The sequence below is a fragment of the Microcebus murinus genome, chromosome 18, assembly GCF_040939455.1.
Source record: "Microcebus murinus isolate Inina chromosome 18, M.murinus_Inina_mat1.0, whole genome shotgun sequence".
NCBI lineage: Eukaryota > Metazoa > Chordata > Mammalia > Primates > Cheirogaleidae > Microcebus > Microcebus murinus.
The window spans coordinates 32,296,631-32,439,500 of record NC_134121.1 but is presented as its reverse complement, the minus strand read 5'-3'; the positions used below and the strand labels follow the sequence as shown (position 1 = coordinate 32,439,500).

The window sequence follows — 142,870 nt, the reverse complement described above, 5'->3', positions numbered from 1 at the left end:
TGGGGTCAGATTAACAACCCTCAAATCCCAGCTTCTCCCTGCCTGACTTGGGTATGTGATCTTGGGCAAGAGAGCTACGCTCTCTAAGCCCAATTGTTTCATTTGTAGATAAGAGTAGGGGGTGATCTTCCAATAAATGTTGCTGAAAATATCAGAAATAATTTTTTAATGTGCCCCATGCAGTAACTGGCACGTTGTATGTGCTCATAAAGGTCATTCTTATTTATAAGATGACATTTTATGGGCACCCTGATGATTTAAGGGGCACTAACCTGGAATCAGGCACTAATCTAGAAAGGCTGGTTAATTCTATGTATTTTCCAAAGTAAAAAAGAATCATGAGTTCTTTTTACAGGATCTGATGCATTCAGCCTCCAAGAAGCAACCCAAATCCAGGCCTTCCTCCCAGCCCCCACCCTGCCCAGTGCAGCTTTTCTGACCACACAAGCCTGAAGCACTCCCTCTCTCCTCTAGACAAGGACAGCCATCACTGTCACAAACATTCGTTTGATAATTAATCACAAAGGGACCTGTGACATCTCTTCTACTGTTGCTGAAACTGGTACATTCACCAATCCCCGGTACTGAACTTCCCAAGAATTTGGGTGTCATCTCTTCCGCTAGGTGACAAGCCCCTCCAGGGTGAGGCTGCTTCCTCTGCTTTTGCATTCAGTAGGTGATTGATAATTGCTGCACATTTGATTTTTGTGTTTGTTTAGGACTAGCCCACAGGAAGTACAGCTATACTTGGCTGGTGCAGGGTGCAGTGGCCGTAGCTCTAAACGCATCAGAACAGCTCTGAGACTGGCTGCTTGCAAAGCCAAATGCAACGAATCTGCAGCAGAAAGGGGTGTTCAGTGGCCCGCGGTGTGTGGCTCCCCTGATTCTGAACGCATCCGTGGGTGGGGTGGAGAGCAGAGCAGTGCTGCCCATCAAGGACTAGATTTGCGTCTGGGGCGATGCCAGGACACTAGTTGCTTCCTGCCACCCACAGCTGCCTCTGGGAGTCCCGGGCAGCGGCCACCCGGGGAAAACGGACTTAATCAGGAAGTGTGGGGGAAGCCAGCAGCGACAAGGGGGCCACGCAGCCCGAGCCAAATCTGGAATGTTCAGAAAGCCGTAGGATCCGGTTCCTCCTCCTCCTGCCTCTCTTCTTTGCTCCCTGGTCTGCACTTGTGGATCCCAGGGAGGGCTGAGGAGTGGGGCTCCCCCCAGCAGGAGCAGCTGTGTCCCGCCCTCCCTCTGCGGCCTGGGGCGCTCGGTCAGGGCGGGGCAGTCACGCGCAGCCGACAGCTGCGGGGTCGCCAGGGCCCAGGCGCCCACCACATGGCTCCCTCGTGATTCCCGCCCTCCCCCGGGCCGGCTGCTCCTCCCCCGCCGCCAGAGCAGCAAGTGGCCGGTGGGGTCCTCAGAGAAGGGGCAGAGCAGGGCGGGGAGGAGATCGCACCACCTGCTTCCCTCTTCTTCGCCCAGCTTCCCCTGACATGCGCTTCGGAGCCGCAGGATGGTGCCTCCTCTCTTTGTTGCATCCCCGCAGGCACACGAGTCTGAGTCCCCAACTAGGAGTTCGCGTTTCAGCTGTCCTGGTGCTTGGGCCATAAGAAGGAAGCCAGTTCGGAAAGGACCGTGGGGAAGGAAGCCCACGCGTGCCTGTCCCGCGTCGGACACGCGCCGTGCGGGGCGCTGAGCCAGGCCCCTGTCGGCTGGACCCCAGCGCACAGCCGAGGGCCTTGGCTTGCTGGGCCCCGCCGCTGGCCCCCACTATTGTAACAGCAGCACCCCGAAGCCAAGGGCCAGCGCCTCCCACCTCTGTCCCGCCCCCTCCCTAGCACCCTTCACCGGGGCAGAGGTTTCCCCGCATCTCCGTGGAGCCGGCTTCGCCAGCAGCAGCAGCAGTGAGCTCTGATGGGGAAGGAATGAGCCTCGGAGGGGAAGCCTGGTGGTCTGGGGGCGGGGGCGGCGTCATCCCGCAGTCGGAGCGGGGGTCGCGCCGTCAGGTCCACCTCTCGTGGCGGGAGAGCGCCCCCTGCTGCCCGAGCCCCGCTGGTGTCGCGCAGAGGGCGGCGGCCCGGACCGCGGGTCACCGGGAGTTGCAGTCAGCTGCCTGGCGGGACCGATTCTCAGCGGCTGGGCAGGAAGAGGATTTAGTCTCTGCACCGACTTGTGCCTGCAGTGGCCAGGGCCTGGGCCGGCCCCTGTCGGGGAGCAGATCTCCAGGGCGTCTTGGTTGAGAGGATGGGGCCTGGCTGCGAACCCGGCTCCACCACGCGTGGCATCGCCTGCCACACCCTGGGCACAGGGTTTAACCTCTGAAGCTCCCATTTTTTCATCACTAAACTGAGGTCATCAATAGTGCCTACATCACGGTGATGTTTTCCTTTCATAATTCACGTATAGCACACAGTAAGCTTTCAATAACAGCGACTTATTATTATTGATTCAGCAGACACCGCTACAACTAAGTGATAAGAGAATAATGGACAAGGACTCATGGACAAAAGTCAGGGGATTTGTTTCTTCAAAGCATTTTCATCTTTAAATGGATCTGCTCTGGTTCCATGGGCACATTTGCGGGGAACAACTTTGCCTAAAGGGGAAATAAATGCCAGAGACATTCACAGAAACATCAACCACTAACAATTACTAAGCACATTGATCAAGGCCCCAAGCTGTACAAGAAAGAAACAGGAGGAAAGTTATGTTTAGGGAGACTCTCCTGCATTATCAATTTTCCCTCTTGGCTGGATATCTGGTAACTACAAACAAAGCTGAAACGTCTCCCAGAGAAAAAAGCAAACAAACAAACAAGAGTCACTGGGCTCCATATCCCCAGCAACCACCCCCCACCCCAGTGTCTTTCCTTCCTAGATGGCCGCATTTCTTGACACACGCTCAGTGACTCCACTTCCTCTCCTGTCGGCTCTTGAACCCACGCCATGAGGGCTCTGTGCCTGCCCCACTGCACCTGCCCTTTCACGGACACCTCGACCCCCGCGCCTGTCCTCCTGTGCCCCATCACCCTGCCCACTGGTGACACTGACGTGGTTGACAGACCACTCTCGCCTCCTTGGATGGAGCACTTGCTTCCTTCCACTCACCCCTGTGTCCTCTTCCCTCTCTGGCCAGTCCTTCCCAGTCACCTTGGGCTGGAAGCTCATCTTCTCGGCCTCCAAATGGAGGGACGCCCTGGGCTCAGTGTCTGGGCCTCTCCTCCATTCACACTTCCTCTCCCGTCCACGCTTGAACACCAGTGCCGCCCACACTCACGTCTCCCACTCCCTGTGTCCCCGAGCTCCAGACCTGCACACCCAGCAGCCCCTTCCCCACCTCCCTTGGATGCCTCACGTGGTCTGACCTGACGTGTCCAAACAGAGCTCCGTGTTCCTTTCTCCTCCCTTTCCTTCCCTTCACTGGTTTGTCCTGAGAAATCTTTCCCATCTTAATAGGGGCAACTTCAACTGGCAGCTGTTCAGGGCAGACGGGGTTGCCTTCCCTACTGGTGCTCCTTCACACCCTCCACCAATTCGTCAGCAAATCCAGTGGGTTCTACCTCCAAGATGTGTCTCAAATCAGACCACTCTTGCAGTCTTCACTGCTACCCCAGTCCAAGCCACAGTCAGCTCCCGGCTGGTCTCCCTGGTTTTATCCTGTTCGCCTGTTGCTATTTCCACATGGCAGCAGATAAAGTCTCTTATGACAAAAGTCAGATCATGTCACTCCTTTGCTTAAACTCTTCAAAGGTTTCTCTTGTCGGACAAAAGAGAATGGAAGGCCCTTCCATGGTCTACAGAGCCACCCACATGTGATCTTGTCCCTGGCTGCTTTTCTGAATTCATCTCTTATTCCTTGCTCATGTCACACGAACACACTGGCCTCCTTGCTGTCGCTAGACTGTGCCCAGCCTGATTCTGCCACAGGGCCTTTGCTCTTACTGTTCTCTCTTCCTGGAATGCTCTGACCCCAGCAACCACCTTCCTTCTACTCCATTCAATCTCTGCTCATCTTAGCAGAGAGGCTAAGGCTGACCCCTCCATATAAGATAGAAACTCCACCCTTCTCCTTTACTGTGATGTATTTTTCTTCATAGCATTTATCACTACTTGACATATTATAAATTTAATAGTTATTTTCTGTCTCCTCTAACTATTAATAGATCTTAAGCTCCACAAGAGCAAGAACTTTGTTTTTTCACTATTTCCCCAGTTCCTACCTAGTACAGTGTCTGGCACATAGTAGCTGCTCAATAAATATGTGTTGACTACAGAAATGAATTAGTCCTTTCATTGGAGATTCCCCCATCCCGCCCTAGTAGGAGGCAAGAGACCCAGGGCACTAGCCTCAGCACTAACTTCAGAGATGTATTCACGACTCTGTGCTCTGCCTGTCACCAATAATCCGTTAGACAGGCTCATATGCAGAACATGAGCAATAATACCTAAGCCTCCTCAGTCTCAAAACTATTGATTACGTAAAATTTAAAGGTTATGAGATAATATGACCTCTTCCACCTTTGAGTTGGCCAATTAGATTTCATTTGTTCCCATCGTAGGAGCAGAGACAAACTTGTAAAATAATCCACCCCAGATTTTCTCTCTGCTACATCATGTCATCAGTCTCTATCTCTCATTTTTCCAGTGATACATTCAAAGAAATGAACGTTCAGGGTAATGCCAGCTGGGCCCAGGATGGCCCCGGCTGTTTCTAATAACACTCTTAAATAAAATAAGAGATGCACCTGACCTTGTAGAATCTTTGGGAGAAAGAAGGTCAATGCTTCTAAATCTAAATCTCCTTTCTTGTTTCACTGAAAGATCAACTGTAGAATTGTGCACACTGCAAGAAAGCCCAAGAATATACTCAAAAATCGACAGAGGAGAATAGCTTAGAAATCCCCTTTTTCCCACAAATTGCTCCCTTTCTAGAGTCTATCAACTTTCCAACCACATGCAAGATCCCTTTCCTGTGTTCATCTTGGTTAGACGGGGATGCCTTGGGGTGAGTGAGCCATCTTCAAATAAATAAAAGATGTTTCAACTGGCTCCCCATTCCTATTTATTATGTAGTACGGTGAGCTGCCACCATGCAGAAGCTCCCACTGCTGATATGAGTGGTATGTTTAACTTATCAGAATAGTGTGTTGTGTTATTCGCCTCTCTTGGCATAGGGACAAAGCACTGACATCTCCCAGCAACCGCCTGATTCATTTGCTGCTACCCCTAGCCTCTCATGCTAGTTCACCCTTTTTCAGGCTAAGGTCTGATTGGTTTCTTCTTGGTACTCTTGGCCCCTGACAATGCAAAGTCCTTTTCTACGTGGGCCCCAGGTCTACCCTTCTGGCTTCAAATGTAAATTCCTCTCCCTGAATCGTGACCTCGTTCTTTCATTCAACAAATATTTGACTGGATAAACAACGACATAAACTCACAATTACCATTAGTGTGCTAAATACTAAATATAGGTATTTACAAAGTGCCAAGGAAGCCTGGACGAAGATTATGGGGGGTTGGGGGAGGATGATAGAGAAGATGGATTAGAGGAGGGGTCTGAAGGCAGCTCATCAGTTGGGATGTTTCTGCAACAGTGCAGACAAGACGCGGGTGGAGCCGGTGGGTGGAGCCGATGGGTGGGGCAGGTGGGTGGAGTCGGTGGGTGGGGCAGGTGGGTGGGGCAGGTGGGTGGAGCCAGTGGGTGAAGGGGATGGTGCCAGACCAGAGAGCTCAGGAGCAGCAGGAGGAGAAGGAAAGGGGCAAGTCTGGGGGACTCCCAGATTTGGGGCCCAGATAACCAGACACCCAGAGCCTGAAAGTCCGTTGGCTATCCCTTTCTCCTTTCTCTTCCCTGCCTTCGGGCTCCAGCCCCTCTAATTGTCCGCAGCATATTCCCAGCCTCATCACCTACCTCCCTGTGACTCGGCCTCCTCATCAGTAAATGGGGGCAGCAGCAGTCACTTCCACGTAAGTGTGCAGTGAGGAATAAACGGTCGATCCGTGGAAAGTGTAGTGGACAGTACCTGGATGCAGTAAGAACTCAAGCAACGTTAGCTGTGGTTATCCCTCATCATGGTCTTCATCATCCTCACCCTCATTGCTGGCATTTATTTCCCAGCCTTCTCCCTGAGCCACTACGCTCCCCTCCCACATCAAGGACACGTCGGTGTGTCCCTGGGTCCCCTTCTCTAGGTCTATGCCAGTCTAGTCTGGTTGTTTTCCAGATCCCCCAGTTTCTGCTGTGGAGGAGACTCTTTGCTGCAAGACTGTAACTCACCCCCAAAGTAAATTGAATGAAACCCGGAGGTGGCTCCCTCAGCCCCACAGCGTCCCCCTCCCTCTCCGGTGGCCAGAACGAAACAACACGATCAGACAGAAACCCCATCCCCCCCCCCCCCGTGGGCGCTGCCAACCACCTGACGGCTCCAGATGAAACCCGATTGTTTCTTTTTCCGCTCTCTAAATGCTCACAGATGTCTGTCTGTTTCCCTCTATTACATGCCTTCCAAAAGAGGGAGATGATCAGATACTTGTAAATATTTTAATCTTTTCCTTTTTCTCTTAATATCAAAAGAAGCAGGGGGTTGGGGGGGGGATGTTTTTCTCCTTCCAGGTGGAGTTTAAGTTGGCAAAACCTGCGAACAACTTCATTGCATATCCTAGGGGGATAGGAATGGTGAATGAGTTGACCAGAGAACTAGACTGAGCTCTTAACCCCTCAGTACTAATCCCTTGAGCTCCACCAGGACTTGGAGACGGGTTATAGGGAACGGGAAGCAGAGAGTCGCCAGCATGGCCACAGCCCGTCGTAGGAACCAGGCTGGGTCCAGCTTGGGCAGTTGTGGGACCTTCAGATTAGGGGACTGCTCCCAGGAGGAAAGGGCAGGAAGGACCCCCAGTGGCCTAAAATGAGAAAGGGAGAAAACCAAGGACAGACTGCAAGCAGACACTGCAGCATAAGAATTCTTTGCAGCATCTTTCAGAGAGAACTTCAGGAAGCATTTCAGGAAAAGCTTTAAATGGGAGGAGATACTGTCTCAGGTGTCAGAACCGTTAAAGTTTATATCCGAGCGGGAAAATATTTACTCTAGAAACTGTGCTACATGAGACAACGTCATTCAAAATTTAAAGACGCATATAGAACCCTGGTGGGAGTGTAAATTCATGCAAAACCCGTGAAAAGCAAATTGGCCAAATGAGTCAAGAGATGTAAAAATATCCATTATACTTGACTCAGAAATCCCATTTCTGGGGTGGGATCCTTAGGAAATCACTCCAAATACAGAAAAAGATGTCTGCTGTGGTACAAAAATGGAAACATCCCATCTGCCCATTTATAGGGGAAGGTTGAAAAAAAAAAACAGAAGGATCTTCTTGAGAAACCATCTGGCAGCACGCCTCTTACGAACAGTGCATGAGGCATCTCATAACAACCTTGGAAACAATCGTTACATTAAAATTTGTGCATACTAAACTTTCGACCATTGGCTGAAGAGCCTAGAGATTGTGCATTTAAAAAGAAAATTAACAGAATAAAATAGAGGAAGATGTATTTATGCTTGTGTGTTGGTGATGGAACCACAGCTAGATTTTTCTCTCTTTTTTCCCTCTCTTTTATATTTTTCAAGAGTTCTTTAATAGGTTGTTTTACTTTTAAAGTGGAAAATAATTATGGGTCTTCAAAATAGAAAATCCATCAAGAGTTTTTGCTCTAATATCTAAATGAAAAGTTTTATATGGAAGTCATTTTTCCAGAATTTATTTCATGCCACTGAAAAGTCTATTGGTGCTCAAATTCTGCTATTCCCAGCATATTAATGCATCTTTGCTTCCTCAAAATGCCCATGCTCCCTTAGCTTTCATCTCCAAGCAGGGAGGAGACTGGGTGGGGCAGAAGCAATTATGGTATACACGGCTAAATATAGACTGCTGTTTACACAAGAACACCCAAAGGAAGTTAGGATAAAATCTTCCACTGGATGATCTAATTCACCTAAAATGCCTCCTGCTCTTTATGGGCAGTCCTGGGCAGATCTTACAGAAGATCTGTATTTCAGGAGGGGGAAGGGGAGGGGGAAAGGGGAGGGCAGGGACCATTCCCTTCAGGCCAGCAGAGGGAGGACCCAGGGCCTAGGCCCTCCACAACAGCTGCTCAGAAGTCCCCTCCCAGCAGCCCCTGCAAAAAGGAGAGGTGCCAATCAGAAGGATCTGTGCCCAACACCCTGCATCCTAAAGATATGGAACTGTTGAGGAATAACTGGGTGGGTACGAGGTGGGAAGACACAGTGGTACCACCTGAGCTAGTGGGGGGGCGGGGGGGGCGAATTGTTGCTTAAAGGGAATTTCTTTTTGCATCCTGTTTGAGAGATCCTATAAAAAAGGTACTGGTTGATAAACACTTAAGGAAACAGACAAAAAGGGGGCCACTTTCAGAAGTCCCCTCATTTTGTCAGAGACAGCTTGGAGGGTCCTGTGTCTTTGAACCCTCTGACCTCCTCCCCACCCACCACCCTCCCCATCCTGAACACCCGTCTCACTTCTGCCCATTTACCTCTTGTTCAGCCAAAGCGCTAAAATGTTTGTAAGAAAACATTTAAGAGTAGAATAAACCCTATGTACCTTTCTTCCAGATACAATAATTATCAACTCATGGCCAGCCTTGTTTCATCTGCACCCCCACCTACTTCCTCTTTCCCAACAATTAGTTGGAAGTAAATCCCAAACATTACATCATTTTATCCACAAAGAGGTCACTATATAGGAATCTAAAGGATGAAGTATTTTTATTTTTTTTTATTTTTTTATTTTTTTGAAACAGAGTCTCGCTTTGTTGCCCAGGCTAGAGTGAGTGCCCTGGTGTCAGCCTAGCTCACAGCAACCTCAAACTCCTGGGCTCAAGCAATCCTGCTGCCTCAGCCTCCCGAGTAGCTGGGACTACAGGCATGCGTCACCATGCCCCACTAATTTTTTTTCTATATATATTAGTTGGCCAATTAATTTCTTTCTATTAATAGTAGAGACAGGGTCTCGCTCTTGCTCAGGCTGGTTTCGAACTCCTGACCTCGAGCAATCCGCCCGCCTCGGGCTCCCAGAGAGCTAGGATTACAGGCGTGAGCCACCACGCCCGGCCAGATGAAGTCTTTTTAAAAAACATTGTCACTATACTATGTTCAACCTGAAAACATTAACAATAATTCTTTCATATCATCAAATATCTATGGAGTGTTTAACTTTTCGTGTTTCATAAATTTTTCAGTCTGTTTAAGGATCCACATAAAGTCCTTATAATTGTGATGGATTGTTATGTCTGAAGACAAAGAGTGGAATTCTGAAAACTCGAATCCAAATTTAGGGTAGGTGGCAGAGAATAAAAGTTCTTAATCTTAATGTGCTTTGGTAGCTTCATCTGAAATCAATTGCTCAATATATATTGGTCTAGTAGAGCAATGTGAGCGTTAGGGGCACTCATCCCTACACAGTCCAAAATCCATGTATAACTTTTGACTCCCCCAAAATCTAACTTATACAAATAGCCTACTGCTGACTGGAAGCCTTACTGATAACATGAACAGTTAATTAGCACATTTTTTATATATTATATGTATTATACACCATATTCATACAATAAAGTAAACTATAGAAAATAAAATGCTAAAAATAAAATCATTAAGGAAGAGATGATTTATTTATTCCACTGTGTGGATGATCATAATGAAATTAATTTCACTTTATGTTTACATTTATCTCTTTAATTTTAACCTTATAGATTCCATTCATTGGAATCTCTAACTCTTTTGCCATTTGTTCCATTAGCTCTCTTCTCAGTTTAGGATAATCTACAGATTTACTTGGCAAGCGCTCTCTACCTGCCTCCAAGATGTAGATATAAATTTTTCACAGTACAGGCCCCATGTGGAGTCCCATGGTCTACTTCTAGAGCTATCCCTCCAACCAACAGCCATTCATTCCATGCTGTTCAGAAATATTAAGCTTATTAAGTATAAAATGTCCGATTTCCATAAGTTTGACAGTTGATATCTCTGACATTTCACTTTGACACTTCTTGTTTTAGTTTTATTGTGAAGGTACATCCTCAGTCTTTCAAATGCAGTTTGGCTTGTGATTATCTTTCAAAAAAATTTTTAGAGTATTTTTTGTGAAACCATGGATAAGTCAAAACTTTGAGTTATTTCTTAATGTGAGTTTCGTCGTGAAACAAATGCAGTGCAGACAGCTCAAGATATCAACAAAGTGTTTGGGAAGAATGTGGCTAATGAACACACATTATATCAATGGTCTGAAAAGTTCTGTTCTGGTGATTTTAATCTTGCAAATGAACCACATGGGCGACCTGAGACCAAAATGGATAATGATGAGCTGAAAGCTGTAGTGGAAGTGAATCCATCTCAACCCACACGTGAATTAGCAGCAAGCTTTGACGTTACTACCCCAACAATACTGGACACCCCAGAACTCCCCTTGGAACCTGACATCTGACCTTTGCCTGGCTTCTTTCCCTTCTCTGTCCTGCTTCTCCCAGTCTACAGATTTCTCCTGAGAGCAGTTTCTGTATAAATTACTTGCACTGTAATCCTTGGCCCAGGCTTTTCTTTTGGTAGAAACTAACCTTACGACAACATCCAAAAGTACCACCCAAAGCACTCCTCAAAGCAGATTCCTCGCCAACCCCCACCCACACTATCCGCCACCTTCCAACCCCCAAAATACCGCTGTGCTGAACTTGAAACCATCTGACATCTAAGCATCTATGCTTGCATCAAAGAATAATAAGGGTTTTGATGCATTTTGCAAAGAATTCACAACAAAGTTCTCAATACAGGGAACTCCACCTGTGTGTTAAATAAAATCACAAAATGTTACCCCCCAAAATGGCATAGAGCAACTTTCCAGAAATAACATATCCCATACAAAGCAGTGCCCCATATACCAACCCAATAATTGAGACTTTGAAATTCCTCTCTGTGAAAGTGGCTTTCTCCTGGGGCCCCCTGGTACGTTTCTGACTCTTTTCCTCAGCCCCCTCAGTCATACCCTGAAGGGAGTTGCCATGGTGACGGTGGGACTGTGACCTCCAGGGTAGCTCTGGCTCAGAAGAAAGGGTTTCCCTCCGGTGTGGCTGAGAAGCAGGGAGCTGAGATGAGAATGGCATTCTCCTCGGTCAGTCGGGCAGATATTTGACTAGTGTAGCCCTGGCGGCGTGAGGAAAGTGGTCACACGCCTTCAGAGGCACCGCGGCTGACACCGGGCTCACCCTGGCACTCCAGCTTGGAGGTGCCCACAATACACCTCGCCCTGGGCCTGGTTCAAAAATGGATGCCTGCACCCAGAGAAAGGATATCATCGGTGAGGCGGGTTGGGACTGACTGGCTCTAATTAATTTATTATCGGAGTTCACTGATGTAAAGAGAAGGTCACTATGTATGTTAATGATGCTGTTTTTATCCCAGGATCCAAACCCACTTAACCAAGGAAATAAAAGCTATCTTACTTTTGTTGAATTAGCTCTTGTGAATAGGAGAGAGATCAGGGAGGGAAAAAATAGGCCCGAACCCAGGAAACTTGCCCAGCCCCTTAACACACAGATCCTGCTGAACTCCTTCCTCAGTACTTTTCCCCCATGCTGATAACATTTATAATTACAAAAATAGCCCATGCTCATTAAAGCAAGGCAAACAATACAGACTTTTAAGTTAATATCTCCCCTCCCTTGGCTCCAAAGCCTGTCACTTTAGGTAATCACTGTTAACATCCTGGAGTCCACAGCCTTCCAAATCTTTGTTTGAGATCATTTAATAGTACACAACCTTCCCATGTGTCCCTCCCGCCTCCCACCCACACGCTATAACACTGCCCTTGCTACTTGCTTTTTGCTTTTGCTATTTAACATTATATCGTGGTATCATGAGAATTCCTCCAGGTCAACATATATAGATACCACCATCATATTCTATAGCATATAAGTATGATAATTTATTTAACATCCCCCTATTGATGGACAATTCAGATTCTATCTAGCTTTTGCTACTAGAAACAATCCTGCAATGAACAATATTGTGTGTGTATATATATTTATCTATATGCCATTATTTCTATAGAATATATTCCAAAAATTGGTGTTACTGGGCCAAAAGATGTATGTGTTTTTAATACGAATAGTCACCTTGAGCTTGCTTTCCCAATAGGGTTTAGCAATTCACATATCCATTAGCCATGAATGAGAGCCCCTGTTTACCCACACATTCAACAACTTCGGATGTTATCAATCTTTAATTTTTGTCAATCTGGTGAGTGGAAATGATATTAATTGTTGTTTTATTTTGCATTTCGCTGACTACAAGTAGAGTTGAGTGTCTTTTCGTATGCTTATTGGCTGTTTGTAGTCTCTCGTCTATAAAATGTTTGTCCATGGTCCTTTGGTCCTTTTTCCTTTTTTAAGTTTTGGTCCTTTTCTTATCAGGTTATATGTTAGGAATATTATTTAGTCTCTGTCATATGTATCATCATTAGTCTTTTGACTTAGTGAGACTTGATCATTCTTGTCCCTTCCTTGTCGGCTCTACTTGTGAATGTCAACTTTCACCATTTTTTCTAACTTAACAGGCAAAGATTCAGGACTGGGGAAAAGCAGCCATGACTACAGGACAGAGAGGGGCTGAAGTGACCAGAGCAGAGAGCTTGTGCAGGGAGGCGGGCAAACCAAGTGGGACAGCATTTAGCATCTATAATACTCTTTTATTTTCTTCCGATCAATTATTTTATTTTATTATGGTAAGAACACTTAACATGAGATCTACCCTCTTAACAAATTTTAAGTGTACACTACATCATTGTCGACTATAGTTACAACGTTGTACTTGAGAAGATCTCTAGAGCTTATTCATCATGCTTGGCCTATAACACTCATATCTGGTAGAGAAAAGTGAGCAGTTTTTTTCAGAATTCAGCCAATCTCTTTGTTCTGCTTTCAATGGTCCTCCTCTTCTGGGAAGAGAACCCTCCTCCCACATCCCTTTATCTAGCTCACTCCTACTCATCCTTCAAAACTCCGCTCAAACATCACCTCCTCTGAAAAGCTTTCCTTGATCTGCCCACCAGCTGACCCAGAGGCCCCTGCTGTGTATAACTCTATTTTAGCACCTGTCACATCACGTCCTGACTGCTGGTTTCTTGTCAGTCTCCCTTCTAGGCTGGGTGCTCCCTTGGAGCAGGACCCCCTTGGGGGCACAGTCCCATCCCCAGGGTCTGGCTCCTTTGGGACTGCTCCAAAAAAATGACTTGAACAAACTTGGCAAATTGTTCTTCGGCGTCACTGTACCAGGTGCTGTGGAGGCGACAGAAGAATTATAGCACATGATCCCTGATCTCAGAAGGATCAAAAACTGAGACATGAGAACACACCAAAATTGAGACAACACACATGAGAGCAATTACCCTTGAGCAGACTATTAGGTAATTGAGAATGTATGTGTTCTAGAAGGCCTGGCTGGGGGTAAGGGGTGCAGGGAAGAGTCATGGAGGTCGTGAGACTTGGTCTGGACCTTGGGTGTGGGACAGGTCTGGATGTGGGGCTTGGTGGGTGGGTGGGCTTTGGGCAGCCAGTAGGGGGGCGATGGGCAAAGGTGTGGGGCTGGGAAAGGTGATCATGAGACAGTGCAGGGACTAAAGTGACCAGAGCAGAGAGTTTGTGCTGGGAAAACCAAGTTAGACAGCATCTAGCTTCCCAGCAAGGAATTTCTGGGTCATGTGTGCCTGCTGCCTCCTCCGATCCAGCTAGCTGGTCATGGCCCTCTGCCACGTACACGAAAGATGTGTTCATGTGTCTCTCTTGCTAAATTGTGAGCTCCTGGTCTGGAGTTGGTTGGCAGAATAATGCCACCATCGCCCCCCCCCTCCCCATACATACACAACAACGTCCACATCCTAATCCCTGGAACCTGTGAATATGTTGCATTACAGGGTGAAGGGGAATTAAGGCTGCAGATGAAATTAAGGTTGTTAGTCAACTGACTTTAAAACAGGGAGATGATCTGGATTATTTGGGTGAGCCCAACGTAATCACGTGGATCCTTAAACGTGGAACAGGAGCAGAGAGTCAGAGGACAATGTGACCCGGAAAAAAGTCAGAGTGACACAGAAGGATGTGGCTCACCATTGCTGGCTTTGACAACGGAGAAAGGGGCCACACGCCAGGGAGCGCAGGTGGGCTCTGGAAGCTGGAAAAGGCAAGGAAACGGCTTCTCTCCAGAGCCTCCAGCAAGGAACGCAGCCCAGCCAACATCTTGATTTTAGCCAAGTGAGACCCATTTCAGACTTCGGACCCACAAAGCATAATATAACAATACACTTGTGTTGTTGAAGCCACTGAATTGAAGGTAATGTGTTACAGCAGCAATGACAAACTGATGTAGGAGGGTCCTGGGTATGTGTCTCCTCTGTCTTCACTTAGACACATAACCTGGCTGCATTTATCGAGGTTGTCCATTCATTGTCCGTAGAAGCTTCCTTACTGAAATTACGTAAAGAATTCCCCCCATCTCAACATCCCTCCCAGAAAACAAAAACCAAACTTGATCAACATCTGTGTGCTTGTTGCCCTGTACTGCAGGTCAGTTTGCTCATGAGCACAGGCTCTGTTTCTGCTATTATAAATAACACCAGGGCAAGCACCTTTCTCCTGTTTTTTGAAGCAACTTGCTTATCCTAAGTGGAATTCCTGGGTCAAGGAAGATGCGTGTTCTCATGGCTCTTCACCCATTTAGCCAACTTACTTTCCACGGAGTCTGCACTATTTGAGGCACGCACCTCTGATGTCAGAGAGCACACCCTCTGCCACTGCCAGGCTCCTCGGGGGGCTCAGCCACAGCCTCCGCTCTGCACATTAAACTTCTTGCTGCTCCAGTATCAACTGTGTAAGTTCTGGCCCCTGAGACTCAAGTAGGACCTCCCACAACGAGCAGAGATCCGGGACATTGTGCTATGGTGCAGAGAGTGACTTCACAGCCACGAGGAACAGTCCTTAGGGAAAAACGCTGGCCCAGGAGGAAGGGACCTAGCTCATCCCTACTTTATTTTATCAGCAATTGCAATGAGAACTTTCTTTTTTTAAAGAGTTGCAAGAGACGATCTGCTTGTGTTCAGGAAGCTGGTACTTTTCCAATGCCCCCAAATAGGCAGCCTGGAAATTGTAGCTGACTGATCCAGAGAAGAGAGACAATTGATTTAAACGTCTGCCTCTTTTTTTTTCCCCCTTTGCAATATAATGGTAGGTTTTGGTTTTGTTTTTTGTTGATGTTTTTGTTTGTTTTTTTGTCTTTGTTTATAATGAATCCTTTGTTGATTTTGCTATAAAAGAGCATCATGAAAGCAAAAATAACATCAGTGATTTTTCCACCTGCTTTCAGCCCGAGGGACAGGGACAGACCTATGGGCTTTATCTTCCCTGGTGTCAGGGAAGAAAAAAATCTTGTGACGACTTTGCTTGCCTATGCTGCTGCACTCACAAGTGTCTCCTTGTACCTGGGTAGGGTTGCCTTTCAAGCAGGAGGGCCTCCCCCCGAGAGAGTTTGGACTCAGAGGCTCCTGGGAGATTGGGCAGTCCCTGTCCCAGACTGCATATGTGCACAGTCTACGGACTCTGCCCTCTCCCTTTTCTCCTTCCCTCTGCTCTTCTCCCTCTCCCAGCCGGATGCATCCCTGTGAAATAGGGCCAATGACGTCTAGCTCTTAGAAGAACAAATAAATGCCTCCCTGCACTCAGAGGCACAGTCTGGGATACTGGCGGGCCTAAGGGGACTGGGTTTTGCCTGGACATGTTTGCTGTGAAGATTGTAAAAAGCCTTTGGACTTTGGAGATCTTCATTGTAGACCTGGCTCTTCCCCAGACCTCCCTCGTGACTTGGGGCCTTTGGCTCCCTGGGCCTCACGGTCTCTCTCTGTGAAATGGCCAAACAAATCCTGCTTCCCAGGGAGCGAGCACGCGGCGTGCCTCGGGAGAAAAGAGCAACAAATATTTATAAATCCATCACTGAGGTGGCAGCTGAAACAGCTGACGGAGCGAAGCCTGACCCCAGTCGGGTCCCGGACCCTCCGCGGGGCCTGCCTCCTCCCGCTGCCTCCCACCCTCTCCCTGACAGGGCAGGGCTGGCCTCTCCGCCTCGCTCCAGGCCCCAGGCAACTTCCCAGCCCATGAATTTCCTTTGGCACTTTGAGGCTCCCCCAGGAGGATTCATGAGACCGCAGCAGGAAATGAGGAACATATTTTTAAATCAGAAGGGGAAGCAATGTCTTTGTGTCAGATAAGTGGCCTGGATCCAGGGCTGAGAGACTGTGGCACAGACAGCAGGTGCTCTTCTAGATGTGGTTATGGCAACAAAATAAATGATGGATAATTGCTTTTGTGACAACTTGCCAATTAAATTAGACTCAGCAGAATAACATAATGACAATTTGTTATGCTCCGATGGGCACTAACATACCAATCATAATTAAATGCTATGACTGAAATAGAATACAGCTCGACGCAGGGATATATAACCCCAATTCCCTCTCCATGAAGCATTATAGGTTGAGGCTTGATTTTAATTTCGGGAAGATAATGGCATTAGTGCATATCCGAGTGCGTCTGCGGAGAGGCCTGAGGTGAGCGGAGACGCACCTGAGCGGGAAGGCCGGGCCTTTAAGGAAATGCCCTGGGCGCTGCACTCCAAGGTCAAGGGGATGAGAGTTCAGGAGCTGTTGTGAAAACAGTGCTTCCGCGGCTGGGGTCCTGCCTGGTCCTGTCCACAGAGCACAGGAGGCAGAGGAGGAGGCCTTGGCCAATGGCCTCTGCAGTGACAGGGCCCTTGTTGTGCAACTCCAAGGCCCCCTCCCTGGAACACTTGGGGGCATGTCCTTGAATGAGGAGCCCAGGCTCCCCCGAGTGAGAAAAAGGCACTCGAGGCCTACTTGGTACAGGCGTGGACTCAGTACTCACCATCCAAAATGCATTTCCTCAGAACGACCCTCAGCTAAAGTGAGGAACTAGCCTTGGTGACGAGGTACCTACTCCAAATGACAGCTGCTGGATTCGAACCCAGAATATCTGCCTTCAAAGCCCCTCTCTCTATGCTGCTACCTTGCCTGTCTCGCCACACACACACGCTGGGTGCATGAAGCAGTATGTCAGTCAATGCCAGGGAAGGAAACACCAGGAAGAAGGAGTAGAAGAAAGGAGAGGAAGTGAGGTGTCTGCTCAGTCAGTATACGCTGCCTCCCCTGACCCCACCCTGCCTGGTCCGAGCTGATGGGGCCAGGAGTGAACAGGCGACCCAAGGAGGGGCCAGACAAATTCCCCCTCTGGAAAGCCTGCCTGTGAGCTACTGAGCTAATTCCATAAAACGGTGCATATTGATTTATAAGAGCTTCTCTGTATTATACATACAGTACACACAGCACATAAAGGCTACAACTCACCTATCAAAAACTTGACCTAAACTGGATATTCTTGGTATTGATCATATATTCAAGTTTTAATATCTTTATTGATGTATGAATCCCAATCCGTGCCAAAAAAGATTTGAGATGGCTTTTTTAAGAAATCAAGCGATAATAATTCTGTTTTTAAAGTTTTCAAAGTTTGAAAAGAGGGTTCTGTACAGATAAAAGGGAGAATTGAGGTTTCTCGCTTTCTCTCGAAAAATCTTAACGGATCTTTTTGTAACATAATAATAGAAAAACAAATCATATAACACTAAAGTGTTTAAAGTAAAAACTCACGATCCTCAATCCCACTCCCCCGTGATGACCACTGACATCAACTTGGCATGTGTCCTTTGAGCCTTTCTTCCCTGACTGTGCCATCCTTTACATGTGTTACCAGTGTTGTTTCCGGATATAATGACAGGACATATGGGATTTGCTTCAGAGAAATTCATGGGTGGGAGAGGCAATGAATGGGATGGAAGCAGCACAGCCAAGGGTTGAAAATTGTTGCAACCCGGCGATGAGAATGTGGAGGTTCATTATACTATACTCTTTATATTTTAAAAATTCTACAATAGATTAAATTTTTAAATACTCTTTCCTATTTTTTTTTTTTTTTTGAGACAGTCTCACTGTGTTGCCTGGGCTAGAGTGCTGTGGTGTCAGCCTAGCTCACAGCAACCTCAGACTCCTGGGCTTAAGCAATCCTTCTGCCTCAGTTTCACTAGTAGCTGGGACTACAGGCATGAGCCACCATGCCCGGCTAAGTTTCTCTATATATTTTTAGTTGTCCAGCTAATTTATTTCTATTTTTAGTAGAGACGGGGTCTCACTCTTGCTCAGGCCAGTTTCGAACCCCTGACTTTGAGCGATCCTCCCGCCTCGGCCTCCCAGAGTGCTAGGATTACAGGTGTGAGCCACCACGCCTGGCCTCTTTTTTTTTTTAATTTTTAAAAAAATAAACTTTCAGCTGGGTGCAGTGGCCCACTCCTGTAACTAGCACTCTGGGAGGCCAAGGTGAGAGGATCACTTGAGGTCAGGAGTTCACTAGACCCTGTCTCTACTAAAAATAGAAAAAAAATGACCAGGCAACTAAAAGTAGAAACAAAAAAAATTATCTGGGCATAGTGGTGAGCACCTGTAGTCTCAGCTACTTGGGAGGCTGAGGAAGGAGGATTGCTTGAGCCCAGGAGTTTGAGGTTGCTGTAAGCTAGGCTGACACCATGATACTCTAACCCAGGCAACAGAGCGAGACTCTGTCTCAAAAAAATATAAATTAAAATAATCATTTGCTTTATGTACTATTCATCAATTTACTTTTTAAATTAACAGCTTGTTCTGAACATAGCTCCATGTCTGTACAGTAGTTCTCCATTGTGTGGATCTTCCATAATTCATCCAAGCTCTCTTACCCTGATGGATTATTCACAGTGTTTTTCTATAATAAATAATGCCAAGTAAACATACTTAGGCCTACATCTCTTCTCTCTTGAAGGAAGAATGCTATATACTAAATTCCTAAAAGTATACTTTCTGGCTCAGTAGGCTAATGTATTTTAAATTTGACTGCCTTTGCCAAATTCCTCATCAAAAATGTCATGGCAAGTTTTAGCATTATCAACTATGTTTGCCTTTTTATCTGTATCTTTCCAAACATTGAGTACTAGCAATCTGTTTAATTTTTGCCTATTTTGATAAGGAAAATGTATCTCATTTTGTTTTTATCTGTGTTGTTTTCATTGTTCCTGAGATTAAACATCATTCCATGTTTTCTATGCTGCATGAATTTCTTCTTCAGTGATTTGCTAGTTTGTCATCCTTGCTCATTTATCTATGGTATTTCTTTTTCTTACTGATGTGTATCAGCTCTTTATATATCATGAATGTTAAACTTTTGTCAATTATATATGTTTAAAATATTTTCTTCCATTCTTTAACATTTGTTTGTAGCATTTTTCATCACACAGAAGTTGTCATTGTTGTTTATTTGTTTGTTTATGTAGTCAGAACTGTCATTCTTTTCCTTCTGTCTTCCGGGTTTTGTGTCTTGCCCAAAAAGGCTCTATATTTTCTTCTAGTACTTTTATAGTTTTAATTTTAATTTTTTAACATTAAATTCAATTAAATTAAAACTGTTATAGTTTTAATTTTTAGTTTTAGATCTTTAATCCCTTTGGTATTTATTTGGGGTATGGTACCAGATAGAGAACCAAAGAACCAAATTTAAATTTTTTCTGAAATGCACAGCCTATTCCCAACATTGTTGATGTAAAACACCAACATTTTCTCACTGATGTGAGTTTATCTTCTGGTCAGTTGTTTCCAACTTGTCCCCTCTCACTGGGATTCAAGGAGATTACCTGAAAGAAAGAGAATGCAGCCTAGACCACATTTCATTGGTCACTTGCACTCATGTGCTCTTCTTCCTCACTTGAAACCATGACTGGGAAAAATTTAAATAATAATGGTTAAGCCTTCAGTGAGACAAGGACAAATCCAGGGACCTCTGATAGGAAACATGGCCAACCTTGTCCTTCCAAAGGGAAGGGGAAAGTCTATTAGCATTTATGAGGTCCACAGGGGATTTGGTGTTATACAGGAATATTTTTGGTAGAGGACAGAGAAAAATGTAGAAAACAGGCTGATTGATTAACAGACAACCCCATTTTTAATCTAGACATCTTTAATAAATTCTGCAATACAGATTATCAATCTTAGCTCACCTGGATTTCTACCCTTCACAAGGAGATGGCCTTGATTTTAGGGGCCAGAGTAAGTGGCTTCTTTATCAAAAGCCTCACTGTAAATGCCCAAGTTGAGCAGCCCTGAGTCCCAGGGGCCAAATTTCATCAACTTTTTGTGGTAAGAGAATTTTTCTGACTAGTCACACATACAGAATCACTCTCTTTACATAAAGCCTTCCTGGATTTAAATGCAAGAAGAATGCAACTGCCACTTTTGCCTAGATGCAGTTATGCTGTTCCAAGAGGTTAAAGTCACGAAGGCAAGTTTCACATGTTGGCAGAATACTACATTTCTAACACCTAGGATCTCTTTTGATCCTTACAACCCCTCCAAGCAAGAGCAGTGCTACTGTTATCCCCCCTTTTGCAGATGAGCATATTGAAGCTCTGAGAATTTAAGTAACTTGTACAAGGCTTAAAAATGTTGAATAAGAGCTGGAACCCTCACCCAGTCTATCTGATGTAGAGTCCATGTTTTTAACTATGTCATTATATTCCAGTGTCCTAAAGATTTTTAGCAATGTCATCTATACATCATAACATCACAGCTACTTACATTTCATACTTCAACACTTACATATGAAATTTAATATTTTCTACAATGATTTAAAAATTTCAGGTTATATTTCCTCCCCTCTTTTTTGTGGAATGGGAATATGGTGTTAAATATATTGTCTAGGCTGGGTGCAGTGGCCCATGCCTGTAATCCTAGCACTCTGGGAGGCCGAGGCGGGAGGATCACTCAAGGTCAGGGGTTCAAGACCAGCCTGAGCAAGATCAAGACCCCATCTCTACTAAAAAATAGAAAGAAATTAGCTGGACAACTAAAAATATATAGAAAAAATTAGCTGGGCATGGTGGCACATGCTTGCAGTCCCAGCTACTCAGGAGGCTGAGGTGGAAGGATCACTTGAGCCCAGGAGTTTGAGGTTGCTGTGAGCTAGGTTGATGCCACGGCACTCTAGCCCAGGCAACAGAGTGAGACTTTGTCTCAAAAAAAAAAAAAAAATATATATATATATATATATATTTAGTCTATTGTCTTTATTTCAAGATTTTTTAGCTAATCTATTTAAAGAAATTTCTTACTTCCACATTAATAATAAAATTCAAATTATAATTTCTTAAAGAGCCACCAGTAAAAACCAAAAGGAAGTTCTATGTTCGGCCTTCTTTGTTGAAAATGAACATAATGAGGACAGGACAAAGTCTTTTCTGGTTTGTCTAATACTGAGTAAAGTGAAATTTTTATATTGAATTCTGCTGCTCAGAATTTCTTCCTTCTTTGGGGAGGTAGGGTGGAAAGTGAAGGTAGCTGAATATTTGTCCCATAATAACTGTTGTTTTCTATTTCCTGTTCCCCGAAGATATCTTCAAGCTTATCTTTTATTTATTTACACATAATAAACAAGAAATGTCATGTATTGTCTGTAGTCTAACAATTTCAATGTCTAAGGTTCTTATAGATCTGCTTCTATTGTCTGTTTTTGCTGGTTCTAACTCATGGATCTGGTTTCCTTGTGTGCCTGGTTATCATTGTCCGTAGCCCAGTATTTTAAAAATTATTTATAGGAATAATATGAGATCATCTGCTTCTATAATGTGTTTGGGCCGTGCAATCTGAGACCACCTTAAGCCAAGTCCAAGGCCTGAGATTCCTGGACCTGGACAGCCTGGGCCATTGGAACCTGTGTTGTAATTCTGCATGACAGTCTAGCCCTGGGGTCTCCAGCTTACTACAGAGAGGGCCTCCTCTCCTGGGGCTGACTCCTGGCATCCATTCTGTACTCTCTCCCTGCTAGGCTGCAGCCCACTGGGAAAGTTCCCCAAAGAGGACCAGTGAATATCCTCACGGCAAAAGCAGCTCAGTGCTCATGCACCTCTCTGGTTCCTGGTCTCCCTTCCCTGCTGACCTAGTTATTTCTTACTGTCCTGTCAGCAACTGAATACTATTGAAGATGCAAAAACTATTTTATACAGCTTTTATAGTTGTCTCCAGTGGGGGAGTTGGTTCAGATAGTTTAATCTGACGTTGCCAGGAAGTCTCAGCTGACAAGCTTCTCAAGAAATCACCAACTCAGACCAAATTTGAGACCCTACTAATAGGTGTTATGAAACATCTAAAGTTGGTTTATGTGTTTTAAAATAAAATTTTCAGTTGTTCAACAAACACATCTTTGTGCTTACTGAGGTCTGCAGCTCCCAGAAGTGCTGCTTTAGGGTTCTAAGGGGAAGGGGAGCTCTGGAAGTGATAAGAGAAGCATGTAAGAATCACCTTCATCAAGCACACCAGCTCTGCCACAAGCAGCTGTGCAACCTTGGCCAGCAGGTCCAGCTGTTGGCTGGTCTCCTCATCTGGAAAATGGCAATGATAGTAATCATAATGCCTGTCTCACGATGGTGTCGTGTGGATTAAATGACATTAAGCGATCCATGCAAAGCCTTTAGCACAATGTTACGCGCCTGTTAAGTGTTAGATAAACATGATTATTATTATTATCCCTAAAACACTGATGTCCTGAGACACACCCTCGCCAGACCGCCCCCTGTTCCCCGCACATGTTCACAGACCTAGGTTGGCAGTTGAGAACCACTGTCTCACTTCACGATTCAAATAAATCACTTGATTCCAATGGTCCAATTGCCAAAGACATTATTCTGAAGGCCTGAAAGGCAGGCCTCCTGAATTTTATCTCCCTTAACTCCTTCTGTGACCTACAAAAGGAAAGAAGGAAGGAAGGAAGGAAGGAAGGAAGGAAGGAAGGAAGGAAGGAAGGAAGGAAGGAAGGAAGGAAGGAAGGAAGGAAGGAAGGGCGCTGTGGCTCACGCCTGTAATCCTAGCTCTTGGGAGGCCGAGGCGGGCGGATTGCTCAAGGTCAGGAGTTCAAAACCAGCCTGAGCAAGAGCGAGACCCCGTCTCTACTATAAACAGAAAGAAATTAATTGGCCAACTGATATATATATATAAAAAATTAGCCGGGCATAGTGGCACATGCCTGTAGTCCCAGCTACTCGGGAGGCTGAGGCAGAAGGATCACTCGAGCCCAGGAGTTTGAGGTTGCTGTGAGCTAGGCTGACGCCACGGCACTCACTCTAGCCTGGACAACAAAGTGAGACTCTGTCTCAAAAAAAAAAAAAAAAAAAAAAAAAGGAAGGAAGGAAGACAATAATTCAGACCTGGAAAGGGCCTGGAGACACCCCCCCCCAATAAAAGGTGCCCCTGCAGCCACGTGGCAAGTTGTGCTGTTGTGATGAAGCGGGAGGCTGTTTGAAAATAATCAAAAATTCTCTCAGGAAGCCCAATTATGCTTTTACATCGAGAATCAAAATGCTGGTGCTGCAGACTTCAGCCGATCATTCACAAACCTTTTATCCTGTAATTAAGCCAGATCTGCTGCTGGGCTAATTCTTCCCTGAATGACACCACCCTTTGAGCCAGCCCGTGTGTCGGTAGAAGACTTCACTCTGATGATCTATTACACCAATACATCACCGCGGTGAGCTGCCTCCTTAATGATTTATCCATAACACATCATCGGCGCGAGGCACGCTGGTAATATAGTGCTCACCACGTCTGCGGTGGCCACGGGAGAAAGCCACGGACGGCGGCCGAGTCTGTGCCCTTACACGGCTAGTGTCAGAGCCGGGGCCCACGCCGGGCTCTCCCCTCTTAAACAAATGCTGCTGTAGGTGGGAGGGCTCGCATGGCAATAGACTGTTAACACCTGAAGAACTATGACCTTATGAAAGGGCCATAAATCCAGAGCAGAAAGGCCCCTCAGTGCTTAGCGGGGTTTACCCTTCTGAGCGTGTCATTTCTAAGCATTTTCTTCAAGCTCTTGCTTAGTAGAAGGCCAGGGCCACTGCCCTGCACAAGCCCCAGGGAGGCCGTTCACATTCTACTCTGTGCAAACAGTGCCCAGGCGGAGTCCACCCACGTGGCAGCCCTGCAGGAGGCCCTGGCATGAGACGGCCTCCCTTGAATCATGGTTCTGGGAATAACACTTCTATTTCATGCAGTTGCTGTGAGGTTGAATACGATAATGTTTGCAGAGCACCTATCACATAGTAGGCGCTCAAGAAATGAGTAATTAAGTAATTTGTGGAAGGTCACAGAACCAAGGCCCCAGAGCCATGCTCTTAAACCCTGCCTGGTCATGTGTCTAGTTTTACAAGAGAACTCCATACAGCAGTGAAAAATGATTAACTAGAGCTACATGTGGCAAAGCCGGCAAGTTTCAAAAGAAAACTCTTGAGTAAAAAGGTCAAATTACAGAAGGATATGTGTAGTATGAAACCACTTAATGATGTTTTAAAAGGTACGAAATAATACTATACGTTTGTTATAGATGCATGCATTTTCAGAAAAATTATTATTTTTTAGATGAGAAAGATGACTACCAAGTGAAGAAAGATACCACAAGGGTAGGGAAGGAGAAAGAGATCAGGAATGGATACAAGAGGCTTCATTTGTATTTGTTAAGTTTCATGTCTTAAGCTAGGTAGTAGGTACACGTATATTTGTTATATATTCCCTGTAATTTTTGAATGCCTGAAATATTTCATAATAATCAAAGACAATGTGATCATAAGCTCCTATTCCGAAGCTGCATGTGACTGTAAATTTAGCTCTGAATGTCCTTACAGCCAGAACTAAGAGGGATACTAAGATACCAGAGTTGCCAAGATGACAAAAGTAAACCACCCCAGTTCAAAAGCAAGAATGTTTTTTCTTGAACCAAGATGGGGTGTGGGTACTTTTCCCATGGATCATCATAAAGGAAAAAATGGGCAATAAGATTCCTACAGAAGAAAACACAAAAGTATGTATCCTACGACCATTTCCTAGCACCTCTCAGAGCATGCGATGGCTCGCTGCCCAAGCAGGTTCAGAGGAAGCTGCTGTATGAGGGGACTGGTCTCTAATGCCAGCGTGCAGAATCTGGGACATTTCCAGAGGGAACAGGCCTTTGTGAGCAAGACGGGAGCAGGCAGGCCCGGCTGCTGGAGCTTAGGGGCTGACATAGCTCTAACTCAGGGAGGGGCCCTGGGACTAGTAACTGTGGACACATCGTCAGGACATCCTACAGCCCCAGGGTGACAGCATCGGCCCTTTGTACTAGTGCGTGTCCTGATCACTCAAGACTTCTCGGACCCTGGGTCCATCAGCTGTCAGTAGAAACCTTTGGTTTTTACCCGCGTCTTACAAAGTAGGAAGTCAGGAGGTCGTTGATGGACCGATACACAGAGGATCAGTATGTTATGTAATGCTCCAAAGGTAAAAGGACGTGTACTCATTTCCAAGGGCCGCTGTAACAAACTGCCACAAATTGAGTGGCCTGAAAGATCAGAATGCTATTCTGTCTCAGTTCTGGAGGCCAGGAGTCCAAAATCAAGGCGTGCCAGGGCCATGCTTCCTCTGAACGCTGGAGGGAAGAATTCTTCCTGCCTCTTCCAGCATCTGGGGGTCTCCACAGTCCTTGGTGGTCCTCGGCTTGTGGCTGCATCACTCTAACCTGGCCTCCGTCACCCCAGGCTGTCTTTCCTGTTTGTGTGTGTCTGTTCCCAAATCTCTCTCTCCTTGAAAGGACACCAGTCACTAGATTTAGGGCCCACCCTAATACAACACCACCTTATCTTAAATTGATTACAGCTGCAAAGACCTCATTTCCAAACAAGATCACATGCACAGCCACCAGTTATTAGGACTTCAACATATCTTTTGGGGGGACACAATTCAACTCAAAACAGAGCCTTAATAAGTGTTACTACACAGAAGAACTAAAATGGAAATATACCACACTGGGAGGAAAAAGAATCTACGTGGCTAAATCCTCACCTAGCATAGCAGAAAGCCAGGAGACATTGACTACAGTTGGTAAAGCAAGAAATGGTGGGATAAGCTGATTATTTGCAGATGTGAAGGTCACCACCAGAAGCACTAAAAACAGAAATGGTTAAAAGTGGCTGGTTGGCCCCAGCGAGAGGCTTGGGGTATGAGGGAGTGGGCAGCCTATTCAGAAGATGGTGGGGAAATTTGAAAATAGACTGAGTAGGAGGTAATATTCAAGAATGGCTAATTACCTTGTTAGGTTTGATAATGGTATTGTGTTGGTACAAGAAACGATCTTAGGCCAGGCACGGTAACTCACGCCTGTAATCCTAGCACTTTGGGAGGCCAGGAGTTCAAGACCACCCTGAGCAAGAGCAAGACCCCTGTCTCTACAAATTAAAAAATAGAAAAATTAGCCAGGTGTGGTGGTATGGACCTGTAGTCTCAGCTACTGGGGAGGCTGAGACAGGAGAATTACTTGAGCCCAGAAGTTTGAGGTTGCTGTGAGCTATGATGATGCCACTATACTCTAGCCCAGGCAACAGAGTACAACGCTGTCTCAAGAAAAAGAAAGATTCTTATTTTTTCAGAGAAAGGCTGAAGCCTTGGGTGAAAGAGGTTATATATGGACTTGCTTTAAAATACTGCAGAAAAAAAAAAAAACAGATGAGCAAATATAACAAAGTGTTAATAATGTTTTAGTAGACATGATGAACACAGAGGATCTTTATATTAATACGATTCTCTCTACCTTTATGAGAGTTTCCATAATTAAATTTAAAAAGTGAAAAGATTGTAAATAAGTATTTAATGAATCTTGGAACATGCTGGCTCTCCTCATCTCTGCAGCTCTTCTTGGACCCACAGACCCAAAGAACAGAACTTCAGGGATCTTGTAGCTCAACAGCCTTGTTTTACAAATGCCTGAAAAGGTGTAAAGACTTACCAAAGTCATATGGCCAATTAGTGGGTGAGCAGGGGCCAGGCTGGGGCCCCAGGAGCCTCCCCCAATGTTCTGTCTGCTGCACATGCCATCTTCTGCCTCATTTTTGGACTAGAGGAGCTAGCTTTAATGTCAGTAAGCAATGCTAGTATACTCATTTTTCTCTTTTTTTAAGGCAAACATTGCCTATGGGTCATTGGATTCTCACATATAAGAAATCTTGATTACACCCTGAAAGTTTTATTCTCTTCAACATGACGGTAAAGTATATTCAAGTCCTTTAGATCTTAGAGCCTCCCCTTTGGGGGCTGACAATGTGTGTGTCAGTCGCACAATGAACAGCTGTCATCTGTTGCTCATTAATATTAATTACAAGTGGCCAATGGCTCAGGGGACCTCAATCCTGCACATGAGATCTTCCTAAATTTAACCTTCTTAGACTTTACAGGTGTTTAAAGCGGTTCTTTTAAGAAGCCGGTCTAGGCATGTCAACAATCAGCGGGGAAGAAATAAACAGTCCTGAGCCTGAGAACATGCTGTATTGGAGGTTAAGTTGCCCGGTAGGCCAGAAGTGACAGGACTGTGGAACGTTCCGGTGCCCTCTGTCTGCCTGGAGCTCAGGTTACCAGACCTTCCTCCCCAGCGGCCTGTCCCAGGTCCTCTTTTCTCTTCTCTGACATAAACAAGTGGGAAAGTTAGGCTGGGGCAGGGTTGCCAAGACAAGCCTGCCCTTCTTAAAATTTAAATTGGAATTTTTCTGGAATTAAGCCTCTTGCTCTAGCCTCAGGGGTCCCATGAGTGTGGCTGGGCAGAGAAACCAGGGGAGGTGGCTCAGGCACACTCACTGGGGTGACCCGGACTGGGCTCTGAGCCCTTCCTTTGGCCATCTGAAAGTGCAGCCCCCACCCACAGCAGTAACTACACGGCAAACCCAGTGTCCCTGACATTATGCCCTGGGGGGCTGGACGCCTTGAGGAGCCAAGTGACACCTAAGCCAGGCTGGCTCCTGGTGGGAAGCCAGGCCTGGGGAAGGCATGAGCTCTGCAAGGGCGGAGGAGGCAATGGCCCCGGCTGCAGAGAGGGCAGGGCCATTCGCCTCGTGTGGCAGGAGCCAGAAAGCTGGCAAGATGACCCAAGCACACGCCTGCGCCCGCATCGGGAGAGGAGAATTCTCCAGCAGGCATGCACTGGAAAGCAGAACGTTCCCACCAGCCATCCCTGTCCTGCTGCCCTGCCTGTCCCCAGGCCACGGCCCGGGCTCTGCACGGCCTCTGGGGTGAAGCCTAGCACCACCACCTCTGAGCCCCACGCCATTTTCTTCTTCCTTGCATCATTATTTTGTGTAACTGTAGAAGGCTTAAGAGTTTACAAAGTTCTGCGCAGCCAGCTTCTAGCTTGGGTTTTGCACGCCTAAATGTACATGGTGCCCATATTATCATCCTCGTGCCAAAGACGAGTGCAGGGGACTGACATATATTTTCCTAGTTTAAGAATTAAAGTTAGTGAGTAATGTATGTGTTCTGCCCAGAATGTTTGAAAGTAATGTGTTCTAGACAGACTCCCTATGATAAACAAAGGTGTTGCCTAGAAGCATAACAAAGGACCTGAGCTGCGAGTAGCAAGAGCAGCCCTGCCCCACAGCATTGGGGATCTGGAGGTCACACGATAAACATATTGTTCCTGTGATTGCTGCGTACACCCCATAAGATGGCTGGTTAGTCAATGATGGGTAAGACCCCTCAAGGGAAGGGCGACCTAAGCCATGCACAGCTGCTGGGGTTCAGCGGAAGATCTTAGGGGGTCATCCTAAGAGAAGCTGGGGATGAGAAATGCCCCCTGTGGCTCACCTTGTCCAACCTTGCTAATCTCGTACCTTTATTTAGCCTAGTGCCTAGAGCAACCACCTTGAAATTCTGAGTCAGGGGATATCTGCTTCCCTAAGGCTATTCTGGAATTTATGGCCATTGCTGCAATGCCTGGGCAGTTACGTACAAGGAACTAACTTTAATCTTTTAGAGTATAAAAATAAAACTGACCTGGTGTATTATTACTTGAGTCAACCGTTTGTACATGTGTCTGTGTTTTTCTTTGTGTTGTGCGTTTTTGTGTTTTATGTTCTGTGTTCATCCTCCATCCTGTAAATGGGCCACGACAACGAGGAAACCATTCATTTGTCTATGCATTCGCTCAACAAACACACTGTCAGGAGACTCTCAGATTCCAGATTCTGCACTGGGGCTGGATGGGACTCTAAGTGGTTAAGTGTCTTATCCAAAGCCACAGCTGCACAGGACTGTCAGCATCAGGATTTCAACCTGGTTCTTTTGACTAAGACTTAGGAAAGAAGCAGAGCCCACCCTCTGTAACCCACCTGAGTGGCACCCCTAGCTCTACACTCCTCTGGCCTCGCTTCCAGGTAACCAGAGGCAGAGGAGCCACACCACACGCTGCAGACCAGCCAGGGTAAAAGAGAGTAAGAAGGTGTGAGATGGCAGGAAGGACGTGGATAGATCTTTCTGGTCTTGCAGGCCTCACCCCCACCCTGCCCACCATCTCTGCAGCACCCCACTGCCTCCCCATGCCCTTCACCAGGAGGAGGGCCAGAAAGAGTTCCAGAAACTCCTGCCCAGTCGCTGACCAGCCCCAGGCCCTAGCAACAGAGTCTCTGAGGCTGGGCCTCTAGGTAGCGACCCCCTGGCTCTCCTCCATAATCTTGTAACATAGTAGTCACCCCTCTGCCCATAGATATGGAAAGGAAATGTTGACAGTGAGGAATATGTAACCGAGGGAATGGCCTGAAAAAATAGCAAAAATGTTATGTGTCTTTTTAAAACTGTCCCCACTCTTTTTGGGAACTGCAACCTGGCCTGCATCCCTGGAGCAGGGAGAATGTCTTTTGTTCTTTGTGTTATGGGTGATAGCTCAGCCATCCCAGGCCAGAGCCGGCCCTCCAGGAGGTGGGCCCACTTGGGCCCAGGTGGGCAGAGGTCACAGGCTTATCTTCAGAAGAAACGTGACAATTAGAATCATTGACACAGTAGCCTAGAACTGAGGCCCTTCCCTTTAAAAGCTGTATTTCTGTGTTTCTCTTATGTTCAGGAAGATTTGGATTTTTTTTGAGACAAGAGTCTACCATTTTCCTCCTTTGCCGGCAAAGTAATAAACTTCTCTTGCCTTCTCCCCAAACCCCTTGTTCTCATTCTCCTGATGCGGCCTCGTGGACAAGTGCTGAGCTTTCAGTAACAATCTGGGGTGCAGGGGTGGAGAAAGAAAGCAGGGGGAGCAACAAGAGGAAGGAAAGGAGAGGTGGAGAGAGTGCCATAGACAGTTTCTACACACACACAATCTAAGAAATAACTAACTAAAAGCAAGTTCTTCAGTGAAACCTACCAGCATTGGGTCAGTTCCAAGGGTAGGTGAGCTCCCAAGATGTTCTCTGGTTTCCTCCTTTGCTTTATTTTATTTTATTATTTTATTTTACCTTATTTGTTCATTTGGTACTAGAAGGTTGGAAGTAGATAAAGGAGATAGTAACTACTGGGGGTGAGAAAGCTAGGTGTTCAGATGAGAGGCTGGTGAGCGGGGACACGATGCCTTTTTTTTAATTCTTCTCCGTGTGGATTTAGGGCACGTTCCTCCCCACCTGGTGGGACTCCTAAGTTGCCGAGAGCCTTCCAGGCAGCGAGAGCAGACTGAGTACCGGCCAGGAACCCTGTTCATGTTCTCATTTGACCCTTACAACAACCCGATGATGAGGTAGATGCTATTACTCCTGTTTCACAGGTAAACTGGGGCTCCAGGTGTCCACTCACGCCCCTAATTAATGTCACGAGACAAAGCGATAGATCAGGGTTTCCAACCCGGGTCTGTTCTCCAAGGTCTGGGTTTTTTCCACTGCGAGGCACTGCCTCCCTACTGCAGGGCGCTCTGTCCCCGCCGTCCCCCGCAGCGCGATGGCAGACGTGTCGTGGACCGGGGAGGTCAGGAAACGCCGCCCGGGCAGAGTCTCGGGGCGCAGTTAGCTTCCCCCTCTCCTGCTCCTACCACGATGCAAACAGTGCGGTCCCCCGCGGGCCTCTGTCCTTCGTCCCGTGACCTGCCCCCTCCCATCTCTACCCCGTCCCAATAGCACCCCAGGACCTCAGCTTCCTAAATTTCAGCCAGAACATTATTTTACAAGGACGCTCGCCAACCTTGAAAGGCGAGGTACCCCGAGGCAAGGGAAGGAAAGGCTCGCAGTGGAGCAGCGTGGGCGTGCAGCGCCATCTAGCGGTGCTGGAGCCCCCTGGCTCCAGGCGCTGACATTTTCAAACAATCAATATCTCATTATTAACCATCATCACAACCTGATGTTTACTTTTGGAGAAATGTTCAGCAGCAAGGGATGCACGTGCACTTTTCTGCGTGTTTCAGAGGCCTGCGGTCCTAAATGCCACAATGACTATTAAACAGTGTCCTGCCCGTGAGCAAACAGGAGGGAGCAGAGATTGCCTGTGTATCTTTTTCATCTAAGCTGCTCACCAAAAAACAAAGCATCCATTGAAGCCACTGACCTTTCACTAACTGCTGGAAGGAAAATGCTTGATAAATAATAAATAGACCACTACTGTATATTGCTTAGAACCCTCTTTTAATTAAAAGAACTGAGCATCTAGAAGGTCCGGTGACTGACATTTATTTAAGTTGCAGTCCAGGAAAAGCAGCTGTCCAGGGTAAAAACCATACCTGAAATACTGTCAGCTAGTATTCAACAAAAACCCCCTGTCTGTCATCTGTACGGGTGGAGGGAGGCTGGTGGTGGCGACATTTGGCAGGGAGCATAGCACTTAACTTCCTGCCTCCTCTGCCTTCCCTAGCAACCTTTCCGTGCTGCAGCAATAACCACTTGTCTGGTTCAGCATCACCACAGAAACTGCTTCGGGCCTGGGCTCATCCAATCAGAGACCCGCTTGCCACATTAAGCGCTACCCTAGGAGCGACACGAAAGCCATTTCCCGTCTTTTCCACAGGAGGGCAGGTGCCCTTCCTCCACCAGCCAAGGTGACCTCAACCAAGTTGCTCACTGAACCGGCTCAGGCATCCCTCATCTCAGTGAACACAGTCAAAAGCTCGAAACACATGGCTAACTTAGCCAGAGTCAGCCTTCCACGTTCTGGCTGTTCTGGAATAGAGCTCTGGGATACAGACCAGGAAGAAAATAATTGCCTGGGTCCTCCCTGGCCCCACCCCGACCCGACTGGCATTTCATTGCTCCTAGCTCCACGATCTTCTGGGTGAGGCGGTGCCAGCTTGCTTTCACTGTCAGTGCCACGTTGTGTCACATGCCCTCACTCCCATGTATCCAGGAAAACTGCCAGCCTGCTGTGAGTCAGACGTGGTCACAGACAAGAGCCGAGAGGGAGGGATGCAGCCCAGCAATTCCAGCGAGCCTCGTCTGCACTCCCAGGGGCAGGGGTGGGCACCGGTGCCAGCCGCACAGAAAATCCTATCCCACTTGAATGACTTTGTTTAAAAAAAAAAGAAGTCTGCAGAACGTTTTTCAGTGACAAGCCATCATTTATTTAGACAGAAAGGTATCATTTTAACAAAATCAGGAGTCCTTTAGGGGCAGATTATTCAGCAAATACCACTTTCATTATCAGGGAACTCTCGACAGTATTATACTGAACTACAAAAAGAATTGGTCTAGCCTTTTATGGGCACCAATCAAGGATCAAGTCTGACCAACAAAAGCAAAGACAGAACTGTAAAATCTGGTAAAGCCAGGATCTCTTAAGTCTGGATATTTAGACGATAGTGTATGTGGATGTCAGTTTCTTTTGTTGGCTTTCTCATTCCTCCTATCCTTTCACTGAAAGCATTCACCTGGCCAGCCCCCGACATCCTGGGTCTCTCTCCACGCTCCCCTTGGAGAGCTCGTTCATTCTCCTCTCTCCAAACTTTGTCCCTGTACTAGGGATTTTCTCCCTCTCTCCCAGACACCTATCCTGTATCTGTCCCCCACTGGAACACTACCATCACCGCCAACTTAGTAGGCTGAGAATTGAAGGTCTCTTCCCTGAGAGCACCAGTTCCACTTTCAGGACTGGCTGCCTGTTAGTGATGCTTCTGGTCTTGCGGTCACTCGGGTTTGTAACCTTGAAATTGCCTCTTTGTTGTCTGACATGTTCCCTCTTCCCTCCCTCCCTGCCCACTCCCCTTTCCAATCTTTTACCTCACTCCTAGGCAAACCCTGCTTCCATCTGACACCGCTTTCATTCCTTCCGGGCTCAAACGTTCCCATACCCAACTGAGCTCCTCCCTGTAGTTGACACGGCCACTGTGATATGATCATATCCCACCTGGTCAAACAGGTTTTCCACTACTTCTCAAAATAGTACTAAAAGCACGTGCCACACATTTTACAAATGAGCTTTGCATTCATTATCTCAGTTAATCCTCACAACATTAACTTGAAGCCAAAGAGACAAAACATTGTCCTTATTTTGCAGGCTGGGAGGCAGTGGCAGGCACAAGGTCATGCCAGTAAAAACTGGAGTATCCAGAACTAGAACCCCGATCTTCACACCTGCCTGCTACAGACTTCACTGCAACCTGGACACCTGCCTTCCTTTCCTTGGGCTCAACAAACCAATTGGAGGGTCTGTTCCTGAAAGGCTGTTTAATGCATCTGTGCATACAAAGGATAAGGATATTTCTGCCCTCATCTACACTCTTAACAGGGAAACAATAGCTACCATTTGAATGTAGCTACCACAGTAAACTAGGCAGGAGTAAAAACAGCAGATCAGGTGTACCAGCCACAGTGAAGCACCCTAGGAGTGCAATCGGTAGGGAGTTTGAGAAGGGACTTGACACCTGATTGGGACTTTAGTTTCCGAGTAGAGACACCATTTGAAAAGGGCACGGCAGGTACGATTCCTGCAGACCACGGCGGTGGAGGAAGCAGCAGGCACACTTCATTCCACCTGCCCTTCCAGGCTCACGTGCGTTCCTAGACAGATCCAGAGCTGATCCCTCAGCCCCCGAACCTACCGTACTTTTCCATAATTTAAAAAGATGCCTGTTCATCTTGCTGTTTCAAAAGTCACTCGTCTTCCCAAATAAATTCTAACTCTTTAAAGGCAAGTATGAGGTCACACTTCCATTCTCCCCAGAACACTAAGGGTTCCTGACAGTGGCTTTTACCCAAACTGTGGGCACAGTTCTGAATTCTCCAAGTAAGCTTTACACCTTTCACTGTGTTTTGATCATGGCTATTCAACCTAAAGATGTCAGTGACAGCAGCTTTTCCCCCCGTCCAGAGGTTTGCTCAACAGGGACGGTCTCCCTCCCTTCTGCCAGGCCTTAGGGTGTCCTCCTGAGACTCCCAGTCTGCTTTGACAAGATCAGATGTGGGGAGAACACACATTCTCATACATTGCTGGTGAGAGTATAATTTAGCACAATTTCTATGATGGACAGTATCAAAACTGAAGATAAGCTATTCCTCAATCCAGCATCCCATAACTATCCTATCTCATTTGCAGCACAGTAAAACAGAAACAATGAACATTTTCATCTGGCAATGATTGAATTAGGCATCCACACAAAAGATGAGTCATGTTAACTGGAAAAACAAGGTACAGAACAGTATGCATTATGTGTTCCACGTATGTGCCCAAAATATTTCTGGAAGGCCACACAAGGAAATGGTAACCGTGGCCACCTCAGAGGAGGGAAAATGGGCGGCTGAGGGACAGGGATGAGTGGGAGACTGGCTTTTTATCTTTAAACTTTGAACCACGTACATGTGTAATTTTTAAAAGGATTATGCGACAAATAACTCTTAAAGTCTTCATCGTTGTGGCAGAGAAACTGCCTTTAAAAAATCCAGAAACATAAGGTTTAGAGAGATAATGAGTGACCTGATTGTTCCTCTGAACATGGAACTGTCTCCTTCGCCTGTTTAAGTCCTCTTCCCAAGGTCTGGCCTGATATTTGGTACTCAATGGCTGCCTAATGTCTTTGAATGGATGAAATGTACTCGCCCATCTAAAAGCAAAGCATTCATTCCCCAAACACAAGGATAAAGGTCGGTGGGAGCAATGTGGCTGAGAACTGCTTTTGCCTCATGTACTCATTCACCTGCATTAACGGAGAACCATGTGCAAGAATGTGTACCACACAGAGACTGTGAGATGTGGACCAGACCCTGCACCACAGTCCACCAGGAGAGAGAAGAGACTGTGCACAAAGACAAGTGGGTAGAAGAGCAACATGAGTCTTAAAATAAGGAATTTCTGAAGCAGTTTACTACTAAGAACTGAAAGACACTGGCTTGATGACAAATACAAAGACTATAATCTCAGAGGAATATTTCATTTATTTAGTAAAACACAGGAAAATGAAGAAGGCAGAACCTGTAAGCACGCCTTGGCCCCAGAGAGGCAGGTGGATGCTGGCAGACAGCATCATCCAAATCAGCTGCCTCCCTCTTGGCACTCCAGTCACCCACAGAGACGCCACCTGAGTGCAGTCTTTAGCTGGATGTAGTCATTCATTCATTGAACAAACATGTACCGAGCAGCCCACTATGTGCAGGCCGACATTAACTGGCCCCAGCACACTCAATCCATAAAATTAAAGTTATAGTCTTGGCCTTTTGTCCCTCAGCAGTCTCAGGTCCTCACTCTTACCGCAAAGCACAAGTCAGCTTGGCCTCCCAGGTTGAAGGTTAATAGTTCTATGGCAAAAAGGACAAAGACTTTCTACAGACAGAAACAGCTGGCCAAGGGACCACACCGTGTGTACAGGTAAATGTGATAATCCAGAGAAGAGACACAGACCAGGGAATCAAATGTAGCCAGCCCACATGCTAACAAACATCCAAGCAAGCCTACTCAGAATCTGAGTCCCACTCAAACAATCTTTATAAAGGTTTCCTCATGTAATTTACAATTTCAAAGTAAATTTACTTTATAAGCAGCTAGGGAATTTTTTATTTAGTAATGTCCTAACATAAAAGTTCACATAACTGCTTCTTTCCAACCATGATACTGAGGCTTTATGACAACCCAGAAATCAGAACTAAGAGAAGACAAACAAATCTCTAATGCCTTAGAGATTAAGAAACATTTACACAGTTCAACTGTTATAAATAGCTCAGCATTCGTCTAGTCAGTACAGTGTGGATGTCAGTATACACAGTATACAATCTTCAGGGCGGTCAGAGACCTTTTGGCTGTTCTTCAGGTGCTGCCGAATTCTGGTCCTGTGGGACTTCTTTCTCAGGCTGGTTTCCTTCCAGCGCAGTCTGGGGTCTGACACTCATGTGTTCGGATCTTGAGGAAATGTGACTACCTTCCTGTTGCTTAAAAGACCAAATATATAAGTACTTCACACAGATGTTATCATTTGCACTCAATTAACTGTCTAAAGCCATATGACTAGGCACAGTCTGTCTCTGAGTAAAAAATTTAGCACTAATATCTCAGGTTAAATTCTATTATAACAAATATCAAAGATAATACAGATTTCTATAGAACCACAATTTCAAAAGCCCTAATGACAGCTCACTTGTTCCAAGTAGCAGCCATTACCACAACATTCCAGTACATTCAATCTAATAGTATTTGACCTGGAGTTTAAGAACATGAGCCAAGGTTGGGGAAAGAAAACCAAGCCTCCCTCTAACTTCTGACAAATAGGCAATAGTACATTCAATTTCTGTATCTGTAGGTTCCACATAAGTGGATTCAACCAGTTACAGGTGGAAATTGTTTTTTAAAAAATTAAAAATTAAAAAATAATACAAATTTTAGTCAGGCACAGTGGCTCTTGCTTATAATCCTAGCAACTGCAGAGGCTAAGGTGGAAGGATCACTTGAGCCTAGGAGTTCAAGGCTGCAGTGAGCTATGATCTAGCCTGGGAGGCAAAGCAAGACCCCATCTCTAAAATAAAATAAAATGCTTTAAAGAAAAAGAATACAAATTTCAAAAAATACAGTATAACAACTATCTACATAGTATTTACATTATACTATGACACTTTATACTATAATCCAATAATAATTTTAACAATACAATACTCACAGTCCTTGGTTCTCCTATTCGTCTTAAAATGACACCTTCTGCCAATAAAGCCTTCCCTGTTTCCACAAATAATTTCTCTTCATCTGTTTCTCCAAGTTTCTGTAGCTCAGTGTATTTCTCCACAAACCTGGAATTCCAAGTACTCACAATTTAGGTCTGTATGTATGTCAAAGTTGTCAAGACATGCTGTTACACAGTATCAAGTATTCCCTAGACAGATCTTCCTATAGGACCATCCCTCTCAACAAAACTCCTCAAACTGATAACTAAATCCTTAAAAAAAAGTAATCCAGGACTTGTAAAATAGCTTACCGTTGACAGGTAGACTTGAAGTTTGGATTGAACAAATCAAAAGCTTTTTGACCAGATCCATAGGCTGAATAAAATTTCCTAGAAAATACAAACAAATATAAATCTCTAATTATAGATTGTAGCCAAGAATGGAATAAAAGTAATAAAGAATAACTACCAGGCCCTGAGGAGCTAAGTATAGCATGATCTACCTAGCCTAAGACAGTTGTTTTCTCAAATAAGTAATGTATGCTCGTGGTAAATACATCAAGTGGTACTAAAGGGTGGTCAGTGAAAAGGAACACCCCCTCCCCCTCTGCCCACCAGTCCCCCAGTCCCCCTCTCCTGGAGCAACACTTACCAGTTTCTTATATATCCATCTGGAAATTCCACTAATATACAATCACATATACACTATCATGCCCTGTTCCCAGTCACATTTTTTAACCCAAAAAATGGTAAACCTTGCTCTACAATTTGCTTCTCTTTAAATTGAGGTAAAATTCATGCATCATAAAATTAACCATTTTTAAATGTAAAAAATCGGTGACATTTAGTACATTCACAAAGTTGTACAACTGTCACCTCTAATTCCAAAACATTTGCATCACCCCAAAAGGAGGCCCTACACCCATTAAGCAGTCATTCCCCATTTCTCCCTCCCCATATCTTTCCTTTTTTACTTAATATTTCTCAGAGATCATTTCAAATCAGTGCATGTAGACTGCTTCCAGTCCACTGCTACCCTAGACAGTGCTGCAATGATTACCTTTATCTATACTTCTTAGTATACTGTGCAAATTAGTCAGGGGAACAAATTCAAAACATAGTATTAGTGGATCAAGGTATGTGCACATGTAATTAAGCCTTCCAAATTACCAAATTGCTTTCCAAAGCAGTTGTGCCAATTTAAATTCACACCAGTCATGTATGAGTGCCTATTTCCCCATACCCTGACCATGTTACATTCTCCAACTTTTAGATCTTTGCAATCTGATAGGTGAGAAATTATAACTCTTCATAGTTTTGCTTTTCTCATGAGTTTAGATATCTTTTCAGGTTTAAAAACAAACTGAAGTTCCTTTTCTGTGAATTGTCCATGTTCTTTGCCCATTTTTCTATTTGGAGGTTGCTATGGACTGAATGTCTGTGTTCCCCCAAAATTCATGTTGAAACCCTAATCCTCCGTAGGATGGTATTTAGAGATAGGGCCCTTGGGAGGTAATCAGGCCATGGGTACAGCTCTCATAATGGGATTTGTGCCCTTATAAGAAGAGACAGAGTGAGCTTCCTTGCTCTCTGCTCTTCCCAATGTGAGGAATCAGGAAGTGGCCCTCACCGAAACCAACCATGATCTCACCCTGATCTCAGACTTCCCAACCTCAAAAACTATGAGAAATAAATTTCTGTTGTTCATAAGCCACCCAGTCTATGGTAATTTGTTATAGCAGCCAAAACTAAGAGAGTGGTCTTTTTCTTAATGATTTATAAGCAAATTTTATAGCCATATTAATAGGAAATTAGTCCTTTGTCATACATTTTGAAAAATCATTCCAGTTTATTGGTTGTCTTTTGAGTTTACTCATGGTACTTTTTTGTGCAGAAAATTTTAATATTTTCTTTTAGGGCTTCTAAGTTTTATGTCATGCTTAGAAAGGCCTTTATCACTCAGATTATTTTTTAAATACTCCTATGTTTTCTTCCAGTACTGTAATGGTGTCACTTTTTACATTTAGGTTTTAGGTTTTGATACATCTGGAATTTATTTTGTTATATTTAAGAGACAGAGTCTCACTATGTTGCCCAGGCTGGAGTGCAGTAGCTATTCATAGTCACTATCATAGTTTACTACAGCCTCAAACTCCTAGACTCAAGCAATCCTCCTGCCTCAGTTCCCCAAGTAGCTGGGACTACAGACATGCACCAGTGGGCTTAAGTCTGTAAGTTCTTTAAAATATCAAAAACACACACACAAAAAAAAAAAAGCTAAAGAAAGGTTCAGTGAATTTGTTATTATTTTGGCATTAATAGTATTAATATTTAACCAGAAAGAGGGATCAGTAAAATATTCTCCAATGACTTATCACCCAGTCCACAGTCCAATGCTATCCACAGCAGCAGAAGCACAAATGATTTTATTATCTAAATAAACCACAAAAGCATCCTAACCAAGTTCAGGCAATGGATCTGAGCACAAAGGTGCTGAAAAAAATATTTATTCCTCCCAAACATCTCATGTCTTACCCTGAAAATTTCCAAGTAGAGCAAGAACACACTTGTTCTGCTACCTCAAACAAGTGCTATGGGAGAGAAAAAAAAAGAGCATCCTCAAATGAAAAGTGCCTAGGCCCCAATGGAGAATATAATGACCTTATAAATTCCATTTTCTTGCATCCAGGAATAGAGATAAGAATTAGGGATGTATATTAACTTCAATTAGACACAATTACTTAAGAGAAAAGGAACCATACAAATTCGAAGAACTAACTGACATCAGTATTCGAGGGCAAGGACTTTATCAGTAAGTTCCCTGTGAGTGATTTACCACTTACTTAAAGCTCAGATATGTGTACAGGGAAGCCAAATGTCGCCACAGAAGTGGTTTCTAATCCACTGTTCCTAAAGTTGTTTCAGGAATAAATAAAGCTTTGATAGTCATTCTCCAAACAGCCCTAATCCTGGGCCTTCATCATTGCTCTCCAAGGAATTTTCTCTCATGTCTCCCTCTACTAGCCTCGTGGTTCATTTGTTCAGTAATTAATCCATTAGTTTCTTCACTCAAAAGACAACTAACAAGCAACTTACCACACACTAAGTACTGAGGTCACAAGGATGACTATGACAATGCCAGGCCCACGGCAGTGTTTAATAAATGTTTGTTATTAAATAAAGATAGGGCGTTTGTCACACAGAGTTGTTAGTGACAAGTTAACACCTTAACAGGGGCAACATGAATAAGCTATTCAGGGTATACAGAAGGAGAAACACTAACACTGGGAGACAGCAGAGAAATATTCCCAAACGAGTATGACATCTGAACTGTTCTTTTTCTACTATGAAAAAAACAGAATTTGAAAGACATTTTAAAGAATGTTGCTGGGAACCATTAGAAGCACATTTTCTGCAGCTATTTAGGTTTGGGGGGAAAAGGAGAGAGAAAGACATTAAAGAATGAATATTTCTACTAGCATCAACACCTGATTTGCACTTTGAAAGTAACTCAGAAAAAGATGGTTGAGTTTATGGAAAAAGACCTTTCTAAACCCTCTAACCCTAAAAGCAATGAAATGAACAAAAAGAAAAAACTGGTAAATTGGAAAACATAAAACACTCCAGCACAATGTCTAGCACAATGCCTGGCATATAGAAGGCACCACAAAACACATATGTGGAATGAAATAATCTACTTATATACAAAATAGTATTACAAATGGCAACAACATGAAAAAATGTCTCAACGTACATCAAAGGATTAATACCTTTAATTCTATAAAGAACTCTGATAAATAGTAACAATTATTAAAATAGGTAAAGAACATGGGTATTTCAAAAATAAATTCAAATGGCCAATAAACTTGAAAAGGAAGAAATTTCTTACTAATCAAATAAGCAAAAATTAAAAGCTCTAGACACTATTTTAAAACTATCTAGATCAGAAAAAAAAAACTTAACCACTATCAATGTGGACAAGTATAAAGGACTCTCAGAAACTGCTAATCAGATAACTAGATAACTTTTTTGAAACAAATTATCTAACTACAGCAACAGCTTTAAAAATGTCCATACTGTTTAACCTAATCAATTCTAGTGATAGAAATCCACCCTAAGGAAATAATCAGTGTTACAGAGAAAGACAGAAAATCAAAAATATTACTATTTATAATAGCTAATATTATATAAACAGCATAAATGGCCAACACTAGAGAAATAGTTAAATACAGAACATTCACAATAGTTTAATGTGTTTTTTAATGTATAAAAAATGGAAAAGTGGGCCGGGCGCGGTGGCTCACGCCTGTAATCCTAGCACTCTGGGAGGCCGAGGCAGGGCGGATTGCTCGAGGTCAGGAGTTCGAAACCAGCCTGAGCAAGAGCGAGACCCCCGTCTCTACTATAAATAGAAAGAAATTAATTGGCCAACTAATATATATATATAAAAAAATTAGCCGGGCATGGTGGTGCATGCCTGTAGTCCCAGCTACTCGGGAGGCTGAGGCAGTAGGATCACTTAAGCCCAGGAGTTTGAGGTTGCTGTGAACTAGGCTGACGCCACGGCACTCACTCTAGCCTGGGCAACAAGCGAGACTCTGTCTCAAAAAAAAAAAAAAAAAAAAATGGAAAAGTGCTCACAATAAATAGAAAAAAGGACACATTATTTGTATCATGTTATGATGAAATTATATACACACATACACACAGAAAACAATGTAAGGAAACCAACCCAAATATTGTGGATAACAATATCAATAATGGTTAACATTCATTGAAGGCTTACTTTGTGCCAGGAACTGAACTAAAGATTTTGTGTTACCTTATTAAATCTTTACAACTCTATGAAGTACTATCATTATATTTTACTGTGTAGAAACTGAAGCTTACAGGGGTAATTGTTTACTCAAGGTCACACAGTTGAGTAAACAGCAGGACTTGCCTTCAAACTCTTACCTCTAGATGGTGGAATTATGGGTGATGTGTGCTTTCTTCTTTATGTTTTTCCTTAGTTTCTAAATTTTCTACAATGAGTCTAATACTTTTATAATTATTATTATACTTTTATAATAATTACTTTCTTTTTTTTTTTTTTTTGAGACAGAGTCTTACTCTGTTGGCCGGGCTACAGTGCCATGGCATCAGCCTAGCTCACAGCAACCTCAAACTCCTGGGCTCAAGCAATCTATCTGCCTCAGCCTCCCCATAGCTGGGATTACAGGCATGCACCACCATGCCTGGCTAATTTTTTCTATATATTTTTAGTTGGCCAATTAATTTCTTTCTATTTTTAGTAGCGACTTGGGTCTCGCTCTTGCTCAGGCTGGTTTTGAACTCCTGACCTTGAGCGATCATCCTGTCTCAGCCTCCCAGAGTGCTAGGATTACAGGCATGAGCCACCACGCCCAGCCTATAATAATTACTTTTATAATAAAAGAGGAAAGAGATACTAAAGAAATAAAGAATGCGAGCACCTTCCTTCAAATCCCTAGCAATGATTACTTTTAAATCCCTTGGATTATTAAAGCATCCTTCTGTCTGAGTGGCTTCAAAGATCCCTGCTACTAGATCCATAGAACACGTTCCTCCTAACACTCCTGGAGAAAGCAGGCACAATGACCAACATAAACTTGGAGTCAGAGATGTAACTCCCAGAACTGCCACCTCCTTAACCACAGGAGGTTAACTTCCTGGAGCCTCACAGTGCTTTTGAATAAAACGCAGACAAGGATACCTACCGTACAGGGTTAGAGTTATGCCTATGAGATAATGAGATAAGGCTTGTAAAACAGATGTGCAGAAACAGGATAGCTATAATTGCTATGATCTGTCAGTTGCTGACCTCCAGATTACACTTCTCAGAACGTCTGTTTCTCTCAACATGGGGGGAGGGGGCGGAGGTATCGATTCCCTAATTTAGCTAGACATACAAGACCTCCACAGGGAGGTCAATTCCTTATTTAAATTACCAGACTGCTACCTAAACCTTTCCTTCTGAAGTTCTTTTGCCTCCTGTGCACTACACGGGCTGCACACTCACGCTCTGATCCGATCCTCGTGGTACCAGATGTCCTGGATGGAAGCTTTGGCTTTGCCATAACGCAAGCGGGGCCTTCTGAAGACCGGCTCCCTCAGCGGGGGAAAGGCGTCATAAATGTCATACCAGAGGGGCTTCTCTTTCAACACCCCAGCCCGCATCAGATCCCGCGTCCTTAGGGAAGGAACAGAACGAAAGCCAGTCAGTTACAACAGCCTGCCAAAGCCCATGAATCAGTCAAACACACAGCCTGGGACACCAAAGGTTTCATGCAGTCCACATCATAAAACGAGGGAGGAGGGAGAACGAGGGATGCTCCCCCATACAGGGAAGATATTTCTACATCCCAAACCAACCTAACAATGCTCAGAGGTTAAGTCCCTCTATCGTCCCCTTATATGCGTCCCACCCCCGTTCCATCACGGAAAATGCAAGGACTGTCCAGTCTGGCCCATTAAGCTCTCCTCCCTTCCTCTTTCTAGAGACCTCCATTCGGGGTAGAGGCGTGCAATCTATAACGTGAAAGATAAATTCAAGGAGACGTCAAGCATAACCATTCGGAGCCAGGAGAGAGAGCACGAGAGAGGGCCTCGCCCGGCTCAGACACCCGCACCCTACAGAATGCCTCGCCCTGCCCAGGCCCACCCAAGGAAGAGCGTGACCCGCCGAGAACCCCCGCCTGGGGGAGGCCGGCTCAGCCCACCCCTGGCTCCGAGCACGAACCGCGAGAAGACGCTCCCCACGGTTTCCAGTCGGCTGCCTGCCATGGCCAGGGGCTAGAACACAGCGTGACCACCTGCTACCGGAACCGGAAGCGGGAGTAGCAAGCAGAGGGGGCATAAGTTGCTTACCGAGCCGAGGATCGCTACGCTCAAAGCACAGCCCCGCCGAAGAGCGGAGCAGGCAGAAGCAAACGATGAGCCGAACTGGAGCACTCCTGAGCTTCTTGCCAGGTACAGACAGGAGCACTCGATAGCCGAGCCAAAAGGGAGGGAGCGAGCAAAAGCAGGGCAGAAATAATAAATGACCGATCTAGGTAAGGGATTAATTATGGTGGTTCTTTACCCTATCTAGCCCTAGGGAGCCAACTTCTTTCAAGAAGGTTGGGGCCGCGGGGAGCGAATGTGGATGCGGAGAGCGAGGGTGAGGCGCGGCCTACCGAGGGGTGCCAAACCCAGGGAACAGTCAAGGCAGAGATTTGAGGTCACCAGCCCTAGGCCCGGACTGAGTCTAATCTTGATCAGAGTCATAAAGCACGCAGAAGAAAACTGAGGTCCAGGAAGGGACACTTGCCCAGGGTCAGGCTAGATCCTAGACCTCGGCCCTCCACCTCCGGCTGTGTAGCGCTCCCCATTCTGCTCTTTGTCGCCTAAATGCCACCTGCGTCCACATCGACAGGGATTCTGACGGCAACTGGTGTTTCCTCTGCGGAGGCGTCGCTGGCCAGCTCTTGTTAGCAGCTCGAAAAGTGAAAGTGTCTGGAACAAACAGATTCCCAGAAGGAAGCTAAAAACTATAGGGAAAGGAACCCCTCAGTGTTAAACTGTAAGAAAAATATAAACTCTGTGTGCACTGCATAGTGTACCCCTTGATTCAGGTAATCATACTTCGGGGGAAATACCCCATAGAAATTAAAGCATAATTTCATGAGATTATTTGTGCAAGGATCATGGTTGCAGCATTATCTATGGTAGCAAAGAGAAAAAAATCCACCAAAGGAGAAATGGCTGGAAAATTATGGTTCATATATTCTATGGAATCCTATGCAGCTATTAAAGTGAATAAGCTAGATCCATATGTGTTTACCTAGATCAATGTTCATGCTTTATGATTAAATGAAAAAGAAAGTTACAGAGAAACGCCTGTAGTGGGATCCCAACCTGTTAGAGAAAACAGGCAAACAAATTACCTGTATATGTGTTTATGTTTGAGGATAGAAACTGCAGAAGCACACAGAGCCATGAACATTGGGTATCTCGAATGAAATTGCAGGGAGAGAAGGGAAAAATTTTCTTCCTTTATATATTCCTGAGAGTTTGACTTGTAAAGAGTTTGTATTCATATTTGAACTTTTAATCCAATGAGTGTTTTGAATCACATACACACAGTGTCTCCCGGGAGCCGGTTATAGCACATGAAATCATCCCAGAGTCCTCCCACTCTAAGAGAGGCTGGTGAGTAGGAGGAAGGGACTGTTTGATGATGAGCAGTTACTACTTTGTGTTATCTCACTGAATCCACATACCTTCCCACAAGGTAACTATTATTATCCTCCTTATAGATGAGAAAGCAAGGCCGCAGGAGGTTAAATAATTTGTCAGAGAGGCAACTGATAGAACCAGACTTCCAGGCCAGCCTGGGCCCCACGATGCTTCCTAAACTATGTCAAAGATGGAGGCTGTTGGGCTCCAGGGTCAGAAAAACTTGCCCCAGAGGCAAGAAATCCAGTGATCTGGGGTCCAAAGCTAAACTGAAGTGGGTTTCACTGATGTCTCAGGACCCTCTGGAACAGAGACAAGAGAGCACAGGTCTGGCCCCTGGGCCAAGTATAGAGGCTCCCAGGCTTGGGGAAGTCTAAAAGACCTTGCTCTGGGGAAAGCAGACATGCTCTCAGCTAAATATAGTCTTCTTAGGCCTCCTAACCACTTTCTAATTCTGTCCAAGCCAGAGCTATCTGCCAGCCCAGATTACAGGCACACTTGTCTTCTCTCACCAGGGCCTGCTCCCCTAGATTAGCACACTCACTGCTGCCAAAGAATTAGAAGGGTGTATTCCAAGATCAGACCAAAGACTCAAACCCTCAATAGGGGAGGAATTGCAAGCCAGGAATTTTCTCTCTAAATCATCTTGGGGTGGTCTCTGCCTCTTCCAGGCCTTTGAAGTTTCCCTTTCCAGCATCATATTTAATGCTTCTGTGACTAAGATAACAATATTTTGGTAAGCAGAGTGGGGGGATCTTGGGGATGTGGGAACGTGGTTGATGGGGAGCCCTCTGAGCCTGCAACAGGAAATGTGTACCCAAGAAGCTTTCATTCATAAAATGGAAGGGAGCTGTTGGGCAGCAGAGGAAAGGCAGAATAGACAATTGAGGCTTTTTTTTTTTTTTTGAGACAGGGTTTCCATCTGTCACCCAGGCTAGAGTGCAGTGGCCTCATCTTAACTCACTGCAACCTTGAACTCCTGGGCTCAAGTAATCCTCCTGCCTCAACCTCCCCAATAGCTGGGACTACAAGTGCACATTACTGTGCCTGGCTAAATTTTCTATTTTTTTTTTTGTAGAGATGGGGTCTCACTCTTGCTTAGGGTGGTCTCAAATTCCTGGCCTCAAGTGATCCTCCCACCTTGGATTCCCAAAGTGCTAGGATTACAGGCATAAGCCACCATGCCCAGCCAAAGCTGTCTTCTTGAGTCGGCACGATGGCATTTCAAGGCTGCAAGGCACTGGGTACTTAAGGCAAGCACTGCACCAGGGACCTCAGTTATCTCCTTCAATTGTTCAACTACCTGCTGCCATAGGTAATGTCCTGACAATCCTACAGGTAAGGAAGTGGAGCTGTGAACTTTCCAAAAGGCCATGTTCCTTCCGCTATGCCTCTCAGCCCCATTTTAGTCCCACTGTGTCACATTGTACATTGCCCACTAATCGCATCACCCTGGGCAAGTTACATAACTTTTCAAACCTCTGTTTCTCCAACTGTTAAAATATGGATGGCAAGGTTAACTACCTTCATGGCTTATTGCAAGAGTAAAGGTGATCATTCATGTAAGGCATTAATCGCAGTACCTGGCACATAGTGAGTGCTTGTGAGCAACAAATCTGCAAGCTATTACAGTATCACTCTTGCTGTTGTGTTGTATAATCCACCAATTGCCACCTGGATTGCAGCATTTTGATGATATTTCATAGATTGTCTTTACTGTCTTATTTTCTTGTTCAATCATCCATTCATTCCACAAGCATTTAAGCACCTACCCAACTATACTGAGTCTCAGGGAATCCCAACTGTCCAGTAGGGTAGACAGAGGGGCAAATACATAAATGGCAGGTTATGTACTGCATGGCTTCTTGGTTGTATTAAGTTTGCTAGGGCTGCCATCACAACACCCACACCACAGACTAGGTGGCTTAAACAACAGAAATGTATTTGCTCACAATTCTGGAGGCTAGAAGTCCAAGATCTAGGTGTCTGTGAGGTTAGTTTCTTCTGAGGCCTCTTGCCTTGCCTTGCAGACAGCACTCTTCTTGTGTCTTCATATGTTCCTCCTCTGTGTGGGAAGGTCTGTGTCTTAATCTCCTTTTCTTATGAGCACACAAGGCATCTTGGATTAGGGTCCACCATAATGACCTCATTTTGATGTAATTACCTCTTCAAAGACCCTACATCCAAATACAGGCACATTCTGCCGTACTGGGGGTTAGGGCGTCAACATAGGAATCCAAGGGAGACACACACAGTTCAGCCCATAACTCTCATTAACACTTGACTGCCAAACTAGAAAAACAATTTTTTTCTTGGGGTCATGGTGTTTTATTACAAAAATAGAATAAAAACTTCAGAAACAAAATGATCCTTTCTGATTTAATAAAAAAAAATTGTTATTTTTTATTGATTTCTGTGTGTGAGTTACATGCAACTTGAAAAATAGTTCATATAGCTCCCAAGGTAAAGAGATGTGTGAGCTATATATGCTTCACAAGGCCTTGCGCTCAAAACTAGCGTGAGTTAAATACAACTCACATGGCAATTAATGTGTTAATGAGTGCTGAGTTGCTCCCGTTTGCCCATGCAGATCCACGCCCACTCTGTGCCATCCCTCATCCTGCCTTGTGCCACAGGGAGCTGACTTCTGTGGACTGCATCCCCCAGCTCCTTCCCCTCTGAGGGGAAGCTCCTTCCCTTCCTCCTGAGCAAACTCGGGCCATGTGGCTACCCTGTCTGCAGGCTAGCAGCACTGGCATCAACCTGGAAGCCTGTCAGAAATGCAGACCCAGGCTCAGACCAGTCGAAGGTCCCCAGGAGGTTCATGCGCACATCAAAGATCAAGGTGCTCTGACTTCCCACACCAGCCCTGAAATGTCCACCTTCAAGGGATCTCATCTTGGGTGGCTTGCAAATCCCCACAGAGTGATTCCAACTGTCCTTTAATTTCAACAATACATTTGAAACATTGGTTCCTTGGCTGCAGTGATACATACCTCCCAGGGAGGGTATGGGCATAAAGTGTTTATTTCCCATCTGCCAGAACTGAATTCTCCTTGGGGCAAGCCCCTGTCTAGTTTAGAGTGGGAAGCCATGTAAAATGGCTTGTAAATTGCTAGGCGGAATTTAATGGTAGGACATTGGTGCTCTTAAGCATGGAGTAATCAGAAATTGTTATCATCATCACTTGTATTTATTGAGCAGTTACCATACACCTGGCACTGTTTTAAGCACTTTGTAAGTATTAACCCACTGATTCTTCACTACGGTCTCTATGCTAGGTGCTATGATTATCCCCATTTTACAGATGGTGAAGCTGAGGCCCAGAGCACTGTAGCATAGGACTATCCATCAGTAAGGCACAGAGGACACCCAGAAGTGGAAATGCCCAGGATGCCCAGTGCATGGTGGGGCAGGGGATTATTTCCATTCAGCCACAGCTCTCGCCATAACAATGTCTCTGGGGAAGGCCTGGAAGGAACTCTTGCCTAGGAGGGAGGGAAAGAGGGCCAGATGTGGGCAGGCAGCGAAGGGAGGGCTGAGATCACAGAATCCTCATTTGTCCTAACTTGGCTTTATTCATCTGTGTTGTTCACTGGAAAACTCTAAGAGCCAGCTAGCTCTGGGCCAAGCACCAGGCCGGGAGTGGAGAAAGAGTCTAGTTCCTGTCCTCAAAGAGGCTGGGTTGGACAGACTCAGAGGAGTAAACCTAGTTACAGCACAAAAGGAGACAGAACAGCTCCAGGAGGAGGGAGCAGGTTGGGGTCACTCACCCAGTCTGGCCAAGTGTGTGCTGGGGGCTGCAAAGCTTTCCCCCTGAACTGACTCTTGACAGGAGGTGGGTGTCTAAAGGAAAGTGCTGGAAAGGCAGTACAGCCCAAGCCCCTGAAGGAAGAGAAAGCACTCTGCCTCCTCTTCTAACACCGCCCTGCCTGCCTTCCACCCTTGTGCTTGGACTTAGTAGACCTACAATTCTTATACTGGCAATTGAATATATTCTATTGTTTTCCCCACTTTTAAACTAACTGCTCCCTGATCCTGGCTTTCTGCCATAGGTGAGTGGCAGTATTCCTGATTTCACTAATATACTGGGATTTTTGCTTATCAAAGCTGTTCCACTTTTAGGGATGCACTTCCTCTTTTTGTCTGACAACCCCATGCACTGCTTATATAAGGGTGCTACATACAAACCTGTGGGCAGAGTGTAGGGAAGCCACAGGGGATGGCCTAGACCCTTCACTCTCCTCCTTCCTCCAGGTCCCCTGCCAATGTTTCCCATTGGTGGTACCAGCTAGAGTCTAGTCTGCTCAGGACTTTCCCAGTTTTAGCACTGAAAGTTCTGCATCTGGGGAAACCAGGAGAGCTGGTCACTGTATCCACAGACCACACTTGGAATAGCAAGGTCATAGCAAGGAGGCTTGTGCTGAATTGGACTGAGCTTCACACCTCCTCAGCCCAGAGTCTCCTTGCCTGATAAAGGATTGTGATTCTTTATTTTCTAGAAAGGACACCCAACTCCAGGCCTCAGCTCTCCAGGCAAGATAGTTGCTGGTTTTGTAGGCCCTGAAATTTATATAATCTTAGTGACTCTTTTAAGAAAAAAGTAAAAATATCTTTGTTTTACAAATTCTACAAAACACATGACCATGTGAACAGAGTAAATTCCCTTCTGTCTGGCCCCAGGCCTAACAGGTGCTGACATCTTCCTTCTGGGAAAATGGTGCTGGGTCTCTCAGTGGCCAGTGTCTGCCACTTCCACAAGATGACCACCAGGTGGCAGTAGATTTACACAGCCCCCTCCAGACCTGCCCCCCCATCTCCAGAAATTTCCAACGCTTCCTCCAGCTGGCACAGCCCGCTAATCCAACAAATTAATCTATGCTGTGATAATGGCCATAAGGAGTTCATGTGATTCTCTCTCAATAGCATATTTGCCATTTAATGGAAATGCTAAGAGATTGTTTTTAAAACCAGATAAAGAATGCTAATGGGGGACTTCCAGTACTCTGTTGAATCATGGATCACTGTGGAGATGTTTTTGAGCAAGTGGGTCCTTTCTGTGTGCCACAAATTGCATCTCTGCAGGAGTCCTGGGTCTTATGACCTGTACCCCACCCCACCCCCACCTCCAACATACAGCCTAGTGTTTAGGTACCAGCTGTGGAGCTCAGCTACCTGGGTTCAAAGCCAGGCACTACCACTTACTGAGGGTAGGTGTAGAGTAAGGACTTTAGCATCTCTATGCCTCAGTTTCCTGATCTGTATGTGAAATGGGAGTAATAATACTGATTGCATATAATTGTTGTGGGGATTAGGTAAAATAATGTATGAAAAACACCCCAGAAGTGTCTGGCACACAATAAGCACTCAATAAAGAGCTACCACTTTCATCATCCCACACTGTGCCTGCCTCTTTTGCTCTTTGCACAAAATTCTCCTGTTTTTCCCTCCAATCCCATCCCCTCCCCCTAACCAGGTGCTTCAAGAGAACAGAGGGAGGGTTGAGACTCCAGCAAGGTAATAACCAGGCCAGTTCCTTCTGGGCATGGCATTTCCCAGACCCATGATCTCCTCTCAAGTTGGGGCTGAGCTGTGGGAACTCAAAAGGATAAGAAGGGGAGGGAGCACCAGCTGGACCAGACTCCAGATATCTTGGCTCAGCATTTTTGCAGAAGATATAAATCTGCGAGTATCATCTTGTGCATACCAGGAGCCCAGCATTTGTAGATAAGCATGGTACATGAGGGTAGATGGCTGGGGCGGTCACTTGGTCCAGCCTGTCCCTGCTCCTGATTCCTATACTCACTCTCAGCCGGGAGTCAGGAGCTCATCATCAAATAGAGGTTTCATCTTCTTCATCTTCTTGTCAGACCTGATAAGCTTTCTTCCTCTTTTTCTCTCTTTGATTACAATCACCTTCAGTCTCATCTATACTAATAAGCAAAATGGTGTATGGTTCTCAAACTTTGCTGTATATTAGAATCACCTGAGATTTCACAATCTGATTCCCAGGCTAAATCCCAAACCAATTAAATCAGAATCTCTCCAGGAATGGGATCCACACATCAGAAATGATTCTAATGTGCAGCAAGTTTGAGAACCAGTGTTCGACAGCAGCATTTCTCAAGCTTGAATGTGCACACGAGGCACCTGAAGAGAGTTTGTTAAAATACACATTCTGATTCAATAGGTCTGGGGCAGAGCTTGAGATTCTGTGTTTCTAACAAGCTCCCAGATAATAACTGAGCCTGCTACTCCACAGACCAAACTTTGAGTAGGAAGGTTGTGGAACTGTGGTGCTCAAACTTGAATATGTATGAGAATCGTCTGGAGGGCTTAAAATGCACATCAGTTTCAGATTCAGTAGAGCTGGAATGAGACCTGATAATTTGCATTTTTAACAAGCACCCAGGTGATGGCGATTCTGCTGATGCTGCTAGTACTTGGAGTACTTTTTGAGCATCAGGGGTGTGGAGGAGGCAATACAAGTTTTGGAGTCAGGCAGCTCTGGGCCCCCTTTTCTGGCTCCATGATGCCCTAGCTCTGTGATCTTGAATAAGTTACTAAACCTCTCTGAACAGTCATTTCATCACCTGTAAGTGGCTGTTATTGGGCAAGATCAATTGGATTAATATGAAACACCTAACAGACTGCCTGGTGTGCTGGTCCTCAAAATTGACTGCAAAATTGAATTGCCTGGGGAGCTTTAAAAAACAACAAAACCGTAATTGTTGACGTGATTGGCCTGGGGTACTGAGCATCAGGATTTTTTAAAAAGCTACTCAAGTAATTCTGTGCAGCCAATACTAGGTACTGGCCTAGCACTGTGGCTCCCAAACTATAGTGTACATCAGAACCACATATTGCTGGGCTGCACCCCCAGACTTTCTGACTCAGTAGGTCTGGGATGGGCCTGGGAATTGGAATTTCTAACAAGTCACCATGCAGTGCTGGGGTTATGTTCCAGAGATTACACTGGTCTGCACTACCAGTAAACACCCTGCAGAGAACCACCCAAGAGGGTCATCTTGGTTTGCTTAATACAGCACAGGCGGAGCATCGTCAGCAGTCCCAGGTATGCCACTTTACAAGCCCACCTGGGTCCGACTGGCGCTGGTGCCAGACCCTGATAGTAGAGGAACCTCTTTGAAGGGAGGGCAGGAGGCACAGGAGTTGTTTGTCAGGATGAGAGGAGCCACTGAGCTCAAAACACAGCATGGGAGGAAGAGGAGCAGCGTCGGGCCAGTGACCCAGGGTCCAGGAACCAGAAGTGTGGTTGTAGGCCACAAGGAGGCCTTTGGCTCAACACAAAGAAGAACCTTTTAACCTTAAGAAGGGTCCTGTCTGGAAACAGCACCAGCTTACTCTGGGCAGCAAATTCTCTGTCCTTGTAGTGGGAGGTAGCCTGATTGAGCTGGGGAGAAGGGGAAGCTAGAGATACACCAACTGGAAGATCTCTGCCGTCCTTTGAAGTCTGAGATGGCCCTCCCTACAGCCTCCACTCCAGCCTTGAACCCAGAAGTTATTTGTTTAAGGAGGAGACCATCTGGAGCTGTCCCAACAGACTGGCTTTCCCCATGGCATTTCCTTTGCCTGGAGACAAGTGGCTTTACTTCCCTGGGGCAAACAGGAAGGTGACAGCGCTGGTGGAAGCCCGCTGGTGGAAGCCCGCTGGTGGAAGCCCGCTGGTGGAAGCCCGCAGGTCAGCAACGTTGTTGCCGCGACAACAGGTGTCATCTTGTGAGGCTAGCAAGAGAGGGCTGAGCCCTTTGGGCCCTAGGTTGGCTGTAGGGTAATGGGGGCGGGCGAGGCAGGTGGCCCGTGGATACAAGGGGCTCAGGAGGGCCAAACCCTGCCCCAGGCAGGGAGGAGGGAGAAGGGAGGAGGGTTCAGCCCACACCGCCCGCCACATCAGAGCACCAAGAGAACACCAAGTCTTTATTACAGGAATTCCTATGAAACAGCTCCAAGAAAAAACCCACACATAGGAGGAAAAAAACAACAAAGCAACACACACAGACGTGGGGCTGGGGCTTCCCCCGCCTTGCGCCCGTTTTGGGCGCGGGAGGGGTCAGGGCCACAGCCCCCTCCTCTGCCCCTCGGGCTCAGACCCCTCTGGAGCTCGGGCTGGCGGCCCGGAGCTCCTTGGGGACCTCTCCCTCCCTCCCGGGACCGCAGGCCTGGCCGCGGAGAACGAGCGCCCGTCCTCGGCAGGCGGCCCGCGCCAGCGTCCCCTGCCCGCGCGCTTCCAAACTTGGTCACGCTCGCGGCGGCGGCGCGGCCCGCCTCCTGCGCCCGCCGCTCTCCGGGGCTGGGGGGCGAGGAGCGATCGCGGTCTCGCCTCCGCTCCGCCCTCACGAACTCGGGGCCACCGAGGCCTCCCAGCATCGGAGCCCACTCCCAGGGCCCAGGCTGCTCCCGCGCTTCCGGCGCCCGCGGCCGCCCAGGCTCCCGCGCGGCCCCGTGGCGAGGGCGGGGCCAGGGAGACGCGGCGGCCCTGCCGGCCTTGGCAGTGGTTGGTGCCGGGTTAGCGTCCGTGGGGTCGGAGTCTCCCTCCTCCTCGCAGCACCTGGCTCTTCGCAAGCGGCACCCGGCGAGCCCTTCTGCCCCAGGCGCACGGCCCCTCCACCTGGCTCTTCCGCCCGCGCCTTCTCACTGGGTCACTCCGAACCGCCGCTGCCACCCTTAGAGGACCGCTTGACTTCCGTCTGTGGGCCTCCACTGTGGCAGGACTCCGGAACTGGCTTTTGTCCCCTGCCAAACTAAAGACCCTGCCTAGCCTGAGTCCTCCAGCTCCGGGGCCCCACCCTCCCCATCCTTGCTGGGGGAGAGGGAGGCTGCCCGACAGAGGGTGCCCAGGCATCTCCCACCCGCACTGTGGGTAGGGGGCGTGCGGAGGGTCGGCACCGGGGAAAGGCCAAGGTGCAGGAGGCTTCGGGGAGGAAGGGCACAAGGTGGCCTGAGGGGGCTGGGGGTGGGGGCTGGTAGAGTCTGCCGCAGGAGAGATGGGGAAGGGCAGGAGGTAGGAGCTCCACCTTCAGACCAGAGCCTCTGGCAGGGTCATCTTGACATTTTTTCCCATACTCCAACTTTTGCATGTTTCCTGGAATTTCTTTTTTTTCAGAAGGGGGGTTGGTTCCCGCATTTCCACTCCTTGCCCATAGAAAAAAGCCTGGCTACACAAGGGGCTCTGATTGGCTGGTGCCTCTAGCCCCAAGTCCGTCCTCTGACAGCAGGATGGCAACTCTGAAGTTCTAAGTCCCAAGGAAAATGGCAGTGGCTGGGCTGGACTGTGGCCGGAAGACCACTAGGCCTCGGTTCTCAAGCACCATCTCTCTGGCTGCAGCTGGGCCCTTCGGCTGGGAGCCAGTGTTGCACTCTGGCTGTCCCCACGGGGTCACATCACCTCCGGAGAGGAGGAGCTGCTGGCACCTGGCAGGGAAAAGGATGGTGAAGTCTTTTTCAGAGGACCCCAGTGGTCTTTCCTGGTCACTGGCTTCTGGAGAGACAGTTTTGGGCAGAAGCTACCAAAGACAGGACCCTTCTCCTTTCTCCGGGGCATCTAGATCAGCCTTGGATCTCTGCCTGCGTCATCTCCCTCATCCAAACCCCTAGAAACGCTCCAACTTGCCGAGCTGCAGGGACTCTGGCAGCTGGAGATGGAGTGGGGGCATGGAATTCTGGGGAGAAGCAGCAGTAGGGGCAGGAGCCTGGCCCATTCTGAGTGTGTGGGAGCTCAGAGGAGCTAGACTTGGGACCTGTAGGGGCAGAAAAGTAAACTGGGGCCAGAACTCGGTAGGCCCCAGACACCAGGCTGAGGAGTTCATAAGACTTCACCCGGAAGACCTGTTCAAAGAGCAGGGAGAAAGGGAACTAAAGTGGTGCTTTCGTGGTGAGGAGCAGAGTAGGGGCAGTGAAGAAACCAGGGCTGTTACTTAGGCGATGGGAGGAGAAATGAAAGAGCAGTCAGAAGCAGACACTGTCTGGCTCTCCGTGAGTTGACATCCAAGGCTGGAAGGACAATTGTGGGTGCAACTGGGGACACAGAGCAGATCTGGAAATAACTGTGATGGAGATTCAGATTGTGGAGCCAACTGCACAGAAGTGTTGCTGGTGCTATAAACGGGGGCTGCGGGCTGCCAGAGAGTGGGGAGTGAGGAGACTGGGAAGAGGGTCAAGGGCAGAGCAACAGGGAGAGCCGGTATTTAGGGAGGGAGAGGAGCAACAGGCTTCCTGGCTTGAGGGAGTGGAGGGAGGGCCATGGGGAAAGAACATGGGCAGGCCTCGGTGGGAAGAGCAGCTGGAGAGTGCAGACTAGCACGGGGCCCTGGAGCTGGTAGGTGACCTCCTTGAGCCAATAGGGGATACTAGGAAGATACTAGGGCCCCCTGATTTTTAAGGGGGGGAGGAGGAGGATGTAAACTTGAGGAAGGAGCTGGAGAGGGAAAAGCTGCAAGTCCTAGGAGAGAATAAATGATGAGCAAGGTTCCCACGCAGGGGGCTTTGGAAAGGACGCGTTTTCCCCAGGGAGGCCAGGAGGAAGAAGGCGGTAGGGAGACGGCAGCAACATGGAGTAGGTGGGGGCGTTTCCCAGGGGCGGGCTCTATTTGGGCACTCCAGGGAAGTGGGGAGTGGGGTGCAGCTCTGTGTGTGGGCAAAGCCTGAGGAGGGTGGAAGGGGCTAGAAGTGCCGGGGAGAGGACTGTGGCAGGGAGGCAGCTGCAGGGGAGTGAGGGCCGGCCGGCTGCCCAGGTGGAGGGGTGCTTGTATTTCCTGGTTTATCTCCCTCCACATGACTTTCCTGAGGGTTTGAAATGGGCCACACTGTCAGCCCAAGAAAGCCTTGTGGATGCTGCCCCCTGGGACCAGACCAGTGGTTGGGGAAGGATGGGCAGGCTGCCTCTTGAGGGGGGGGGCTGGAAGAGGGACAAGTCCTGCAGGAGGTCTTAGCAGTGACAAGTCCTGCAGGAGGCCTTAGCATTCTGTTTCTCCCCTAGAGGGGTGCAGGGGGAGAGAGAAGGAAAAACAACCCGGGGTCCAGGGCTCCAGTCAGAAACAGAGCTCCCTGGAGGACCTGTCTCCTCATCCCTCCTCACCTGGCTGTGGCAGGTCCCAGGCCACCCAACCCAAGCAGGGGGCTGGAGAGAGTTCTGTGTGTGCATGGCTGGATGGAGGCCACCTCTGTATTTCTTAAATTGTCTTCTCACTGTGCTACATGTGTCCTGGACTGTCTTCTCAACTGGGCTGTTAGCTATTCAAGGTCAAAGGTGATTTTTGTTTTCCTGTTCTCAGCACCTGTCACAGGCAGGTATGGTTTATCTTTCATCAAATAAATGAACAAACAGAAGACTAGGTGCCATGCAGAAGCCTGTGTCCCTGCCACGACTATGAGGGGGGAGACCCAGGACCTGTGCTACCCAGCTGTTTCAGCCCAGCACCTCTGCACACCTGAGAAGACACGGGTATGGAGGTGGCAGGGCCTGGCCTTGGCCAGTCCTGGGGCAGCTATGGCTCCAGGCCTTACCTCTTACTGTCCTTCTCGCAGGGCTTCCTCCACCTTGGGGGTCTCCTGCCGCCTTCCCCGGAAGTCTTCATCTGAAAAGCAGAGGGAAGCTGCCTCACCCTGCACCCTGCAGGGCCTTGCTCAGGTAGGTCCCTCACACTGGGCAAGAGAGCTGACCCAACTCTCTCTGCCGCCTTCATTCAGGACACATGCCAGACCCCGGGTGGAGGATGCATGGATCTGGTGAGAGAGGCAGCGGGACCTCCAGGTGCTGGCCTGGCTCCATCACTGAGCTCTGAGACATTGGACAAGTTCTTCCCTCCTCTTTGGGGCTCAGTTTCCTCATCTACAAATGGGACCAGGAAGCTGGACTATCTAGATAACCTCCAAGCCCCTTCTTGTCCTTGTTTCTAGATGTCTCCTGAGCCCCAAAGGGTCCCTCTTACTCTGTGGCATGAGGATTGGGGTTCATTTGTGGGCCTGGCAAGGTCTTCTGGCTCACAAGGCCTTTGGAAGGGACTGGGTGAAAGTAAAAGGCCCACAAACTGCCAGGGAATGGGGAGTGAGACTTCGAAGAGGGAAGTCCTGCCCAGCGCTTGGTTCTCAAGTGAACGCCCTTCCATGTGGGTAAGTCTATCTGCCCCCTTCACACCCAAGAGAATATTCTAGAGACGGTACCTGGCACTTTGTGTTGCAGGTAGAGATCTAGGTGGAGGTGGATCTAGGACCCCCTTTCAAGGGTTGCAGGAAGGGAGAAACAATGTGGACCAAGTGGGGAAGATCCATTTCTTTGGGTCACCTGCCCACTAACCCTTGACATGTCCCCAGGATGGGTGCTCCCTCCCTGACAGGTTGGGTCCACCCGTGAAACACCCAGGACTTCCTCTGGGAGAGTCACCAATCACAGGCAAGTTGCAGCTTAAGTTCCCCTCCTGTCTCACCACAAGCGTGGCCCTCCACGTCGTCCAGGAGATTGGCTGTGGACGCGGCAGCCCCTAGCCTGGCGCGCCGTTCAGGAAAACTGTCCCAGGGATGAGCAGGCACTGCCCTAGTCCTCCCAGTTCCCTGCCCCACCCTCGAAGCCCAGGAGGCAACCCCCACGCCCACCTGACCCCCAGTACTGCCTCTGCTAGCTCCTTGCAGCCAGGCCCTGACACTCCCACCCACGCCCATCTCTGGGGACAGAAGTGACTCTCTCCCTGCTCCCCTTTGGCTGTTAAGCTTCTAATATCCTGGGCCCTGTGCAACAAGCACGGATGGGAGTTCAGGTGAAAACGTGGAAAACCTTATTTCGACTGGAAATAAGGAACTGAACATGAGCAGGCAAGGCCAACGTGCTTGCAATGAGGAGGATCTGTGCACCAGTTCTGCTGGAGAAATCAGGGACAGGTTTGCTGATTTGGGGAGAAGAACCAATATTTCTCCCAAGATGCAGACCAAAAAAAGCAAGAAGTTGTAGGACAACTTCTGAGCCTGCAGAAGGATGACAGGAGCTGTAGCCCGGCACCCTAGGCCTGGGTCTTGGTTGGCACAAGGAGATGGGCAGTGGGCTGGTGGCCTGGCTCATGGGAGGCAGAGGAGGCCACCACCCCTGTAGGAGGTCACAGCCTCGGGGATTCCAGCAGGGGTCTTGCCCAGTGACCCTTGGTTTCCACCTCCCCCACCCAGTGCCAGCTGGAAAGGATACGACTGATGCTTCAACAAGTGTTTCCTCTTTGACTTCCTCATTTTGGTCTTTTCAGAGAAGGCTCGGGCGAGTTCAAACAGCTTCCTCCGGGTGGCTGGGGGCAGAGGGACCTGTGAGTCATTCTCTCAGCAGCCAGAACGCCAGATGGCCTCCCCCCAGGTATAGAGAGGCTGGGGAGGACCAGCCCCCAGCCCCAGGTAGGGGAAGGGGGAAGACCAGGGTGGGAGCCTGGAGAGCTGGAGGTGACAGGAATCACAATCCGTGGATGCCACCCCGGGAGCCAGGCTGCCATCCCAGGTCGGCCTGCAGGGGCAGCACAGGCCACCATGAGCCAGACCTAGGGACAGCCGGCAGCCCAAGATCCGGGTATTCCTTCCCCAGGCGAAACAGACTGCATCGCATCTTGGCTTGCTTTCCCGCTGCCACTGCCTTCCCGCCCCTCCCCCAGCCACCCCCGGAGTTGGTTCTGGGATCTCCATGACTAATCTGAGATTTTCCCTGAAAGGGAGGCTGAAAGGAGGGCAGCCTTGTGCAGGCATGGTTGTGGGGCTGCGTGGTGGGGAGGAAAGGGGGCATTCGGGGCTGGCAGAACTTGGTGGAAAGACGTCCCCCACCCTGAAGGCCTTCCGCCCCCACAGAGCGTGGCTCGGCAAGGGCGTCTGCGCAGAGTGTGAGAGTGCCACAGTCGGGCCGAGGCATGTGCAGCGCATTATTTTTCTGCAGACAGCTGGCTCAAGAGGATTTAAAACTTAATTTGTATCCAGACTCAGCTGCAGAGGGAAGTGAGGCAGGAAGGCTGAGGAAGCCAGCCTGGAATTAAAATGTCACTTCGGTTCACCAAGAGTCGGCCACACTACACATTCTGGGTGGCTCCCCCCTCCCGTGGCCCCTCTCAGAAGAGCAGGAGGGGAAAGGGGGTGTAGGCCGGACTCACACTTTCCCATGTGCTTCAGCTTGTCCCTGAATAAGGCATCTTCAGACACAGCGGGGTTGGAGTCACCAGTTCCTGGAAGGAGGAGACACCGGTGAGGGCCGGCCAGAGAGGAGAGCACCACTCATCTGAGGAGGGGTGCAAAGAGCCGGCTTCTTCCCTGACCCAGGGGGCGTTTGCAACAGGGAGGACACTTGGGGCTCTGGGAGCACTTCTTCCCCTCCGTGGGCCTCAGTTTCCTCCTTTGTAAAAATGGGAACTGTCTCATGGTCTGCTGTGTGAGTGGAGAGCCGGAGGGTCCCCACTGCCCGCTTCTCTGACTAACTCTACAGTTCCAGAAGTCATGTTGGCAGCTTGAAAGCAGCTGCGGTGGGAGGATGTCCACCACGGAGGTCGCCAGCTCTCCCCACACTCAAGAGCAGGCCGTTAAACGTTCATCGGTATGCCTCAGGCCTGCCTGCATCCGACACTCGGGTGACAGGGTGACAGTACAGAGCTGGCATTCACCCGAGGCGAGTCCCTTCTCCTTCCTTCCAGGCTCAGCCTCCTCCATTCCTCCTCCCAGACACAGGGTTTGTGGCTACTTAGTGAGTAGGAATGAGAGTGGGGCTAGTCTTAGAGCCAGAACCCAGCCGGGCCACCCAGGCTCCCAGCTCAGTGAGCACCCACTTGGGTCTCTCACCGCCCATGCTAAAGCTCCTGCTCTCCATCCTGCCACGCGGCTAATCCCCAGTCACCTTGCCTGCTAAGTCCCCTCTGAGTCATTCTGATCCATCTCAGCAGCCCTGGTGTCTCCAGTTAATTCAGGATCAAGGACAAGAGGCTCTGGTTAAAACTCCCAGATGCACATCTGGTGGGGCCTAAGCTGCCAGCCTGTTGCTTATGAATCAGTTCCACAGGATTTTCTCTCCTCGAGCTGGGGTCAACTGAACTCCTGCCCTGCACCCCCTCCACTACACCCTGTAAGGGCTGAGCTCCCCCTGCCCCTGTAAGGTCTGTTCCAGGTGAAAGCTGCTGAGTCTTCCTTTGGGAGGGGGGCAGGCAGCCTGGGTGTGGGGGGCAGGGCGCTGCTGTTTGCACACAGGTGCAGAGTCCAGGTGCCACGTGTGGAACCAGGGACTCCTGGGCCTGGGCCCCAAGTTCCCAGCCCCGCTCAGCCCTCTGGTCCGTGCTTCCCAATAGCACTGCTGCCCCGACCCCAGGTCCTCCTCCAGCCATTAAGACACCTGAGCAGAAGGGCCTGGCCCTCTTTTGAGGCAATACTCGCTTCTCACCACCTTGAACACAAAGCTTGAAATTTCTCTTCCTCCAACACCTAGGGTGGGGCCTAGCGGATGGCAGGTATTCCCCCCTACTGAATGAATGAATGAATGAATGAAGTCTCCCAGGTTAACCCTGCCCTCTTCTCCATGCATTTGCTATGATCAACAAGTATGTCTCTGGCTGTGCTGGTCTGCTCTGCCTGTTTTGGGGACTTATTTCCTGCCAAGACCCTAAGTTCCCCCAGGCAGAGACCAAGCCCTATATGTCTGTAAGTCCTTCCTGTGTCCATTCCCCACCACGGGATGTTGCAAGGTGCAGGGTGCCCTGCTAGCCTGTACTGCAAGCATGGGTTGGGAGTTCAGCCTGCCTGTGCTGGCCAATCGGAGCTGTGGGCTCAGAGACCCCAGCAGCGGCTGGACTGGTAAGAACCCAGTGCTGCTCAGTGGAACAGCCACCTCACTCCACGATGGGTGCAGATGTGGGGGCAGAAGTGGCCCCTCCAGCCTACTGAGGAGGCCAAAGCCCTCACCCTCTATTTCCCTACTCTACCCATAAACTCCAAATATGCAAAGCAATGTTGGGGTGTGAGCCCCCTACACCCTCCAGGCTCCTCTCTCCGGAAGGCAAGGTTACCTGGGACAGGAGAGGGAAAGCTGAAGTCGTTTCCGACAGCCACACTGCTGGACTTGGATTTCTGGGATTCGTATTTCAATCGATCTGGAAAAGAATCATGTTCTTGGGTCAGGGAAGTTAGCTCCTGGGCTCCCAGGGGCAGGCTGGGCTGAGACGCAGGAGGTTGTTGGAGGCTGAAACCCTAGAATTGCACATGAGCACACACAGGCACACAAATATGCGTGTACACGTCGTTTACTGGCTCTCAAAGAACCAGTGATGATAGAAACTACTGCCTGACAGCCACCTGGAATGTTGGAATGTCAGAATTAGGAGGACCCTGAGGGATCATAGAGTCCAAACCCCCTAATTTAAAAGGAAAAGCCCTGAGACCCCCAGCACCTTTGCTGCAGAGCAAGGGCCAGCCTCGAGCCTCCTTGGTTGCAGCCCACGTTCCCCTGCATGACCCGTGCCCCCCCGACCGACACACCACCAGTCACACACACATAAGCCCTGGCCATGTGACTGTCACACGGACAGACCTCCATGGCCTTCCGCTGCCTGCAGCCCAAACACACTCCACCCTGCAGGGAGAGAGAGCAGCCAGGCTAGGGAGCAGGGTCTCCCACCCAAAGAAAATACAAATACCCCCAAAACTCGAGAGCCCCTGCTCTAAGGTCCTCCTCTCAGGGAGTCTTTCCCACTCTGGCACCCATGGACCCCGTCGCTGTGTTCCCAGGGCCCCAGACACATCACGCCTGCCTGTGGCCATGCTCTATTGTCCCCGTCACCCCTTGCCAAGGGGCCCGTGGCTGGCACAGAGCAGAGGTGCGAAGGGAAGGAAAAGACCTAAGAGAGCACATCCTCTTCCTCTGGGTCTTGAGGGAGGAGGGGTAGCTGGTGACCCAGGTCCCTGTGGGCAGAATTCTGGGGCTCCCACCACGGGATGGTGGGAGTTGTGCCTTGGACAGAAAGCACCGGGTACCCTTGGCCTCCAGCTCAGAGCTCTTCCAAGGCCAAGGCCAGCACCAACTCCCTTCTCTAGCCATGGAGAAGCGGCCCCAGCACCGCCCTCCCCAGCCTACCTCTCTCCAGGGCAAGGAGGAAGTCGCGGTTGCGCTGCAGCTCCTTCATGAACTCCTCGTTCTGCAAGAAGAGCGCGATCCTCTCGTCCTCCAGGTACTGCTTCCAGCGGCTCTCCTGGTCTCGGGGCCCAGGCCCGGCCGTGGCAGGCAGGCCTCCCTCTCTGCTCACAGGCTTGGGTCCTCCCGGGTTACCCTGAAGAGGGGAGTGAGCATGTTGAATGCCTACTCACAGGGCACCTGTTGCACAAACATCCACAAACATCTGGTGTACACGTGCCCTTTCCCAGGATCCTCCAGCCCCACCCTCAGGCCCACACCTCCTAATGCACCAGCCAAAATCCCACGGAACAGCTCTCTCTGCTGGGGAAGCAGCAAGGACATAAAAACTATTTCCCTTGCCCACTGTAGACCACCTCTTGGTGGTCTTCGTCTACGCCCTGAATAGTCCTGAAAAGGGATTTGCAAACTGCTCACCAGTGCCCACGTGGAGTCCCAAACTCAGCTCAACCCTCCCTGTACCAGCTGCCTGCAGGCCCAGCCTGTCCCCCCTGCAGGGGCCCCTTGGGGCAGGCCAACGTCTGGGGAGAGGCTGCCTCGGCCCCTTCCCAAGGGAGGGAAGGAGGTACCCTGGCCCTCTGCCACTGGCTGCCGCATGCCCACCTCCCTCCAGCCTGGGGTGCCCCTGCAGGAGAGAGCCGCCCCAGGCTGCCACCTTCCCTGGGCAGAACAGGAAACCTCCTGGCCCAGACGGGAAGTGAGGCTTTCGGTTCAGCGTTCTTTCCCTATAAACCCAGGGCAACAGAAATAGCTCAGCCGCAAATCAGGAAGTGGAACTGGCCAGCACACACTGTGTGGGCAGAGAGAGCTGCTGGACGTGCAGGTGGGAGTGGGAGGTGGGGGCAGCCCCTGGCACCTGTATGCTGTCCAGCTGCTGGGGCAGGATGCGGAGAAAGTCATCAGGGAGGTTGCCCAGCAGTGGTGGGTTCCAGTTCCGATAGCGCCTCTGGCTGGGAGGAGGTCCGGAGCCCAGTGCATCAATCCTGCCGGGTGGGAGGAAGTAGTCAAGCTAAACCCAGGCCTCCTGGGGCAGGAGGACCCCCACACCAGGTCCTCAGGCAGGTGGACCCTGCTCAGAGCTTCCCATGGCCTCCACTGCCTCCAGAGCAGAGGCCCATCACCCTGCCTCCTCACTGGAGACTTCTCCATCAGCTCAGCTAACTCCCAGCCCCGGCAGCAGCGACAGTCACTGCCCTCCCATCACCCACAGCCTTCACAGGTCTCTCAACCCAGAGAGCTCTGCTCATGGTGCTAACGTGGAACGTTGTGGATTTAGACGTGGATGTTTATGAATGCCTCTAAGGACAGCAGGGATCCTGTCCTTTCATTCCTATGTCCCTAGCACTTAGCACAGTGCAGAGTTCACAGCTGCTTGAGTGATAGGTATGGCCCAGATGAACAGATACCCACGGCACCCACAGCGCGGTGCACCTGCACGTAGCTGAGCTGGGGAGGGAGCACAGGTGGACGGATGCCAGGATGTCTAGAGTAAAGTGGATCCGGGCTCCATTTCTGGCTCAGCCACCAGGTGAGACCATCCTGGGTGAGAGTGTGTTCCTCTGGGGCCCAGATTCCTCATCTAGAAACTGCTACCTCCGTGCCAAAGTGCTTGGGAGCTCCTCATGAGGCTGTGTCTTAAACAGGGTTCTGGAAAGGCACATGGTGAGGTGATCGTGGATCCCTTTCTTCCTAGGCCAGGTGCGTGGCAGAGGTCAACAGCTAGGACCCCGGTGGAGAGGGAGGGTGGGGGAGGTACACGCCCTCCCTGACCCCCAGGCTCCCGCCCTGCCGCCTGCAGGGCAGCCTGGAGCCCCGCCAGGAGCTCCCCACAGCTCCTCGGTAGCCTGCAGCGTGGCAACCGCAGGACACGTGTTCTGCTGAATCAGGGAAATGACACACGGAGGAGGCAGCTCAGGGCCCACGGTGGGGGCCGCGCTCACTCTCGGGCCTGGCTTTGATTTGGTCCCCAGCTCCAGGAATCCCGCCCGCCCCCGCCCGCCCCCTCACTGGAGGGGAGCTTTTCCGGGCTGCCGCTGACTATGGAAATAACTTCTTTTCCTTTTCTATTTTGAGCCGATGGCCGGGCGGGGGAGAGGGGACGGGGCGGGGGCGGCAGCAGACGGGATAACCAGCTGCTCAGCGCATGGCGGGAGCGCAGCGCTGCAGACCAGAGCCAAGGGAACTCCCGCACGACACCCGCTGCTCTGCAGACACGGGGGAAGGAACGGTCTGGGACTCCCAGGCCTAGGCCAGATTTCTTTCTCCATCACTCTGCCACGTTCTGTCACTGCTGGAGGCTTCATTTTTCTCCAAAGGCCTGAGAGGCAGGGGAGAGGATGCCCCAGCTCCCAGAGACTGGCAGACCACCCCCTGCAACAGGGGGGGGGTGGCAGAGGGGGATCCCCGGAGTTGCATTCAGACCCCTCTAGCCACTGAGACACCTAAGGAGGGACGAGGCCCCTGCTCTCAGCTGAGTGTCCCTTGCTGCTGGGCCCCTGGTCCCCCGAGCCGCCCCGGCCCTGGCACCAGTAGGGATGAGGTCAGCCCACAGAGAGAGCCAGACAAGGGCTCTGAGCACAGGCAGCCCAGGCACTCCATTGTGGTCGGAAAGGAATGTCAGAAATGAGATGCCAGGCAAATAAAAAACTTCCAAGGCTGTAATTTCAATGGAAAAACAGCAGGCGGCCTCCGCAGAGGGCTCCCCTGGGGAGAGCTCCCCTGGGTTTCGGAGATTGTGTTTCAGACAGACAGGCTGGGGGAGGGGAAGGAGAAAAAAGGCTGGGGAGGATCTCCAGACCAATCCTCCACCCCTAGACCCCAGAACTAGAACTTCAGGCCCCATCAGAGCCCCAGGTTTACCCACAGAACATCAGACCTGACAGAGAAGGATTTCAGAGGGCTTTCAGGCAGGATTTTTGGTAGACTGGACATGGAGGTCCACATGGGGTCAAGTCCTGTCCCCACGGCACACAGATCACCCAGGCAAAATCTGGGCCCAGGGATCCTGACGTTCCAAGCATGCTCCTCGGGATGGCCTGCCTCTCTGTGCCCCCGCAGGGCAACACCCAAGCTCCCAAACTCTGCCCATCTGCGGGCTCCTGGGCACCCCAGTGACTGGAGGTGGCAGAAGGAGGCCAGACCCACTGCCCCACTCAACTCTGACCTCCCTTGGCAGCCAGAGGGAGATTCCCAAAACACTAACCTGGCTGAGTCACTCTCCAGCCTAAACCCCTTCGGAACTCTCCGCTGGTGTGAAGGCCACAAGGTCCCAGTGGTCTGCTTGCCCCTCCAGCCTCACTCAGCCTTTAGATGCTTTGAGGGATTCCCCAGATGGTCCCTCTTCCCTGCCATGCATGTGCTGTTTCCTTTGCCTGAATGGCTGCTGTCCTCTGTCCCTATCAGACTATTGTCATTGTGGCCCTCAGGTCACAGCTTGGCCATCAGTTCTTCCAGGCAGGCTTCCCCACCCCCGTGTCCATGGCTTCCCAAGACTGATCTCCCTGGGGGGCACAGTGGGGACGAGGCAGTACTGTGTTCACCTCTGCATCACACATGGGGTTTAGCACCTGCACATTTCAGGTGACTTGATAAATGCTGGAAATGAATGTTCTGGACAGAGAGACTGGACGAGGCCCTGGAGGTGGCCTGGGGGTAGACGTGGGCCTAGCAGAGCCATCCTAGGGCAAAGGGACATGTGTGTCTCTTCTGAACACTGGCCTGTGGGGGAAGCCTCGCCGCTGGTCTCCATGTTCAGCATCAGAGCTGAACTCCGAGGCCAGCCAGTGCAGCGGGGACAGGAGGGAGCAGTAAACCACGATGACAGGTCTGTCCACACGTGGCACTGTGCTATGTGCTCAGCATCTCACTCAGTCATAACTGTGCTGAGGTGGAAATTAGTATTCCCATTACAGAGGAGGCAAACAAAGCTCAGAGAGCTTAAGTAATGAGCCAAAGGCCACAGAGCAGAGGCACCTGAAGAATCGGAAGTCAGGCAGCCGCAGGAAGAGGGTGAGGAGAGCAGGCTGCTTCTGTCGGACTCAGCGACTCCAGTTCTCAGTGCCCGCGCTCCCAGCCCAGCTAGCCTTCCATTCCTGAGCCAGGCCCCTGAGCTTTACACAAAGGCAGTGACCTGCCCAAAGTCCACAGAGTCTGAAGAAGGCCTCCTGAGCCCTGGTTTAGTGCTGCGGTCACCTTCCCTCCAAGTGGGCCTCCCATCACTGGGCTGCACTGCCCCTGTCCCCTGGCCCTACCCTACCTGCTTTAGGATGAACACCCAGCCAGAGTAAGAGAGAGGACGTGGCCAGGATACCCTTGTCACGCTTATATTGGGATTCTTAGCCGGGCACAGTGGCATTGCACCTGGACACCCAGCTACTCAGGAGGCTGAGATGGGAGGATGACTTGTGCCCAGAAGTTCAAGTCCATGCTGGGCAACACAGTGAGGCAGAGACACGGTCTCTATAAAGAGTGCATGCGCCACACACACACACACACACACACACACACACACACACAGATTCTCTCTCTTACAGCCTCAGTTTTCCCTTCCAAAAAATAGGCAGAACCACTCTGCCTAACAGAAACTAAACTTTTTTGCAAAAGCATCTCAGAATATTAAAAAGAAATGTCAAAGGGAAATAATTTAGCCCTGGGCTCTGTGACCCATCCAGGGTGCAAGCCCTACCTAGGTGTTACCAGACCCCCCCAGTATAGCCTGCCATCTCCTGGTAGCACGTGTGAGAAAGACCCTGCCTCTGCTCCTGTCCCTGACTCAAAACACCACACTCCCCCCACCCCAGTAGCTTTCTAGGACTCTGTGGGCTCCCTAAGCTGCAATTACAGAGGTTTTTCTCGTTAGGGAGGTGACAGGACACAGCAGGAAAGAGTGATTAGCTTTGAAGTCACAATGAGGTGGATTTGAATTCCAGCTGTTAGTCTTGGGGAAGTCACAAGACCTTTGGAGGCTCAGTTTCCTCATCTGGGCAATGGGGATGGTGACAACAGTGCCCACCTCCGCTTTAAATGTGATGGTGTAGGTAAGGAACCTGCTCAGTTGCTGGCACCTGAGTGTGCTTAGTAAGTGGGAGCTACACCTGTAGGATGACAGCGTTCTCCACCACCACTGCTTGGGCGCTCCCACGACCCCCAGAAGGGAGGATCCACTGGGGCGAGTACCCTGTCCCATCACCTACCCCCCCCCCAGGCCTGAGTCATTCTAAGGAGCAGCAGTTCCAGGACAAAGAGGCAGCACCTCAGCTGTCAGCAGCCCCGATACAAACATGGAGCTCAGAAAAACAAGCATCTCAGAAACCCACAGGTCCCTGTTGGCAACCAGCTTCATTTTAAGCTTCCAAATTATAGTCTCTGAACTGGTAGAAGTTTCCAGGGACCTTGGAGTCTTCTCCCCTGCCTCTAGTTATCAAACTGTCCCCCCAAAAGAGACTTGGCCCCATTGCTTCAAAATCCCCACAACATCCTTAGTCCAAGCATGGCAAACAGCCATTCTTCCATCAATCACTGGTGACTGCGTGGGAGTGCTGTGTTGAGGAGGATGCTGAGGTTCTAGCTGACTCAGCAGGAAGGAGCACAGTGATTGATTAGCAATGTTTGCCACAGGCTTGGGATGGGAAGTGTCAGCAAACATTCCATGTGTTTGTCATTCCTACTCTGGCATCTCCCTTGACTATAAGCTCCTGAAGGCAGAGGCTGAGCCTTATTTACTCTGCGTCCCCTAGGGACCAACCAGCCTAGAATAGGAATTTAGTAAATGTTTGCTTTTGCAATCCTTACCTTTGAAAATTCCTTCTGGTTTCTAGCTAAAATGTTTCTTGCTGCAGTAGAAGCCTATTCTTGGTGGAGCAATACACTGAAGGGTGTATTATTCCTGCTGTGTTTGTACACAACCCCAACCTCTGGTCCCCTTCCCTGCTACCCTGTGCTCTGGGACAAGATGGATTCTCACCGGGGAGGCGGTGTGGGGGGAGCCAGAGGGTAAGGCCGGTCAAACATGTGCATGTGGTAGGCTGGAGGGGAGTACACAGGTGGGGGCTCTTCATCGGAGCTATCAGGTTCCAAAGTCCTTTCCAAGATCTAAATCAGAGACAGCAAAGAAAGACATATTAATAATACTTCCTCAAATTTAAATAACATTCAGACAAACGCAAGTGTGGGCGAGGATGTGTAATGAGGGAAGTCTGTGCCTTGCTGGTGGGCGTGTCACTTGACATAGCCACCACTTTGGCAAACTGTTTGGCCTTCGCTGCTAACGCTAAACACTTGGCTAGCTCTGATTCCAGCATACTTGGAGGACATGAAAGTGCATGTCCCCAAAAGAATGTTCATAGCAGCATTATCCATCCAAGTAAGGTGCAGAGACAGGCAAAACAAACACACAGTGATGGAGGCAGAGCAAGGTGCCCGCTGGTGGGAGGGTGGGGATGGGAAGGGGCGCAGGGGGCTTCCAGGTGCTACCGATGGCATTTCTTCATCTGGTGCAGATACTGTGGCTTGTTACGCTGCGAAACTTTGCTGAGCGGTACACTGTGATTCACGTACTCTCCAATACATGCGCTAGTCTTTGATGATAACATCACTCATACCTTCTCTCAAAGTACTTTCACATATGCTATCTCATCTTAACCTCAAACGACCTGGCATGGTAAGATATGGATCAGTAACCCCATTTTTATAAATGAGGAAACTGAGACCTAGGCCAAGTGATACGGCAAAAGCCACACACTTCTTAGAACTGAGTCTTCAACTTGAACTATAAGGGTGGCTGCCTTCGGGGGCAATGACTACACACCAGGTTGGACTCTCGGGGCAGACAGTGGCAAGGGCAGTGCCCAGGATGGCCACTCTTTCTTGGGGACTCCTCTCTGCAGCCAGGAGCCAGGAAGAGGGACAGGGAGAGGCCACAGGCTGGGCAAAGTCTGGGGTTCCTGCCACGTGGACTGACCTGGACCCTTCTCCAGAGGTACACAGAGGAGGCCGGGGCAGGAGGCAGCTACACATCCGCACCTGGCCTCCTGTTCCCTCCTGTAGCTCTGTTCCCATCTCCTCCAAGACCAAAGAACACGGGAAGGGCTCAGAGGCTGTGAACCGGCCCGAGGCCCCAGACCCGAAGTGAGTTTGCAGAAGCCACTACTAAAGCTGCCTCTGCACGTCTGGGCTGGGCCTGGCTGCACTGGCACTGTCTGCTCTGAGGCCAGCCGTGCCCAGCACACACGGCCTCACAGGGACACGCTGGGGGGTGGGTGGGTGAGCCTGCCCATGTAAGCACTTACGTACACACACGCACACACACACACACACACACGCTGGAATGCTGTGTGCACACATAGCCAGCCCGACCCAAGGAGGCCTCCCACCCTGGAATGCACTAACGTTCTTTCCTTTGAGGCGGGAAGTATTTAAACAGATGCTTTTGCAGGAAAAAAAGAATGTGGCTGCTTGGCGGGCCACTGCTCTGTTTATCCCAAATTTCCACAAGAAGGGAAAAAAAAAAAAAGGGGGAGAACACTGGAGGCTCCACTCCTGTTCACTGGCGAATCTCTGGTGCCTGGCGCAGGACGGTGGCTCGGCAAGCACCTGGTGCCTAAGGAGAACTGGGTGCTGCACCCCCACGCCCACACGCCCTGTTTCCCCCACCCCTTTGCTCTGAGGACCAGGGTTCCAGGCTGGGGCCTTGAGGCCAACAGCGGCCAGCCTCAGTGGCTGCCTGGCGTGGGTGAGGAGGTGAGGAGAGCTCAGTAGGAACTATTCCAGAAGGAAGCTGCCTGGGGTTTCTGCTGAGCACGGCCACTGCAGTCACCACTCAGGGCGGTCAGCCCCGCCCCCACTCCAGGAGGCGCTCTCCTGCTCCTCCAGGCAACCTCCTGGGGCAGCCAGAGCAGGTGTCCCCCAGAGGCTCCCAGAGAGGACTGGGGAACATGGGGAGGCAGGCAGCTGGCCAGGCAGAAGGGCAGATCCCAAGTCCCAGGGAGAGTGACCCCAGCCACCTCCCCTGCTTCTTTCCTCCCACCCCCACCAGCCACAAAGAGCTTGTTCTTCTGGCTCTAAAGGTGCTGAAGTTTCGGGCTCCACAGCCTCCTGGCTTAACTCACTGTGGGTGATGGATGCCTGCCAGGTGCTCCAGGGGGCAGGGGCTAGGCCATTTATCTGCCGGGAGGTATTTCTCTGTGGCAAGGATACCCCTCAGGCCAGCCCCCATCCATCACCCCCGAGAGGGGGCTTTCTCCAGTCAGCAGTTATTGTCCTTCCAGCTGCTGCTCATAAATTTTCCGGAGCACTTTCCGCTGGCTCAGGAGCTGCCTGCCAATGCGCCCAGGCGGAGCTCCAAAGGTGGGGGTTGGGGAAACCGCCAAGGCAGGGGAGGGGTGCGAGAAGAGGCTGGATTTGGAAAGCGAGATTCTTAGAAAAACAGAAGCACGCACACACGCTGCAGGCCTACCTAGGTGTGGTGACGGCTTGCAGGACTCACAGGGCTGTGGGGGCCGTGGACGAAGGAGGAAGCTTTATCTTACCTGCCACACTGTCAGAACAAATGAGATGGAGAAAGGGCCAGCGCTCGCAGAGAACTTTCTTTCCAGCTCACACTTGCAGGATGTACAGTTGACCCTCCAACAACATGGGTTTGAACTACGGGGTCCACTGACACGTGGGTTTTCTTCTGCCTCTGCCACCCCAGCACAGCAAGGCCAAGCCCTCTTCCTCCTCCTCCTCCTCAGCCTACTCAACGTGCAGACGCTGAGGATGAAGACCTTTATGAGGATCCACTTCCACTTAATGACTAGTGAATATGTTTTCTCTCCCTTACGGTTTTCTTAATAACATTTTCTTTTCTTCAGCTTATTTTATTGTATCAATATGGTACTTAATTCATATCACATACAAATTATATGTTAATCAACTGTATGGCTTCTGGCCAACAGGAGGCTATTCATAATTAAGTTTTTAGGGAGTCAAAAGTTATATGCAGATTTTTGGCTGCCAGGAGGGTCAGTGCCCTTAACTCCCTCGTTGTTCAAAGGGTCAACTGCATCTGCAAACACACACATACCCCCTCTCCCTCTCTCTCATCCCTCCTTTCTACAAAGAGGATCTGGGGTTTCCTACACTCCCTCCACTGGCTGATCCAGGCAGACCAAAGGAGAGAAACATAGTCTCCCTCTGTACAAAGACAGCAGCGGTATTTATTCATATTCGACATTCCCTGAGTGCCTCCCATGTGCCTGGACTGTCTTGGGTGCTGCAGGTGACACAGGGATGAGCCAGATGTCTTTGCCCACTGGGCTTCCCCTCCACTGAGAGACAGAAGTCCCAGCAGCAGCCACTAACAGAGGAGAGCAAGGATGCCTGGCCCTGCAGGGTGACTGATTAATGCAGAGTGACTATCTGTAGGGTCCTGTTGAGAAGGGCTCTGAGGCCCTATCTGGGTCTAGGTTTTCTCACTGTAAACGAGGGTAATAATAAGACTGCATGTCACAAAGTTTGTGAGGATTAGGAGACATGATACATCTGAAGCTCTTAAAATGGTGCCTGGCACAGGTTCATCTGTTGGGTTCTTGTCTTGTCCATGGCTGTATGTCACAGATGCCCCTGCAGGCAGAAACCCTGTCAACTGACACTCTATGTGCCTTGCTGAGCCCCGCAGGCTCTGCGGAGACTGGAGAGCCAGTTGTGCACTGAACTCTTGGGTGAGGCTGGGAAGGACCAGCAGATGGGCCTTGATGCCATGTGGCAGTGTGGCGGTCCCCTCTCCCCAGCCACTCCCTGGAGAGACACAGCAGTGAAAGCAGAACCGCTGGGGGATGGCTCACTACCACCCCCATCACTCCGTGGTCAGAGGGATTTAACTGGCAAGTCTCAACTTTCACTCCCCTCCGAGGCTCCCTGTGCTCTCCCGATACAGCCCCCCAGTCTTTTTCTCAGCGAAGGGCCTCATCATCCTCCCTGGTCTCCTCTCACTCCAGGACCCTGACAGTCCCCTATCCAGGCATGTGCCATTTCACCTCTGAGCCTCTGCATGAGCGGTTCCTCTTGCCTGCACATCCTTTCTCTGGCTCCACTCTTCCTTCAGGTCTCAGCTCAGCCATCCCCTCCTCTGGGAAGCCACCCCTCCTCTCTGCTGCTTCCAGGTCTCCCACGGCAGCACTTACCACTCCCGGCTGTCAGTGCCTGACTCTGGCCTCTGGTCCACACTGGCCTGGGAGCTCCAGGAGGACAGAAACATTGTCTGACTTGGCCAAGGTGGACCCTCAGAAGTTCAAGAGACTTCCTTGCAAAATACATACTAGAGGACTCCAGGCCTGGAAGTAGGATTCAGTATGTTGGGGTGGGGCCCAGGCATCTGCATTTTTAACAAGCACCTTGATTCTGATGACCCCTGACTCAGAGGTACCATGCCTGGCACACCGCTGAGTGGGTGCTCAGGGTTTGTTGAATGACTGCATGATTTCTGCCCATAAAAGGCAGCTGGTTGGTGGTACAGTTCCCCAGGGGAAGTAAGGCTGCTTGCTAGTTAGAACTCAGACGGAAATAACCCGGGTCCTCTAAGAGTGCGGTCCCCAGCCCCCAGGCTGCGGACCATACAGGGGGTTCATAGCCTGTTAGGGACTAGGCTGCAGAGCTCTGCCACCCCCACCCCTACCCCCTGTCCTGGAAGCATTGCCTACATGAAACTTAGGAACCCAAGGCTGCACGGCAGGTGAGCCGCGGACGGATGGCGTATTTACCCGGAGTTGGCATCACCGCCTGAGCTCCTCCCCCACCCCCGTCCGGGGAAAAACTGTCTTCCATGAAACCGGTCCTTGGTGCCAAAAAGGTTGGGGACCGCTGCTCTAAAAGGTCCAAACAGGTGGCTGGAGCTGGTAGTGAATTATCCGGGCCGCGCCCCTACCTCCGGGGGAATGCTATCCTCTGAGTCGGAGCTGTCCTCGTAGACGCTGCCGCCACCCCCCTCCAGGTTCATCTGCAGCAGCTGGTCGATGGTGGCGTCCACGGCGCCGCTGTTGGCGCGCAGCACGCACTCGATGATGTCGTAATCCATGTTGGGGAACATGGTCTTGAAGTCGTCCATGGCCTGGTTGAACTCCAGGCGGCGCACCTGGCGGGCCGGCCGGCTGTTGTTGAGCTCCTGCGGGGCTGCGGCCGCGCCGCCCCCGGCCCCGGGCCCGCGCGCCCCGGCCGTGCCGCTCCCGCCGCCGCCGCCGCCGCCGCTGCTGCTCCGACGGAACAGGCTGGTCATTTTGCGCAACCGCTTGGGGAAAATGTTTCCAGCCAGCCGCGAAGCCCGTTGCCCAGGGTCCCTCCACCGTCAGTCGCTTGCTTGCTCCGCCGGCTCGGGAAGCTCACTCCTGCGGCTCCTCCGCCCCCCAGGGCGGCGGGGTGGGAACGGGCTGCTGGGGGCTCCTTGTCAGGACACAACAGGCACGGGGCCCCAGGCAGCCCTCAGGGAGCAATCCTCGCGGGGCGGCGGCATGCGGGCCTGGGCAGTGCTGGGGCTGGACAGCCGGTCACCCACACCACCGGGGCATCCTGGCGCCCGCTCCACGGACGGTCCCACCTGAAACCCAGAAGGACAGAGTCAGGGTAGGGGGCAAATAAACATGCGCTCAGGGTGGCAGCCAAGGGCTATTAAGAAATGAGGGCAGGAGGGGTAACCCCTACCACGCCCAGAGGAGACCTGCTTCTTTCTGCTTCCTCTCCAACTGCAATTAAGCAGCGACACCAGTTAGCAAGGGCTTCCTCTAAGCCATGTTCCATCCTAAGTGCTCTATATGGGCTAACTCATGCAAACACTACGAGTTAGTGGCTAGTATCCCCATTTTACAGATGGAATAACTGAGGCATAGATACTGAGGAAGTGGAAGAGCTGGGATTTGAATCTGGGACATACAGCCCCTGAGCCCCTGGTCTCTACAAGTACTGGAAGGATGGCTGAAGACCTGTTTGGGGCAGGAGCAGCTCTGTACCGATGTCCTGCCTCTCTGGTCTCCAGTCCCATACAGTCCCTGATTCCCTCATCTTCCTACATCACTGCCCCACATTGAGATCCCACAACCAGGGCATCCACCCACTGCAGAGCGCCACTGAATCCTGGGGACAGCAGTGCTGAGAAACAGGAGTCCCCAGTGCCACAAGGAGCTTCCAACCTGAGAGAGGAAACGTGGTTTCCAACCTTCAGGAGCCTCAAGCTCATAGGGCAAGGAGCCCAGTTCCCACTCTTGGAGAACTCCTGTCAGGCCCTAAAACTCAGTCCACTCCCCTGAGAAGCCCCAGCCAGCCCAACAGAGAGAAGCAGAGGGACTCCAGGTCACTGTCAATCCCTGGACTTCATTGTCCTCACCCCAATGGCAGGCTGGCATGTTTTATTTATATCAAAAACACATTTGTTTTTATGGAACACTTAGTGTCCTTACACATTAATAAAAACACCCCAGGCCGGGCACGGTGGCTCATGCCTATAATTCTAGCACACTGGGAGGCCAAGGCAGGAGGATCATTTGAGCTCAGGAGTTCGAGACCAGCCTGAGCAAGAGCGAGGCCCTGTCTCTACAGAAAAAAATAGAAAGAAATTAGCTGGACAGCTAAATATATATATATATATTTATATATATATATATATATATATATATATATATATATATATATATAAATATATATATATTTTTATATATATATGTGCCGGGCATGGTGGCACATGCCTGTAGTCCCAGCTACTCAGGAGGCTGAGGCAGAAGGATCGCTCGAGCCCAGGAGTTTGAGGTTGCTGTGAGCTAGGCTGACGCCACGGCACTCTAGCCCAAGCAACAGAGCGGGACTCAAAAAACAAACAAACAAACAAACACCCCATAAGTTTCTTTTCAAAGATGTCTTGAGAAACCACGTACATCGTAAGTTCTGTTCTTATCCCCACCAAACCCAGTTCCCCAGGCCCCAGTGTCAGCACAGGGTGCGGAGAAAGTGTGTAGACAAGACTGAAAATCAAGCACAATTAGGGACTGAAATCTGCAGCAGAAAACCATCCGGCCCACTCAGAACCAGGCACGCAAACCACTGCCAAGGTTGCATTTCCATTGGTGCAGACAACTGAGCAGAATGTGTCTAAAAACATCTCGTTCTGACTTTCTCATGCTTACTCCAAGTTTTAAAGTAATTTTGTTAATTGTAGAAAAGTAGCAGCTTTATTTTAAGGGACTGTTCCATCAAAGGATACTCTTAAGTTTGATGAAACAGGTGCAAACTTGTTTTCCCTTTTCTAGGATTTGGGGTCACAGTCTTAACAGCTGATATAGAAATATTCCTGTGGGCAAATCAATGTGATCTTCCTCTCCCACCCCTGAGAAAACATGTTCACACTCTACTGTGTCTACATCTAGATATTTTTTCTCTGCATACGCTACCATATGTATGAATTTATTTTGTTTAACACATTGACTGCCACCCTAGAAGAAAAAAATGTTTCCCTTGGGGCCACAGTGTTTTATTATGAAAATAGAATAAAATGTTCAAAAACCAAATGATCCTTTCTAATTTAATGAAAAACAAAATATATTGATTTCTATTCATTTAATCCACATTTTTAGAATTAACTTGTCAATATTAATTGTAACAATAAGAACATCAACAAGTAAGATTTTTAGGAACCAACTGTTTTGCTTCACAAGGTCCCAGGCTTCAAACTAATGTGAGTTAAATACAACTCACGCGGCAGTTAATGTGTTAAATGTGATCAAACCATAAATTCTACTATGCAGCTAGTTTTTTCCACTTAATAATATATTGTGGCCATCTTCCCATGTCAGAACATATAGATCTCCTTCATCATTTTTAGTGCCCGAGTAGTGTTCTGTTGACTGAGTGAAGCATGATTTATCATCCAACTCCCTCTGCCCCATCTCCTCCCAGATGAGCCAGTCAGAGCACAGAGAGGCCAAAGCCATTTCACAAGGAGACACAGAGGGATGGCCTCAAATGATGAGTCCAAGAATCTCGTTATGCGAATGAACACAGGAAGACAGCCAAGTATGACATGGCTTCTCACAGCTGGCTTTAGAAAGCCCGGCCCCCTGCACCCACACCTCCCGCCAACCCCCACATATCAGGTTGGAGGCTCTGCCAAAGTGCCCTCCAACATGGGGCTCCAGCCCAACAGCTGCCTTTGTCCTGGGCTCTGGGGACCTGCCTTGTGGCCTCTAACACAGACATCAGGCCCAGAAGGCCCCAGAAGCCAGTGCCCTGGGCTGTTGTCTGCGGCCATAGTGTCATCACACACAGGGGTCAGTGACTTGTGCTATGGCCCTCTGGAGTAAAGCCACCAACTTCCTTCCTGCTTGTCTGATACTTTAGTAAGAGAGGAGGGACCTGGCTCTCACTTTGTCAAAGCCAGTCCCTTGCAGAAAGATGCCAGGGCCTGGCCCACCCCCAGGGGAGCAGAAAGGAAGATGGCAGGGCCTCTATGTTCCCCATTCACAGCCCTCTGGACAGGTCCCTTGGGCTCTGGGCCTGCGTGTTGAGAAGCACAGTGAGCGTGCCCCGGTTCAGACCCAGGCTGCAATTCTGCTCTGCCACTCCCCAGCTGTGGGACCGGGACAAGTCTCCTCTCCTCTCTGTGGCCCAGTGCCCTCAGCTGTGCACACCCCTTCTGGGGCTTCAGTGGGAGTGAAACAAGATAATCCCCAGCACAGTGCCTGGAACGTGGCTGGCCGCATTCTTGTTGTCACTGCCCAGAGGCTGGTGAGGAGCCAGGGGCAGGGGGTAAACTGGCCACGCTGCCCCCCAGGGTGGGGGGACCCTAGGGGCATCTTCCCCAGCATCTGGATGTTAATCCCTAGGATTCCTTCAGCCCTCTGGAATAAAATACTGATCCTCGCAGCCTAGGGGAGGGCCTGGCTGGCCTGGGCAGCTGGCGAGACCACAGCTCAAGCAGCCTCTTCCCTTCACCCCGGGTGAGAGCCTCGAAACATCTCCAAATCTCCTTTTGCATGGGGGTCATGACAGGTGGAAACCCAGCCCCAAACCCACCCCTCAGCACAGTCGGAGAGACCGAGATCCAAGACTGGGAGGGAGTTGCCCGAGGACACACAGCGAGTAAAGGCAAAGCCTAGACTTTTCCATCAAAGGGCGGTTCTGTGGATGGGGAGAAAGTGGCTCAGAAGCAGGAATGGGAAATGTGGGGAAACCGAATTCGATTTATTGCAATACCATTTCTATAGGACTCTACAAGGACTCGGGGACTCCCCAAAGCCAGGCTGCCTATAATCAGCACCAGGCGGGGCTCTGAGGACCCCGATTCTCAGAGGACTCCTTCCCTCGCCTCCTCGCTAAGCTCAAGGGCAGAGTCTGAGGCCAGGGCTGAGGTGTGGCTAGAGGGGCCAGGCACAGGGAGGACTGTCCTCAGGGTGAGAGCTATCCATGCCAGGCCGCCCTCTGCGACCAGCACGGCTCAAATGAAAAGCAGTTTAAAACATGTGAAAACGTTAAGGCAAGCAGGCGACAGGTTTACGAGCTTGTGCCAGGCGCTTTTGCATTTCATCTTTATTACAGCTCCATGAGATAGGTGTTGACGCCACTTTACGGCTGTGGGAACCGGTTCAGAGAAGTTCGGTAACTTGCCCAAAGTCACACAGCCAGTATGTAGAGAGGCCAGAATTAGGAACCAACTTCCTAAGAGCCAAAAATGCCAATGAAGGCTTGCAGGGCTAAGAGCCAAGGAGCTGGGAAATTCAGCCATGTGTGCCCCAGGTTCAGGACACTGGCATAGCCCAGAGGACAGTTTCAGCAGAGGAAACGTGACCCAGACAGCACGGGGACAGGTCTGTTGGCTCTGCCCCAGAGCTGACTTGTGACCTTCAAGAGACCACACCACCTCTCTGCACCCCAGCCGCTGAGCAATGGCAGGGAAAGACAGGTAGATAACCCCTGACCAGCTTCTGCAAAAGGAAGTGAATCAACTCGCTGAGCCCGTTAGACCTCTCGGAGGCTGACTCAAAAAACTCATGGTTGTGGGTAACCTGGGGACCAGGAAGTAGAAACCCCACACCTGTCCTCCCCTAGGTCCCAGGGAGCCAGGCCCAGAAGGGACCTCCACCCGCCCCCTAAAGGGATCCAGGCCTGGCGGGGGCGGCAAACAGCCAACCTCCACTGCTAGTGTAGGTCCCCAGCCAAGGCCTGAGTCACTCCCCTCCCGGCCTGGCCCAGGGAGGTGGGCAAGCCGCCCCAGTGCGGTTCATCCGGGCTCGTCCAAGGTCATCCCAGCCAGCCTCTTGCCTTAGGAGGGCCTGTCTATCAGGGCCATGGAGGGTCCACACAGGGGATGTGACAGCCGGGGAGCCAGAGTCCTGTGTTCACTTTCTCACCCTAGCAAGGCTGTGCGTGACTTAGGAAAATTATTCCATTTCCACGAGCATTCTCAGAAGTCACAGCATCAGAGAAATACGGGAGCCGGTGTTCAGTACACAGATGGTATCTGAAGCCATGGACTGGGTAAGATCGCTCAGGGAGTGAGGACAGCCTGGGAAAAGGTCCAAGGCCAGTGCCCCAGAGCGTCACCTTGAGTAGGGACCAGAGAGGCAACCCATGCACCTCCGCTCCCCCACTGCTCCCTGACCTTTACACGGCTTTGTCCTGATGAAACAGACCATGTCAGAGGTTGTATATGTAATTGTCACTGACCACCTTCTCCACCAGAATGTGAGCTCCCTGGGGGCAGGGTCTTTGCTGTGTTCACTGTGGCGTCCCTGGTGCCTAAAACTGAGCCTGGCACTGCTGAGAGATCTGTGAAGTGGATAAGGAGGCAAGGAACGGCGGAGGAGCACAACCCCATGGGTCTTCCTCCCTTCCCTTCCTGCTCACCATGATGGGAGCCTTTCCCTTCCACACTCTCATTCACTCCTCACAGCAAACCCACAAGATATATAGGGCATGACTGTCCTGCTTCACAGATGAAGTGACCGAGACCAAGGTAGTCTGGCGACAGGGCTGCAGTCCCATGAGCCTCCTGCCTCCTGGCCTGAGGGCCTCCTCCCTGGCACACCGCGCTGATAACACGATGGTCCCCTTTCCAGGCCAGTGTCAACCCTGGGAGGCAGGAGGCCAAGCCCTCCCAGATCTGGCTGGACCTTCCACCCTGCCCCCAGGACCACCAGGGCCTGGCCCTGGAAGGTGGGGCTTAGGACAGGAAGCCACTGGTGGAGTCATGGGGCTGGGAGCCCAGAGGTCCCAACTGCCAGCTCTTTCCTGCCCACGCCCAGGAGGCCACTCTCCTGGAAGGGGCTGGGACTGCCTCCGACCAGCGCTGTCTCTGCACACCCTGGGCTCGGCTCCCTTCTCTGAAAACGGCCGAGGGGTGGACCCCAGATCTGTGATCTATCTATGATGGCTGTGCTCCCTGCCTGCAGAGGGGACTCGCTTCTTGCCTAAGATCTGGGCCCAGCCCAGCGGCACCGCCAGGCCAGGCCACTAGGTGGTGTCCCAGGGCTCAGGGCAAGGCAGGTCCCAGGGAAAGGGCAGAGTGGCTTCTCTCCCGGAACACAAGAATGTGCCCTGCCCCCACCTCTGGACTGACTAACCGTGACAAGAACCACCCAATCGCCCCAGGGGTCTGAGAACCCAAGACCGCAGAGTTGCAAAATCATTTAGTCCCCAGATGGCACATATGTGACACACGTGCCACTACTGTCTATCCCTGTGGCAGACATCACTAATCCATCCAGGTATTATTGCCCTACAGGACCCACCCAGCCTCAGAGCCCTCTGCGACCCGGCGCTCTGGGCAAGCCACTACCAAGTGATTAAAACTGGCGTGCGAGGCACAACCGGCCTGCCAGCACGCGCATGTCCCGCAAGGGAAGACCAGGCCCACGCTCGCTTTGTCTCATCAGGAATCCAGGCTGCGAGAGCCAGTGGGCCAGAATGAGGTCATGTGACCCTGGGAGGCTTGTGTAACCGTGGCTAAGTCCCGGGAAACCTCAAGTGGGTAATGGCAGTGTTAATGGAGAGGCTGCTGGGCCCCGGGCAGCTGCTTCCCCGGCCAATTGTCACCTCCGAGGCGGCGATGGGGGTGGGGTGCAGGGAAGTCTGCCTGAGCTTCTTGGCTTCAGAGCTAGAGAGGCCCCAAAAGGGGGAGAGAGGAAAGGAGGGGGGAGAAGAGCAAGAGACAGAGGCTCTCAGGGTCTGTGTGTGTCTCTGTGTGTGTGTGTGTGCCTGCATGTGCCCAGCGGGGAGGGGGAGGCAGCCCTGACAGAGACGCCTTGTCCTCCTCCCCTGCACAGCCTTGTTTTCTTCCCAAGCTATTAATGTCGCTGCAGCTTCAAAAGCCGGGTGACCTTTAAATGCTGAGCCTCCTGCTCTTGCCCAAGGCGCGGAAATGGCTTAATGGAAACCTGACCCAGCCGGCCACAGCTAGGCAACAAAGCCAGCCTGGCTCCCCTGCCCGGCAGCCACACCTGTGCCCACCCCCGGCCAGGAAGGGCAAAGAGGACCCTCGGGCGCAGCCACTGGAGAAAAGAGGCTGCTGGACTGGACCTGAGGGGAGGAGGAAGAGGAGGATGAGGGGAAAGACAGACAACTGTCTTGCCTTGCTGTGTGACCTCTGGTCGGCCCCTCTCTTCTCTGGAGACTCCTCTCGCCTTCATCGTCTATAAATCACGAGGTTGATGAAAGGACTCCAGAAGCTCTTTGCTAGGAAGAAGAAGGGCTATAAGAAGCCCTACAACTACCCAGAGAAGCGGGACACCTGGTTTCCAAGCCCACCTGGCAGGACTGCAGGCAGGGGTGAGGCTGAGGGCAGCACCTGCCTTCCCAAGGCTACCATATGCAGCTGTACAGGCTGTGCACTGCACAGTTCCTGCCCCCTATAATTTAGTCAGGTCTGTAAGGCTAAGACATTCCTAAACAAACAAACAAACAAAACCAATTTGTAATCTCTAAAAATCTGGGGGAAAAAATGCTTTTCTTTCCTAATATTTCTCTCTCCTGCCTCAACACTGTGGCCAGGTCTGTAGCCGGTGGGAGATGCGGGGCAGGGACTAGGGGAAGTGGTTGCAAAGGAGGTTAATAAAGTCCTTCTCCAAAGGGCATACTGGCCCGCAGCCTCAGTCCTAGGGACACCATCATTCACGCCCTCTCCGAGGCCCGAATATCGGGCCTGGCTGCCATAAAAGGCTCCGTCAGGAAGCCAACTCTGCCTTCCCGCTGCAAAGATCCAAGATGATACTCCTCAGGCATGAGTAACATGCCATTTGTCTGGTTCATCTTGGCAAGATAATGGCAATAATAGAATAATGACAATAAATAACACTGATTGCTGCTTCCTCACATGCCAGCCACTATTCCAAGTGCCTTATGCATGCTCTTTTCATCCTCTCCAAGGCCCTGTGAGGTACATGTCACTACTGCTATTTCTACTTTGTGGATAGAGAAATGAGGCGCCGGAGAGTTGAGTTCAAGGTCACACAGATAAGTGGCGAAGCTGAAATTTGAACCTAGGAGGTCTGATGCCAGACTCCACACTCCACATCCATCAAGCGCAGAGCCAGGCAAGAACTGGGCAGCTGTGAGTCCGGCTGCATTCTGAAGGGGAAGAGTTGGCCTGGAGAGGCTGGGGGGCCTCGGGAGGTGTAAGGGATGTTGCTCATGTCCGGGAAGCGAGGGAGGAGGAATCTGCAGGTGAAGCCTCATCCAGAGGTTGTTTCCCTACAAAAACCTTTTCCTCACTCCATAAAGTTGTCGAGTTGCCTGAGCAACCAACTGTTTTTCCATCACTACCTGAGCTGGTTGGGGACTATTTCCACAACAATCCCTCTCTCCAACAACAAACACCACCAGCTCAGCCAAGACTCCCAACCCAGGTGCCTGGGAGGAGATCAGACCTCAGTGGCTGAAGGGAGTGCTGCCCCCAACAGCCCTCCCCACCAAGGTGCGGAGGCTCTGGGGAGCCCCACTGGGCTTGCAGGAACCTGCGTGCATACCTGGGACCAAGTGATGTGGCCCAGACTGGAGGAAGGGGGACCCTGGCGGCTGAGGTGCAGGGCCAGGGAAGCTGGGCTGGCTCCAGGCATGAGCTCATACTGGCCCAGGCCCAGCTTCTTGGGAAAGGGGGGCCAGCCGCCCCTCCCTGGGCCTCTCCTACAGGCAGTCAGGCCAAAGGCCCCTCCGCAGGCTGGGGCTGCATGGTCTGGGGCTAAGCTCTGAACTCTAGACAGCATGAGGAAACATCTCTGGGCCCCTGGGACAGGTGGCAGTCAATGACCCACAATTTAGCATCTGAGCACACCCAGGAATCCAGGCCACAGAACCCAAGATTAGGGAGGGGTGTTCAGGATGGGCAGAGGAGGGTCCTGGGAACAGAAGTCCCAACCTCTGCCCTATCCACACATTAACACACACTTTGCTCCCACCGATTCATTTATCCATTTCTACTGAATTTACCTACAGATATGTTTGCATGTGTGCCCAATATATGCATAAGGATGTTCCTTGTAATAGTATAACAGCAGAAGATTGGAAACATTCTAAACATCCACCAATAGGAGGCTGGTGAAATTCTGGTGCATTATCATCATCTTCATATAGATATAGATATAAAATAGAATACTATTGAATAAACAAAAATGAGGCATTTTAATATGTCTCTTTATGCCCAAGACCTAAGAGGACAATGCAAGGCACAAAACGGTGAACACAGTCACTACAGTGCATTATGGAGTGTGTGTGTGTGTGTGTGTGTGTGTGTGGAGAGGGAGACACAGCACTCTGATGCACAAGAAACTGAAAACATAGGTTTGCTCTGGGGATAATTTGGTTATAAGAGACAGGTCAGGGAAACTTTTCCACTGTAAATTCTTGTATACCTTTTAAATTTTGAGTCATGTGCATTTACTAATTAAAAAACAAATAACCTATGAAAAACATTAAAGTAATAGCATTGCCAGTAATTTCATTTATGTTTGCAGGTATATATCATCTACAATGGACATGAGTTACTTTTTAATAATAATATTATAGCAAATAATTATAGCAAATATTATAATAGCAAATATTATATTATTGCTATAATAATATATTATTATGTAATATTATAGCAGTAATATAATATAAATTATATAGCTATAATAAATTATAGCAAATATCTATGAGCACTTGCTAGGTGCATACACTTTCTGTGCACTTAGCGTCCATTATCTCATCAAATTCCCACAGTAGAGCAATTATTATGCCCATTTTACAGATAAAGAAACTAAGGCTCAGAAAGGCTAAATCACTTAAGTAGGGTCACACAGTGACAGAACCAGAATTTGAGCCCCCATGGTCTGTCCCCAGAGTCCATGCTCTTCTTAACCTCCTCTTATATATACTGTCTTTCTAATCAAAACAAAATTTTTAAAAATCCGAATGATGATAGAAAAAAGTCTTAAGAAGAAAGCAAACCGCAGAGCCTCGAAACCCTCTGCAGTCCCGAGAATCCCAATCCCGCCCTTCCTGCTGTGGTCACACGGGCAGGCCCTGGTTAGGGACCACCTTGCGCCCTGCTGTGGACATGGTAGGAGTGACGGCTGCGTGAGCAAGGTGCTGGCTATGCCACAGCTGTTTCAGAGGCAGGGCCATGGTGTGCAGGGCCCGCTGGGGCACAGCAGGGCTGGGGGCTGGCCAGGAAGCTCCTGGTGGAGCGGAAACCACACGCTGGTGTCTGCCGGCGAGTCTGGGGTGAGAGGCCCCAAGCAGAGCGGCAGCAGTGGGGCTTTCGCTCGTATCCTGACCCTGCCGCTCACCGGGTGACCTCTTGTTCCTGTAAGACTGGGACACCTGCGCCTTCTCAGAGGGGGTACTGAGGGGGTCACGGTGGTGGGCACGCACCCCAAGCAGGATGCTCTCAGGCAGGGGCACCTGTTGGTGAAGACTGTCCTGGGCCATTCATGCCCCAAGGCCACACGGTTCTGAGGGAGCCAGGCCTGAGGATATGATCTTGAGTCCAGCCCTGGGGCGGCAAGCATGCCACACAAAGGCCTCCCCTTGGGGCCTCCAGGACTTCAGGTCAGGTGGCCTGGGGGATCCTGACAGAGGAGCAGGGACCTGGGCCAACAGCCCCTCTGCCCTTTCCTGCCCCTACCCTGTCCCCAGCTAAGCTCCCAAGAGGAAGAGAAGTGACTGGAGTATTACCAGGGCCTCTCCCTCCTACTCAGGGGACAGGAAGGGCTCCAGGGCCCTGGGCAGCAGGAGCACGGGCAGAGTGGCCCTCTCAGAAAAGTCTTCTCTGGCAGCTGAGGAATGCAGGCTCCGAGCAGGGGAAGAGGCTAGGGAGGGAGGGGTGGCTGGCCCATGGCCCAGCTTCAAAAGAGCAGGCAGCAGCTGCGGCTTGGGAGGGCCACCCCCCTCAGGCAGCAGGGACACCATCAGAAATTCCACCCTCAGTGAGCAGGCCCCAGCCCAGACAGCAGATGGGATTGTTTAGAGCCACTTACTGCTGGGCCAGCCTCACCCCACAGCCACAGGCCGCTCCCGGCCCAGCCTGTGTCGCGGCAGGGCTCCCCTTCCACAGCCAGCAGCACCCAGGGGCCAGCTGCCTGGCGCCCCCTGCCCACCTGACGCCCTCGCTCATCCACATACCCAAGTGCCCACCCACACGCACTCTGCACTCAGAGTCGCCACGGTTAGGGAGGCAGGAGAAACCTTCTGTTCTCACGTCCAGATGGTGAATGTTGCCATAGGTCACAGAGCTCAGTGGGCACAGCGCTGGGATTTGAACCCAGATCATGAGACTTCCGGGCAATGCTTTCTCCCTGTGCAGCACACACACCAGCACGCTCCAGCACACAGCTCACGCACCTGCGTGTGCTAATGGGCTCCCACTCACTGCCGTGCGCACCAGCTCACTCAGACCCATTCACTCCCATGTGCCACATGCTTGTCCCGGGTCCTCTCAGCCGCCGGACACAGACACCCTCTTCAGGATTTTTCTTGAACCCTCCCATCCACCCCAGGCACTCAATCTGTTCCCCTCTTCCCTCAACTCTGAAGCTGTGTCTTGAAAATTACAGTGACACTCTTCTACACACACACACACACACACACACACACACATACAAATTACACATCAACAGTACTCTCATCCTTCCCGAAGCCCACCCTGCAAGCCACTCCCTTCACTACGCTGATGGCAGGGCAAGAGGAGGTCAAGGATCTCTCTCTTTCTCTCTCTGTCTTCCCCCGTCTGTACCCAGAATGGTTTTTGCAGCGTTGGTGAGGTCAGGCTGACCTGACTTGCCTCAAAACTGTCCAGCACCAGGAAGTGGCACACCCTGGCCAAAGCACCGGCTTCCTGATTGCCTGCATGCCCAGCCCCTGGAAGGGAGTTCAGGCAAGGACCTCAGATCAGCTGGGGCTGGTAGCCCTGGCCCTCAAATCTAACAGAGGAAGGGGACACGAGCTCCTAAGGGTCCCATAACCAGCCTCCTTTGCCTCAGGAGGGCCTTAGTCTTGACTTCTAGAAAATAGAAAGACAGTCCCTGTTCCGTCTGACCACTGAAGTCCTCCAGGGTTGCAAGGATATGGGTGAGGACTGGGGGAATGGGTCAGAGCCAGAGAAAGGCACCATGATTCTGGGTGCAAACCAGGATGACTCCTTTGCAGAAGGAGGTCTCTGCACCCCAGTCCCCCAGGACTGGAAGGATCTGTATGCTTTCTTCAGCTATAGAGCCAGGACCCCTATTCTCAATGAATAGGCAGACATCTGTTACAGAAAGACAGTAAACAGAAACCTGCCCTCACCCACCCCCAGCAGTGACGCACAGAAAAGCTGCCATTACTGAGTGCTAGGCAAAGTGCTTCTCCTGCGTCATGTCATTTAATCCTCATGACAGCATAGGCCTGTAGATTACGACCTTCCACCAGTATCAGGGCCATTCTACAGACAGGCACACTGAATCATGTGTGACCTAGAAGCTGTCCATGACTGCACCACCTCCAAACTAGCCGTGTGCGTCGTCTCCTGACACGCCAGTGCTACGTGCCACGTGTGTCACAGCCTGGGTTTAACCCGCACGCTCTCCTCTCCCGAGCTGACTGCATCTCTGCCTGCTCCCCTCACTGCTACCCATGTGGCTTCAGGAAATGCAAATGTGCTTTTCTGCCAGTCTGAGAAGCAAATGCTTTTTGCACTACAGCATTTATATAGTGATATAAACTGATATTAGCAGTGTACCCCAGAGGGTGGTGGAGACCACCTTCAGACACCCCTGAGGTGTTTGCTAAGAACACAACTTCTCCACCCCATTACAGAATCAGCCTCTCCGGGGCTGTGGCCTGGGAATTTGCATTTTAACAAGCTCCCAGGTCATTCTGATACACAGCGAGGTGTGAGGACCACTCTCTTACAGGGCAATCCTATTTGAAGACCTGGATGTTGGTTTTACCCTTATCATTAACTAGCCAAGTGACCTCAGGCAAATCATTTTGCCTCCTGGGCCTCCAGGTCCCTATGTGGAAAACGGGCAGGTAGGACTAAAAGATCTCCGAAACTCCCTTCACCCCTGACATCCTCTGTGTCTGCTCTGGGTCCCCAGATGATCCACAGGTGTATGAACCGAAGCCCGGACTGGCCGGTCTCTGTAGCAGCTAGGACACACTGCAGGCACTCATTACAAAGAGACCCTGTCTGGCTGATTTAGGGAAACCTGCAAAAATACCCTATCTCTGGCTCTAGGCCCTAAACAAATGGCTTTTGGATTATCCATGCTGCCTCTCTTCTCCCCTGAACATCTATTTTCTTCATTCCAGCCCCAGCCCTGAGCCAACCAGGACTCAGTAAATATTGGGTCTGCACACCTGGGCTTAGTCAACAGTCATCAAACAAAGGCCCTGCCAAGGCACCTCGCAAGCCCAAACTTGCACCCGCTCTGTCTCTCACAGGGAAGCAGCCAGCCCGGGAGGTGTGGATGGTGTGCTCCCTTCCTCCCAGCACAGAATGGGCTGCAAGGTCATCCAGACTGAAGGGAGGTGAGGAAACATCACCGGGAGCAGCCAGCAGCTGTAGGAACCTTCCAGAAGCAGCTAGACATTTCTCTGTCCCTTAGCTTCTTTGATGATCACCATGAAAAAAATGATGTATTCAGCTAGTGCTCAAACATTGCTTGTGGCAAACATACGACTGACTCGTTCTTCATGGCTGTGAATCCTTGACAGTGGAGCTGTGGGATCATCAGCCCCACAGCTGGGACGTGCGAGGTGAGTTCAGGTTCCGGCTACCTTTGCGCGCAGAGAACCCCTGCGCATGCGCAAGACTGCTAACGAGAAAGAACGGCAGGAAAGACAAGAATGAAAACCCAACTCCCATGGCGGGGGCGGGGGGGGGGAACATCTGTGAATCATGCCAGGATCTGCTGATCCCAGTCATTTAAGAACCCCAAGATAGATCGTCCTCTCGCTCTGACCATGCTGACGGCCCAGAATGTTGGTGCTCTACACGTGCACAGCGCTTAGCAGCTTACAGCGCTGCAGGAACAGCCACCAGCCCTTTCCACGGAGCCAGGCTCTAGGCTGGGCACATACTCCACAGCAGATCTACATGGCATCCTCATGACAACCCTGTTTCATAGGAACTGTTATGTTGCAGATGAGGGAATTAAGGCACAGAGGAGTTACATAACTTGCCCCAAGTCTCACAGCCAGGAGTGGCCAGGTCAGGATTCTGCTCCAAAGCTCACACTCCCAACCATGCTGTCACCCCACTTACGTAAAGAACCTCTGCACCAGGCAAGGAGGAAAACTGAGGCACCAGAAGGGCACATGGGGTCAGCCTGGCAATGGCCCCACCTCCAGCCACCTTGGAGCAGGAGAGAGGTGGCTGTGATGAGTGTGCGGATGTTGTGGGCTGGCCGGGTAGCAGGGAGACGGGAAAGAAACAGGGGCACACCAACTCAGAGCTGAGCAGGCCAGCGCCACCACAACCTCCTCTGTCACAGTGGTTCCTAGGCCCAGAGCGGCCCTCACCAGCCTCCACTGCCATTCCCAGCAGGGCCTCGCCCTCCTGGTCTGGGCTTTCTTCAAGCGTGTTTCCATCGCAGCCGCACCAGGCAGCAGGCAGGGTGACTCAGGCCAGGCGAGAGGAAGTGGCCACACTTGAATATCATTAACGTGCAGGGCCGAGCCGAGGGCCTTTGTTCTTGGGCAAGGACTGTGGCATTTCACTTTCAGGAAGGAGCTGGGAGGGTGAGGCAGGCTGAGAATTGCACAACCAAAAGTACAGGCTCAGACAGACAACAGGTCCCCTGTACAGGCCACCTGCAGAAGCACAGGCCAACCCACGGCCCCACACACGGCAGGTCCTCAGAGAGAGGGTGTGGGCTGGCTCACCTCCACTGCTTTTTAAATCAGAGAGGGCTTCCCACAGGGGATAAACTGGGGGATTGGTGGTTAAAATCTTCCAAGTCAGGGAAACCAACCAAAGGAAAGAGGCAGAAAGGTAGGTGACAGAAGGAGAGAAGGGACTCGGGCCAGCCAGACCATGGTGGCAGCCCTGTGTCTGGGAGAGAGGGACAGCTCCCTCTCACCCCAGCTGGGAGGGGGCAGCCCAGCTCCAGGAAGGCTGCCTTCCTGCAGCCCCCCTGCCAAAAGGCAGCATCCCTCCTCCAACCACGCATGTGTCCCATGCCCACCCCGTGTCCCCCAGATGAGGAAACACCCATAACCATCCCCATGAGCACCCCACAGCCCTGGAACCCCGTCTAGGGCAACCTTGCAGGGTCCCACCTCAGCCACCAGGAGTGGTGGGCAAGGCAGTGAAGCTAATCAGTCAATCCTGGAGGAGGGAGGTGAAGCGTGGGGAGGTGAGAAGGAGAGAAGGGAATATGGTCACCGGGGGAGAAAAGTCAGTCAAAAAGGAAACGTCTGTTTCCAAAAACCTAATGCAAACAACAATAATGCAGGCTTTGAGTGAGCCCGTAAGCCCTTGGACCCGGGATTGTCCCTAGATCCCAGGGAGTGGGTTCCAGTCCCCACCCACCTAGCAGGAGTCCTCAAGAGGCTGAGCTTTTACTCTGCTTCCCTCCTGCACCTCATTAGAGCTTAACCTCAGGGCCTCCAAGGCAATTAGGAGAAAGGGGACCCTTGTCCTTTGGCAATCACAAAGTAAACAGCTCTCTAGGGGATCACCCTCCTTTGTGGGGGTCCCTTCATATTCTCAGACACCCTCTGGTCTCATTCCCACCCTCCCTGGCTCTGCGGGGGTGACAGCAGCAGAGGTGACTTGTTTAGGGACGCTGCCAGCTTGTCCCTCCATCTGTGCTTGGGGGTGTGGCAGGGACAGGCCACCCACCAGGTCCAGCTCACCCCCCTCAAACCGGCTCTGTTTGTAAAGGGCTTTTGGGGACAGGAAGCAATAAACAGAGTCAAGCCGCCAAGATGCAGGGGCTGATTATGCAGTTTATGGATTTTCCAGGCCTCTTTGTACTCTCCCACCAGCTGCCCGGGCTCTGTAGAAGAAGGTGCTGGCGAAAGACCGGCTGCTCTCTGGCTTCACAGGGGGCCTTTTGCCAGGCCCAACTGGGTCTTTCCAAGTGTGTGAGGCGACTGCATACCTTGAGGCCACCATGGAGGTGCTCCTAGAGCCCAGCCAGCTGATGGCTACAGGTTCTCTCTCTCTCTCTCTCTCTCACACACACACACACACACACACACACACACACACACACACACACTCCAGTCTGTGGCTTGCCTCTAAGTCACTCCCAGGGAGGCTGACTCGGGTATTCCCAGAGGGGAAGGTGTGCCTGGCTGCTGCCAGCCTGCTCAGGCCAGGTGGGTGGCCTTTTTCACAAGGAAGCTCCCAGCTCAGCTCACTTTGGCTGCCCTGGGTGTGAGAGCAACGTGGGAAAAGCTGAGACCTGTGGGGGAAAGTGGTTCTGGGCCCAAAGGCCACCCCAGGGTGAGGCTCAGTCTGAGTTCCACAAACAGGCTGCCAGCTGGTGAGACATGAGCCTGCGTGTGCAAAGTTGTCAATGCGGAGCGAAAAAGGGGAAACCACCCTCTTGCCTGCGTACCCAGCGAGCAACAGATAACACAGGGTGCAGCCACAGGCAGCTGAGACCTTCAGGTGGAACTACATGAAAAATCCAAGTGGCAGGGCTCTGTGTACACTGTCCCATTTTTGTTAACATGCCTGGATGTGCATGTATGTATCTGGACACACACCAAACCCTGAGCGGCAGTTACCAAAGAGGCAGCTTGCGTGAGAGGGCCTTCTGCTATTTACTTCTTGTACCTCTGCATCCTTTGGTGTTTTTTACAACAAACATGCATTATTTCTGCAATTAAAAATTAAAAATGAAACAAAAGAAAGTGCATCATTGGTAAGAATGTTAAGTGGTATGGCCACAGTGAAAAACCACAGTTGGGTGGTTCCTCCGAAAGTTAAACACAGGGCCAGGCGCGGTGGCTCACGCCTGTAATCCTAGCTCTCTGGGAGGCCGAGGCGGGCGGATTGTTTGAGTTCAGGAGTTCGAAACCAACCTGAGCAAGAGCGAGACCCCGTCTCTGCTATAAATAGAAACAAATTAATTGGCCAACTAATATATACAGAAAAAATTAGCTGGGCATGGTGGCACATGCCTGTAGTCCCAGCTACTCGGGAGGCTGAGGCAGAAGGATCGCTTGAGCCCAGGAGTTTGAGGTTGCTGTGAGCTAGGGTGATGCCACGGCACTCACTCTAGCCTGGGCAACAAAGTGAGACTCTGTCTCCAAAAAAAAAAAAAAAAAGTTAAACACAGAGTAACTGTAAGATCCAGTGATTCTACTCATGAGTATATGCCCAGAAGAACCGGAAACGGGGACTCCAACTGATACTTGTACACCAGCGTTCATAGCAGCATTGCTCACAATAGCCCACTGGTGTCCACCAGCAGATGAATGGATAAAGAAATTGTAGTATGTATGTTTGGGACAACAGAATATTGCTCAGCCACACAAAAGGGATGAAATCCTGATATATGCTACCATGTGGATGAACCTTAAAAACATTACACTCAGTGCAGTAAGCCAGTCACAAAAGGACAAATCCTGTATGATTCCACTTACAGAAAGAACTTAGAACAGGCAAATTCATAGAGACAGAAAGCAGAATAGAGGTTTCCAGGGACTGAGGGGAGGGAGAATGGGGCGTTCTTGTTTAATGGACACAGAGTTCTGTTTGGGAAGATGAACAAGTTCTGGAGATGGATGGTGGTAATGGCTGCACACCGTGAATGTACCATAAACGCCACTGAATTGTGTACTTAAAAATGGTTGAAATAGTAAATTCTATGTTATGTATATTTTGCCACAAGAAGGAAAGAATGAAAGAGAGAAAGAAATGAGAGAAAAAGAGAGAGGGAGGGAGGGAGGGAGGGAGGGAGGGAGGGAGGGAGGGAGGAAGGAAGGAAGGAAGGAAGGAAGGAAGGAAGGAAGGAAGGAAGGAAGGAAGGAAGGAAGGAAGGAAGGAAGGAAGGAAATAAGGCAGGATGAGGCACAGGTTTTGGAGACACTGAGTCACTGGGCAGAAGGGGGAGCACAACTTGGGCTGTTGAGAGACAGGGCAACCAGCACACAGGACGCCCTGGCCTGCACAGAGGGGCTCTGTCCCCATCTGCATGGAGTGGGCTGAGGCACATGACACCCTGTTGGTGAGGACTGTTCAGATGGCCTGTGGAGTGACTCATGCCACAGGGCCGCGGGAGATGGCAGTGCAGGGATACTTTCTGGACATCTGGAACAGCTGGGTTATGATACATTAGGAAACAGCTATTAAAAAGGGTCGGTGTGCTGGAAAATGGAGCGTGCATCAGAGATCCTTGGACAGGACGGGAGGGGAATGAGAGAGACGGGCAGGAAGGCGGGGGCAGTCCAGAGGGAGAGCATAGGCGAGTCTGTCCTAGGGGGGCAGGGCTATAGAGAAATCATCCATTCCACAGACAGGCAGTATGAGCCCAGGTGCTGGGAGATGGGAAAGTGGGCATGGGGGGATAAGAAGACCACCCCATCTGGTAAATACCTCAGTTCCCTCATCCATCTTGCTTAAAAATTTATAAACAAGAAAGAAGTCTGGGAGTAGTGGCTCACACCTGTAATCCTAGCACTTTAGGAGGCTGAGGCCGGAGGATCACTTGAGTCCAAGAGTTCAAGACCAGCCTGGGCAACAGGGCAAGACCCCATCTCTACAGAAAAATAAGAAAAATTAGCTGGGCATGGTGGCAGGTGCCTGTAGTCCCAGCACTTTGGGAGGCTGAGGTAAGAGTTTGAGGTTGCAGTGAGCTGTGATGACACTACTGCATTCCAACCTGGGCCGCAGAGTGAGACCCTATCTCAAAAAAAAAAAAGAAAGAAAGAAAAGAAAAAACAAGTAAGCTACCCTCGAACGGCCCCCAGTCCTGCAGAAGGCCAAAATCCCTGTTATTGCAGCCAAGCTGTTGGAACCAGAAGAGGGACTAAAATGAAAACTGCCAGAGTGGGCTGAACACCCTTGTGTCCGGGCCTTATTTACACCACGTGCCTATAGGCCAGCCACTGGGCATTGACTGACACCTTCTTCCTGAAGGGCAGAAGCACAGAGAAGTTCAGGCACACCCAGGTAGGACACCAGGCTTTGAGGCCAGTGACTGATGAAGACAGATTTCTCAGGGACATGTTTTCCTGAGGTTTTACCCATTTATCTCCAATCATGTAAGGACAAAGAGAAGCTGTGCATGGGGCACATCTGTGGCCAGTGGCAGCTCTGCCTCACCTGAGATAAGGGTATTTAAGTAGTGGACTTTTTATGAAAGGACATCGTATCCAGGAGCTTCCTGAAACATGCGAGGTGGTATTTGTGCGTGTGTGCATGTGTGTGCACACATAAGAAAGAGGAGGTCAGGCAGTTCTGAAAGATCCCAATGTGGCCACTCTGGCCTTCTCAGAGACCCACTTCTTCTAGAACTGTACTGTTCAGCAAGGGAGCCACTAGTCACATGTGGCAATAGAAATTTTAATTTTAATTAATTAAAATTAAATGAAACTTACAATGCAATTCCTCAGTCTTACTATCACATTTCAAGTGCTCAACAGCCACCATGGCTATTGGCCACCAAACTGAAAGGGACATATTTTAGGACATTTCCAGCATCGTGGGAGTTTCTATCAGATAGTGCTATTCTAGGACCTAAAGGGGAGCCCTCCTCCTTATCAGTCTGAAGCCCTGATTGCCTAGAACTGGAAGGGCTTTATTACAATTATCTGGGGGGGACCAAGGACGGTGGACAGCTGGCCCCCAGCAGAGGAGCTGCACATACCTCCTGCAGGCAGAGCTGGGGTGAGCTCTGTGCCCGGCACTGCCCAGTCCTCGGCCTTAACCAGGATCAAAGCTTTGGCTGTTTCCTGTGAAACCTGACACCCCAGGCAGAGAAAAGAGGGAGTCCAGCTGGGAGCCCCAGTTCTGCTTTCAACACTGGCAGGGCTCTGGTCTCAGAGGACCAGATGCAGAAAGGCGCTCCCTGTTTGCCTTGCCAGGAGGAGGGGTATTCTTAGCATCCTTAGGGCTCCTCTGCTGTCCCCTGTCCCGTCTGCTCTCCTGGTGTGCATGTGTGTGGCCCTGGCACCGTCTCCTCGTGTTTCTCAGAGCAATAGGAAGGAGTCAGAGAAAAAGGGCAGCTGAGGCAGGGGTTATGTATATGATGTGTGTGTGGGTGCTGTTTTTTTTATTTTTGTGATAGGGTCTTGCTCTGTCACCCCAGGTAGAATGCAATGGCACAATCATAGCTCACTGCAACCTCAAACTCCTGGGCTCAAGCAATCCTCCTGCCTCAGCCTCCCAAGTATGTGGGACTACAGGTGTGTGCCACCTCACCTGGCTTTTTTTTTCTTTTTTTCTCTACCACATCTGTGGCCAGGGAGAGACAGGGTCTTGCTACGTTGCCCAGGCTGGTCTTGAACTCCTGGCCTCAAGTGATCCTCCCGCCTTGGCCTCCCGAAGTGCTGAGATCACAGCGTAACCCAGCTGTAAATTGTTATTAAAGATAAAAATAGTTTCAAGGAATCTGACGGTCAGGCTAAAGAAATGAGCTGGAAGGGGTTCTAACAATGCAAAGGATCACTGAGTGTTTGGCTCTATGTCTTTGAACTACGCAGTGAAAGAGAAAAAGACTGAGGCCCCTCCCACCCGTGCAATGCACAACACACATGATGATATATGTCCGAGACACCTTCACTGCTAACTTCACCAATCTCCTTAATAATTTCCTCATTTGAGTCAAAGCAGCCTCACTGTCCTCCCTGCAAGTTGTCTCTGCTTGTCCCTAAAAGTCAACCAAAATGAGACGTAAATCTGCAGTTTTTCCAGCAAGCTGAGGACTGGGGGATGGGGGCTGAACAGATACCTGCAAAGTCTGGGCCCAGCGGGGAACAGGGGAGAAGGAAGACACCCCAGGAGAGACCCTGGAAGCCTGGGTTCTAGTCCTGGTTCTGCACATGAATCATGGAGCACCTTCCTTTTCCTTTTAACCTTTTATAAAACAGATAACAGAAAACTACACAAAACACGTGTAAACTTTATGAACTACCATAAGTCAAACACCTTGTTCCTACCCATGTCAAGAAACAAAACTTTGTCAGCTGCTCAAAACCCTCTGCACATGCCACAGGCTGACTTTTGTAGCAATCACTTCCTTGCTTTTCTTTATCGCTCAACTACACATCCCTGGACACGGTAGCTTTGCCCCATTGTTTGTCTTTTAAGTCTATTTTAATCTACAGCTTCCCCCTCCATCCCTTTCTTTCCCTTACAATTTCTGTGCTGAAGAACCCAGCCCATCTGACGGCAGCCCTCCCCACCATCTGAAGTTCACGGAGCAAGTTTCCTTTTCTCTCTGAACCAGAGTTACCTCCCCTGCCCACCTCAGGGGCCTCCTGTGACAATAAAAAGAAACAGTCAGCCCGAAAGCACATAGGGAAATGCTTATAACATTTTGTTAAGCAAAGGACACAGAATGCAAATGGATATATATGGTTATGCTTTCAACTACAGAAAGAAAAAAATGTATAGAAAACAGGGCAAGAAGGAAATATGCCAAGATGTCAGTAGTTGTCCTGGATGGTGGGATTCTGCATGACCCCATTTCTTCCCCCTTTCTTTTGTCTTTCCACAATTAGCATATCATAATGGGATATGCTTTTTTTTTTTTTTTTTGGGGATATGCTTTTTAAAACATTTTACAGCAAAGAGTGTTCTTAAAGTATGGCATGAGATCCAGTGGGTCACTGGGCTTGCCCATCCTCCCTTCATGGCACCCCTGGCTTTGTGCTCTGTTCCTGTGGCCACCGCCCATCCAGCAGGGACCCTCGGCATCCCAGGCCTGCTTCCCTGATGCCTCCAGGCTGGTCTGCCGTGTGCCTCCCACCTTCCCTCCACCGCGCCACCAATGGTAGAACGGGCCAGGCCACTTCCCAGCTCCAGTCTCTCGTGTAAAGATCACATCCCTCCCTCTGCGGTCATCACACTCAGCGAGCATCACAGTCTCCTGGATGGCTGGTTAAGCACACAGTGCGGACCTCCCCCCCAGAGTTATCCCTAGGTGTGGTGCTGGGCCTAAGAATTCTCAGGTGACGTCTGATGCTGCTGATCCAGGGAACACACTTTGAGAACGCGTGATTTGCACCTCTCCTCTGTCTTTCTAAACAAGCCAGGTCCATCTTCCAAGACCTAGCTCAGGTTGCCTTGTCCCAACAGGCAATCTCAGAAAACTCCAGCCAATATCGATCTCTCTCTGCCCTCCCAGCCCACCCCCAGCACTTCAGGGTGGTCTGGAAGAGGCAGGGAGCACTTAGTGGCCATAATGGCAGGCAGTGTAGCACTTGGTCAGCTGCTGTCTTGTGTGGTTGGCTCTTAAGGGACAGACACCTCTTTAGTGACTCCGCATTATGCAGGAGGCATTCCTCAAGTCCCAGGTGAACTGACGGTCTCATTCGCAGGCACCAGTGACATTCACACACAGACTTCTAATGATTCATCTACTGTCAAAACACTGAGCACCTACTGTGTGTCAGCATGCAGGAGACAAAAACCTCTTCTCTTCACAGAGACCCAGAATTGCAATCGCAGGAGGTACGGCAGAAGCCTACAGAAAGCTCTCTGTGAGAAATCCTCCTAACAGCAGAGAAACGGCCCCTCCCCCGGCCCTGGAGACCGCTACACACGCACAACCTAGCCCCAGATGTAGGTGTGGGTGCCTGCCAGCAAGCACACAGTTGTGGTCACATCCTTGTGTGACCATGGTGAGGGTTTGGGCACCAGTTCCAGGCTCCACTGTTCCCCAGCTAAGCCACCCTGGACTCAAGGACAAGATTTATGGGCAGACATTGGTAGGAGAACAGATGTCCAGGCTAGTGGGCCTGGGACCCTTCCGAGGGAGTCAAGAGGATGCTACTTCCTAATTAAAATGTGGTAAATGTCTGAGCAACAGACCATTCCCCGTTTCTTCAAACATCTGGGGTCCAGACACTTAGGCCCTCTGCCCAGCAAGACATTTTGAGCAGGCTGAAAAGACCACAGACCATGACCTTGGACAGCTTTCATTTCTTTGTGCCCCCGTTTTGCTATCTATTAATCTATTAATATTTATATAAAAATAAGTAGTCAAGCCAAAAATGAGATGACAAAGATCCCCTTTGGAAGCATAAAAGGAGAAGAATAAACGTATACAGGCCTCCCCGGCACGGTGGTTCTCTACTAGAGGGTATGTCGGAATCTCTGGGGAGTTTTGTAAAGAAAAGGCCCAGGGACCTCTACTGAATTGGTATCTCCCAAGGTGCACCCAATCCCTGTCCCCCAGGCCTCAAGCAAGTTGGAGAGGCTCCGGGGTGCTCCAGGCTGCTCCCAGTTAAGAGACACGACCCCCTCGAGGTGGGGTGTGTTGGGCAGCAGATCCGCATCTCTGAGGACAGCAGAGAGGGGCAGAGGCTGTGGGGCTGTAGAGCATAGGTAGGGTCCAGAGACCAGCCAGGGAGGAGAAAGAAGGCCAACAGTGAGGTCCCCTTTGTTTTTGCCCCCCACCCCAGAGATTTGGTTCTGGACAGGAAATATCATCTTCCTCATATAAGTCAACAGTCCTCTAGGGACCTGCCACTTCAGACAATGCATGGCCAAGCTCTGGGCCATGCCTCCTTCTGGTCACCACTGGCCACCAGCCCATCCCAGCACACCCTCCTGGTCCTGAGCCCTCACCCTGAGCAACTGCAACTCGTTATTCCAGGATTCAGATTGCAGGCCTCCTCTTCCAGGAAGTCTTCCCACATCAACTTCTCAGCTCATTCACATGCGGCCTTGGCCTGTTAGATCCTCTCTCTCCTCCGCCATCAATACGGCAGCACGAGATATGTGACAGCACAATTGCCACTGTGCCATTCGGTGGCCCCAACAGAAGATGCTCACCTGGGAAGGCAGGATTTTTGGGTCTCATTCAGTTTCTCCGTCCCCAGCACAGATAGGCAAGCAATATGTGTATTTATGCTGATCAGAAGAAAGGCAGGGAGGAAATTTTAAATCAAACAGTTCCACTAGGCACATTTTTCAAAACTTGAGGGAAATTATAGCAAATACTATTATTAGCAAGTCCTATGTTCCAGAGAGAAGACTGAGACACCAGGTAAATACGCCCACATGGTATCTCTGGTTCAAAGGAAAAAAGAGTAAAATCTGGTGAAAAAATAACTACCTCTGAAGTCCTTGTTTTCTGTGGCTTAGGGGTCACAGTGACTCTATAACTTCACCCTTTGGATGAAGCAGAGATCCAGGCCACTGTGCACGAGGCAGGAGCAATTTGTCTCTGCAGAAGGCCTGTCTCAAGGAGGTACCAGGACACTGTTGCATCTATATGGGAGGGCCCGAGACTCGGCAGTCCAAATGGGAGTTCCTGGAGGTCAATTGAGAAACAGGGACAGGATGATGCTACCCAGGGCCTAGGCGTAAAAGGGCTTTTCTTTCCCACGCCCAAGACTCCCAGGGGAGAGAGAAGGGCTGAGAGTCTCCTAGCCTGCTGGTGGGGGACAGCAAAGGGGTGTGGCCCACACCTGCCCCACCTGGCCTCCGTGGGCCCAGGAACAGGCCATCAAGACGATGTCCCACTAGCCCTGGGTGCTTTACTCAAGAAAGGCTGTAAAGAAAAGCAGGAACCCCAAATGGCATAAAAGCAGACAGGAAATAAAATATATTCAGAGTCAACTAGATGTAACTGAAAAAGAACCATATGCCAGGCACTTGGCAAGGTGCATCCCCACAGTCTTTATTTAATTTTCACACCAACCCAGCGAGGCAGCTACTATTCTCCTTGTTTTACCAACAGAAAACTCCGGCATTGTTCTGCTGGAAGAAAAGGCCAGGAGGCAACCCTCAAAAATTGGGCGTGTTTGGCCAAGGCTCAGTAGAGATTTAAGTGTCTTTGAGTAAAGCATTAAGAATACTTGCTCTTTATTTGCTATCTTTCTTAAAGACAGAACAAAATAAAATGGGATTTAGGTTAGACTCCAGAAAAAACTTCTTGACTGTAAAGAAGCATTAGGGAGTTCACGTCCGGCGACAGACCCTGAAAGTTGCAGCTGCCCATTCTGCAGGCAGGAGACTGGACAACTTCACCGTACCCCCATGCCAGCGTACCTAACACACTCGGGTTCCCCTCGGGCAACCTGGCTCCAGCCCCCACGTCATCAAGTGAGGCTTTCAGGCGATGTGAAATCTGAGGGCAAACACTTCCTTTGCTAAATTTAACAAGCAGATGGGTAGAGAGTTCAGATATTAAAATGAAGTCTTTTTTAAACTTGTTAACAAACAGGCAGGGTTTGGATTTTACTGACTGAATCAAAGAGGCTAATGTGACTGTGTTAAAGTTAGCCCATGAATGTGGCGCTGCTGAAAGCCGACTGTTTCAGCGGTTGGATGATGCGGTTCATCAAACTAGCAGGGACAGAGATGACTAGGGACGTGTGCAGGCAACCAGTTCAGGCAGAAAACTGCCACCTCGCCTTAGGAGCCCTGCCCTGCCTGGACGTGCTTGCCCCCAGTTTGCAGCTGAAACGTTGGGCAGAACTCAAGGGCACTAAGCAGGGCCGCTGTTGTCCCCGCTGCGTGGGTCAACCCCTGTGCTCCGGAACACAAGGCTCCCTGATCGGTTGTTAGTAGCTGGGAAGGCAGAACACCCTGGGCCAGAACGGGGAACCGGGGGGCTGTGTGACAAGTACGAGGCTCGGTCTAAAGAGAGGCTCCTGTGCCACACGTCTCCTTTCAGACCAGGCAACTCACTGATTTGATTCAAACACGGAATGTACAATTCACCGCGGAACAATCCTAGGACAAAAACTTTGCAGAGTTTACCCAGATATGGGTTTTCCTTAAGGTAAAAGGAGTCTTGTGGCCAAAGCCCTGTCTTCTCCCGTGTTCAAAACCTCTCCAAGCCCCTCAGGAGAGACCAAGACCCGAAAAGGTTAAAGGCCTTGCCCTGGAGGTCCCACCAAAGACTGGGAGCTGGTGCCAGCGTGCCCCACGCCTACCCGGAGACCCGCCCCAGGGGGCCGCAGCTGCCTCTGAGAATACGGAAGGCCGAGGAGGGCTGAGAGCGCTTATAAATCACTGCACGCCCGCCCTCCCGAAGGCCTCATCGTGCCTGAGGCGTGACCGCTCGGGGCAGGCCAGGTCAGGGCCACACGGCAGGGCCCCGGCTGGAGGGCTGACCAGAGCCCTGAGGGCCACCACAAGGCCTCCTGTCAGTCCCCTCGCCGCCCCCACTTCCCCCTTTGATCCCAAAGAAAAGAAAAATCCCCACTCCTCGCATTGATTCGCCCAAAGCAGAGGCAACACAAAGGCTGCACCTGTTTCCATGGAGACGCGATGGGCGAAGCAAAGGAACAAAACAGTGAGAAACACTAACCCGTCACCACCTTCCGGGCCAGCGTGATCGATGCTGGCGGGCCAAAGCCCCGACAGGAAGACAGCGGAAGGATTAAAGGTAATCAGCGCATCTAGAAGCCAGACGGGGAGAGAGGGGCCAGCAGCCCCCGCCACCCCCAGGCCTACAAACTAGCCCGGGCCCCACTCTTGAGAAAGGTCCTGAACAGAAATCCAGAGTGAGCGATGATTCACGTTACAAAAGGACTCCGTGCTTGACAAAGGGGTTCCTTGAAACAGCAAAATCCCGTGGCGGACTGGAGCATTTGTTCTGTTTCATTATCTGAGGGTGAAGGGGCCAAGGGAGTAGCTTCCAGAGGAAAGTCTGTAAGAAAAGATGACAAAACACGAGGGAGGGTGGGGACAGGGCTCTGTTTATAAAACATCTGCTGGGAGAGGCTCAAAAGAAAACTCAGACTTGGCAGCTTGGAAACAGAAAGGTGAGTGAGGAGGCCAGCTGCACAGGAAGGACGTAGGAACCTGAAAAGCGGAGGAAGCTGGGCAGCAACAGGTGTCCCACGAGGACCCTCGGGTCACCACAGGCCCCGCCAGAGTGCACGGCACCCTTGAAGCCATCAGGGTAACAAGACGTCCCCCAGGGCAAGAGGCCTAAAGTGTCCAGGGGAGGCCAGAGGCAGATGCCAACAGCAGACTCAGCAGGTGGCGGGGGCTCAAGAGCAGTCACAAGAGCCTCCTGGCTTGCTCTCCCGGCTCATCAGATGACACGTCTTAAGCACCTCTTCACACATGACATCCTGGGAAGGGGCCGAGGCCACGCACCAACAAAACCCTGCCCTTGGAGAGTCTCCACCAGGCCTTCACTCCACTGGGCCTTCACTCCACTGGGCGTTTTCCTGACCACAATTCCTGCAGGGAACACAAACCAAGGACAACAACAAGAATATTTACGTAGCGTGCTGCGTGGGTCAGACGCTAAATAGCCATGGTCTCACTGATCCTCTTGATCACCCCACAAGGGAGATACTTTTCTTCTCCCCATTTACCGATGTGGCGACAGGCACAGAGAGGTGAGTAACTTGCCCAAGGTCACGCAGCTAGCAAGTGGCAAAGCCAGGATTCAAACACAGGTCTGCCCAACTTCAGGGCCTGTGAACCAGGCTAAATGCCTGTCACATCAGCCCCATCTAACAGCAACACTGGGGATGAGAGAATGCAAGTGATGCACACTGACGCAGAGGCAGTGACGGACTCTGAAGACCAGCTCTCCTGACCCACCCCACGGCTTTTTTGCCTTGTGATGCCTCCCCCAGGAATGCCAGCTGGCTTTCTTGGTGGGTACATGGACTGCTCTGTGGCCATGAAGTCCCTCCCCTGTGCTGGGCCTCAGTTTACCCGCCTGCAACAAGGGAGTATGAGCCTCCTGCCATCTGCCTGAGAGGAGCCACAAAGAAACATGGCCATGCATCCCAGGTATCGCCAGGGAGCCAGTGGGAGAAGCAGGCTCAGTCCCGGCTCCAGCAAAGACTCCCAAAGATCCATAAGCCCTGGGTGCACAATGTGATGTTCGCAGAACAAAACCCTGGGCAGCATCTCCAGGCCTCTAGTTCAACAGTCTTCCCAGCAGGGTGCATGTGGGGAACCCCTGGGCAACACAGGAGTGTTCAGACACAAATGGCTTCCAGGAAATCAATTTCCAAAACCTCTCCTTCCACGTGTACTCCTTCCTAAGACTGATCTGCTAGCTCTCCCTTCTCCATGGCCCTCCTGAACACTTCCCAAAACAAAGGCTCACCCCCAGCCATCTCAGCCTTACCCTGGCGCCCTGCCCTGGGGTGTAAAAGCCACCAAACAAAGAGACAACTGGAGAATTCAGCCCTCCTGGGGGAGGACAGACAAAGAGAGCTTCCTTAAGACACTGAGAAGGGAACTGGACATATTTATCTGTCTTATCTACCCATCTGTTTATTTTAGGATTAGAATTAGGAAGCAAGAAAGCTGACCTCGGGACATCTGTTTAACCTGTTTAATCAATATTTGAATTAAAAAATGAAGTCAGGCTTTTTCTGAAAGAAAGTATGATTTGCCCAGCTGGTCTAATAATAAGATCCAGGTTGGCCAATTAGGAATTACAGCAGACATTTTCCATGACTGCCTGGGCTGAGTGTGCTGTTCTAAGGCTTTGATGGAAATATATATGAAGCAAATATATGACATACAGTAAGCCTGAATACACTTCCCTTAAAGTTATGATAAAAAAAATTTTTTATACGTCAATTTAAAAATGTGTGAGCAGATACAGAGTTTTTCAAAATTCTCTTGACAGGTGTGGGAGTGAAAAAAACTTTGAAGCCTGTTGCTCTCGTTCCCTGGAGCCATGATCAAAGGCTCAGGCTCCCACACTGACAGATCCGCTGGGCCGTGCACACGTTAAGTTCTCAAGAGAAGGCAGCTGCGGTGTATACAGCAGGCAGCAGACCTGGAATCTGGGTGTAAGTTTGTGTCTGCTGTGTGGCTGGAAAGGCTAAGTCACCCAACCTTCCCGAGCCTCAGTTTCCCTGTTAGTGCATGGGGATAATACCATACAAGGCATATTCAAAATCCTGGTGGTGATGATGATGACATTAAATGAATAATGGAACAGTGCACCAGCACAAACAGCCCCAAATAGTACCAACCAGCAAGCGTTTTCTGTTTGGCTTGGGCAACTTTATGGTATTTGTCTCTAGATGATATTAATATTTATTGAGCACTCACTATGCGCCAGGCACTGGACTAAGTGCTTCACAGGCTCCAGCTCGTTTTGTTTTCACAACAACTCTGCAGGGAAGGCACCCTTCTTATTCCCGAGTCACAGGCACTGAGAGCTTACAGACCTGCTTGGCTTGCTCAGCTAGCAATTAAGGGCCCAGTGGGTCTGTTCGATTCCAGAGTCTACACTCTGAAAACTCTCCCTACTCCAAGCGTGGCCTGCGACCAGCAGCATTCACGAATCTGCTGGTCCCTTATTAGCAGCGCAGGATAGCAGGACCTATGCCAAACCTACCCAATCAGAATCTGCATTTTAGCAAAACCTGTAGGGGATGCGTATGCACGTCCCAGTCTGAGAATCATTGCTCTAAACCACCAGCCTGGCTGATTTTCCACCCTGGTTTTATCTTGCTGAACGTAATAGCAGGATTGTTTGCTTTTTCCACGAACATACACACAGCTGGCAATTAAAGCAGGCAAGATGGTTAGGGGTTATAATAGTCCATCGGCAACACGTGTAAAATGCATTTTTGAAAAGGGCTAGGAAGATTCACATCCAAGTGTCGTCGGGTTACGACCTCTGAGGAGTGGGATGGGGGCAGGAGGAATCAAAAGGAGCTTTATATTATTTGAAATTTAAAAAAAATTTTTTCTATTTTTTTATTTTTATTTATTATGAGACGGAGTCTCACTCTGTCACCCTGGTAGAATGCAGTGGCATCAGCCTAGCTCACAGCAACCTCAAACTCCTGGGCTCAAGCAATCCTCTTGCCTCAGCCTCCCAAGTAGCTGGGACTACAGGTGGGTGCCACGCCCAGCTAATGTTTCTATTTTTAGTAGAGCCAGGGTCTCGCTCTTGCTCAGGCTGGTCTGTAACTCCTGCGCTCAAGCAATTCTCCCAACTTGGCGTCTCAGGGTGCTAGGATCACAGGCGCAAGCTACTGCACCCTGCCTGAAATTTTTAATAAACAGAATGCAGTTGTGTGTTGGTTATATAATTTAAAAGGAAAGCATGTTTCAAAATACAAGTGCAGATCACTGGAAATTGATTGTATTTTATGAGCTCCGTCTATCCAAGGCTACTGACAACTTCCAGCCGCAGACCCTGGAAGCCCAAGGCAGGGAATCAACAGGAGGTGTTGATGGAACAAAAGGAGTGCTGTGCTTGGAGCTGGAAGACCCAGATTGAAGTCCAGGCTCTGCCCCTAATGTGCTGTGGGACCTCAAGGCTCATCTGTGGGCCTGTGTTTCCTCTGCTAGAAAATGGGGGTAACTCCACTCCCCCTTTCAGCCCCATAGTGTTGGTGCAGGGATCAAGGATGCAGCCAAATGCATTAAAGACCCTCGTGAGCTGCAAGGTGCTGTACAATGCAAGGGCCAAGCGTTTTCTTAAAAAGAAAAGAGATTTAAATAAAAGCAGTGAACATTCACCCTCACTCACTCCATTCCCTAAACACAGATATTCCATGACTTTATAAGGAAGATGTACAGAGTAACCTGGATTTAGATTCTGTGGGAGCCTCAGGCAGACTTTCAAATCCTTATTCGAACTCAGAAGTTAGGTTTGGCCATGGTTCAAAACAGGAAAAGAAAGGGCTATTTCTCAACGTCTGGCCCATTTTCTCCGTGCTGCCTGCGCCTGGTTTCTCTGCAGGCTCGCAAGTCCTCGGGAGCATCTGTTCCCGGGTTCTGTGTGCTTCCCATCAGGGCACAGTGGCTGCGCCATCCTACAGTAACTGTCCCCAGTGCTGCCTCCCAGCTGCTCTTAGACCAAAAGTCTTGGGTCTGCTGCTCGGCTCACTTCCAGCCACTGCCTCCGGTTCCCATCTTTTATCTTAGAACTCAGATCTGCAGAACTGGAAAGAGCAGCAAGTGTTACCCCTCGCTCACGTGGAGAGTGTGGAGTTTGGGTCTGGATGGATAAAGTGACTTGCTTGAACCTATACAGCTAGCTTAAAACAGATAGAGTTGGGTCAGGCTCTCTGGCCCCAAAGTCCAGCCTCTTTTGTCCGTGCCTTCTCTATGAACTCTGGAAATATCTCCTTTCCTTAAGACCTGTCCATCATTCCTTTGCAACTTGCCTGTCACTGACCTCACCCCTCTGACCCTTCATTCTAGGAGACATGAATCTGAGGACTAAAAGCCACCATATTTTTCCTCAAACTGAACAATCCTAAAACCACATAGTCTGAAAGTATCACTGAAACTGAGCCAGAAAAGAATACCCAGCCAGATTTTCCAAGGAGAACCAGACCCATCTGAACCATTATGAGCTTGGGTTACACTAAAGTAATGGCAAAACAGGCCTCGGGGCAGACGATTCCAGTCCGATTACTTACATGACCTTAGGTGACTGGATTCGCCTTGCTGAGCCTCACTTTTCTCATATGCAAGCCGGGGACAGTACTACCACCTTTCAGGTTTGGAATGCAGATTATAGATAAGGATAAAGCTCTTCATGCATAGGAGGAGCTTAAAAACTATCACCATCATGATCATCGTCATTTGGGACCATTCATCCCAAAGACCAATCCAGCTGCACATTAGAATTACCGAGGGAATTTTTTTTTTTTCTTCTTTTAATACCAGTGCCCAGATCTTACCCTCAGTGAATCTGATTCATCAGTCTGTGGGTGGGGGCTAGGGAATCAGTACGTTTTAGAAAAACTCTCCAGGGGATTCTAATGTGCACCTGTGGCTGAGAACTGGTCTAAATCAGTGCTCCTTGACCTTTAACATGCACACAAACTTCCTAGTGATCTTGCTGAAGTGCAGGTTCTGACTCAGTAGGCTTGGTGTGAGGCCTGAGACCTATGCATTTCCAACTAGCTCCCAGGTGATACCATTGGTCCATGGCCCCAGGAGGAAGGGCACCCAAAACTTGAGATCTTGGGTGGATGGCTGGAAAGACTGTATCATTCTTCTTCCTTGGACAGTCTCAAAGGCCAGCTCTGGCCAGCCAGGCTAGAGTACACTGCTTCCTGGTAGCAGAGAGTCACCCATGTGACCCCAGACAAAGATCCAGAACCAATGGGAACCAATCAAAGTCATTGTCCCCAAATGACTCTCTGGCTTCCTGTTGGCTTTTTGGGTTCTACCAAGAGACTGCAGACAAATGTGCTCACAAAGACGCACTAGCAAATTAATTGTGACGCCACACCCTGCATTCCTGCAGAGTTGCCTTCTCAAGATTGTCCAAGGGAGAAGCCAGAAGGAAAGGGCCCTAGTTACTTTCCCTAGGCTGAGCAGGGGTGTAGGAAAGCATGGCTGGCCTTGGCAGGACGTCCCGGCCATAAGGAGCTGAAACAATAGCAAGTGTGGCCAGCCAAACTCCTGCGATCAGGAGCGGGGTGGGGGAAGCAGGGTGGGCAGACACCTCTGGCTTTGGTGCACTTTGTGACCCTGAACATCAACAAAACAACACTGACTGGGCATCTACTATGTGCTGGGCAATTTTACAGAAACACTTTTGGGCTGGGCGTGGTGGTTTTTGCTTGTAGTCACAGCACTTTGAAAGGCTGAGGTGTGAGGATTGCTAGAGCCCAGGAGTTGGAGGTTGCCGTGAGCTATGATGATGCCACTGCACTCCAGCCTGGGTGACAGAACAAGACCTTGTCTGAAAAAAATTAAAAGATAAAGAAACATTTTCATTTGATCCTCACATCAACTTTGCAAGTCAGGCATCACTGTTTTCATCGTACACATGAAGAAACTGATGCTCAATGGACAAGTGACTTTGGAACTCACACAGGACGGAGCCAGGATTGGAATCCAAGCCTGTCCAATTCTTCCTATTTCTTAATTTTTTCTTTCTTTCTTTTTTTTTTTTTAGAGATAGGAGTCTTGCTATGTTGCTCAGGCTGGTCTCAAACACTTGGGCTCAAGCAATCCTCCCACCTCAGCCTCCTGCGTATCTGGGACCACAGGCACGTGCCACTGTGCCCCCATCCTTCCTACCTCTTTACATTGCCACTCAACACTCTTAAACCTCTCAGTGATCCAGTTTACTCTCCACTGGGGTGGAGAAGAAAGGGAAAAGGGAAAAGTGTATAAAATCAACAGAACTAGAAGTAGCCTTGAGTCTCCAACAAGGGATAATGTGTATTATTATTAACCATTCTCATCATCAGAAGTGTAATTCAGAGATGCTGAGAGAAAAGACTGGTGTCTATCCTGTGTTTAGGGTAGCTAGGCACAGCACCTAGCCCCAGGCAGTTTCCAGGGGGCCGGGCCACTATAGTCCCCAGTTCCTCTGGGAAAGGGTGGGCAACACCTAATGACTCCAGGGTGAAAACCCAAGAGCTTCTGGGGGAGACTCTGGCTGTGGGATAAGCAGGAGCCAAAAACCCAACAGCTGAAGGAGACGGAGCTAGGTCAGGGCAGCGTGTTCCTGGCACCTGGCCCACCGTGCCGGGCGCATGCATAGAAATGACTCAGTCAATGCACTGGGGGCCCCGAGAGCCAACCTGAGGCTGTGCCCCATCGCCCCACCCCTGCATAAGCCACAAGAAGCTTCAGGAAGCGTTAAACGACTTTAAGGACTACGGAGCTGAGGGCTGGAGAGGTCACGTAGGAGCCTCTGTCCCAGCAAGGCCCCAGCCCTGTACCACAGCCAGGTCCCTCCCGCTAGCACCTTGGCAAGCAGGGGCCTTGGCAGAGCCCCTGACTCAGGATTAATATTCCCCCAAGAGAACCTAAACGAAAGCTCCTGACTTGCACACTCCATAAAGTTCAGCGGCTTAAAATAAAGGTGAGCTTGGAGGGGTCAACAATGGTAAGCAGTAGTATGGCCACAGGATGAAACCGCACACAGCCATTTAAAAGAACGTTTTAAAACCACACCATCTCATTAAAAGTGCTCATCATGTAGTGTTACATGAACAAGCTAGACCCAAAAGTACGTAATTAGTAAGATCACGAGTTGTGAAACCTATGCACAATTTTTTAAAAAAAAAAGAACAGAAGGAAACACAACCAAATGTTACCAGCAGCAGATTTAAATGGTCAGAATGATCCTTTTTTACTGGAAACGAAGCATTTTCTAGTTCTTATTTAATGAGCTTGTAAACTACCCAGGGGAAAGAGGAACACATTCTGCCTAAGATCCCTGTGTCTGAGCAGTCAGGATGAAGACCTGCTGGGAGGGTATAAACGCCCCCAGGCAGCCCACAGCAATGACAGGGGACAGGCACAGCTGCAAACCAGAGGCCGTAAGGGCTGTCATGATCACACCTGGACAAGCAAGCCCATGGGATACCCTTCCCCAGGGACTGCAACTCTCCAGGGAACACAACAAAAAGCCTATTAGCCCTTGAAGTGCTCTAACAGAGTTTGGTGAAAGATGCCAAAACGAAACACAGTCCAGCCAGGTGCTCTGCCCCAGGCAAAGAGGCAGAAGACAGCTGCCACTGCAGGGTCCAATGTCCCTCAGAGACCCCCAGCAGATGGGTACTCCTGCCCACACTGCCACCCCCAACACAAGGATATAAAAGAGACAAGCTTCAGCATATGGGGTTCGGGAGGCTCCTGGGAACGCCCGCCCCAGCGAGGGAGAATGGCAGGTCCCTAAGCCATGTGCAAATGTGAAGAAGGAAGGGGTCAAGAGAAGCAGTGGCAGCAGCTGTCTCCAAAAGAGCACTAATTACAGGGGCTGCTGCCTGAGCCAGGGCTGGTGCTGGCAGCAAAGGTGCTCGGGGAGGCAGCCTTCCCCTGCCGCCTGTGCTCTGCAGCCTATGGCTGGCCCAGAGGAGGCGGCGAGGGCTGGTGGTCTGGCTCTCCCAGCTGGGTGGGGTAGCCCCAAGCCCAGCTTGCTGAGAAGTCCTCATGGCAGGGTCAGGGGGCCTGTGCTGGGAGTCCCTTAGTCAATGGGGAGGGGCTAGAGAGTTTGCTTCTCTGGAAATTTTAAAGACCTAAGCATCTGGAACAGCTCAAGGCTGGAATGGAAAAAAGTGACGTCTTAGTCCCTTGAAGCTGGGGAAGGGCAGAGTCAAGTGGAGAGGTGTGAAACGCCAGCTCTCCAGAGGTCCCTCACACCCAGAGGTTCATGGCAAGGAGCTCAAGTTCACCAGCAGCGAAGGTGCCCCTCCCGGATGGCCTCCTACTGCTGGCATTTGTGCTAAGACACCCAGGGAGGACTGAAAAAGGCCCATACTCAGCCAGCCACAGAGGCAGGCTAGCTGGGTCCTCCTGTCCCCGTTCAAGCCCCTTCACTCCCTGAAACAGATGCAATTCCCATCCTAGCCACTGCATCAAAATGTGTATGCTGCAGGGGCAGGGTAAATTTTTTTTAAAAAGATTTTTTTTAATAAATAAATAACTTTTTAACTTACAGATCAGTAAGAAATATATAGGATGGCACTTCATAAAACTATCCCATTCTAAACAAACGGAAGATGTCGTGACAATGTCGTGCATTATAAAGTGAGGGCATTTTGCTTCCCTTTCAGGGCGATATGCAAATTAGGAGCAAAAACAGCCAAGCACATTCTTGTTCTTTTTACACCCCTCACTATACACCATAAGATGGGCTTGGAGGGGCCGCTCAGGAACACAGGAATGGGGCTCAGGCTGGTGCCACGCGGGGCCCCCAGGACCAGAGGGAGAAAGGAAGACACAAAAACCAATGAAGCCGGGGAGAAGTAAGGAGGTTACAACGCAGCATCCCTGGGAAAGAGGCCGGAATGAAAGGGAGGCGCAGCTGGGGGAAACAGGCGGAGAACAGACCCGCATTGTTCCCTGGGACGCCAGTGATGTGCTGGGAGCCAAGGCAGCCGGGCCACTTTGTGCGTTAATGTAATTAAGGGCCCCGTGGGGGCCAATGTTTGGAATCCTTTAACTCCTGGCCATTCTCACAGATTAGCAGAGACACAGCGTGGGGCTGCAACAGAGGGTGGCAGTGGCTTTCGGGGCAGCTCGGCTAAAAGGGGGCAGCAAGGGGCCCGAGGGCTGGGGCATCAGGAGGTGAAGTCCTCATTGGGACCTGAAAGGCACATCCTCCTCCACCTCCTCCTCCCCAGTGTCCCGGGGAGTCCCCCCTACCCAAGCCCTGGCACTGCCCTGACCCCAGTTAACACTCCTGCTAATTGCCGGGGATGCAGAAAGTCCAAAAGCCCTAGGAGCAAAAAAGCCAGAGTTAATTAAGGCAAGAAAAAAAAGTCTGCTTCTCTGCTCTTCACGGAGGCTTCCCTCCTGCCCACACCCTCTAGGCTGGGGCTTCTAGTTTCAGGGAAGCTCCCAAGGCAGGGCTCTCAGTGCCTGGAGCCAAAACCAACAATGGCACAGGGAAATTACTGCACAGGAGCAGCTGGGTCTGAAGGGCTCCTAGGAACCTTGCTGCAAAGCTCCCGACCACCCGACTTTCCCAGAGGTACGCCAAGGGGTCTGGCCCCACCTGCCCAGAGACAGCCTCACGTTCACCCAAAGTTTAACTGCCTGTTGCTCTGTGATAAAGGCAGCCAACAAACCAACAAGCAGTAGAGGAAGGATTCAAACCCTAGCACCCTGACTCCAAAGCCTGTGCATTTAACCCCTATTCTACCCTAGGGCCACCCAGACACTCACTGGGCAGTAGAAACAAGCCTCATGGAGCTTACACCTTGGCACCAGGTTCTCAGCCAAGGGTCCCTGTGGTTTCTGTGAGGTCCACAGACCCACTAGAAATCAAATGCACAATTTAGTGTTCATGTGTGCATGCACTTTGCAGGGTGGAGAGGGATGTCAAAGTTCTCTTTAGATGATCAAAGGCGCCCTGGACCATAAAAAAGGGTAATGCCTCCTTACATTGACTCTAGAACATAGATCTTCTGACTTGAGTCCTATGCTTCTCACTTTACCTCCTTGCTCTCAAGAAATAGCCAAGAGGGCAGCCTGAATTTCTCCAGAAAGGAAGGATATACTGGCAGTTTAAGAATTAAAGGGAACCTGGCACTGAAAATGCACCCAGCTTGCTTGGGAGACAGTAGCCAAGATATACACTGGGGGATGGGAGGGAAAGGGTTAACAGGTCTTGTGGGATTAAAGGATTTCCTACACAGTGTTTATTACCTCTTTCCATCACTTAGAAACAAGTTCCAACACTGTCCCAATTCTGATCCTGGGTTTTGCTTGGATCCACATTGAGAAAAATCCATTAGCAGCAACTCCAAATTATCAGAAATTAGCCGGGGGAAGAAAGTTTCCATTCCAAACTAATTTGCTACAGTTTTAAAGGCCATGGTCTGTCTAAAAACAAGGCTGTCCCTTAACAGAGGCCATTGTCTTCGCTTCCAGATGCTCCAAAACAGCAAACAATAACAGTGATGTGGCTGCCAACATTTGACACCCAGTATTATCATGCCCAAATTCTGTGTGCTGGGCTCTGTGCTTCACCCACATTTATCTCATTTCGCCCTCACCCGAACTCTAAGAGGCAGAAGCATTATTATCTCCAATTTAGAGATGGCAAAATTAAGGCTCAGAGAGGTTAAACAGCTGCCCAAGAACATACAGCAAGTAACTGACACCGCCAGGATTCAAACCTGAATCTATCTGACCCTAAAGACATGGCTCTAGATCGGGGCCACTAAAAGTATGTCCACGGATCACCTGTTACTTGTGGGTCCTTGACAAGATAAGTACAGAAAAAGAAAGCAAGAAAGGATTTAACGTTTCTAGTAATTTGGCACTAGCACAACATCCAAGCATGTGATCTGTGAACTTGCCTCTTTGAACAAACAGGGTAGAGCCCAGTTCGGATGTTCTCAGACTTGCACAGACAGGTCATGCTCACTGGTCCCTAAACAAATGAAGAAAAACAAGTTGCCCTTCACCTCAGATCGTTTGAGAAGCACTGTTTTAAAGCACTGCAAAGGCCGGGCATTTAAGACGCTCAAACGAGGTCTCCAGCAGCTGTCCAGCTGCCCCATAGCATCCAAAGTCTTCTAGCACAGTGTTTCTCAGACTTTGATGTGCACACAAACCAACCAGCCGGGGATCTTGTTAAAATGCAGACTGACTCGGGAAGCCCAAAGAGGGGCCTGTGACGCTCCCTTTCTAACTGGGTGATGCTGGCGCTGCTGGTCCGGGGACCCGTCTTGGAGCAGGAAGGCTCTGATTGCACAAATGCACCAGGGCAGACAAGGCTGGCGCTCGCTGGGAGCTCCATCTGACAAAGTGAATCAGAGCCCAGCAGGGGACCAGCCACAGGCCCACCAGGCAGGACGGGCTGTGAGGAGGGCAGAAGGCCTTGGGACTGGGCTGGGCTCCTAGGCAGCCCCTACAGAACACCTTCCCCCATGCCAGGCTGAACCTGGAACACCCAGGGGCCCTTTTTTTCCCTGAGTGGCAGAGACAGCAGCCCTTTCTGTCCCAGGGACTCGACAGAAGGCAGAGAAAAGCGGCTCAGAAGCATTTGCAAACATTCAGAGGAAAATTACCCACAACCATACCCAAGAGGAGGAGGCATTTTTGAGAAAACTGTGCTCACTTCCTCGGTGCTGCTCATGCCAGACTGAAGCTGGGACAGTGATGCCCTGGGAGAATAACTAGACACTTGCATTTGGCAAGCACTTTGTACCTCTTTAAAAAAAAGGATATTCACATCTATTGTGAGAGCTAAGGAATCTAATTAAGAGCTGGAAGCCTCAGAGGAAGTGGTGTGCTGTGGCCAACCCAGGAGGGCAGGAATGACCCCTCCATGGTCAATCCTGCAGCCAGAAAGAGCCATAGGCAGCCCAACGCCAAAGAAGAATGGTCCCCACTGCCCTCGAGTAACCCTCCTCTTACCTGTTCTACTCCCTGGAAATTCTTGAGAGTATAAACCTCCCTTCTTATTACCAACCTCAGTGTCCCCTAATTCCATTTAAGGCACAAGGACTGACAGGCTTGTTATAAGGGGCATTCACAGTGAAAGCCCCAGATCTCCCATTCATTCAGGGAATTCACTCATTCTTTCAAAAACACTGATAGAGCAACTGCCACATGCCAGGCACTGTCAGGCAGCGGGCACACAGCACAGGCTCGGCAGATGTGGGCCTTCTCCTCACCCTCCCCTAAAAAAGTGGGGAATAAATAAGAGAAGGGGTCAAGAAGCCGTTAACTAAGTCAAAGGACATGGCTGTTCCTAGAGCAGGGGGGAAAGGGATCCCTGGCCAGTAGCTTTCACATATGCATGGACTTGGGGAAAGTTGGCCTGAGGGTGGGACTGGGTATTTGAAGTTCATGGTGCCTGACAGGGGCTCCTTCCTTTGACTCACGCAGGGCCAAGAAAGGCCTGAGGGTCAGTGACACCAAAGCAAACACAGAGGAGCTTGCTGTCCCAACCAAAGGTAGCTCAGTAAGACACAAGCCTGAGCCCAGGGAGCATCAGGCTGAAAAATTCCTCTGGATCTCACATGAGTTCCATGAAACCACAAGCTTCTTTCTCCTTTGCAAAAACCAAATCACATTCTCCTACCACCAAACCCTGCCATGTGCTATTTTCCCACACGATGCCCCCACCCAGCTCCTCTCACCCAAGCACATCCTTCCTTTTCTCAGAATTCCACTTAAAACAAATCTCCAGAAGGTCTGATCCCGGCGCTGGAGCATGGCTTCTCAACCCTGAGCACTACTGACATTTGGGCCAGACAGTTCTCTGTGGTGGGGGCCTGTCCTGTATATTGTAGGATATTTAGCAGCCTCCCTGGCATCCACCCACAGAATCGTCCCCATTTGTGAACCACTGCACTAGAAGGGCAGTTCTCAACCCTGGCTGCACATCGGAAACACCTGGAGACCATGCCAGGGCCCCACCCCACACTAGCAGCATCAGATATGCTAATGAGCAGTCAGGTGGAGAAGCACTGGATGGAGGGATTCTCTGAACATTTTAGACCTCCCTGACAGTCTAAGATTCTACAGGTAAGCAAGACTGGCTGTCACTTCATATGCCCTGATGTTCTTCTAATGTTGGTTCCTCCATTAGACCAAATCCCTCCAGAGGCAAAAACCGTATCTTCTTTTCCCACAAAGCTCCATGCAGTGCCTCTTATTTTATGCTAATCAAAAAAGCTGGAGAAGTTCACCAACCCCCTCCATCCCACCTTCAGATGAAGGTGCCACTTTCAGTAGCACCACCTCACCCAAATTCAACAGCCTAGGACAAGGAAGAATTTACAAAGGGAGGAGATGACAGAGAGATGGGAATCCCGGAGAATCCAGCTGCCCGATTTTGGTCACAGGGTCTGATCTGAGAAGGAGATCCTTCCTGCTGCTGTCCCCTGGGGGGTAGGGTTGGGGGGAGGCTTACTGAGTGGCTGCCAGCCTAAGTATACTCATGCATACTGAGCCCACCCTGCTCCTGACCAGAACGGAGGGCACCAGCCCAGAGGCCAGCAGCAGTAGACTCCAGGCTACCAGATCTGACGCTGCTTTCCTCAGGCTGACGGTGACTTGGAAACAGATGGACGCAGGCCCCGGTCAGCTCCTTTCTGAGCCTGGCTCCTGTGCTGGGACCTCTCCCTACACCTCCCTCAAGGATCCCTAGGAGAGGCCAGCCCAGCATTAGCAGATGCAGTGGCGTCTGCCTCCCGCTCCTCTCCTCCCCACACCTGAGGCTGCTCCTCCCACCCTCAGGCCTGCAGAGGAATGCAGTGTCAGAAAGGACATTTGGACATCAACCCCTACCTTCCCGAGGAAGTGGAAGTGCATGCATCATCCGCTCATTCATTAACAGACACCCAGAGAACACCTGAGACAGCAGACATGCCATCCTTCCAGAGCTTTACATTAATACTTGGGTTAGCTTAAAGACAAGATGGGAAGGAATCCAGGGACCAAGCTCCCCCAAAGATGGCAAAGGCTATTCAAGCACCTGAGATCAACTTTCTCCCTATAATTCACTGGCTAATACGTAAGAATACAAATTACCAATGTGGTGACCTTACATGTAATGAACAGTGTAGTGTTTTCCGTGAGATGTTACTCATTTGATATTCAATGCCAACAGCATGAGCAATCCCTGAAGATCTGCATCAGGTGGCCGGGGCTAGCTTGCTGACGTCACCCAGGGCCTTCCATTCCAAGGTGGCCAGCGTGACAGGGATTTTTTTTTCTAAACTTCCCTCCCTCAATTACACACACACACACACACACACACACACACACACACGCACACACCCTGTTGCCTAGTGACTGCACACATTCCTGGTGCTTACTATTCTTTTCTTTCTCCAGAAGCAGGAGCTTTGGAAACTGGGGCCTCCAGGAAATATGCCTGGGGCCAGGGCGAAGGGGGAACCAGGAGTGACACTTCCTCACAGACAGGCCCACCCCATCCCCACTGCCCTCCCTTTCCCCTGAGGTTTGAAAAGCCCCAGTGGGCTGGAACTGAAAGGCTCCCACAGGGAACAAGGCCCCCTTTGAAAGCCTGTGTTTACGAGGCTGCAGCCAGGGGTTGCCATGGCCACGGCCCACCTTGGTGGGCAGGCCTGGGGCAGGCTCGGTGGTGCTGCCAGGACGCCCCACCCCAAGCCCTCCTAGGGACCTCACTGGCACCCCTCTCCTAGGCCTCACAGCTGCTGCAAGCTGATTTTCAAGTCCCTCAGGCTGAAAACTTAATCCAGGAGGGCCTGAAAGAAGATTAAGGCTCTCTCCGGAGCTCCTGAGAGAAAGACCAGGCGACTTGACCAGCCTTGCTCAGGCAGGAGACGCTGGCCAGGCCCACGCCCGCCTGCCCGGGCGCTGCCCTGCCTGCCGGGCCAGCTGCTAATGGGAATGACTTATTTATGTAATTCATTATCGCTGTGTCCTGGAGCCAAGCAGCATCAGGCGGAGGCGAGACCTCAGCCTCCCAGGGAGGAAAGGGAGGGCCTCTCCTTTCGACCTGAGCCTGGCAGGCCCCGGGCTGCAGGAAACCAGGGGGACCTCGCGGCCCAAGGATAAAGGCAGCCACCGAGGACGAGGACAAGGCCGGCAGTGTGGGGTCCCAGGGGCTCCTGAGTACAAGCCGGGCCAGGGGACGTCAGCCCTCCCTGGCCCACATTCCTCCTCTGGCCCTTTCCCCAGGAGAAGCCAGAGGGAGCAGAGGCTCTAAATAATTCAGCCCTCAAATTGTCTGTGGTCAGAAGGGCCTCTTCATTTATTTTTTAACTCTCCAGGAGCCACAGTTTCACAACGGGAGGCACTCTGATCCCAACGCCAGGCCTGGTTTCAGTGCCTCTCGAGCCCCTGCCCAGGAGGGAAGGGAAGGAGGTGCTAAACGTCTAGGATTCTGCGGGGTCAGAGGCCCCAGCACACCGTGGCTGGGACGCAGATAAGGGGTGGGAGGAGAGGCAGCAGCGCTGGCTCCCCGGCTTGTCTCCACAGCGTTGGCTGGGGGAACTGGATTAATAGGAAGACCTGAGCCTCAGCCTGGGGGAGGCTAGACCCCCCTCTGTCAGCAGGCTCCCTGTGCCTCCTCACGGCCCCTGTGGCTTCCCCTCCTTTCTCGGGGCTTCTCCCTGCACCCCCACCTCACGCACCCCCACCCAGCCCTCCGTGTTCATTCCAACTCTCACAGGCCTGGGCACCCGGCGTCACTGCACCTGGGCACAGGGCCCTGGGACTGGCCTGGCTTTGGCACTCATTTCGTGGACTCCTCACATAACCACATACAGTGGGTACTATGAATACCCTCATTGCACAGATGAGGAAACCGAGACTCAGGGAGGTTAAGAACTCGCCCAGGTCACATAGCTAGTAAGCGAAGGACAAGGATTCAAAGCCAGCTGTCTAATTCCAGACTCCACGCCTTGCCTCCCCTCCTCAGTTATACAAATACAGCTGCACACAGAGAATATTTGAGCACCAGAACTGACAAGCCCCAGGGGGGTACGGTGACTTGCTTACTGGCACACAGCCAGTTGGGGGCAGTCTGGGGACAAGAACCAAAGTGCTATATCCAGGCTAACATCCTTCAAACTACAGAAGCATCTGTATTTATGCAGCAGGTGAGAGATACACGTTTAGTGTTTTACAATGTTACCGCCTAACAATCTATACACCTAGCTTCACCCCCGGCAGTGCCGTGTGCTGGCGCTGACCACTCCTTCCCACCCTGCTCCATGACCTTCCAACAAACAGCTCGGCCGCCTCCACCAAGACTTTTTAATTCTCTCTCGCTTTATAATCCCTCCCATACCCCTTTAGGGTAGTGCGATCTCCAAGATTCCTAACAAGATCCCACACCACCATACCAGCTCACATTCATGCAACACCCTGCAGTTCTCAAAAAAACCTTCTTGCAATGAACTCAACAACCTTTGAACCAGGTAAGCACAGACACCTTTTCAAGGTGTCTGCCCACCTCACATCTCACAGGGGAGGCCCCCAACACCGCGGTGGTACTATACAAGGCCTCATCCTCCCGCCCCTCTTGATTGGACAATGATAGACAGCTGACCCAAAGGAGCCAATCAGATTCCCTCCCCCCCAAGACTTCAAATCAAGGTTCAGACGCCACTCAGTCTATGATGTTACTGGAAAGAGCACGGGTCTATTTGGGAGCTGAGGGGCCCTGACATCTGGCAGCAGCATCCTGCAGGTGCACCAAGCAGAAGCCCTGAGAGCAGCTGAATCAGTTCCAGGCACTAGGGAGGCCAGCTGCACTTCCTGCGCTTGATTCTTCAATTCCCCAGTGGCTTCCGATAGCTCAAGCTGGTTTCTGTTGCTTGCAATCAGTAGGGTCTGAACTGAGAGATGGGCTGGTTCCCTGCTGAGACGGTTAGAGCCAGGGTGCTGCCTCTGTCTCTCTCCTCCCCTCCCGTGGTAACCTGGAAGTCCCCATACTGCAGACGGTGTGGCTACAGACAGTGGAGGACTGTCTAACCCACACCAAACTTTCCATGAGCAAAACATAAACCTCAATTGTGTCAAGCCACTGGGATAACAGGGTTTGAATATTCCTGCAGCATAGTCTAGCTAGCCTGTCCTGACTAAAGCACAAAAATTATTCAACCCAGGCCCTTCAGCATATTTCTCAGTCTGCAGGATGCTATACTCATTTGTTTAACAATCATCTGTTTAATAGGTATTTCTGGACTACCAATGCCAGATGCTGTAACAGGTATGGCAAAGGGCACAGTAGTTAACCAACCAGCCAACCAACCCAATAGCTATCCCTAAGAAGCACCCCATCTCCTGGTAACCGCAGGCCCCATTTAGGACCAAAAGGAACGGTTCTCCAGGTGCAAAAGCAGATCTCCCACACAGTCCCTGGCTAACCTGAGCCCCAAGAAAAGCTAAGCCTCCAAGAGGCAAAGACAGCTTGTCCCAGCGACTCCAGGAGGGTGGCAGCCAAGAGTGAGTTCACACTAGGCTTTCACACCCTGGGCTTTACCAGCCCCACTCCTGCCAAGCTCATGGCTGCAGACAAGCGCTTCCCGTGCCCTGGGCACAGAACAGAAGGGAGAAGGCATCAAGGCGGAGGAGTCATCAAGACAGCAGGTGGCTGGTAGAAAATAGGAGCAGCAAAAGAGACAGCTCATCTTCCTCACCATCCTCTGCAGCAGAACTATCTCCTCTGGGAATCATCTCCCTGCTCAATTTTAACTGGAAAAGTCCCCAACGACTGGGTTTTTCTCTCCCCACCCCACATAGCTGAGAACTGAGCAGAGAAATCATCACTCTGTCAGGAACTGGTATCTGGCTACAGTCTCCTTTCTTTACGCCAAAAGCTAGATGATAAGTTAGGCAGGCAGGGTTGCCATAGACAGTTACGTAGGCTGTTCACTGCACAAAGTGCCCATCCAAAGGGGCAAATGGGGCTGGAATCCAGCCTATGCTCTGCTTATCAAGCTGTATGCCCTAGAGGAAGGGTACTTTCTTCTAATTCACCCAAAGGTGTGTGCTGTATGCCACAGAAGCACTGGAGCCAGGGCTTCTGCGTAAGAGTGAAGGAGCTTGGCGATGGGTACATGGGAATTTACTGGTCTCTCTACTTTTGTAGATGTTTGAAATTGTTCGCAATAAAAGATTAAAACAAAAACCAAATAAACACTCCACCCAGTAAGTGGGTGTGTTACTTGGATAAGTTACTTAACCCTTAGCCTCAGTTCCCACATCCAAAAGACAATAATCTCTGGCTTATAGGGTTGCTATAAGGTCTAAATTAAATTACATAAGTAGAATGCTTGACACAGAATAAGTCCTCTTACAACAGTAGCCGCTGGTGGCTGGGGCCAGGAAGGAACACAAGGCAAATGGGGACAGAGGGACATTGTCCAGAAAAGCAAGTGCTTTGGGAAATGTGTGCCAAGAAGCCAGAGTCTGAAAATATGACCACCCTACTAATGTTCCTGAACTGAGCTTGGGGAGCGGGCCTGGTCCAAGGGAGGTCTCATGGAGCACCCCACTTCCTTGGCAGCCTTCACTTTCCCCAGGGGACCCCAGCCTCAGCTCAGAATCCAAATGAAGGTCACTGATCCACAGAAAGTCACAAAGAGTGTTTCAGAAAGAGATATGCTGCCCAGCACCCAGGCAAACTTCGAGAAGGGCCAGGTGGCTGGTAGGCAGAGCTGGCTGGGCTGGGAGTGCCACACCTGGAAGACTCAAAGCTGGAGTCCTCAAAGAGAACAGGAGTTCCCCAAAGATGTCCCAGGAGAGGAGCCATTAGCACAGAGAGGACTCCTGTCACCTTTGTGGGGTGTGAATGGCCATTCACATCCTCGAAGGTCAAAAGCTACTTTTGAATTACCTCGTTTTATATAATGAATTTATATGTTAATGTCTTCAAAATATGATCACTGCTATAAGTGAATTTCACCAGTGGTCTATATTTAATGACACTTATATCCCCTATTCACTTCCCTTCAAGGCCTTAGGCCCCAGAGCCTCACCAGGTTGAGAGGGCTGAGGGTGGCAGTGACAGGAAGCTGGGAGCCCTCCCCCAAACCCCTGAAGGGCCCCCACCCTTGACACGAACCACCAAGGCCCTGGGTGTCGGCCTGGTGCCTGGCCTTGGAGGCTGACACAGAGGGCTTCTGGCTTCAGTCAAATGTCATCTCACTCACTCACTTTGTCCTTTCTTTCTTCTTTTCCAGGATGAAAGCTAATAGGATGATTCATTCTCTTATTAATCAACTCACGAGAAAAAGGGAAGTCACCCAAATCCCACCCCTTATTCTTTTGAACATAAGCCAGTCCGTGGCTCATCCTCCCTACGCACTTAATAGAAATGCCAGCACAAGGCAGAAATTCCACTGAAAATCCCACCCTTCAGCTCCCCTTTTATGTCTCAAAAATTCACTCTCTGGCAGTTTTCTAAGTCTCCAAGGCTGCCACAGTGGAGGGCTGGGTTGGGGTTTAAGGATTTCCGAATAAAACGTGCTAGGAGGGGAAAGAGACACGTAGCTCTTAAATCCACAGACGTGCAACAGATAGTAAAAATCCACCCAGAAAACGTCCTTCTCTGTCCCTGCCGGATCTCCTCAGCTCAGTCCCAAACTTAGAAACAGCTGCTTCCCTATAACTCCAAAAAAAGCTCTCATATGCTCGGTCTCCTCATTCTTTCCAGCTCTGTGCCCGTACACTTAATCTACCTCCAGGCTCACTTTATCCCTCCCTCAGCTTGTCAAATAAGAAGAGTAACAGTCAAAGGATAAGAATCCCAACACTAGGATTCACAAAGCACTCTCACTCATGTAAACACATCCAAAGCCTCAGCTGCCTGGCCTGAGCTCAGATCCCACCTCCTCAATTAACAGGCGGTGTGACCGCCAAGGTTCACGTGCCTTGTGTAAGGCACCTCTCTGCGCCTCAGTCTCTTCCTGCATAGAGTGCTGAGAACGCTGTCTCATATAGGGTTGCTTAAATAAATGAGTACTCCTCAACTGCTCAGAAAGCTTACTGGCATGCAGCAAGCATGCAATAAATGTTAGCTATTTTTATCAGACCATCACCACAATCTTAACCGATAGGGATTATCATCATCAGGCTCTATGTAACAAATGTGTTCAACAGCCATTTGTTTGCTGTGGGGTATAATAATAGACTAGCCTCAAGAAAAGTACAAATTAAGAGGTGAAGTGACTTGCTCAGAATGACACAGCCCACGTGGCAGAGCTGAGATTGGAACTCCAGTCATAGACTCTAATTTGCACACTCACGGATTTCACACTTTGACACGCTCCCTTGCTTCCGTCATGGAAATTTGAGACGTCCCATGCATGAGCCTCAAAAATAGATTCCAATGCTATAACCTCTAGAGAGTGGCAGTGTTGCAAGGGAGGGTTGCAGGATTTGCCAAGAAAACTTAATTTCTATTCATTATAATATTCTAAGAAAACACACCGAAGCCACCTTAGGGAGAGGGTGCCGCCAAGGACCACTCAAGGATCACAGTGGCCTCGGCAATGGTTCATACAAAAAAGTCTCCCGTGGGAGGCTCCTAGGCTATCATCGATTTACAAGGGTCAGTGCAAATCATCCGGGAGCGTATTTGTATAGGCCTGGCCTAAGACATGTGGACTTCTGCCAAGCCCATATATATATTTTTAAAACATCTGCACTGTCTTCACCCTTGACAAATAGCAGCCAGGCTACAGAAATATTGCCATTACACCCAAAAGCCTGCTTTGCCACCACAACTCATTGAAATGGATGCTTCCGATTTGAGAAGAACTCCTCAACAAAAACATCTAAAAACACCCCAATCTTTCCAGCAGAAGCAACCGATCTGGCATTTAGGAAGCCTCTAAACACTCGTAAATGATATTTGTGGAAACAAATCATTTGGTAAACATGTGCCTCCATGCCCAAAGTCTAACTACAGCTAATAAATGGGTTAAGCCCATTTCTTCTAGCTCTGTTAGGAACATTGGTTAGAAGACTTCTGCACACTTTCTCTTACTTCAAGACTGTGATGAAAGCATCTCATAGCCATGCTGAAAAGAACTAAGAATAAAAAGAATTTAGCATTGTAGCCCTGGCTCTTCTACCTAAGTAGCTGTGTGAGTTCATGAGATGAAAATAATAATCATAACAACAACAGCACCAGCAGCTAACATTTATTGAGGACTCACAATATGCTAAACATTGTGCTAGGAGTTTAATAAGTATTTGGTCCTTATTAGCAACCATTTGGTTGCTAATATTATTGCTCCCACTGTATACATCAGGAAACTAAGACTCACAGAGATTAAGTAACTTGCCCCAAGAACACAGCAGTAACTAGCAAAAGCTGTATTCAAATACAGGCAGGATGACATGGTGTTCTTAACCACACACCATCAGTCTTTTCAAGGTGTTTAACGACCCAGGACCACAAATTCCTCTAGGAGCAGACTGAGTGATCTTCAAAATCCTTTCTGGCTGTAAAATTCAGTGATTCTTTTAGAAATAAAATAAATTTATGACTTCAAAAAATAAAATGCAATGATGCTCTAGTACTGCTAAGATGGAAGGAAACATCTGTGTATGCCTCACCCAGAACCAGTCAAGGGAGGAAAACCACTGATTTTAAGGGTAATGATGCCCTGTGAAACAACCAGACTGGCCCCAAACCATCTCTGGAAAAATGACAGCTTAAAGTTCTTAGAGAATGCACCAATATGCAAAAATCTGCAAGTTCACAACTATCCGTTCTCAGACTTTAATTTGACTTTTTTTAAAAAAGAAAGCCAAATGCAAGAAAATGCTGCTAGGCATATTGGTTCACACCTGTATTCCCAGCGACTTGGGAGGCTGAGGCAAGAGGATTGTTTCAGGCCAGGAGTTCGAGACCAGCCTGGGCAAAAGAGTGAGACTCTGTCTCTTAAAAAAAAAAAAAAAATGGGCCAAGCGCGGTGGCTCACACCTGTAATCCTAGCTCTCTGGGAGGCCGAAGCGGGTAGATCGTTTGAGTTCAGGAGTTTGAAACTAACCTGAGCAAGAGCGAGACCCTGTCTCTACTATAAATAGGAAGAAATTAATTGGCTAACTAATATACATAGAAAATATTAGCCAGGCATGGTGGCACATGCCTGTAGCCCCAGCTACTTGGGAGGCTGAACCAGTAGGATTGCTTGAGCCCAGGAGATTGAGGTTACTGTGAACTAGGCTGAGGCCACGGCACTCACTGTAGCCTGGGCAACAAAGTGAGACTCTGTCTCAAAAAAGAAAATAAATAAATAAATAAATAAGTCCAAAATCAAGATACCAGCAAAAGAAACAAAAGAAAAAAAAACAAAAAAAAAAACGAGATGGTGGCACACACCTGTGGTCCCAGCTACTCTGGAGGCTGAGGCAGGAGGATCGTTTGAGGGTACACTGAGCTATGATAGCATCGCTGCACTCCAGCCTGGGCAACAGGGGCTAGTATTAAGGACATCAGCACAATATATATGTTGACCTTGTGCATACTTATACTTCGCTTTCTTGTCAGGTGGATAGCTGCTCATGGACAGTCCACCTTGCCCAGGTAATCAATATTTTTTGTGGAGTTTTTTGTTTGTTTGTTTGAGACAAGGTCTCACTCTGTCACCCAGCCTGGAGTGCAGTGGTGTCATCACAGCTCACAGCAACCTCAAATTCCTAGGCTTAAGCGATCCTCCTGCCTCAGCCTCACAAGTAGCTGGGACTACAGGCGCGTGCCACCATACCTGGCTAATTTTTCAGTTTTAGAGGCAGGGTCTCACTATGTTGACCACACTGGTCTCGAACTCTTGGCCTCAAGTGATCCTCCCACCTCAGTTTGCCAAAGTGCTGGGATTACAGGCATAAGCCACTGCACCTGGCCCCAGTCATCTGTGTTTTAAGACCCACCCTTCGTCACCTCCTAGCCCGAGGCTCAGTGGTTCTGTAATTGGGCGGGGATTTTGTCCTATGCACATCTGATATCTCCATCGGCTTCCTCCTCCCCACCATCACCCAGCCCAGTCTCCAGACACACAAACACTCAGTTTAGCCACCTTCCTTCCCCAACTCCATCTCTGATTCATCTTCTTCCTCTCCCTGCTAAACATGGGAGTTCCGTCTGCTCACCTTGTAGCCAGCGACAAAGCCAGTAGTGAAACTCTCCCAGCCCACCCCTGCCCTCACGCTCACTAGCCCACTCTCTCTGGGCTCCTGGTACTGCCTGAAACAGAAACTAATCTCAGACCTGAACTAAGTGAAATCATTTCCTGGCCTGATCACCCTACATGACCACAGAGCCTCTTCCCTCAACACAGCTCCAAATCCAGCTGCTGGTCACGGGGAAAAAACAAAGCTTTGCAGATGCCCCCGCAGAACCAAATGCTTTCTTAATGAAAAGGGAAACACGAGGTCAGAGGAGGAAGCAAGAGTTCATGCCATAGTGTTTTCTGCTGCTACTTCTCTCTAATTTGCACAAGTCAATTTAAATTCACCTCAAGAGCGACAGTTCACCACCCACAATTTGAAACTCGTTGTCCAGCATCCATTCATATTTGTTTGGTTCGTTCTTAATCAGATTCTCTTCCGAGAGCAAGCCGTGTTCTCTTGGGAGATCTCTGCAGCCATCTTGCTGAATGCAGTTGAGATTGTTATACAACAGGTTTTTCCTAGATTTGAAAAATGAAGGTTTCACTTTGTGCTTGAAACAACAAAAAAGAAAAAAAGGCCGAGCACAGTGGCTCATGCCTGTAATCCTAGCTAGCACTCTGGGAGGCCGAGGTGGGTGGATCGTTTGAGCTCAGGAGTTCGAGACCAGCTTGAGCAAGAGCAAGACCCCGTCTCTACTAAAAAAAATAGAAAGAAATTAACTGGACAACTAAAAATATATAGAAAAAAAAATTAGCCAGGCATGGTGGTGTGTACCTACAGTCCCAGCTACTCAGGAGGCTGAGGCAGAAGGATTGCTTGAGCCCAGGAGTTTGAGGTTGCTGTGAGCTAGGCTGATGCTATAGCACTCTAACCTGGACAACAGAGTGAGACTGTCTCAAAACAAAGAAAGAGAAAAAGCCATTAGAAATGAACATAATGTCAGTCCTTGGTGATCTTTCAAGGAATTACACATTTTGAGAAAAATTCTAGGCTGTGTTTTGTTCCTCTTACCCCTGCCCATCCCCTGCACATATGTGGGTGCTTTTCTTTGTGGCCAGCTGGTATTATGAAATGATTCTACTGTGGGCTTAAGCAAAACAGAATCGGAAGGGTAAGAGCACTGGCCCAACAAGTGCATGATCAAAGAGAAATCACTTTGGGATTATCTGTTATTTACTCATTCATTCAACAAAGTTTACTGAGGGCTTCATATGTACACCCAAAACTCTGCTAGGTGCTGGGCCAGGAGTATGAACAAGATAACCTGCTAGCTCTGGCACTGTCACTCTCAGAAAAAAGTTGTGACAGGGGCTGATGCTTTCTGTGTTCCAATAACCAGACATTCCATCACTTTCAGGGTTCCTGCAGCTCTTCTCACAAGGCATGGATCCATCCTTCGGGGCTGCAGGTCACCCCCAGTGAGCACCCCTGCTGACTGAGATCTGTGCAGGGCAAGGGCCCCAGCTGTTAGGAAGACACAGTGTGTGCCTTGGCTCACTAATTAGCGGATGAGTTGCTCAATGTTATTGGGCCTCTTTGATCACTCCAACAGTAAAAGGAGTTAGGCCAGATTCGAGCAATCTTCTAGCTCAAAAATCCCAGCTCCTTTTATCCTCCTATTACGGAGCTGACATGGATCTCTAGGGGACACTACTTCGTCTTCCTGTTTCCAGATGAAACCTCTTAAACCACAAAGACAAATGAAATTTGTCCCCATTTCTAAAGACCTTCAGGGAAGGCCATTACCTTCTGCTCCTATGAGTCACCTTTTTTACATCTCATATCCTATCTGGAACGTCTTCCTTGCACCTAACTTGAGTCCTTTCTCTGCAGTTTAAATTCATTTGCCTCTGGTTCTAAGTCCAGAGAGACGAGTGAATCACTGTGTTTTGAGCAGTAACTCTTATGAGACTTTTATTTTTGCTTTAGCTTGTTCACTGGAGGCATTACAGGAGGAGACAGTGTTTCTCCGCTATTAAAAACCACAAAGCCAACCACACTGCCCAGTTCCTGCCTCACCCTGGCAAGGGTGCTGCAGGATCCAGAAAACCTGACTGTGACACCCACACACCAGCCACCTGGCTGTGCTCAGAGTTCACAAAGTGGGAGAGCAATGTTTTCTTTCCCATGGCCATATCAAAAGCCCAAGAGACTGCTCAAAGCAATATATAGATTGAATGCAATTCCTATCAAACTACCAATGTCATTTTTTCACAGAAATAGAAAAAACAGTCCTAAAATTCATATGGAACCAAAAAAGAGCCAGGATAGCCAAAGCAATCCTGAGCAAAAAGAATAAAGCTGGAAGCATCCCACTACCTGACTTCAAAATATATTACAAGACTACAGTAACCAAAACAGTATGGTATTGGTATGAAAATAGACCCAAAGACCAATGGAACAGAATCCAAAATGCAGAAATAAATCTATTGATATATATTTACAGCCAACTGATTTTTGACAAAGGCGCCAAGAACAGACACTGGGAAAAGGACATTCTCTTCAATAAATGGTGCTGGGAGAATTGGATATCCACACACAGAAGAATGAAACTGGACCCCTATCTCTCACCATATACAAAAATCAACTCAAGACCTGAAACTACTAGAAGAAAACAGGGGAAACAATTCAGAACATTGATCTAGGCAAAAATTTCATGGTAAAGACCCCAAAAGGAGCAGGGCACAGTAGCTCATGCCTATAATCCTAGCACTCTGGGAGGCAGAGGCGGGAGGACTGCTTAAGCTCAGCAGTTAGAGACCAGCCTGAACAAGAGCAAGACCCCGTCTCTACTAAAAATAGAAAGGAATTAATTGGCCAACTAAAATGATATAGAAAAAAATTAGTTGGGCATGGTGGCACATGCCTGTAGTCCCAGCTACTCGGGAGGCTGAAGCAGGAGGATCATCTGAGCCCAGGAGTTTGAGGTTGCTGTGAGGTGCCACGGCACTCTAGCCCAGGCAACACAGTGAGACTCTGTCTCAAAAAAAACCTCGAAAGCACAGGCAACCAAAACAAAAATAGACAAATTGGATTATATTAAACTAAAAAACTTCTGCATGGCAAAGGAAATAATCAACAGAGTGAAGAAACAACCTATCAAATAGGAGAAAATATTTGCAAACTATTCAACCAACAGGGGACTAATATCTAGAATATAAGGAATTCAAGCAACTCAAAAACAACAACAACAACAAAAAAAAAAACCCCAAATAATCCCATTAAAAAGTGGGCAAAGGACATGAAAAGCCAATTCTCAAAAGAAGACATACAAATGACCAACAGGTATATGAAAAATGCTCAACATCACTAATCAGAAAATTCAAAATCAAAACTACAATGAAATATTGTTCTATCTTAGATAGAATGGCCATTACGGAAAAGACAAAAAAATAACAAATGCTGGTGGGAATATGGAGAAAAGGGAACTCTTACATGCTGTTGGTGTACACAATGATGCAATCCAGCAATCCCACTACTGGGTATCTATCCAAAGGAAAAGATATCAGTCTACCAAAGGGTCCTCCACACTCGCTTGTTGACTGCAGCACTAGTCCCAATAGTAAAGATATGGAATCAACCTCCTAAGTGTCCAACAACAGACAAATTGATAAAGACAATGCGGTCTATACACACAATGGAATACTATTTGGCCATAAAAAATAATAAAATCATATCATTTGCAGCAACATGGATAGAACCGGCAGTCATTATGTTAAGTGAAATAACCTAGGCACAGAAAGACAAATACTGCAAGTTCTCACTCATATGTGGGAGCCTAAAAACTTGACCTCATGAAGACAGAGAATAGAATGATGGATACCAAAGGCTGGGAAGGGCCTGAGGGTGGGAAGGGGGAACTGAGGAGAGGTTGGTGAATGAGCACAAATTATAGTTAGATAGAAGAAATAAGTTCCAAGGTTCCATAGCAGACTAGGGTGACTAGAGTTGGAAACAATGTATTGTGTATTTCAAAGTAGCTAAAAGAGAGGACTTGAAAAGTTCCCAACACATTGAAATGATAAATACTCAAGGTGATGGGATACCCCAAATACCCTACTTGATCATTACACATTCTATGCATGTAAAAAACACTCACATGTACCCTATAAATATATAAAATATTATGCATCAATAAAATTTTAAAAAGCCCAGGAGACAGCAGCCACCTTGATCTTCACTCGGCTTAAGCGCGCCCTCCTCCAGGAAACCTTCCCTGCCCCGACTCCCCTTCTGGCTGGCAAAGCACCTCGTCTTCAGTGCTTTGTCCTGTCGCAGCACGTGCCTTGGCAGCTGGAATTCTAGGCTAACACGGTTGTCTCCCTTACTAGACTGCAGGCATCTTGCGGGCAGGGGCCACGCCTCGGTGACCTTTGCGCTCGGGAGCAGACCCCGGCAGAGTGTCTGGCACTTGGCCAGGGGTTCTCAGCAGACTGCATTAAGCTGAACTCTCCCGGCATGTTCCAATGGTGCCTGGACACTGCACTGGCAGCCCTTCCAATGGAGCACAAACCTGCCGGCCTGTCCCCATCCCACAGACGCCCGGCCCCAAGCTCATCAGGGGTCTCTCTGAGAATATCTATGCAGGTGCGAACCTGCAGCCAGGTTTCCTGAATTCAAATCCTGGCTCTGCCACTTATGTGATCTTGGGCAAGTTATTTGAACTCTTGATGTCTCTTATTATATGTCTCTTTTTCTTCATCTGAGAAATGGATATAGCATCTCCTAGGGTCTTATGAAGATGAAACAAACTAATCCATGTGAAGCACTTGGAACAGGGTCTGACCCATATAGCAAGTGTTCTGCCCACAAGTAAGTGCTTTTTATCATTATTTCCCAAGCCTGTGTCTTCACAGGAGCCCCAACAGCCCAGAAGATTCCGCTCTTGACCCCATAGGGCCTGCCCCATCCCCTCACCAGGCTCCCTTCCTCCAGTGCGCCTGTGTCCCCTCCTCTGGACCAGTGTTAGTACCAACATGAAAAGCCATCCAACCCCTTCGCTGATTATGCCCCACACCCCTGCCCCCAGCTCGCAGAGCAAGTTCTCCAAAGAAAACAGAGAAGAGTTGTTTCCACAGTAGGGCTACAAATGCTGAGTCATACTGCCCCCAACTGTGCTTAGCTGTCAGCCCTGACGTTTCAGCCACCCCAACCCCACTGTGTAGTCCCCTCTGCTCACAATTCAAGAGCCTCACCCCATGCCCCCAAGCCAAGATGGAAAATGGGCACGGAATGGCTGGATTGCTTCCTGAGGGTGCAGGTTAGACCAGTGGAGGTTTTTTTTTTCGTCCCACCAAGAATTCCTCAAAGACCCTTGATGCCACCATAATAGAAATGGACTGGTCACATTTTATGAGAAGGGAGTTTATGTTTACATGTACTGTTACCACATTTAGCATTTATGACCTGCTTTAAAGATAAGAATTTTAGCTATATCTTTAGGAGTCCCTTATCTTGCTCTGACACATCAGAAGTACTTACTGGGAGGCCAGACGCAGAGGGGATCAGAGAAGCATTGAGTGAGCTAACACAACTAACATTCTGAACCTACCAAACTGTGGCAGCCAGGGCCACAGCAGACAGACAAGTCCCAGCCACTAGGGAAAGTGAATCCTCAGTCACTGCCATAGGACCTTTGCATGCCACCAAGACAACTTCCAAGTCCCAAGTCAGGGACTGCTGGACCACAGCCCTTTAGGGTCTCCAAGGCCCTTTATGGCTCTTAGTTCCTGTAAGTGTAGGAACCAGCAAAACAGACATCCAGCTTCCTGTGCCCAAGACTCTAGAATATTCTTGCCTCTGTTGTTCTTTGCCAGAGCAGAGCAAATGTAGGAAACTCTGAAGGAAGAAACAGGTGTGAGAGGTGCTATATACCAAACACTGTGCTTGATAGTTAAACAAAGAAAAATTCCAATGAGCTATAGTTGTCTGGGGGGAACTTGAGCCTAAGGAGGGTTTCTCAATACAAAGGCAGAGAAGTCACAAATGGCAAGTCCTCCTAAAGGCTCTTCCAGATCCCTGGGAAGTAAAGACACCATAAACACTGCGCAGCAGCCAGGCCCAGTAAACTATGAGTAAGAAAGAAAAGGCAGGCCAGGCCTTCTCCAGACTGCATTGGGCATGGGGATGGCCAGCCCTCTGGCCCCCACTTGCCTTCTGAAGTCCAGAGGGATCTAAGGAGCCTGCAATATCCAGATTCTGGCTTTGGACAATTCTGCCCCAGGCCTCCTCAAGAGGAATCTTTCTTTCACACTTAACACTCTCCACTAAAGCACCTTAACCCATCTCCCCAAGAATGAACTAGGGCTCTTAAAGCGCCTGGCTCCTGCACCCAGCTACAACACCAGAATGTCCAACCCACCCAATGCCCTTATTTACCTCTAATTCAACAGCCCAGTGGGCCCCAGCCCAGGGCCCAAGGCCTTCCCCCCACAAAGACAGCAACATCAGCCCTGGAGAAGGGCTGCCTCATCTGCCTACATTCTCCAGCCAGCTGTGGGCAACCGGGATCTGCTCCAGGGTTTCCAGGTCTCCGTGGCCACGAGCCCAAAGTTGCACAGGAAGGTCATGAGAAAGACCTTACAAGAGGTCTGCTCTTTGCACCCGGGATTATTGGCCCACCAGCCACAAAGGAGGGAACTGTTCTGAATGGTCCAGGCTAGACCACACACTAGAGCTGGGGTCTTAAAGAGAGTCCTAGTTCCAAGGGGGTATATTAACCCTCTGATATTGAAGATAAGTGTGTCCCTGCACATGTGCATTTTGGGTGGAGGGAAGTTAGGACTTTTTTCCAGATTCTCAAAGGGGCCCATGACCCCAACCTCTGGCCCCAAGTCCCACCCTAGTCATAGCAACATCCCTGGGCCACCCTAGCTGTCCAGGGGCTCTCTGCTATTCAAGGTTGTGTCCAGGTCTGCGGCACCAGCCTGTTCCCTTGTCTGCTGATCTGATCTTCCCGGCTTCAGAAAGTGGACAGGGGAGTTTCTAACTCAACCCTCCTGCACACATCCTCCAGCTGCCTGGGGGCCTGAGCCACGCTTCTCCCAGCAGTTCCTCTCCATCCCAGAGATGCCACCCACCGCTCAGATCAAGGTCCCAACAGCACCAACCCTCAACAACAGAGAGGGCCCCGCTTCACACTTGATCCACAGAGCAAACCTCACGGGAGAGGACTTCCTCACCTCCTTCACCTCACCTCCTGCCAGGGTGAAGAAAAGGGGTGGGAAGGCCCAGAACATCTTCCTGAGTTCTTTCTTCTAGGCCAGGTGGCTCAGGGTGCTGCAAGGTAACCCCGGGGAAGGTTCATTCCCCAGGCTCATGATGCTGCTGCTGCAGGATCAGGTGGGGAGCGAAATGGTCTTCTTGCACCCTGTATCACCTCCAGGACATCTCGCTTCTAAACTCTCAGCGAGTCCCCTCCCCCTCCACTTGCACCAAAAAAAGGAAAATCTAAAACCTTCCTCCCGTTAAATTCCCCCCCCACCAGGAATTTAATTTCAGTATATATTTCTTGGAGCTAAAACTTTTTTTACAGGAAAAAGAAATGGGTAAGCCAGTGCTACCCAGGTGTCAGGCAGCCATATGACCCAGAAAATGACAAGGGCAGAATGCATAACCACAAATGCCAGCCCCCTGGAGCTTAGAGCCGGGGGCCCAGGAGCGCACAGGGCGGGGGAGCAGGGGCGGAGACAGTGCGTTCCCAACTTTCCCTGGCCGAGCCGCCCGGAGATGCAGCTCCCAGGGGACGAGGTGGGACCAGAAAAGGCTGAGCCGACCTGTGACATCGGCGGGGGCAGGAAGCGAAGCTCCCCTCCCCCTGAAAGGAGCTCTGCTCCCAGCAGGCGCCCCCGCCTGCAGTCCCGCCCAGCCAGCGCCCCCAGGCCCGGGCAAAACCGGGAGGGGCGCCCACACAAAAGGGGGAGCGGCGGGAGAGGGGACTCAGGCGGCGCCGACTCCGGGAGGCCTCGCTTCCCTCCCCGCGGCGCCGGCCCGCGCCCACCCCGCCACCGCGCGCCCCGCTCCCAGCCCCAGATGCCCGCACGCCCCCCGCGCCCACGGCCTGGGATGAGGTGGAGGCTCGGGAAGGAAGGGCGGGCCGGGACCTGCCGCACGCGGCTGGGGCGGCGCGGGCTCCCAGGGAGCCGCGGCGACAGCACCGGGAATCAAACTCGCGACGGCCCGGCCCTCCCGGCGGCGCCTGGGCGAGCGGTCCCGAGAAGGTGGGGCCGCCGGGCCGGGGCCGGGGCCGGAGCCGCGGCCGAGATTGCGCGCGGGGCGCTGGCGGGGTTCGCGGCGGGGCCGGGCGCAGCCGGGGGCGCGCAGGAGGTCTTACCGAGCAGCCGCCACGCGCGTCCGCTCCCCGCGGGCCGCTGGGGCCGGGCCGGGCCGGGCGGGGGAGGGGCGCGATCCCGCGGCGGCGGCGGCGGCGGGCCCGGCTCGGCGGCGCGGCGGCGCGGCTGGGCGCGGGAGGCGGAGAATGCGAGGCGAGGCAAGCTTCCTAGCGGCGGGCGGCGAGAAATGCAGCTGTCCCTGCGCGGCTGCCGGCGGGGCCACTAGTGGGGCCGTGCGGGGAGGAGCGGGGCTGCGGGCGGGGCGGGGGCCAGGCTGCGGCGCCCCCAGACCCTCTCCGGGTGTCCGACCCCTTTCCAGGGAAGAGGGAAGCAGGAATGGGGGTCCGGAAGCCAACGCGGTGGCGCGGGGCGGAGAGGGGAGCACCGGGTGAAGACTGGGAAAATCCCCTCCGTGTCACCCCCGCGGCAGCCGCAGTGCCTCCCTGGCTTGCGGGCAGGAGGTCTGCCAGGCAGAGCGGGGTGCGGGGCGTCCTGCCTCTCCCGACTGGGGAGCAGCGCCAGGGGAGGGTGGGCCGGGGAGACCCCAGACCTCCGAGGTCGAAGGGGAGCCTAAGAGCAGCGGGGCTGGACGGGCTGCAGATGTATGCCAGGAACCCAGGGAGAGAGTGCAGAAGAATGTGGACGCACATCTGGGCCTTGGGACACGGAAGTGTGGGGGAGGGGCGGCTACCTGGGATTTAGGGGTCAGTAAAAGAAACAAAATCAAATGCTGAGATCAGACGAGACTGTGGGGAAGGGTCAGGAAATCGAAGCTATTATTCATTCACACCAGTAGGTACCACCTGCCATCTCCCCGTGGACTCTTTTCCCACCCTCCCCAACAGCGCCAGTCGCTTCAGGGGCTTCTGAGCCCTGGGAAGATGTTCCATAGAAAAACTTGTTTAATAAATAGGAAATGGACTTTGGCTATTCTTTTTCCACGTGGTTCGGTTTTGAACTCCAATTTAGGGCTAGCTAGGGTGAATCAGACAGTGACCACCAAGCACCCTGCTTCGAAGAGGAGCTACTCGAGCACCTGAGCAGGGTGAAGGCCAGATGTAATCCCAGCTTTGCTGCCAAACAACTTGCAAAGCATCTGCACCCTCCTCCTGCAAAAACCTGCGTTAGAGACCCACTTGCTCGCCTGGACCCAGACCCCCAGGAAGAGCCCCCTCTCCCCTCCTCTGAGCACTTGCAACCCGCTAGCCTTGCTGAGACAGACCAACATGCTCAGCCACAGAGACATCTGATGGTAAAAACCGCAAACCAGAGTGCCCCAGACACCAGCGTGTTTCCATCATTTGCATGTCCCGGTGAGCTTAGGAACCTGGGAGGGAGAGAAACCTCAGAACCACACCCACCTGGGGGAGGCCTCGCATTAGGGTAGCATGTGGAGCTGAGCTCCAGGACTGGGGCCCCTCCTGGGATCTCTCTCCTTCTCCCCTCTCCCCATGCTTCTGTGCATTTGATGGGAGGTGGAGGGGGCTTGAAACCCCAGAAGATGGTCCTTAGAGCCCAGGTTAAAGATTCTTAATCTAGAGGAACCAACCCATGCAGCTCGCTGACTCCTGGCTCCTTTCCTGAACTGTAACTGAGCACTCAGGATTTATCCTCCAGGCAGTACTGGATTATGTTATCAAGTGTGTTATCTTATACTTACCCACAGTGCAGTTTCTCCGCCACTTTTCTGCTTACTCGCAAGATCCCTCTGCGGTTCATCCCTGTCAGCTTGGCATTTGAGGACCAGGAAAATGTTATCTAACAAAACTTGGAGATTTGTATTATAGTCATTAATAAAACCAGTCCTTGAAGCACATTCTTCTTGGGCCTTACTAACACAGTCCTCCTTTTGGGTCTGCCTTCCTGGAGCTTTTTCTCAGACTGCTTCCCTGCCTGTCACACCCCCCAGGTGCCCTCACTCACTCCCACCACTGCGGTAAGCTCCCAGGGGGTCCTGGCCAGATCTCCTTCCTGCAATCCAGCCCTTCACACCAGCTGCCTACAGAGGGGCTCCCTCAGACACCCCAAATTCAAGGAGGTGAAAAGCAAATGCAGAGCAGTTCCCTCCCTAAGTCCTCACCTCCCCCACTGCCGCTCAGTCTCCTTGACCCCGTGCCCTTCCCTGAATGCTACTGGTTCTCAGGTCCCATCCATTCTTCCTTCTCCCTCTCTCTCTCCCTCATTCCTCCAGTTCTGCCTGTTCAGTTCAGGCCCCTGTTGTCTTTGCCTCTCTCAGAGGATGAGACATCCTCTTTGCTTTCCAGCCCAACCTTCGAGCTTCAGGAGACTCTACTGATTCCTCCTTTCTCATCTGCTGTTTCAAAGCTGCAAAACATTTCAGGATGGCCCCTTCTAAAAAAAACCCTGCCCCAACCCTGCTGTGCCTGCAAGCCATTGCCCTATTTCTCATCCCCATTCATCAGGAGACCTCCTCTAAGGAGCAGCCAGACCAAGTCTCTGCTTCCTCAACACCCATTCAATGCTTGACTTCCTGCAATCCGGCTTCCCTCACCTTCCTTCTAGGGGCAGCTGCAGTGGGAGGCACCAGCGAGCTCTCCCAGCTCTTCCAGCCCGAGGGCCTCCCCTCAGCCCACCCCCAGGCTGCTCCACGGCCACCTTGCATGCTGCTAATGCCTCCTTGAATCACTCCACCAGTGGCTTCTTAGCCTCTTGGTTTTCCCACCAGACTTATTTCTTCAGCTCTGCTTGCCCCAGGGGTTCTGGAGGGCTCAGCCCTCTAACTTTCCCTCCTCTTCCCAGGATGTTCTGGAAAAAAGAATAGAGCAAAGTGGATCACCTCCAGCCCTGCTGCTCCATTTGCATGCTGTGTGACTTTGGGCCAGTTTCTTCACTCTCTGTGCCTCAGTTTCCTCTTCTGCATTTGGGGCTAACAACAGGGCCTGCCTCAAAGGATTGTGGTGACAGCAAAACAAATCCATGCTTGTAAAATGCACAGAACAGCACCTGACACATCGCATGCGCAATCACTGCCAGTATTGTTATTAATAAGAACATGACCACATCTGCCGCTGTCAGGTAGAGTGTGCCAGCAGCCTATCCCTGCACGCCACTACCTCTCTTGAGCCCCAGGGGCATGAGTAGCTGCCACTGGACAAGCTGTCCCACAGCCACCTCACCTTCAGCGTGGCAAGCCTGGAGCCCATCATCTTCCCACCCTCCTGTGCCAGAATCCTCCGTCTTGGACAAGGGCATCTCCCGTTCACCCAAGCTATAAACCTGACCTGCTGCTTTCCTCCTCTCCTGTGTGCAAACCCCTCGTAGGTACACCCACTCCCACTGCTCTGCCCTGCTCCAGGCCCTGCCGCCAGGGCCCTGCCTTTTAGTCCATCCTTCTCTGCGCCAGCAGTTAAAGTATGCCCTGGTGATGTCTCTGCCCTGCTGAATAGGGAGGATGACTCTCCATGGCGTGGGGAATGAAATTTAAACTCCTTAGAGAGGCCCTTCCCACGCTGCCCTTAGCCTGCACTCTAGCTTCTCCCCTTCCTGTCCTCACCCACCCACGCACGCCCCTGCTAGCACCAGCTCAGAACACCTGCTGTTTCCACGGAGTGGATGGGAAGGTGATGGAAGCCTTTTGCTGAATCTCTGGCTATATTAAGCATAGAGCACATGTCATTATCTACTGCGAGCATGAGGCTGATGGGGAGCTGCTGGGCTCGGGCTCAGGGCGGGCTTCAGCTGGACCATAGGGAAAACAGCGCATTACTTTTCCAAGTTTTTCCTCGCCCAGAGCAAATGCCAGGGCATGCATGGTAGACAAGACCACGTGGCTGCAGCTTTGGAACCAACCACATTGTCCCTGCCACCGTGAGACCAGCTCCTCCTCCTAGAACTACCAAATGCAGCTTAACAAGGCCCAAGGTAAAAAAGCAGATAGTGTAAACCTCTGGATAACTTGAATAATACGGCCGGGCCCAGCGGCTCACACCTGTAACCCTAGCACTTTGGGAGGCCAAGGCAGGAGGATCCCTTGAGTCCAGGAGTTCGAGACCAGTCTGAGCAAGAGTGAGACCTCCCCCTCATATTTACAAAAATTAGAAAAATTAGCCAGGTGTGGTGGCACATGCCTGTAGTCCCAGCTACTCAGTGGGCTGAGGTGGGAGGATCGCTTGAGCCTGGGAGTTTGAGGTATCAGTGAACTATAATTATGTCACCACACTCTAGCCCAAGTGACAGAGCAAGACCCTGCCTGTAAATAAATAAATAAATAAAAATCGAATAATCCTGTCCCTGTCCCTTTCTCCATCTTGTGCAATCTGATTTAGAAACTCAGAGGACACTTGTAAAGAATTGGTAACATGACTTGGGGATTTGAAAGAATACACAGATGAAACATGGAAGCAGTGGCAAAAATAAAAAATAAAAAAAATTAAAGAGCAAACAACTCCCTTCTGGGATTATAGATTGATGCTGCAGGATTGCCAATGGGATGCCCATCTCAGAGGATTCTGGGGGACACTCACCCCTTCCCCAGAGCGCCAGCACCAATGTCACGCCTGTGGTACTTCCCATAAACCCTCCTTTCCCTGCGCAGCAAATTGCTCCCTGGCAGCCCTGTGTCCACCGCGCCAGCCTATTTATAGAGAGCACATGGTATCGTAGCTGGGCTCCTCATTGAGCTCCTGTGAGGTAGAGGGTGTCTTTCCTCTCGGTGTTTGCACCCTTCAGCCCAAGGCCTAGCAGGGCCCCGAGAGTGAGTAAATATTTGCCAAAGAACTGACTTCTAACAGGTGGGTGAGACAGGCCTAGTTTGCCCTTACAGAAACCATGTGTCTTCCCTTTATTGGTAACTGTGTAAGGCTCAGAATCCTGCCCTCCCGGCCGGGCGCGGTGGCTCACACCTGTAATCCTAGCACTCTGGGAGGCCAAGGTGGGAGGATTGCTTGAGCTCTGGAGTTCGAGACCAGCCTGAGCAAGAGTGAGACATCGTCTCTACTATAAAAATAGAAAGAAATTAACCAAACAACTGAAAATAGAAAAAATTAGCTGCGCATAGTGACACATGCCTGTAGTCCCAGCTACTAGGGAGGCTGAGGCAGGAGGATTGCTTGAGCCCAGGAGTCTGAGGTTGCTGTGAGCGAGACTGATGCCACGGTACTCGAGCCCATTCAACAGAGTGAGACTCTGTCTCAAAAATAAAAGAAAGAATCCTGCCCTCCCGTACAGAGGCTGCCAGCTTGTCCTCTATAAGGCGATGGGTGAGGTGGGGATTAGGCCTTGATAAATGGAATCCTTTGTAACCGTTAACACTGCTCTTAAAGAATAGTTAATGAATATAAACATGTTCACATTATAACCTAGGAAAGGAAGGCTACAAAGCAGTACATGCAATATGATCCCATTTGTTTATTTTTATTTAGTTAGTTATAAACATAAAAGACTTGGAGAAAATATACCAAAATGTTAACAATTGTTAGATAAGGGTTTTGTTATTTATTTGTTTGTTTTTTGGAGGCAGGGTCTCCCTCTTTTGCCTGGGCATGAGGGCAGTGGTGTCATCATAGCTCACAGCAACCTCAAACTCCTGGGCTTGGGCAATCCTCCTGCCTCAGCCTCCCAAGTAGGCGGGACTACAGGTGTGCACCACCGCGCCTAGCTGATTTTTCTATTTTTTGTAGAGATGGAGGTCTTGCTATGTTGCCCAGGCTGGTCTCAAACTCCTGGTCTCAAGGGATCCTCCTGCCTCAGCCTCTAAAAGTGCTAGGATTACAGGCATGACCCACCACCCTCCACCAGATGAGGGTTTTATAGATAACTTTTATTTTGTTATTAATATTTTTCAGGATTTCCAAATTTCATACAGTGTACATACATACCTTTATAATCCTATATATATATGCCTATCTTTAGCCTTCAAAATCATTATAATTGGAAGGAGAGTGAAACATAAATAACTTTCCTACATAATTATGTTTAACCCTTTGCACTCACTTGCTTTTTTCTCCTTATCCACTCGACATTATCCACACTTGACATCCGAGTGCAAAGGGTTGACTTAGGGCTATTTCAATCCAGTTCCATAACCATATTTGTTTACTTCCTGTGTGCCCATACTCCGACCCAAAGATGAAAACTATGTAGCTCCCCTCAGCCCAAGTCTAAGGGGGAGGTAGAAACGGAGCTGCTGGCAAAGTGTGACATTTACTAAACTCAGGCAGAGGGCTCCAGGGCTACACAGGGAGGAAGTGGTTCATTCTGATGGGGGTGGAGAGAGGTCAAAGAGGCACCTTAGAAGAGCTGGCATTTGAGCTGTGCCTTGAGAGATGAAAATGCTTTTAACTAGGGATAAAGGCCTTCCCATCCGAGGGCTCAGCCTACGCAAAGGCATGGAGATGGGAACGTTGAGGCCTGTTGGACGCGAGTGAATGCCCACTGTGGCCAGAGTCCAGGGTGGGCAGTGGGTAATAGCCAGCTGAGGCTGGAAAGGCAAGGAGCGTGTGGCAGCGAAGGGCCTGGTACATCAAACAAAGCAACGTGCAGCAGGTGGGGAGGCACATCCACGGCTTTTGAGAAGGGGTACGCTCCAGGCTCAGGCCTGAATTCCAAAACATAATACTAAAATTTATTTCGATTGTCCTGACAACACCAAGAGTTGAGGCAGTGAGGACCCAGCACTGGAGCAGTTCCTGGGTGGATCCGGCCTGGAGTTAAGCATTTGCTACATATAATTCACAGAGCCTAGAGGACAGCTTGCTGGTCCTACGTGTTGGGAGATTCAACCTGGCTCAGAGCAGCGATGCCATTTTCCTCCTAAACTCCTTCTAAACCCCAGAGTACAGTGTAGTGACTAAGTGCCCAGACCTTAGTACCAATCAGACTAGGGTACAAATAAATCTCTGCGGTACTGCTTACTAGCTGGGTCATCCTGGGCTAATTACTTAACCTCTCTGAGTCTTGTTTTCCTTATCTCTAAAATGACATTAAGAATATCATCTTCCTGGCCAGGCGTGGTGGCTCATGCCTGTAATCCTAGCACTCTGGGAGGCCGAGGTGGGAGGATGGCTCAAGGTCAGGAGTTCAAGACCAGGCTGAGCAAGAGCAAAACTTCATCTCTACTAAAAAGAAAAAAAATTAGTTGGACAATTAAAAACATATAGAAAAAATTAGCCTGGCATGGTGGCACATGCCTGTAGTCTCAGCTACTCAGGAGGCTGAGGCAGAAGGATTGCTTGAGCCCAGGAGTTTGAGGTTGCTGTGAGCTAGGCTAATGCCACAGCACTCTAGCCCGGGCAACAGAGACTCTGTCTCAATAAAAAAAAAGAATATTACCTTCCTCCTCACTAGATTAAAAATAGTAGTAGTAAATGAGCCAAGTGCAGTGGTGCATGCCTGTAGACTCAGCTGCTTGGGAAGAGCATTTGAGCCCAGTAGTTCAAGTCCAGACTGGGCAATCTAGCAAGACCCTGTCTTAAAAAGAAAAAAGGAAATAGTAAATGATAAAGTTTTTTGAAAATTTCCAATGTTTCTGGCCTGTTGTAACTATGTTTACATGTTTTATCTCATTTAATCTTTAGAAAAACCGTAAGAGCCAGGCTTTACAGATGTGGAAACTGAGACCCAGGAAGGTCACATAAGTTACCTGAGACCCACAATAAGCAGTGGAACCAAGATACAAACCCACCCGTGACTGCAGAGCCCATGCTCTTCCCTATATCCCTGGAGATACTAATGACAATAACACTTAATACTTACTATGTGCCAGTTACATGTGTTCATTCATTCATTGTCAAAGACCCTGTGATAGGTACTGCTATTGGCCCCATTTTACAGACAAGGAAACCGAAGCCCAGAGAGATTGAGGAACATGCCTTTTTTTTTTTTTTTTTTTTTTTTTTTTTTTGCAGAGCTGGGATAGGAACTCAGGTGGTCTGGCTGCAGTCTGTTCCTCATCACTGATACTCAATGAATGAAGCTTGTTTTTCTTATTGTCATCCTTGTAATCCTAAGGAAGGAATACCTGGGATCAATTTAGTCCAGATGTTCAGATCTGGTCCTTCCCAGCAGTGGCTGGGGGAGGGTAGGATAAATATATTCCTGTGTGGGACTTGGAGAGCAGACACCAAAGGCAGAGAAGCCTCATGGACCTTGGTGTCCCGGGAAGGCTCCTTCCTGCTTGGAGGAAGGAGCCCTCAGCTAGGCCTGTAAATGGCCATGGAAAGGAAGCTGGCACTACAGCATTGGCCTCTGAGCGGGACTCTGGGTGCTGGCGGAAATGGCAAAAATGTCTTGTAGTTTAGAGAAAGAGCCTCACTTGGGTTGCACAGCAGCCTGTGCCAAAGTGGTGGGTGCAGGACCCTACAGAGGGCTGACTGATGCCTTGGAGGGAGATTCCACTTACCCCGTGTCTCTTTAAAAGAGAAAACAGAGACCCCTTCCCCCAACAGGGCTGAGTCTCTGGGGCAAGGGGACCCTGAAGCTCTGGTGGGACTGGGTTCCTAGGAGCCAGCCCCTCAGCCTCATGCCCCACACCTGGGCCTACAGGGCCTGCTGCCTTTAGGGCAGAGGGAGATAGAGCTCTGGGTTTAGTTCAGCTTGTTCCATGGTCCAGCTGAGTGTCACATTCCAGCCGCAGGTCACAGGAGAAGCACAGCTGGAGGTAGCAGCACAGAGGGCCACACCCACCGCTGCCCCACAGGAGGGCTGAACCAAGATTTAAAGGACTAAGAGGAGTTAGTCAATCATTTACTTAAGGACTCATGGCTTATTATTTTTCTTCAATAGCTTATAATTTATTCTTATCATTATTCGTTTTTGCTAAAGACACAACAACTTTCGTTTTGGGATTTGGTAGTAAAAAAAAAAAGAAAAGGAAAAAAATAACCCACACACACAAAACTAAGAATTAACATATTTAAAAATATGTTTCTTTTAAAAATGAAATTAAAAATAAAAAGAGAAATGACAACTAAATGCAACACCTGACCTTAAACTAGATCTTATACTGGGGCAGAGAAAATGGTATAAAAGACATAATGAGATAGACTAACAAAATTGGGATATGGATGGTAAACTAAATAAAAGTATTATCGAAATGCATAGAATTATTAAGTGTGCTGTGGTGTAAGAGTGTATCCCTAATTTTAGGAAACACACACAGAAGTATTTAGGGATAAGGGCTGTGATGTAATGGAACCCTGGAATAGTTCAGAAAAAAATGAGAGCCCACAGTGATTAAGCAAGGGATAAAATGTTAGTAATAGGTAAATCTGGATAAAGGGTATACAGGTGTTTCTTGTACTATTTTCATTTTTGCAACTTTTCGTAAGTTTGAAATTATTTCCAAATAAATATTTGCTAATGTTCCAGGCTCACTTCACATTTTCCTGCCCGAGCCCTGCAATCAGCTTTTTCTCCAGGGAGGTCCTAATGAGCAGGAGTATTTAACCACATTTAAAAAGTATAATAGATGAATGAGAAGAAAAAGCGTTCCTACCATATGGAGCAGCATGATCCAAGGTAAGGCAATGTGAAATGCTAGCGTAGATGGTAGAAGGACCGGCGCTGGCGAAAGTGGGTGAAAGGCTAACCCAGCAGGCGGCCTCGCTGCACACGCCGTGGCCTCCCTAAGGTGTGCAAAGTGCAGCCCCTACAGCTTCCTAGACTCGCCCACTGACTCTCACAGGTGTGACTTGGACAAAGGATACAATAAACTGACAGATGCAGCCATCTGTCATCGCTTTATATGAAGCACTTTATATGAATCAGGTCACAGATGAAGCCATCTGAGGGGCCAACACTGGATTGGGGGCAAGTCATCTACGGATACCGTAGAACTGAATTGTATCTATTTACATAAAATGAGCACTGCTGTTGTGATGCGCAAATTTCGGGTGCCGGGATTGTGCGGGGCGCACAAGGCGCCGCAGCCTCAGCGGGAGAAGAGCAGCGCTGCCGGGGAGCGCGCCCTAGCCGACCCGGCCAATCCGAACACAGGCGGCGCCAACCAATCCCGGCCCCGCGACGCTCCGCCCGGGCGGGGCCGGCACGCCCCGGAGTTGTTTGTCTGTCCGGGTGCCCCCGGCCGGGGCTCTAACTTAGTGTACCCTCGCGGGCGAGAGGCGGAGAGGAGGCCGGGAGGCAGGCGCAGGAGGTTAGGCCCCGCGGCGGAGGGCGTCAAACGCTAGGCCGGGCAGCTGGGGCGCGCAGCCAGGGGACTGCTCCGGCCTTGGCAACGCCCGCGTTTGCCCGCGCTCCGCCGGCTCCTCGCTCCTACCTGCGCGCCCCGGCCGCCTCGGGGAGAGAAGGCGGGCCGACTCGGGAGGGAGCAGTCTAGGGTTCGGGCTTCTCTCTCCCCTGGGCGGGTGGTGCTGCTCGCTTCCTTCTTGGGAAGGAAAGAGGAGGCCAGGTCTGTGCCAGGCGTGCGACTAGAGAAGAACGAGCTCCTGACTGTCGGGATGCTGAGGTGGCAGTGGGAAGCCGGGCGGGCGCCTTCTCTGGAGGTAGAGAGCCGGGGGGGTGGAGCGA

The 142,870-nt window shown here is 50.0% G+C and overlaps 2 protein-coding genes across 3 annotated transcripts; both read right to left on the bottom strand.

The window, feature by feature from the left end:
- Nucleotides 1-35,335: 35,335 nt before the first annotated feature.
- Nucleotides 35,336-43,921, bottom strand: MRPS23 (mitochondrial ribosomal protein S23). Of its 2 annotated transcripts, none has more exons than XM_012761882.3 (5): nucleotides 43,823-43,921; nucleotides 43,103-43,273; nucleotides 37,375-37,452; nucleotides 37,063-37,189; nucleotides 35,336-36,340 (listed from the first exon to the last, which is right to left on the bottom strand). In XM_012761882.3, the coding sequence occupies exons 1-5, from the start codon at nucleotides 43,864-43,866 to the stop codon at nucleotides 36,197-36,199; spliced, it is 564 nt and encodes a 187-aa protein (XP_012617336.1). In that variant the 5' UTR covers nucleotides 43,867-43,921; the 3' UTR covers nucleotides 35,336-36,196. The 2 variants fall into 2 exon arrangements, with proteins under 2 accessions (XP_012617336.1, XP_012617412.1); XM_012761958.3 differs by having other exon boundaries at nucleotides 35,336-36,334.
- A 9,290-nt stretch (nucleotides 43,922-53,211) lies between these two features.
- On the bottom strand, nucleotides 53,212-132,499 carry CUEDC1 (CUE domain containing 1). Its single transcript, XM_012762107.3, has 11 exons — nucleotides 132,388-132,499; nucleotides 73,338-74,003; nucleotides 68,400-68,527; nucleotides 63,294-63,420; nucleotides 62,381-62,573; nucleotides 61,317-61,400; nucleotides 59,424-59,495; nucleotides 58,490-58,583; nucleotides 57,744-57,802; nucleotides 56,824-56,894; nucleotides 53,212-54,732 (listed from the first exon to the last, which is right to left on the bottom strand). The coding sequence occupies exons 2-10, from the start codon at nucleotides 73,683-73,685 to the stop codon at nucleotides 56,827-56,829; spliced, it is 1,173 nt and encodes a 390-aa protein (XP_012617561.1). The 5' UTR covers nucleotides 73,686-74,003; nucleotides 132,388-132,499; the 3' UTR covers nucleotides 53,212-54,732; nucleotides 56,824-56,826.
- Between the last annotated feature and the right edge of the window lie 10,371 nt (nucleotides 132,500-142,870).

What these genes read in the sequence shown, in the direction of transcription:
- MRPS23 (XM_012761882.3), bottom strand. Translation starts at nt 43,866, where the DNA reads ATGGCAGGCAGCCGACTGGAAACCGTGGGGAGCGTCTTCTCGCG. An exon ending in GTGGGGAGCGTCTTCTCGCG is followed by an intron (nt 43,274 to 43,822) that starts GTTCGTGCTCGG and finishes TCCTTCCCTAAG; the next exon opens with GACGCGGGATCTGATGCGGG. An exon ending in CACGAGGATCGGATCAGAGC is followed by an intron (nt 37,453 to 43,102) that starts GTGAGTGTGCAG and finishes TGTATTTTCTAG; the next exon opens with GAAATTTTATTCAGCCTATG.
- CUEDC1 (XM_012762107.3), bottom strand. Translation starts at nt 73,685, where the DNA reads ATGACCAGCCTGTTCCGTCGGAGCAGCAGCGGCGGCGGCGGCGGCGGC. An exon ending in CCTCCTTGCCCTGGAGAGAG is followed by an intron (nt 61,401 to 62,380) that starts GTAGGCTGGGGA and finishes ATTCTTTTCCAG; the next exon opens with ATCGATTGAAATACGAATCC. An exon ending in CACTTGTTGAAGCATCAGTC is followed by an intron (nt 57,803 to 58,489) that starts GTATCCTTTCCA and finishes ACGGCGCGCCAG; the next exon opens with GCTAGGGGCTGCCGCGTCCA.